The sequence below is a fragment of the Ustilago hordei genome (assembly GCF_900519145.1).
Source record: "Ustilago hordei strain Uho2 genome assembly, contig: UHO2_contig_01, whole genome shotgun sequence".
NCBI classification, from domain to species: Eukaryota; Fungi; Basidiomycota; class Ustilaginomycetes; order Ustilaginales; family Ustilaginaceae; genus Ustilago; species Ustilago hordei.
Genome location: NW_024545270.1, coordinates 1,368,368 through 1,481,529, shown reverse-complemented (window position 1 = coordinate 1,481,529; position 113,162 = coordinate 1,368,368). Strand labels below are relative to the sequence as shown.

Below are 113,162 nucleotides of genomic sequence, written 5' to 3'. Positions count from 1 at the left end.
GTAGCAATTGTAAGACATTGCTCCTATCATAGCACATGTGTTGTATCATTACTCATTGACATTGATTGACATTCCAAAGGCGTTTCATACTGCAGTCTGGCTCTCTTGATCATTAGAACAGAAGGCAGTCATCTGCTGCAGTCTGGGGATCACCTCAAGCACTCAGTCAACACACTGGACACTTGTGTCACCACTGACAACATCAATCACACCAGACCATTGGTGTAATAGCAATCCATCCATTGTTATTGATCATGCCAAGCTACCTCTGGACAGAGTGTCTGCAGCAGTAAGTTGAAACCTGCAATAGCAATCAGTCTATCACATATTCAAGTTAGAAAAGTCATAGAGGCCTTCTATGACAGATCTCAATCAAAATAACAATAGGTTGCTGTTTACCACAGATCTCGATAGGATCTGTAATAGATGCATTTCTACTACAGATATCAGGTTTCAGGCACGAGACCCCTGACACCCTCCTCCTCTCATCTCTCCTACGGCCCTTGTATCTCTCAGAGTGTATGCTCCTCTGGACTCTGTTTCCCTACTCTTAGGTTCAAAAAGACCAAGTGCTGTTTCATTGTTGATAGGAATGCCCCCACTTCATTCAAGTAGTGAGGCACACCCTCTCTCATCTGGTCCCTGATGCCAGTGCCCATCCTCTTGCACCAAGTTCATTGTTGCATAGGGCCCCTACCTCATCTGAGTGGTGAGCCCCTCCATGTCTATTGTCCTTCTGTTGCTCAGGGTCACCTGGCCCCTTCCTCTTGATCCTCTTCTCCATGGTGGCGTATGTCATAGGACCGGATGTGCAGGAGAAACTGGAATCATATAAGAGGAGACCATGTGCAAGAATCGTAGGATTGGGCAAATGAAGGGTTCTGACAGAGTTCACCAAGATTGGTAGTATTGAGGTTCCACAACAGAATTTGTCAGAATTGGTATGAGTGTGACCCTACAACAAAGTCTGTTGGGATCAGTAGTATCATGGCCATACAACAGATCTTGCAGAAATTGGTTAGAGAGCACCTCTCTCAGAGATCTCACAATGGGCATACAGTGATGACATTGAGTTCATCATCCTGATGGGGTAGGGGCCCTATACAACAATGAACCTGGCACAAGAGGAGGGGCATCCCATCAGAGGGTGCATTAGCCACTTGGATGAAGTGGGAGTGATCCCTAGCAATGATGAAATGGCACTAGGCCTCCTTTTCCACAAGGAGCAGGGGAAACAGTGCTAAAAGGAAGGGGGATGTCGTAGGGTAGACAGGATTGGTAGGAGAGACAAGAGGAGGAGGATGTCATGGGACCGGATGGATGTGCAGGAAGAACGGAACTCATATGAAGAGATCTGGCACAACCATTGTGGATTGGGCAAAAGTAGAGTTCCAACAGAGTTTGGTGAGATCAGCAGGAACAATGGCTCCATGACATAACTCTTTGTGATTGGTAGGAGCATGGGTCTTGTTACATGAGTGGAATCAGCAGGGAAGTAGAAATCCAACAGGGATTGGTGAGATCAGTAGGATCAATGACCCAGTGGCATAACTTGTCATGATTGGTAGGAACATGGGTCCTACTACAGGAGTCAGTAGAATCAGCAGGATCACAATTGCTACAACAGGCCTTGCAGGGGTCAGTTTGAGAGAAACCTCTATTGCCAATATGGTGAGGGGATGACAGAGAACATGGGGGGGGTCACCACCATATGAAGCAGGGACCTTGCACAATGATGAAGTCAGTGTGGGCAGATGGGTGCTAGCGACAGGAGGGAGATGAAAGGAGACAGGTCACCACTCAGATGAAGTGGGAACAGCCCCTGAGACATAGGGTTGAGGGGGCCTCACCAAACAGGAGCAGTGTCACAGGCAACACTGTGAGGATGGTATATAACCATGCTCCTTGTCATAGCAAATGAGTGGATCACCATCCACTCTACACCATACATTACTAGCTATAACTTCACATAGATATACTTAGTATTCAGTCAGCAAAGAGTTGCAATCACAGGTAGATTGCTTCCATTGTAGCATGTGTGTTGTATCACTGCTCACTGACATCCAAAGGTGGTTCTTAGTAACCAGCAGTCCAGATAATGATTAGAACCAAAGGTAGTTGTCCACTGTGGTCCAGGGATCACTTCAAGCAATCAGTCAACACACTGGACACTTGTGTTGGCATCAACAACATCATTCACACCAGACCTTAGTGTCTTCACAATACATTCATTGTTATTGATCATGCCAAGCTACCTCTGGACAGAGTGTCCACAGCAGTTAGTCAAAATCCATGATAACTTTCAGTTACAATCTATCCAAGCAAGAAAGGTCCTAGAAGGCTTCTATGGCAGATTCCAGCAAGAATATTAATAGAAGGCCTTTACAATAGATTTCGCCAAGATTGATTGTAATCAACTTTTACCACAGAGTTTGGGTTTCAGGCACACAACCACTGACAGTCAGCATTAAGACCACTCATGCCAAGGCAGATGTCAACCTCCTCTATTTGGTATAGACACAACAAGTCCACTTTAACCTTCCAAACGTGCCGCATAGCCTCTGAATGGAGTGTTCACAGCAGTTAGTCCAAACCTACTACCACATGGCCTTACAGCATATCTCATGGAAATCAATCATAAGGAAAACCTTTCTGCACCTTTTGGGGAAATCAGTTATATTAGGTTCTTATAACAGTTTTCAGGTTTCTGGTGCGCAACTGCTTACACACTGCTATCAGACATTGTCAACACCTCAATGAATGCTATGGAACCTCCACCATAGGCAGAACCTCAACTGCAGTCCTGGTACCATCATCAAACCCATCCATGACTGTCAGAGCATTACAGGCACTTGTGCAATGACAGGTGTCATCCTTCTATAAAGTAATCCAAGGACTCTGAATGTGCTGCACTACCTCTGGACAGAGTGTTCACAGAGACAAGCCAAAATCCACCAGAAGATAGCCTTCCAGCATATCTCACTGAGATCTGTCAGAAGAAGCTCACTGTAAGCGGTCGCGCGCCAGAGACTAGCTGGGGTTGATTGAGTAAGGACTACTCGATATGATTCACCTAAACATAACCAAGCGTCGTCGCCTAGTAAGTCTCAACTGACTGCCTTAAACACTCCATTCAGAGGTTGCATGGCACGGACGTTGTTTGTTGGTGAGTGCATGATACACCCTCCCCTACAGTATGAGTGTTCGTAGTACTGTTGATAATGCTCTTGGATGTCATCTGGACTGCGATATGCCAATCACCTACAGAGGACGTGAGTTACTGGACCACTGGTGTGAAACACTGCCTACAATAACCGACTGGACTGCTGGTGTCGAGCAACACCACCTACAGCAAGGAACTGGACTGCTGGTGTTGAAGAACACTGCCTACAGTAATGAACTGGACCACTAGTGTGAAGAACACTGCCTACAGTTGTCAACTAATGGTGATACAACACACATGTTGAGAGTCATTGCAAGAGCACTGCTATTGCGAAGATACGTAACCTAGTAAGTATAGAGTAAGTAGTTGAGTTTCAGAGTGGATGCCAGTCCACTCAAATGCTATGGTAGAAAGAGAGTATTTATATGTTTGATCAGTGTTTTCCCTCAACACCTATCCTGCTCCTCTTGAGGGGCCTTTGTCCCCTGTTAGGCACTGCCTTGCCCTGCTGGCATCATCCCCTTCAATACTGCACTCCTACCATTTTGCTTGGTGTAAGGGTTATGCAACACTGCCCTCTCGCCTTCATGCTCTCCTTCTGTCTGATGTGTGATGCCCCCTTTCGGCATGGCCCCCTTTTGACTTAATCTTGTGAATCCCCTTTTGAACCTCGTGACCATACCCCCTGGTCATGTGGTCATGTCAGCTCAGTTCCGTCTCGACTTGTTCAGATCACCCGACTAGTTGAAGCAAGCTGATTTGACTGACTCCGACATCGGCACAGCTCCGAATACTTGCTCAGATCAGCCGACTAGTTGAAGCATGCTGATCCGACTGATTCCGACATCGGCACAGCTCTGAATACCTGTTCGGATCGGCTGATTAGTTGAGGCATGCTGATCTGACTGCCTCCATCGTCGGCATAGCTCCAAGTACTTGTTCAGATTGGCCAACTTGTTGAAGCATACTGGTCCGGCTGACTCTGACCAATCCCATGAGATCGATCTGGATTCCCGGGGTTCAATCGATCTCGTAAATCATTTGCACTGCCAACCCGATTAATCTCGTTGATCCCCGATGGTTGTCGACTCTGATCAATCTGGTGCACCCTTCATATGTTGATCTTCTGTGCACCCTTCATATACTGCTCCGTTATGGGACATTATCATAACTGCTGCTGATCATTTGGCGCACTCTCTTGCGCAGGCCAGCCGTCCCTGTGACACTCACTTGACAGATTTCGCCGAAATCGGTGGGATCAAGCTCTTCCAGTTGAAGGGCAGCGTTTTGCGTCGATCAAATCGTGCGTCAAAGTCAATGATCACAGCTTGTGATTGCAATGATAATGCATGCTATCTACAGGACGATGCGACTGTTTATATATTTGTCCAGGCTCTTTGTATGCATATATGAGGTCTAGCATGATGAGGTCAAAAACATGAGTGAGTGCTATAGTGAGGTTACACCAGCTATTTACTGACCAGTGTCTTGTTGTTTGATAATTGATCCAGGTATCATGCTAAACCCAAGTAAGCAAGGCTGGCAATTGGATGTGACCTCGGAGTAGAAGTTGCATAATCTGAGCTAATGCATGCAACTACTCCGAGGTGTCACATGCTTCAACTCTTCCAGCAGATTTCGGGTTTCAGGCGCATGACCTCTTACAGCGGGCTGGCTTGGAACCAGCAAGCCACCTCGCTGACCCGCAATCTGACATGGCTTCTGTATCGATCTCTGTATCTTCCGACTGATCCCCAACTGTGCAATTGTGTGAGTCAGGCTATGCATTAAGGTTGACATGACAACGGCTCAGGAGCTCTGCAGGAGAGACACTCAACTCACCTAAGGCTACTTGATGTTGTCAGAAATGATGTGAAGATATATATATTCATGTTTATAGCCTTAGTTCACTTGAATATGATAAGCATTGCAGTTCCTACACACCTTTACGAAGAGAGCCTGATCGTGGCCTCAACGAAGTGGTGCATATATTTTAACTATATATTTTAACTGGTCCTTATGCATTACAACCTTGAACCCTTCAGTTGAGGGAGATGTAACAATGTAGGAATTCTGGCCAATGAAAATTTTTGCAGCAGTCCCACTCATGCACAAGTGGCGAAAGACTTGGGGATTGTCAGGGGTCTCGCGCCTGAAACCCAGGCCAGTCTGTCGAGATACTCAGTGACTATCAAACTGTGCAACAGCTATTGTCTTGGTACCAGTCTCGATGAGCTAGTCACTCAGCGACTATCAAGTTGCATGATGACAGTGGGTGGCATTCGTTGTATATACTATCATAGGTTTCGGCTGACCTCTGTGGACACTCTGTTCAGGGGTAGCTCAGCACAATCAATATCAATACATAGGTTATGATGACACCAAGGTCTGGTGTGAGTGTTGATGATGATGAGGTTGATGGTGTTGGTGATAAGGTTGGTGGCATCAACACAAGTGTCCAGTGTGTTGACTGATGCTTGGAGTGATCCCCAGACTGCAGTGGACTACTGCCTTCAGTTCTATCTTAATCCAGACCACTGGTTTGCTATGAACTGCCTTTGGACATCAGGTAGTGGTGGTACAACACACACACTACAAGGAGGAGCAACCTTGATAGATTGCTACTATGCTGACTGGAACTAATATATACTTATGCTGAAGTGATAACTAGTTATGATGTGTGTAGAGTGGATGAGGATCCACTCAACCTTTGATGATGAGAAAGTATGGTTATATACCTCTTCACAGCATCGCCAGCATCTTCATCGAGTACTGAACAGGGGACTTCTCTAGCACCTCTCCTGTCCTCCTTGAGCTATCTGCACCCCTGTGCCTCTTGAGCTGTGTCGACTCCTTCGACACTGCTCCTCCTCCTTGCTATCCTGCTTGCTTGGCACCCCTGTGCCTCCTGAGTGGTGTCAACTCCTTCGACACTGCTCCTCCTCCTTGGGACCTGCTTGCCAGTTTCCTATACACTGCTCCTTCTCCTTTGACCGGTGATGGTTCCTTTGACTCTTGTCTCTTGAGCCCCTGAGTGGTAACTGTCTGCATGCTCCTTGAGCTTGGTCCTCTTTGTGGCTGTGCCTGGCCCTCCTCACATATGGGCCCAGTCCTCCTTTGCATGTGAGTCCATAGGAGTCCATGGTCTCCATGGAGACTGCACTATGACCATGCTCTCTACTGGTATCGACTGGATCTCCGATACCTGTGCTCCTTCCCTATGAACCAGTGACCCTCCTGCTTCTTGAGCATTCAGGCCCATGACAGGGATCTCCAGACTTGAGCTTGTACTTAGACCATTATCCTCACAGCAAAATCTCTAACACCACAACTGATTAAGAGTCTGAAGCTCAGCAGCTTCCAGCACTTTGCAGTCAGCATGCCACCCAGGGTATATAGTGTAGCCCTGCTCGAACACACCATGCAAATGATCAGGGAGGCTCATGCTGACTGGAATGAAGACCAAATTTTGGAGCATGCTTTCTCTGTAATGAACCTTCAACCTAATGCCAGCCAAGCAGAAAAGATCCCCAAGTCAGTGCTCAGCATCATCTCACAAATTGTCAAGCTTAACAAGAACAACTGGGCCATCTGGGAGCCCATGTTCATGGACTGCATCTGCCCAATCAAGAATGCCAAGTGCATCCTCACTGGAGAGATTCCTAGTGGCCACACTGACTATGACAAAGAACTAAACAGTCACTTGCTGGGCCTCATCCTGTCCTCCTGTGACCACAGACCTACTAGCTGCATTGACACCTACACAGTGTGGGAGCAAGATGAGGAGGAACAGCTTGGCTCCACACTTTACAGGAAGCTCAAGGCTGCACTCACAATCAATGATGAGGTTAAACTCTCTACTATTCATCACCACATACATGAGATCAAGCTAGTCCACTGCAACATTGTCAACCTTGGTAAGGAACTTGACCAGATCTGGAACAATGCTGCCAGGCTCAGCAGCTGCATGGATGAGAAGCTCAAGAAGTCCACCCTGTACTGCTGCATCAAGGACGATTGGCTCTACACCCAGATGGTAGACTCCCTCAAAGCTGCCCAACCTGGTTGCAGCTATGAGTATGCCTACCATGCACTTGCCAAGAAGCATCAAGAAGCTGAACTTTTGGGCTGCATCCATGCTGCAGCCAGAGTAGCCAGCAATAAGAACACAACAGGCCAAGCCAGTGGGCCCAGACAGATCCTCAACCAAGAAGGCTACAACAGGGGTAGACATGACCCTGCAAACCCCAATGAGCCAGCTAAGTGTTACAAGTGTAGGCAACTGGGCCACATTGCAATTAACTGCACCAGCAGTCAGGAGCAGACCCCCACACAGCAGGAATAGGAACTCATGTGCACTCTTTTTGTCAGCAACACCAACAATCACAACCAAGACAGTACATGGATCCTTGACTCTGGAGCTACACATCACATGGTATGTGATGAAGGCAAGCTCATTGCTCCAATGGCAAAGCAAGGATTCATAGATACTGCTGGGCAAGAACAATTGCAAGTCCAGGCAATAGGTGATGCAACCTTGCAAGTTGGAAATGTTAAGATACCCCTCACAGATGTACTTTACATTCCCAGTCTTAGGAAGAATCTATTGTCTGTCCCAGCACTGACCAAAGATGGTGCATGTGTGATATTTGAAGAGTCTGGAGCCATCATTCTCCAGCAAGATGGAAGCATGGTCAAGAGCAAGACCAACCAGCACAAGAAAAGATGGGAGGTTCATGGTGACTCCCTAGCAGCACAGCTTAATGATCCCCTTGAGGGCATTGATGCTAACACAACACCAGCAGGGCCCACAAGCCACACGATGAGCAAACTATGGCACAAATGATTTGGCCATCCTGGCAGGAACAAGACCAAGCAAATTCAAGCTCATTACTTAGGAAAAGAGACACAGCTTGAACATGACACAAAGGACTGCAACTGTTGCAGTCAAGCAAAGCAAACATGTGCAAGAATGATGAGCAGCAAAACAGAGCAAGCCCAAGCACCCCTGGAACTGGTACACATTGACTTGATGACAGACCTGCAAGGCCATCCCAACTACCACCACACACTGGTAGTTGTAGATGACTTGTCATCCTATGTTTATGTGAAACCACTCCTCAGCAAGGCCAAAGCATTCCCCACTCTAAAGGCATGGATTAAAGCAGCAGAGACAGAAATGGACCACATGCTAAAGTGCATCTGCAGTGATAATGGAACAGAGTGGTCAAGCTTTGCAGCAGAAGAATGGAAGTGAGAGGCAGGGTTCAAGTGGCAGAAAACCACCCCATATGTCAGTGTCCAAAATGGGAGAGCAGAGCATACAACCAGATCCCTTCAAGAAAAGATGCATGCAATGCTTGTCCAAAGATCAGTGCCAAAGGGACTGTGGCCCTATGCCATCATGGCTGCCAGACACACACTGAACTTGACACCCTCTGCCAATGCAAACAGGATTCCATATGAGGACTTTTACCATAAGTCTGCACATGGTTTAGCCAAGCAGCTACATGTCTTTGTCTGCCTTGCATGGGTCCACCTCCCCAAGAAAGATCATGCAGGCAAGCACAGCACAAGAGCCATTCCAGGAATCATGGTTGGCTATGACAACAAGCACAAAGGCTGGAAATTCTATACCCCTGGCCACACCCCATCTATACAGTGGAGCAATTCAGCTATGTTCCATGAAGCCAAAGGTTGGCATGATCAGCCCAGAGTGCAGAGCCCACTGCAGTTTGGGTTTGAGAGCCTTGAGGCAGAAGGTGCTAAACCAGAGACAGACAGCTATGAGCCTGAACTGGAGGTAGAAGTGCTTGACATGCAGAACCCACTTCCCCACACACACACTGCACTGCCTGCCAACCCTACTGATGACAACAGATCAGAGATTGCTGTTGAAGAGATGATTGGAGAGGCACACATGGCTGTCCTGAACCTCATGCTGATGCTGAAGGAAGCACTCACCAGTGACAATGCACAACAATGGCAGGAAGCCATATGCAAGGAGCTGGATGGGTTTGAGGCAATGGGAACATGGGAAATTGTGGACATGCTGCCAAGCACCAAACTTGTCAACTCCAAAATTGTCCTCTGCCTCAAGCTGGATGCTGATGGCATACCTGTTTGGCACAAAGCGAGACTTGTCACACAAGGTTTCACACAGCAGGAGGGTATCGACTTCAAAGAAACCTTTGCACCTGTGGCACCACTCATTGCAATAAGAGCCCTGTTGTCCTTGGCAGTGGAGTGCAACTGGGAAGTCCACCAGCTTGACATCACAATGGCTTACCTCAACTCCATGCTCAAACATGTGATTTACATGAAACCACCAGAGGGTGCTAAGGTGCCAAAAGGGAAAGCTTACCAAGTTGTCAAGGGACTATATGGCCTTAGACAATCAGGACAGGAATGGAACATGGAGTTTGATAAGTTCCTCCAGTGCTCAAATTTCCACAGGCTTGACTGTGTGCCATGCATCTACACCAGAGGATAGGGGGATGACTTTGCAATAGTGATCATCTACATTGATGATATGTTAATCATAGCCCCAAAGCTGGAAACAGTCAAGTGTATCAAGGAGGAAATAGGTAAGAAATGGAGGATGGAGGAGGGTGGCAACATATCCCATTTCCTCAGGATCAAGATCTCCAGAGATTGAGAAGCAAAGACCATGGACCTCAAGCAAACCAGCTACATCAAGCAACTACTGGATGAACACTTGGACAAGTGCAGAAGAAAGTCTAGCATACCACTTCAAGACATCCCAGTCCCAGAAACAGCAGCAAGCATAGCAGAGCAGAAGGAGTACCCACAGATTGTCAGCAAACTTCTGTGGCTCTCCAATGGAACACATCTGGACATCAGCCCAGCCATTGGTGTCCTTGCACACTACATGACACAGCCATCAAAGGAGCATTACAACACAGCACAGAAAGTACTCCAATACTTGGACCACACATGGGATGTCCATTTGCAATATGGCAGCAACAAGCAACAAGATTTCCTGACAGTGCATAGTGACACAAACTGGGCAAGTGACACTACAGTGCAGCATAAAAGCTCATCTGGCTCAGTGGTGTTTGTGTATGGAAATCTGGTAGCATGGAAGTCAGCACTACAGCACTGCACTGCCTTATCAGCAGTGGAAGCAGAATTTGTGGCTGCAACAGAAGCTGCACAGGAAGTCCTGTTCTTCAAACACCTCTTCAAGGCCATCAGAATTGATGTTGGTATCCCCACAATCTTTTCAGACAACACTGGCACCATTCAGGTTAGCAAGGACCCCACACAACATTGGAAGTTAAAGCACATTGACACCAAGTACAACTTCATCATAGATAACATGCAAGATGGAAAGGTTAAAATCAAGTACATTAACACTGCAGACAACTTGGGAGATGTCTTTACCAAACCAGTGGGGAAGGATGCATTACAGCATGTGTGACAGGGGCTAGGACTAACATCTCAGCAGTCTCCTGCCTTACTGCTGAGGGAGGCAATTGAGGGAGATGTAACAATGTAGGAATTCCAGCCAATGAAAATTTTTGCAGCAGTTCCACTCATGCGCAAGTGGCGAAAGACTTGGGGATCTCCGGACTTGAGCTTGTACTTAGACCATTATCATCACAGCAAAATCTCTAACACCGCAACTCCTTCTCTTTTCACACACGTTCAAAGTTTGCTTGGATTGCTGTCCTTTGACTCGACTCGACGTGGCGTTTTGCATGCTCAACACCGAGAACAATCACAGTTTGGCGTGCAGAAGAGGCGCTTCAGCTTTTGTGTCCATGGTCTCGTCAAGTGAGTGTGCATTGTTAATTCGAATTGAAGACAGAGGGACGTGAGCTTTCACCGGCTTAGCTCTCGAATTCGCGCCTTTGGAGCACCTTCGATGGCGAACCTCGCTTGTCGACGAGCGACAGGAGGATCTGCGCGGTCATCAAACTGCGTGTCATACCTCAAGCTCAAGTGAAGTTCAGACAGTCACGCAGAATAGGTCAGTGAGATGTAAAAGGTCGTATCTCGATTCAATGAGAAATCGACATATCGTACACAAGAACAACAGCCATGCTGGCTCGTAGATGCAAATGTAAGTGGAAAGCGCTATGTATGAATGATGACCAATGCTGTCAATCGCCTTCGCGCAACCTTGGAAGGAGCCGAATCAAGCTTCGTCTTTGAGACGATTGTCCGACTTCCTGTCATCCGGGTTCAAGAGCGAGTTGAAGCCGACGCGAAGGTTTGACGTCGTACTCGCATTCGTCTCGCTTCTCGGTCTCGGCCCAGTCTTCATGGTGACCGTCGTATCATCCTCGTCTTCACTTGACCTGCCGCCCAAAGGCGAGCGCTTGGTCGTCGAGTCGGTGTCTCGTCTGCGCTGACGAGAATCAGAACGTTCAGAACTGGCCTGCTCTTCCTCTTCCCGCAGTTCATCCTCTTCCTCTTCCTCCTCCTCCTCTTCTGATTCCGAGAGCCGACGCTCGCGCATCTGTATGAAGCGACGAGGTGATCCTTGCATCCCGTAATGTTCGGGAGGCGGGCCACGTTCATACTCGCGATAGCCTGGAGGCGGCATCTCTCCACGGCGTCTTTCGCTCCATGTGTTCATGCTGCGCGAGCCTGGCTCGTAAGCTGAACGCGAAAGAGGCGGGTGGTCCTTCATGTGCATGTGCATGTGCATTTGCATTTGCGGTGGCATTGGACCTCCAGGTGCCGGGTGCCCCATGCCGTAGCCAGGTCCATGTCCGTGTGCCTGCATAGGCCCTGGACCGGGAACAGGGCCGTAACCAGGATGCCAACCACCGCTGCCGACTCCCATCGGGCTCATTTTTGATCCGGAGGAAGGTGCAGGCGGATGTGGTCCACGAGCCCAGTATCCCTCATCGCCTCGACTAGGCCCAGGTCCTTGCTGCTGATGCTGACGAGGGGCGTCCATCTCGGACTGATCACCACCGGGTGCGTGACATTTCTGGTGACGCCTCAAGTTCGACTGAACGCTGAAGGATCTGCCACAGCCCGGTTCGTTGCAAACGAAAGGCTTTTCTCCCGTGTGAGAGTGATGATGAATCTTGAGACTCGAAGGCCGCGAGAAGCGCTTGCCGCACCATGCACACTCGTACTTGGCTTGGCCCGACGCGATGGTGCCAGTAGCGCTAGGAGCGGCACGAACGCCCCCGAAAGCACCTCCATGCTGTGCAGAGATGATACCGTCGGGCACGCTTGCTAGTCCCTGACCACGCATCATCTGCGCTTGGAAGGCATTGCGTTGCACTTCGGCAGAATCCGCAGGCATCGGTCGGCGTGGGAAGACCCAACCAGCACCACCAGGGCGAGGCGCATCCTCACCAGCACCGCGGCCTCTTCGAGGATGGAACGAATCGAACGTGCCTGAGCCAGGAGATGGTCCACCTCGTTCGTATGGAGGTCCACCCAGCCCCGGCGCAGACATTCCTGACGGGCCGTGGTGCATCATCTCCGGATCGTATGGTTCCTGCATCGACATCGAATAAGACTTGGGTCGGTGTCCTCGAACCGCACTGGCATTCTCGTAGAGTTCCATAGGAAGCGGAGCACGTTCTTGCATCGACATGCTGTGCTTGTGTCCATACATTCGACCACTGCCTCCCATGGCGTGAGGATCATCGCTTCTCTGCTGACCCATGCGGAGGAGCTCAGAAGCGGCCTCCAGTCGCTGCTTTCTTGCCGGATCATCCGAATTCGGCAAGGGTGCGATCGGACGATCCGAGTGAGTCAGAGTGCGAGCTCGAGGTCGGTGTGATGGTTGCGAGCCAGGCAAGTCGGCTGAGGCTCCTGGCGTGCGCAGGGATCGGTGGCGTGAGAGATTCGAGAAGTGCTGCTCTGGTGAGAAACGAGAAGGCTCGCCTGGTGGGTGATGCACTTCACGGAAAGGTGGCAAGAGCGAGCCGGAAGGTCGGTCGCTGCCCATCATTTTGTGTGCTGCTTCGCCTGATTCGAGCGTAGAGGATCGGCTGCGCCAGCTTGTTCGCGGGCTTGTGTTCTCAGATTGAGCGCTAGAAGCACCCCAGCCTTCATGCGGGACACTCTCCTCCGACGTGTGTGTTGAAGGAACGTAGCCAGGCGGAAGCATCGGTGCAGGGTCAGAGGCTGAAGAAAGATGCGAGAAAAGCGTCGACAGCGAACCCGATGAGGAAGACGTGGGACGATGCCCACTTCGCCGTTGCGATGCTGACGCCATATCGGATGCGAGGCAGTCTCCATCCAGCGGGAGCCTGCGCGATGGTGGTGAGAGGATGAGGCCCTTGAGAGCTTGTGCCTGACGAGATCTCGATTGCGAGTCAACTCGTCTTCGAGGTCCTGCGTCATCAGGGCTGAAGGAATGGTTCGAAAAGCCTGGGTGTCGTGGAGGTGTGCTGGGTACCATTGGTCCGCTGCGACCATACGAGCTTGATGCGTTGGAGGAATGGCGGGTTCGGATGGGCCCAAGAGAAGAGGAGCTCGAGCTGTGAGAAAGACCAGACTGGAACTCTGAGAAGCTGCTGGTGCTGGCATGACCACGGAGGCCGCGATGTTCCATGGCTTGTGAGGAGCTGCCCTGCTGCAAGTTGGTGGGCGAGCTAGGTGTTGCGGTGCCGTGGCCGTCATCGGAGGCACCGTCGAACCGTCGCAATGATGCAAGTGGTTCTGCCCGCTCAATGCCAAAGAGATTCTTAATGCTAGGGAGACTGGTTGAAGGCTCAAGGTCGCCGCTTGGAGTTGTGCACTTGGCTGTTGGCTCGGCGTCAATTTCCATATCGCGGTGCTCAGCAACTTCGCCAGACTCAGAGACTGAGTCGACGACGGAACGAGGTATAGAGGAAGCGCGCGCGGAGCCACTGACGCTGCTGGTGCTGCCGGCGCCGGGGAAGGGGATCCCGGCTCTCGCGCTGCTCGACCCCATGACTCTATATGTCGAGAGAATAATGCAAGATGGAGCTGGCCAGCCTTTCTGGCTCAGCAGGACAAGTTTGGGTCGGTATCAGCGATGAATTTTGCAGGGCGATGTCGATGCGAGTGATGCCCTGTTATAGCTACGTGGATTCGAAGAGTTGCCCGGTGAAAACGGATCAGAGCCAGTTGATGACGACGTCTGATCTGAAACGAGAAAAGGGCAGGCCTTGATTGTGGCCGCAGAGGCTCCGCACAGGAAGAGCTGGAAAACACCAAGTACGCCGTGTCTGATCAGGTGTGCTTGAAATTGCACCGTGACATTGGAGTTGCTCGATAAGACGTGGGTCGCTGAGAATAACAGGGGAAAGTGAGCTGAAGCTAGACTGCCAGCTTCAATTTGGCGCAGGGGTGAGATGAGAGTCAAGGAAGGCAAGACGAGGCTTCACAAGTAGCAGGTCGTTGTCGTGATGCAAACAGAAGCTGTATCTGCCAGGGCAGATGACGACAGATGATGGTGGCTGCCGAGAACAGCGGGTATCCTGATTGAAATGAATGCGAGGTCGCAGCAGGCTAGCTGAGAATGCAAAAGACCGAGAGCACGTTCGGTTGTTGGTGTGGGTGCGATTCGTGATCTGCCGTTTGTACGTCAAATATCGGTGTGACAGTTGTAGTGACACCGTGGGGCGCTGCGACGACGAGCGTGGGCAATTCGGAAGGCGAGATTCGACGATGAAGAGTTTGCTCTATTGTATCAGTCGGCACGGCTGTCGTGATCCAATGCAAGTGCTTCCAATCAAATGAAGGTCAAGATGCGGAACGATGGCGGGACTGCACAGCTGGTTGTCAGTGGCAAATAGTTGGAAGCTGAACGAGATTGAGTGGCTGACCGGCTGCTGGTTGATTGCGCGATCGATCGTTGTGACGAGATGAGATGAGGTGTGGGTGTATCGTATCCGGAATACTGAAGAGGTGAAGGAGAAGCACGACCCGCAATGTCGAAAGCGAGGCGGGGCTGCGATCGTGCAAGGGTGGAGGTGGGGAGGAGGTGGGTAGGTGTAAGATGAAGGTGAAGGAGTCGAGACGGAGGCGGTGTTGGAAGAGATCGTGTGCGTGTATGACAGAGATGGTGGGCACGGGAGGAGTAGCAGCAATGAGGAGAGGCAGGCAAGCAAACGATGGCGGATCACCAAGTGCGCAACAGAGCAACAGTGTTAGAGGCACAGAGAGTAAGGTGAGAGTGATCTACGCAATGAGGGTCCCGGTCAGCGATGCTCAAGGTGCAAGTGAAATAAATGGCTTGCGAGGTTGCAGAACGCAGTCTCGTCTCGTCTTTGATTTTGACATGACGACGCACACACGCGCCGGGGGCAAATAAATTAAAATTATTTTTTTGACAATCGGCACGGAGAGTGCAGCCAGACACCAAAGAAAAGAGGAGGAGAAGAGAAGAAATGGAAAAAGAATTGCATTGCCTATATCCCTCGCTCGCTTTGCAACTCGAGACCCAGGATCAACAATTCAAATGCAGAGAGACTCAGTTGCCGGGAGCAGATCCAGAAAGCCGTCGGTCCGTGTGGTGTTGCTTTGCAAATCAAATGCACCGCCTCACAGGCTCATTCTACCTCCACAAGGCAACTCTACACGATGCCCAAGCTGAAAATGGATCTCTATGTCTCAGCACACACAAACTCGACAAAAGTTTGCAGAACTCCTTGGAAGCGATGCTGCTGTCAGAAGTAGGGGGAGAGGAGGGCTGGACCTTGTGCAAGGGCTGCTGTTGCATGAATTTCACTCTCGCTCGACTTGGATATGGAAAAGCAAGCAAGCTAGCAGAAAGAGGGGAATGTTGATTGACGAAAAGGAAAAAGAAACCTAAAAAGGGACAACAGAGGGAGGGAGAGGAAGCGGTGTGAGGGTCTCGGATTTCCATGTTTGTCGATCCCGGGCTTCACTTAACGGCTTTGCTCTTCTGGGCTGGGCTTGGCTGAGCTGAGATGACTGGGGCGCTGACCGAGCTATGCGCCTGGTGGTGCAGCAGCTGTAAGTCGTAACAGTTGAAGCATGTGGTGTCTCAGCTATAGAAGCATGCAGATGCAGCCTTCGCCGAGCCCACACATCCAATCACCAACTTTGCTCACTCAGACTTAGTGCATTGTCTAGGCTGACTGCCAAACCTCAAGACACTGGTCACCAGACAGCTGGCATTCTCCTCCTTGACCTCTTAGTTATTTCCTCATGCTCCTGCCCTATCAGCTCTTAGTACCACACATGCATACAGAGAGGGCCAAGGCATATATAAACACTTGATTCACCATGTACTTAGAAATGATTCATTATCACAATCGACACTTGTGATCATTGACTTTGACACACCTTCGATTGATCTCGATGGTGCTCTTCAACTGTAACAATGGTGACTTGCAAAATGCATCACTGAACTTGCTGTTATTTCTGATCAAAAAAAAAAAAAAAAAAAAAAACGCAACGCAACGGAAAAGAAATTGCCTTTTTGAGCCTGAACCATTCCTTTACCATGAACAAGTAAGGTGGATTGTGGTCATTCAAATATCGTTATATGCAAAAGAACTTCAGCGGCGACATTGGGTCCACCACTCTGATGAAGTAGGGGCCCTACACGACGATGAACTCAGCACAAGAGGATGGGTGTCATCACCAAGGGGCAAGATGAAAGCAGGTGCGCCTCACCACTTGGATGAAGTGGGAGTGACCCTTGTCAATAATGAAACAGCATGAGGTCATCAGTGGTCGCACGCCTAGAACCTGAAATATGGGGTAAAGGTTGATTGAATCCAACCTTGGCGAAATCTGTCATAGAGGCCTTCTATTACTGTTCCTGCCAGAATCTATTGTAGAAGCCTTCTATACTCCTTTTTACTCAAATAGCTTGTAACTGAGAGTTATCACAGATTTTGACTAAACACTGTGAACACTCCATCCAGAGGTAGCTCGGCACAATCAATGTCCAGGTGGACTCTGTCAGCGGTCATGCGCCTGAAACCTGAGATCGGTAGTAGTGTCGATACTATTACAGATCCTGTCGAATTATGCAACAACACTAGTGGTATTTCGATTCTTGGTGAAATATGCAATAGAGCTGCCTCTATCACTTTTCTTGCTCGAATCTGTAGTTGTAGTAATGCTATTGCAGATTTCAACTAACTGCTGTGGACACTCCATCCAGAGGTAGCTCAGCATGATCAATATCAATATGTGAGTATGGTGACACCAAGGTCTGGTGTGAGTATCTTGTTGGTGATGTGATTGGTGGCATAAACACAAGTGTCCAGTGTGTCAACTATTGCTTGAGGTGATCCCCAGACTGCAGTGGACTACTGCCTTCGGTTCTATCTTTATCCAGACTGCTGGTCTGCTATGAACTGCCTTTGGACATCAGTGAGCAGTGATACAACACATGCACTACAATGAGAGGCAATCTACTTGATTGTGACTATGCTGACTGAAACTAATATGTACTTATGCTTGAAGTATTTAACTAGTTGATATGGTGTAGAGTGGATGAGGATCCACTCGACCACTTATGATGAGATGGCATGGTCTATATATCCTTGCAGCATTGCCTGCGACTCGTTCCCTGGCCCCCCTCCCTCCAGAGGGCACCATCCTTGTGAGACTGCCTTCAGTGTTGATCAATATCCAGACCACAGCATAGTACTGCCTTCGGATGGTGTCAAGTGGTGATACAACACAGGCACTATGGTAGTAGCAATGCTTTGCAATTGCTATTGGTTACAAATCTACTAAATATACTTATTGTGAAGTTATAGCTAGTAATGTAAGGTGGAGAGTGGATGAGGATCCACTCAACTACTATGACAAGGAGCATGGTTATATAACCATTCCCGCAATGTCACCTGTGACACTGCTCCTGCTCTGGGAGGCCTCTTCAACACTGCTCCTCCTCCTCATCCTTCCTATCCTTTCTATCCACCTTGCAATGCTGCTCATTGGCACCGCTTCCCTCGCTTCCTGCTGATGGATGGTCCTCCTGCTGCTTCATCTTGACAGGGGCATTCCCACTTCATCTGAGTGGCAACTCACACCCCTTGTTCATCTTATGCATCCTTATGCTCCGAGTTCATCATTGAGTCATCCCCCCTGCTTCATCAGGGTGGCAGACCTGGTGTCCTCAACATCTGTCCTGCTGTGGGATCTGTGGATTTGGCACCTCTTGCACCAGCTTCTGCAAGATCCATCATACAATCATGATACTACAGATTCCAGTGGGATTTGTTGTACAATCCTGCTTGTGCCAATTCAGGCAAGATCTGTTGTAGAGCCCCTCTACTACAGACCTTCTTGATGAACTCTGCTGTAACCCTTGTTTTTGCTCAATCCTGCGATTCCTGCACTGCTCCTCATATGACATCTATTCTTCCTGCTTCTGCACATCCGGCCCTATGACATCCGGCTCTCTTGATCATTAGGGTTACCACTCAGAGGGACGTACTCACCGCCACATAAAGCCAGCGACAGGGGCAACCACATGACCAGGGAGCATGACAATAGGGTTTGGCACACAATCAAGCGATTCACAAGATAGGGGATGAAAAGATGGTCACCAGTTAAGAAAGGGAGACCTGTGTTAAGGAGACCAGGGTTTATCCATAAGGAGGAGGAGCAGTGTCATAGAGATTGACACACATTGTCAGGCATAGAAGAGCATGGAGGCTAAGAAGCAGTGTTGAACAAACCAACACACTGTCCAGGCAGCAGAAGAGCAGCACTGAAGGAGCTGACACACAGCTCAAGGAAAGAAGAGTAGTGTTGGAAAGGGGCAATAACCCCTTCTGAAGGAGCAAGAGAAGTGTCACAGGCAACACTGAACAAACACATAAATACTTTCATTTCACCATAGAGTATATGAGTGGATCCTCATCCACTCTACTCTATATCTTACTCACTCTTTACTTGACTCTTAGTTATGTATCATTGCAATAGCAGGGCTTTGCAACAACATCTCAAACATGTGTGTTGTATCACTGTTGGACATCAATCTTTAGGCAGTGTTGCTCAACACTTGTGGTCCAGCTCAATTAACTGAAGGTGGTGTCCAACACATGTGGTCCAGTACCTCCTGTCATTTGTAGGTGATAAACCTTATTGTGGTCCAGGTGACAACAAGAGCATCAAACAGCAGCACTACAAACACTCATGCTGTATCTGAGAATTGTATCTTATACTGTTCTCTAACCAACATGTTACAGATGTGCTGCATAGCCTCTGAACAGAGTGTTCAAGGCAGTCAGCCAAAACATACCAGAATTTTAACCATCTGGTTACTCTTAATCAAAACAAACCAAATAGGGCTTGTTCAGGTGATCTCACCAAGAACAACTGGAAACACACAATCTTGTTTCAGGTGCGCAACCGCTTACACTGGTGTAGTGGTTTTACTGCTCACTATGTTTCGGTTTGGTTACCCGATTTCCCGATCCCTGACACATGTGACTGTCGACACTACAGACGCTTGTGTCAAGACAGATGCTATTGCCACACAACCTGGTGTGGTCCAATTAGGTTCTCTAGGACCTTGATCATGCTGTGCTACCACTGGATGGAGTGTCCACAGTGGTTAGTCGCAATCCATGTAAACTCAGTGTTACAATCTATTCCAGCAGAAAAGATTATAAAGAGCTCATAAAATAGATTTCACTCAGACTGATTCTAGTTGGCTTTTACAGTAGATTTCGGGTTCCAGGCATGCGACAGTTGACAATAAGCTTCGTTTTGCTCCATACTCTCTCGCTGTCATGGGACCGGATGCGCAGAAAGCAGGACGGACCGAAGTCATATGAGGAGGAGCGCAGGAATTGTAGGATTGGGCAAAGCAAGGGTTTACAGCAGAGTTCATCAAGATCTGTAATAGAAAGGCTCTACAACAGATCTCACCTAAATTGACACAAGCAGGATCATACCACAAATCTCACCAGAATCTGTAGTATCATGATCATATGATAGATCTCACCAAAGCCAGTGAAAGGACACTGATTCCACAGATCTCACAGAAGGACCAATGCTTAGAACACTGGGTTTGCCACTCCAATGAAGCAGGGGGCCAACTTGATGATGAACTCAGCACAGGGGGGTGGGCAAGATGAGTAAGGGTGCGAGCCACCACTCAGATGAAGTGGGAATGGCCCCTGTTGATGATGAAGCAGCACAAGGACCATCCATCTGCAGGAAGCGAGGGAAGTGGTGCCAACAAGCAGCATCGTAAGATGGACAGGACTGATAGGAAGGACAAGGGGAGGAGGAGCAGTGTTGGAGGAGACCTCCTTGGGCAGAAGCAGTGTTGCAGGCAACATTGTGGGATTGGCTATATAACCATGCTCCTTGTCATAGTAGTTGAGTGGATCCCCATCCACTCTACACCTTACATTACTAGCTATTGTCATGGGACTGGATGGATGTGCAGGAAGAACGGAACTCATATGAAAAGATTTGGCACAACCATTGTGGATCAGGCAAAAGTAGAGTTCCAACAGAGTTCAGTGAGATCAGCAGGAACAATGGCTCCATGACATAACTCATTGTGATTGGTAGGAGCATGGGTCTTGTTACAGGACTAGAATCAGCAGGAAAGTAGAGTTTTGACAGGGATCAGTGAGATCAGTAGGATCAATGACTCTATGACACAACTCATTGTGATTGGTAGGAACATGGGTCCTATTACAGGAGTCAGTAAAATCAGCAGGATCACACTTGCCACAACAGGCCTCACAGGAATTGGTTAGAGAGAAACCTCTATTGCTGTTATGGCAAGGGGATGACAGAGAACAAGGAAGAAGTCACCACTGTATGAAGCAGGGACCTTGCACAATGATGAAGTTGGTGCAGGGAGATGGGTGCTGGCAACAGGAGGGAGATGAAAGGATGCAGGTTGCCACTTGGATAAAGTGGGAATGGCTCCTGATGATGATGAAGCAGCATGAGGGCCATCCATCCACAGGAAGAGAGCAAAGCAGTGCCAATGAGCAGCAGCCCAATGTGGATGGAAAATGGTAGGAAGGATGAGGAGGAGACATAGGGTTTAGGAGGCCTCACAGAACAGGAGCAGTGTTGCAGGCAACGCTGCAAGGATGGTATATAACCATGCTCCTTGTCATAGCAAGTGAGTGGATGGCCATCCACACTACACCATATATTACTAGTTATAGCTTTCACAGAAGTATACATTAGTATTCAGTTGACCATAGCAATTGCAGAGCATTTGCTTCTATTGTAGCTCATGTGTTGTTTCACCGCTCATTGACATCATCCAAAGGTGGTTCAATCTGCAGTCCAGATATCAATCAACACCAAAGGCAGTTCATACTGTGGTCCAGCTCTCTCAATCATTAGAACCAAAGGCAGTTGTCCACTGAAGTCCAGGGATCAGTCAACACACTGGACACTCTTGTCAGTGCCAACAACATCACTCACACCAGATCTTGGTGTCATCATAATACATTCATCATTATTGATTGTGCCAAGCTACCTCTGGATGGAGTGTCCACAGCAGTCAGTCGAAACCTGCAATAGCAAACCAACTATCACATATTAGAGTGACAAAAGTCATAGAGGCCTTCTATGACAGATCTTGATCAAAATAATAATACACAAGACTTTATCACATAACTCGATGGGATCTGTAATAGAAGTGGTTCTACTACAGATATCAGGTTTCAGGCGCGAGACCCGTGACAGCTATAACTTCACAATAAGTATACTTAGTAGATTCGTCACCAGTAGCAATTACAGAGCATTGCTACTACCATAGTGTGTGTGTTGTATCACTGCTTGATGCCATCTGAAGGCAGTTCACTCTGCAGTCCAGAGGTTGATGGACACCAAAGGTGGTTAATACTGCAGTCTGGCTCTCTCAATCATTAGAACTGAAGGCAGCCATCCACTGCAGTCCAGGGATCATTCAATCACTCATTGGAACACTGGACACTTGTGTCAAATTCATCACATTAGCTTCAGACCTTGGTGCCACCTTATCTCAAGGTATCTACAGGATATTGATTTTGCCAAGCTACCTCTGGATGGAGTGTCCCCAGTGGTCAGTCAAAACCTGTGATAACCTTCAAGCAACCATATATTTGAGCAAGAAAAGTCATAGAAGGCTTCTATGAAAGATTTCAGCAAGAATAATAATAATGGGCATTTACCACAGATCTTGCTAAGATCAGTAGTAGTTGTCTTTTTACTACAGATTTTGGGTTTCAGGTGCGTGACCTCTGACACTCACCTTCCTACCATCAACTCCTCTTCTCACAAGGGTCGCTCAACATTGACCTTGCTAATTCTTCTTTTCCCACCCAATTCCCTCCCTTACAATCCACCTGTATGGCCTTCTCTTTTCTGAGCTCGATCGCCCCCCTTACAGCAGGCTGGGAGCCTTTGAGCCAGTGAGCCACCTCACTGGCCCAGAATCTAACAGGACTCCTGTATCGTTCTCTGTATTGTGTGATCTCTATTTGAAGATACATCGGTATTTCAAAAGGTCGACATGTTAAATCAGAGTACTCAGAGTTGGGAAACCAGAAAGATGCCAAGCATTGAAGAGAATGAGGTAGATGCAAAGCTTGTGGTAACACATGCAGCCTATGCTTGTGGATTGATTCCATGGTATGCAGGGGGTATGTTGACATGACAACTGTCATGAAAGGAGATACATGGTCTATGGACAATGACTTGGAGAGTGAGTGTAGTTGGATGTTAAGGTATATATACTCCCATTCAGTAACTACCATCCCATTGAAATTCAAGCTTTTCTCACTTAGATACACCCGACTGCGAAAAGCGCCAGATAGTGGCCTCTAGAGCGGTGTACCTAATTTCAACTTCTCGTCTATATGGCCGTGTGAGTCAGGCTGGGATTCAAGTAGCTACACACCTCCGGTAATGAGGCCTGATTGTGGCCTCAAAGTGATGTTGTTATTGAAAATGACGATCCAATATGATGATGTTGGTTGATGTAAGCAGATACAAAAGGGATTGGGCAAAGGACAATCTAATTGGAGTTCAAGGATTGGGTACAACCTAGTCCCACTCATTGTCAGTCCTCATCATTAAGTAGGATGTACCCATGTTTGGCAAGTGCCACTCACTTTGTATATATATCAAGTGGGGAGCTCGAGGCTCCTGCCACATTCTTTCCTTAGTCAATTGAGTATACATGTTTCTGTCTTAAAGCAGCACTACTCAGACTCTCCCCGATTGCCAGTTATCGGGACCAAAACATCTTCACTTTTCAATAGTTGTATCTTGCTATATTTCAACTGCTCACCTAGAAAATCCCGTCGTTCTCTAGTGTCTTCCCTGTATTCCCCCTTTTGTCTTCATGCTCTCTTGCGCCCATCCAGGCCCCATACGGCGGTCCGGGAGCCTCTCGAGTCTGTGAGCACACTCACGCTCAATCCCGCAATCCTAATTTCCCTTTATGCTCTCTCATATTGTCTTTGCTATGGCATAAATTGATGGTTAAGATGAAACATGCTTGGCTGCAACTTAGAAATTGGTGGGCATGTGAACGACAGAAGTGGAAGGCGGAAAGTATACAGCAAAGTCATGAGGCAGCACAGCGCGACCGTGACAAATGGATGGAGGTCCAAAGGGTTCAGCTCCGTTGAAGATAAGCGGAAATGTTCTCTTTCCTCATGCCTGTGTTGCAACTCCACTGCTCGACAATCGTGCAAAAGAAGGGTTGAAGTGACAAACCAAGTCGGATGCTCCGCTCTTTGGGCTTCATTCTTCACCATCACTTCTGCATGTGACCGACAAACTACATATAGAGAGCATCACCTTCGATCCATTCCGCTCTGCTCAACTCAGCAAGGGCTCAAGTCAACCTTTGATACAGATACCCCTACCGTCTCCACACTAGACTCAAACCTCCCACAACTATTTTGCAGTTAACATAGTTCATGTACATGTCAAATTCACCTAGGTCTCGGATTGGAAGTGAGGTCAGTGACATGCATAGCAGTCTGAATTTGCAAAATTTCAAGGCAGCAGATCCATTATGATTCTCACACTCATCTCATCTTGAACTTGTCCTGATCTCATCTCCATACACTCCTTTCTTGTTGGAACTGCTCAACATACACCACTTTGACATCAATGGTCAACATCTCACCTAGGAAGAGGGTTGTAAAAGCCCAGCTGCAGACTGACAGGGACCAGAAGGAGCATGACATCCAGGAAGCTCTTAGTGCATTCCAGAAGGGTCAATTCAAAGACTTGAAGGCTGCTGCTGAGCATCACAATGTCCCTTACAACACTCTCTGGGATCACAGCAAAGGGTGCAAGAGCCACACTGCTGCCTTTCAACATCTGCAAGCTATACAACCAGAGGCCAAAGAGCTCTTAGTCCAACATATACAGAAGCAGGCTCACTATGGTTTCCCAATAACACCACAGAATCTCAGACAGTTGGCCAAACAACTTCTTGTCACAGGGTCAGAAGGATAGCGCAAGAGAGTGCGCCAAATTGATCAACGGCAGTCATGGGAATGTCACACAATGGAGCAGTATATGAAGGGTGCGCAATGGATCAATATATGAAGGGAGCACCAGATTGATTGGCGCCAAACCATCAGGGATCAACAAGATTAATCAGGCTGGCAGTGCATATGAATTACAAGATCGATCGAACCCCATGTCATGGGCCTGAGTGCGCAGGAAGCAGGAAGAACCGCTAGTTCATATGAAGGGAGTGCAGGAATCAGGGGATTGGGCAGATCATAGGAATTGCAGCAGAAGTCGCCGAGATCTGCAGTAGAATTGGCTCTATGACAGATCTCAGTGAGATCGGTACGAACAAGGATGATATCATGAATTCTGATGAGGTCAGTAGTAGGAGAGGTCATATAGTAGATTCCGCAGAGATCAGTGACAAGGATGTTCGTACGATGAATTCACACACGCAGAGGACCAAGCTCTGCCAAGACAGGGACCGAGCTCAGTAAATTGCAGCTGGTTACCACTCAGGGGTTCACAAGATAGGAGTCAAGAGAACAGTTGCTGGTTAGGAGGAAGGAGAACTGTGTCAAGGACACCAGCATATAGTTCATGAGGAAGAAGAGCTGTGTTGAGGAGGTCAACACGCAGCTCAAGAGGGACAGGAGTAGGGTTACAGGGACTCCTGCATAGCACTCAATGAAGGAGGTACTCTCTGGAGAGAGAGTTGGAGCAGTGGTGCTGGCAGCACTGCGAAGAGGTATAAAGCCATACCTTCTCGTCACTAAGTGGTCGAGTGGATCCTCATCCACTCTACTCATCAAACAAACTAGTATTACTTCAAGCAATAAGTATCATTAGTTCACAGTCAGCATAGTAGTAATCAACAGATTGCTCCTCATCGAAGCACATGTGTTGTATCACTGTTTCCTGACATCTGAAGGCAGTTCTAGCAAACCAGTGGTCCGGATATCGATAGAACCGAAGGCAGTTGTCAACTGTGGTCTGGGGATCACTTCAAGCGTTAGTCGACACACTGGACACTTGTGTCGACATCATCTATCCATACTCACACCAGACCATTGGTGTCAACATCAAGTTCACTTAGAGACATATTGTAGTTTGATCATGCCGAGCTACCTCTGGACAGAGTGTCCACAGTGGTCAGTCAAAATCTGTCACAACATCAATACAACTACAGATTCCAATGAAAAAAGCGGCAGAGATGGTTCTGTCGCATATTACACTAGGAATTATAATACCACTAGCGCTGTCGCATAACTCGACAGAATTGGTGATAGTACTGATACTACTACTGATCTCAGGTTTCAGGCGTGCAACTGCTGACATTAGAGTGGATCGTTCAAGCAGCACCCCACAATCAACATGATGGACAAAAGCCTCAACGATAAGCTCGAGAGGCTACTCTCCTTAATGGAAGCCCAGTTGGAGCTTACCAGGCAAGGGCAACATGAAGAGCATCTATGCCATGCTCATCTGAGTGGAGAGGAGGCGATCGAGCCCTCCCACCCAGAGGATCAAGGGGCTAGGGAAGACATGATGGGAGACCCTCCCACACCATCCCCAGCATCGCGTCCAAGGCAGGCGGTATCATTCATGGGACCGAGCGAACCGCCGGTCGACAACTATGACAAGTACACCTCACCCACCGGGCCCAGATACTTCAGGCCCTGTGTGGATCCGTACAACTGGCCAAGGGCAGAACCTCATGGTTTCGACCAAGAGGATGATACAAGCACCACCAGAGACCCCAGTCTCTCGTGCTCCAAGCCGGTCGCCACCCCATTCCCCAAGTTTAATCCTAGAGACGTTGAGATTTTCATCCTTGAGGCTGAGGCATGGTTCAAATTCAACCAGGTCTATGAGCAGGCAAGGATGATCAATCATATGGGTGCTCAATTGGAAGGGAACGCTTGCAAATGGTGGACTTCCAAGCTTCGCATCAACAGAGGCCGAGAAGGAAGACTGTTCAATGATTGGCACTACTTCACTGAGCACCTGACAGAACAGTTCAATCCTTGGAACGCCAGAATGGAGGCCTATAACAAACTTCTGGCTCTCCAGCTCACAAGCGATGCACCAGGTGCAGCCACACGCCATGTCAAACGATTCAGAGACTTAGAAGGACAAGTCAATCTAGATGACAATGAACTAGTTATTGACTTGTTTAGGGGAAGTCTCACACGCAGCCTGCAGGAGAAGTTTGAGCAGAACCCACCTTTAAAGAGGTGGGAATGGTATCGAGAGGTCGAGGAGATCGACCAGCAAAGGATGCTGTTACAGCAGTCCTCAGCCCGGCACCCAAGCGCCGCTCCATTGCGACCAAACCCTGGAGGCCGACCTACACCACCGGCTCAAGGTCCATTCCCTGCACGGCAACCAACACAGACCTATTCCTGACCGCTGGCACAAACAACAATAGGGAACTTTAGCCAACCAACCAATTGGCTGTTACCCCATCAATCGGTTCAGGGTCTGAGACAAGGAAGCCCTGCATTACCAAGCAGCAACACCTGTCACCTGTGCAAGGGGCTCGGCCATTGGGCCAGAGATTGCCCAAGCAAGAAGCCGGACACCTTGGGGCCCTGACCCATGGGCCTGAAGGTAATGGTAACCACAGAAACCTCCTTTGAAGAAGGAGACCTGGACCCAGGGGATAACCAGACAGATGACCTAGAAACGGTCAACCCCGACGTCCTCGACTTCAGCCAGTATCAACCACCAATGGAGGCTGGCCAGGAAGAGGTCCAAGAAGATGCCGACGAGGGAAATGGCAGTGGGGTGATGCACTGATGGCATGCATTGCTCTGCAAACCTCCTCGCCATCCTTATGTATATATCAAGATTGCCCCATATGCTTCTCTACCAGCAGAGGAATGGTGGTACTAGAGCTCTCTGGAATGGTTCAAGACCATCCGGCTCGAATACTTGCTGACACCGGCGCTGGACTGTCAATAGTTTCAGATTCCTTTGTTAGTAAGTACCACATACCCACAAAACCCACAAAAACAAGAACCGTCCATGGTGTCACCAGGCACCAGCTTGCCATAAACAGTTCTGCTAGCATTCAAGTTGCTATCGGCAAGCACAGTCTCAGAGTAGTCGAAGCCTCAGTGGCCGATACTGCTGACTACGACCTTATCTTGGGCTTCACCGAGCTAAGAAGGCTCAAACCCACCATATGGTGGGAGATGGGCCAACTGGAGTTCCAGACCCAGGATGAGGACCGACTCCTGAAATGGCCCCCTGAAGAAGCTGTACCTGGGGAATTACACGTGAACTCAGTGAAATCTGTCATAAGAAGTGACTTATTACCGAATTTGGTGAAAGATGTTATAGCTAGTGAGTTAAAACAAGAGCCCACTATAGAAGACAGCCTATCACCAAATTCAGCTGGATCGGTGGTAACACACCTCTATGACGAGAAACCGAAACATCCGACCATTCATGGAAATGAGTTCATTTCAGCAGCAAGCCTGATACAAGCTGCCCTGGAGGACGGACCCATTGGGTTCATGCTCTGGACCTCCCACCCTCGTCGCTCCCGGCCTTCGGGTTTGTACCCACCAGCACCGACAAGGGCATAGAAATGGAAGTAGAGGTTGATTGGAAGGTATCAGCAGAAGATATACCAGAACCGTATCAACGGTTGCAGGATGTGTTCAATGAGGTGGAAGCAGATAAGCTGCCCCACCATATGGAGCATGATCTCCATCTGGAACTAATGGAAGACAGTAGGCTGCCACAGGGCCCACTATACCTCAAGGGGCCGAAGGAAATGGCTGAACTAAGGAAGTACCTCAATGAGAACCTTGCAAAAGGGTTCATACGCCCCTCAAAGAGCCCAGCAAGATCTCCAGTGCTCTTTGTGCCCAAGAAGGATGGAGGCCTCAGGCTATGTGTGGACTACCATGGCCTGAATGAAATCACCCTCAAGAATCGGGCACTGCTGCCCCTCATTGAGGAGCAGCTTTTCCTGCTCTGGAAGACAAAGATCTACACCAAGTTAGATCTGTGAGCAGCATACAATCTCATCTGCATCACAAAAGGGGATGAATGGAAGACTGCGTTTGGCACACAGTTGGGACTCTATGAGTACCTGGTGATGCCCTTCAGCCTGGCGAATGTGCTGGCCCATTTCCAGTCCTTCATCAATCACATCTTCCAAGACATCATCAGAGTGTTTGTGGTTGTGTACCTGGATGACTTCCTCATCTTCAGTAGCACAGAGGGGGAACATGTCCAACATGTCACAGAAGTGCTCACTCGATTAAGAAGCAATCAACTGTTCGCCAAGCTGTCAAAGTGTGAGTTTCACATCACTACAGTTGAGTTCTTGGGGTACATCATCAAACTGACCAGGATTGAGATGGACCCAGAGAAGGTCTGAACCATCAAGGAATGGCCAATGCCAGAATCAATACATGACATCCAATGATTCCTAGGCTTTGCCAACTTCTATTGGCGATTCATAGCACGCTTTGCTCGAATTGCCAAACCATTGACATCTCTGGTCAAACCTACAGAATGTTTCAAGAAGTTTGAGCTGCTGGAAGAAGCTCAACAGGCTTTCCACAAGCTCATACAAGTGTTCACAACGGCAGGAGTGCTTTGGCACTTCGATTACCATCTGCTGACAAGGTTGGAAACTGATGCAAGCGACTTTGCCATCACTGGTGTGCTCAAACAGGAGCACGAAGGACGTTGGCACCCTGTGGCTTTTTATTCCCGGAAGATGTCATCTGCAGAAAAGAACTACGAGATTCATGACAAGGAGCTCCTCGCAGTGGTCACCTGTCTTACTCAGTGGCGCCACATGCTAGTGGGACTGCTGAGTCAGTTAGTCATCCTCACAGATCACGAGGTGCTCAAGTACTTCAAGTCGCAATGCCACATCATGGGACAACAAGCAAGATGGGTGGTATTGCTAGCTGATTTCGACTTCATGCTACAATACCGACCAGGAGACAAGGGTGGCGAACCTGATGCTCTCACCAGACGAGCTGACATGCAACCAATCGGTGAGGAGCAAAAGCACAATGTATGGCAATTGTTGCCTCCCCAAGTGTTCGAAAAGGTCAAAAACAACATCACTATAGGAAGTGCACTACAGCAAAATTCAGCAGGAAATGTAGTAACAAGCATGGTACTACCGATCTCAGTGGAATCGGCCATACCAACGGGCCTAGACAACGATGTGGTATTAATGGCTCCCATGCTCACCATGGAGACCATAGCAACGAAAGGACTCAAAGACCTGACCAAGATCTTTCAGCCCTTGGACCTGGAGCTACAGGAAATACATGTCAAGAAGCCATTCGAGATCAAAGACAGCTTATGGCATAGTGGTGGAAGGTTGGTTATACCAAAGGTAACCATGCCAGGAAGAACCAATGACCATGGGTCACGAAGTGCTTGGGAGGTAGATGGCCAATCCCTTTCTGTTGAGCATCTATGATTCATGGTCATGGCTCAATGTCATGATGGCATAACGGCCAGTCATGTGGGTTGAGACGCCACCACCAAAGCAGCCCAAAGGCATTATTGGTGGCCCAACATGACAGCCTGGATTGCCAATTATGTTGCAAGCTGCCCTGTATGTGCCAGATACAAAGCTCCTCGTCATCATCTGTATGGCTTGTTGCAACCACTCGCCACACCAGAAAGGCCATGGGGCTCAATATCATTGGACTTCATTGAGGGCCTTCCAGTGTCAAAGGGGTTTGATTCCATCCTGGTCATTGTCAATAGACTGACCAAGTATGCTATCTTGGCCCCAACTCATAAGATGGTCACAGCAACACAAACTGCTGTCCTACTGTGGAGGTACATGATTAGACACTTTGGTTATCCAGACCATATGGTGTCCAACCGAGGAAGACAGTTCATTTCAAAAGCATGGAAAGCATTCACTATGGGCATAGGTGCTAAGCACTCCCTCAGCACAGCCTATCACCCACAGACTGATGGACAAACTGAGAGGGTCAACCAAGTAGTGGAGCAGTACTTGCAAATGTATTGCAACTATGAGCAGGACGATTGGGCTGACTTGCTCAAGACAGCGGCATTTGTGTATAATAACACAGTCCACAATAGTATCGGTGTCTCACCATTCTTCACTTGCTATGGTTGGAATCCGAAGGCCCATCCGGTCATACCTCAGCAGCTGGGAGTCAATGACCCAGATCATTTCGAGTACCTCATTGATGGGAAGGAACATTGCAAATACCTCCAGGACCAGATTAGGAGAGCACAGTGTCAAATGGTGGAACAATACAACCGGAAACACAAAGACATCGAATTTAAGGTAGGCGACATGGTTTATATCAATTGCCGGAACTGGAAGATGAGATGACCCATGCTGAAACTGGATACCAGGTTTGCAGGACCTTACCCAGTTCAAGAAAGGGTGGGCCGCTGAGCATATAGGATTACATTGCCAGCAAACCTCAGAGTCCATGATGTCTTCCATGTGTCAATGCTCAAGCCAGCAAAGACGAGCTCACTCCCTCAAAGGTCAAAACAACCAGTGGTACCATCACTACCAGATGAAGACCTCGAATTCGAAGTGGAAGCACTCATCGGTAAATGCACACGCAATCGAACAACCGAATACAAGGTCTTATGGTGAGGATACCCAGAGGAAGCTGCCTCCTGGGAGCCAGTGTCAAACCTCAATTGTCCTGACCTCATCCAGGAGTATGAGGTTTTGGTGGGGGGACAAGGTTAACAAACATGAGGAGAAGGCAGAAGTGGTAAGGAGGAAGTTGGGACAGATTTGAGCGAAATCTGCGAGAATAGCAGTGCTATTACAGATTACACGGAAATCAGTAATTGTAGTAGTGCTATGACATTTTCACAACAAGAGTGGGAGAGGACAGGTTTTTCCCACACACATGAGAAACCAAAGATGAGGTGACCAATGTAACAAGGTCAGGAGCAATCACACAAGGGTCAGGACACAGACTTAAAGGGATCGGAAGGAACAGAAGGCTGATATTGAAAGTTGTTGCTATATGTCGACATAGGAAGAAGGAGCAGGGGGAGGAGCAAGAGATGATCGGATCACCAGCTCCTCGTCTGTAGGGGCCACCCAAGTATCAATGGAATCCGGGGGGCCACCAGGCACGGCTACCGACTCATGTGGTTGTTGCTCCGAATACAACCTGTTGTGGTGGGCGACAAAGTCCTGAAGGGTATGCAAAACAGTACTCACCCAGTTCGAGTCAGGCAAATGCCATATGACCTGCATGGCTGTGGCCCAACCCATGGACATAATGGGGTCCAAAACCCATTCCTCTGACCACACAAACCTGGGGCCATACCCATTTGCGACTGTCAAATGGGCTCTTTCAGCTTGGTGCAAACCACGAGGCTGCATGCTTGGAGTACCGTTGCCTAGGTACTCCATGCCGGGATGGGCAGGGATACTATGCTCACAATTACCCAGACCAGCCAGGTAACAATGTGTGCAAGCATGGGGCACCCTGTTCCTCTCACCAAATGGGTTGGTGAAAGCAGAGGCAAAACAACTGGTAAAAAGAGAAAGGGGTTAGGGACAAATAGGAAAGGTAGTCATATATGGCAAGGGACACTTATGGAACCCGCAGCTGGAAGCAGCAGCGACATTGCCAGCTTGGCCAAGGCATACAGCCTTTGGTCAAATGCAACATGACCAGGCGATGTAACCGGCACTCCAGCAAAGTCCCAGTGGGGACATCCCAGTCGAGGGGGAAGTGGCAATCCATGACTCTGACCAAAAGGTCAGCAACCATGAATGGTTCAGCCCACTCCATGATCTCACCATTCGTCGGGAAATGGCGGTCAGGAGGAGGGGGGGGCGGAGTCTAGCGACCATGCCAGCGAGGAGGAGGAGTAAGCGGTTGCACATTCAACCGATACTCTGGGGTGACAGCACGAGGAGGAGCCAGGATGGCATCGACTATTTCGTTGGCAGTTGGAGGAGGGGTGGGGGAGCGAGCCAGCTCAGCTTCCCACATGGCTTGATGCTCAGGAGTGGTCAGCTCCCGAGCAGGACGACTCGTACCAACCTTGTTCAGGTCGTGAGGAGGAGGAGAGGCCGGAGAGTAGTCTTCTCCTGAGAGACCTGGTGCAACACGAGCAGGGGGAGGAGAGCCAGGAGGACTCTGGACAACCATGTCGTCATCCATTCCCAGAAACAGTGGCACCAATGGAGAGGAAGGTACCACCGGGGACGCGAGAGGATCAGCCAACCGGGCCAGGGGTGAGGAGGCGGTGGGCTCAGCGGTGTCAGCTACGACATCATGAGGACGAAGGCGGACAACAATCTGCTGACGTCCAGAAGGAGCCACAGTCCTTTCAGAAGAGGTTTCCTCTGCAGCAGTGCGTGAGCGGGTACAGTAACGAGGAGACACCATGTTGCACAATAAGTTGGGTGGCGACAACGTGGTTTGGTAGTGGTAAGAACAGACATGGCACAGGACTTGCCTCAACGGAGCTTGGCTTTTAAGAGGGGGGTAATGTCATGGGCCTGAGTGTGCAGGAAGCAGGAAGAACTGCTAGTTCATATGAAGGGAGCACAGGAATCAGGGGATTGGGTGGATCATAGGAATTGCAGCAGAAGTCGCCAAGATCTGCAGTAGAATCGGCTCTATGACAGATCTCAGTGAGATCGGTACGAACAAGGATGATATCATGAATTCTGATGAGATCAGTAGTAGGAGAGGTCATATAGTAGATTCCGCAGAGATCAGTGACAAGGATGTTCATACGATGAATTCACACACGCAGAGGACCAAGCTCTGCCAAGACGGGGACCGAGCTCAGTAAATTGCAGCTGGTTACCACTCAGGGGTTCACAAGATAGGAGTCAAGAGAACAGTCACCAGTTAGGAGGAAGGAGAACTGTGTCAAGGACACCAGCATATAGTTCATGAGGAAGAAGAGCTGTGTTGAGGAGGTCGACACGCAGCTCAAGAGGGACAGGAGTAGGGTTACAGGGACTCCTGCATAGCACTCGATGAAAGAGGTACTCTCTGGAGAGAGAGTTGGAGCAGTGGCACTGGCAGCACTGCGAAGAGGTATAAAGCCATACCTTCTCATCACTAAGTGGTCGAGTGGATCCTCATCCACTCTACTCATCAAACAAACTAGTATTACTTCAAGCAATAAGTATCATTAGTTCACAGTCAGCATAGTAGTAATCAACAGATTGCTCCTCATTGAAGTGCGTGCGTTGTATCACCGTTTCCTGACATCCGAAGGCAGTTCTAGCAAACCAGCGGTCTGGATATCGATAGAACCGAAGGCAGTCGTCCACTGCAGTCCGGGGATCACTTCAAGCGTTAGTCGACACACTGGACACTCATGTCGACATCATCTATCCATACTCACACCAGACCATTGGTGTCAACATCAAGTTCACTTAGAGACATATTGTAGTTTGATCATGCCGAGCTACCTCTGGACAGAGTGTCCACAGTGGTCAGTCAAAATCTGTCACAACATCAATACAACTACAGATTCCAACGAAAAAAGCGGCAGAGACGGTTCTGTCGCATATTACACTAGGAATCGTAATACCACTAGCGCTGTTGCATAACTCGACAGAATCGGTGATAGTACTGATACTACTACTGATCTCAGGTTTCAGGCACGCGACCGCTGACACCCCAGGGTTCCAGATTAATCTCACAGGATCAGTCAGAATCAGTCAGATCAGCATGCCTCAACAAGTCGGCTGATACAGTCAGATCAGCATGCCTCAACAAGTCAGCTGATATGAGCAAGTACTAGTAGACCCAGGAAGGAAGGTACTGGCATCAGAAGGAGAGGCACTTGGAGATAACCATAAAAGGTGGCAGGGAACCGAGCTCAACATCATGTGGACAGTTACTGCTCAAGGTGCATGTGTATAGCCACACAGGTCCAAGCATGGGGGGCAACTGCATGACCAAGCAGTTGGTCACGAGGTCCAACAGGTGGCTAAGGGGATTCATGAGATAAGGATGGGGAGGTGGTTGCTGAGAAGGAAGCAATGAATGGATTGGCTAAAGCAACGAGGAGGAGCTGTGTCAAAGGGGTCAACACACATCATCAGGTGGAAAGGGAGCAGGAAGGTGAAAGGAACAGTGTTGCAAAACCAGTATGCTGCAAAGATGGTAGGGGCACAGCACCCATGGGGTCAACACTAGCAGGGGAAATGAGATAGGTGTCACAGGCAACACCAATCAAACACATAAATACTCCTGTTCTCACCATAGCCTATGAGTGGATCCCCATCCACTCTTTACTCTATCTACTTTACTTACTTACTCAGTTACATACCATTGCAATAGCAGTGCTCTTGCAATGACTCTCAACATGTGTGTTGTATCACCATTAGTTGACAACTGTAGGTGGTGTTCTTCAACACTTGCAGTCCAGTTTCTTGCTGTAGGCAGTGTTGCTTGACACCTGCAGTCCAGTCAGTTATTGTAGGCAGTGAATCACACCTGCAGTCCAGTAACTCCCATCCTCTGTAGGCAATTAGCATATCACAGTCCAGATGACATCCAAGAGCATTATCAACAGTACTACAAACACTTGTACTGTAGGAGAGGGTGTTTCACTCACTCACCAATGACCAGTGTCTGAGCCATGCAACCTCTGAATGGAGTGTTCAAGGCAGTCAGTCGAGACTTACCAGGCAGCAATGTTTGGTTATGTTTAGGCAAAACATACTGAGTAGACCTTACTCCATCAAACTCAATATAACACCCCAAAACTAAGTCTCTGGCGCGCGACCGCTTACACTTCTCAGGCAGAGGACTGACAATAATGATGCTACTCTTGGACCTAATTGGGTGTCTGCTTTCAAGCAGCAACATCCAGAACTCAGAAGCTACTACTCTCACAAGATGGAGGCTGCAAGGGTACAGGCCACTAGTGTTCCATCAGTTGTTGAAGCATACTTTGATGTCTTGGAGAAGACTATTGCCAAGTATGAGATCCTACCTGAAAACCTCTTCAACATGGATGAGACTGGGTTTCTCATTGGACAAAGTCAATGCTGATACATCATTGTACCCAGGGAGAATGGGAAGAATCAGTGCTTCAGGTCACAGCCAGGCAATTGGGAGACTATCACAGTGATTGAGTGCATTGGTGCACAAGGGACAAAACCACCACCTATGGTTATCTTTTGGGGCAAGAAACACATGCAGGGCTGGCACCACAATCACACTGCAGCTAAGGGCTGGGTCTTTGCAACAAGTCAGAATGGCTGGACCAACAATGAGCTTGCACTACACTGGCTCAAGGACTGCTTGGACAAGCACACCAAGCAAAGGGCTCAAGGAAAGTATCAGCTGCTTATCCTTGATGGTCATGGCTCCCACATCACAGCTGAGTTCATTCAGCAAGCATGGGACTCCCACATTATCCTTCTCTTCCTTCTGTCAGAGGTCGCGCGCCCAAAACCTGTTATCTGTAATAGAAACGCGTCTATTACGAATCCTGTTGAGATATGTGACAATGCTTGAAGTATTACTGTTCTTGTTGAGATATGTAGTAGAGATGTCTCTATCACTTTTCTCACCCAAAGATGTAGTAGTGGTTTTGCTATTGCAGGTTTTAACTAACCACTGGGGACAGTCCATCCAGAGGTAGCTTGGCATGATCAATAACTGTTATGAACTGGTACTAACACCAAGGTCTGGTGTGATTGAGATTGTTGATGTCAGCAACACAAGTGTCCAATGTGTCAACTGAATGCTTGAGGTGATCCCCAGACTGCAGTGGACAACTGCCTTTGGTTCTATTGTTATCCAGACCACTGGTTTGTGTCAGGGGTCTCGCGCCTGAAACCCAGGTCGGTCTGTCGAGATACTCGGCGACTATCAAACTGTGCGACAGCTATTGTCTCGGTGTCATGGGCCTGAATGCTCAAGAAGCAGGAGGGTCACTGGTTCATATGGAAGGAACACAAGTATCGAAGATCTAGTCGATACCATTAGAGAGCATGTGCAGTCTCCATGGAGACCATGGACTCCTATGGACTCACATGCAAAGGAGGACCGAGCCATATGCAAGGAGGGCCAGGCACAGCCACAAGGAGGACCAAGCTCAAGGAGCAGGCACAGCCACAAAGAGGACCAAGCTCAAGGAGCATGCAGATGGTTACCACTCAGGGGCTCGAGAGACAAGAGTCAAAGGAACCATCACCAGTCAAAGGAGAAGGAGCAGTGTATAGGGAACCAGCAAGGAGGTCCTGAGGAGGAGGAGCAGTGTCGAAGGAGTCGACACCACTCAGGAGGCACAAGGGTGCCAAGCAAGCAGGATAGCAAGGAGGAGGAGGAGTGTCGAAGGAGTCGACACAGCTCAAAGAGGCACAGGGGTGCCAAGCAGGCAGGAAAGGCCCCTGAACAGTACTCGATGAAGAAGGTACTCTCTGGAGAGAGAGCAGGAGCAGCATCGCTGGCGATGCTGTGAAGAGGTATATAACCATGCTTTCTCATCATCAAAGGTCGAGTGGATCCTCATCCACTCTACACACACCATAACTAGTTATCACTTCAGCATAAGTATATATTAGTTTCAGTCAGCCTAGTAGCAATCTATCAAGGTTGCTCCTCATTGTAGTGTGTGTGTAGTATCATCACTACCTGATGTCTGAAGGCGCCCCATAGCAGGTTAGTGGTCCGGATATAGATAGAACCGAAGGCAGTAGTCCACTGCAGTCTGGGGATCACCTCAAGCATCAGTCAACACACTGGACACTCGTGTTGATGCCACCAACCTTAACACCAACACCATCAACCTCATCATCATCAACACTCACACCAGACCTTGGTGTCATCATAACCTACGCATTGATATTGATCATGCCAAGCTACCCCTGAATGGAGTGTCCACAGAGGTCAGCCGAAACCTATGATAGTATATACAACGAAAGCCACCTGCTGTCATTGCACAACTTGATAGTTGCCAAGTGACTAGCTCATCAAGACTGATACCGAGTGTCAGGGGTCCTGCACCTGAAACCCAGGTCGGTCTGTCGAGGTACTCGGTGACTGTCAAACTGTGCAACAGCTATTGTCTCGGTATCTGTCTCGACGAGCTAGTTGTTCGGTGACTATCAAGTTGCACAGTGACAGTGGGTGGCATCCATTGTATATACTATCGTAGGTTTTGGCTGACCTCTGTGGACACTCCATTCAGGGGTAGCTTGGCATGATCAATATCAATGCGTAGGTTATGATGACACCAAGGTCTGGTGTGAGTGTTGATGATGATGAGGTTGATGGTGTTGGTGTTAAGGTTGGTGGCATCAACATGAGTGTCCAGTGTGTTGACTGATGCTTGAGGTGATCCCCAGACTGCAGTGGACTACTGCCTTCGGTTCTATCTATATCCGGACCACTAACCTGCTATGGGGCGCCTTCAGACATCAGGTAGTGGTGATACTACACACACACTACAATGAGGAGCAACCTTGATAGATTGCTACTAGGCTGACTGAAACTAATATATACTTATGCTGAAGTGATAACTAGTTATGGTGTGTGTAGAGTGGATGAGGATCCACTCGACCTTTGATGATGAGAAAGCATGGTTATATACCTCTTCACAGCATCGCCAGCAACGCTGCTCCTGCTCTCTCTCTCCAGAGAGTACCTTCTTCATTGAGTACTGTACAGGGGCCCCTCTAGTACCACTCCTGTCCTCCTTGAGCTATCCTGCCTGCTTGGCACCCCTGTGCCTCTTTGAGCTGTGTCGACTCCTTCGACACTCCTCCTCCTCCTTGCTATCCTGCTTGCTTGGCACCCTTGTGCCTCCTGAGTGGTGTCGACTCCTTTGACACTGCTCCTCCTCCTCAGGACCTCCTTGCCGGTTCCCTATACACTGCTCCTTCTCCTTTGACTGGTGATGGTTCCTTTGACTCTTGTCTCTCGAGCCCCTGAGTGGTAACCATCTGCATGCTCCTTGAGCTTGGTCCTCTTTGTGGCTGTGCCTGCTCCTTGAGCTTGGTCCTCCTTGTGGCTGTGCCTGGCCCTCCTCGCATATGGCTTGGTCCTCCTTTGCATGTGAGTCCGTAGAAGTCCATGGTCTCCATGGAGACTGCACTACGACCATGCTCTCTACTGGTATCGACTAGATCTTCGATACCTGTGCTCCTTCCATATGAACCAGTGACCCTCCTGCTTCTTGAGCATCCAGGCCCATGACACTTTGCTATGAACCACCTTTGGATGTCAGTGAGTGGTGATACAACACACACACTACAATGGAAGCAATCTACTAGATTGCAACTTCACTGACTGAACTAATGTATACTTATGCTTAAAGTGATAACTAGTTATGTATGGTGTAGAGTGGATGGAGATCCACTCAACCACTTATGATGAGATGGCATGGTTTATATTTATCTTTGCAGTGTCACCTGCAACTCTGCTCTGGCCCTCTCTCTCAAGAAGGCACCATCTTCATCGAGTACTGTGGCAGAGGTCTTAATCTATGCACCACCCCATTGCTGAGCCCTGCTTCTCCTGCTCCTGAGTTGAGGAGAGCCAGTGTCGTCTTGTTGCTGATAGGGGTTGCCCCACTTCATCCCAATGACAGTGCATGCCCCCTTCTTCCATCCACCTCCTGACTTCAGCACCCATCTCCTTATGCTGATTTCATCATTGTGTAGGGTCCCTACCTCATCTGGTGGTGACCCCAAATGTCCTCGTCACTTAATCTATACTGGATCTGTTGTATGATTGTCCTTGCCCCTCATCTCTGCAGAACATGTCATACAATCTTGGTTACTACAGATCCTGGAGGGACTCTTGATACCATCTTGGCTTGTGCTGATCTAGGTGAGATCTGCCATAGAGCTGTTTCTTCTACAGATCTTGGTGAACTCTTCTGCAAGTCCTGTGATCTGCCCAATCCCTCGATTCCTGTGCTCCCTTCATATGAATCGACAGATCTTCCTGCTTCCTGCGCATCCAGGCCCATGACACCTTCCTCCCCTTGCAACACAACTCCTACAACTACTTGATGTCGTGATATTTGGACCTTTGCAGCAAGCCTTCACCAAGGAGGTTGACAAGTTTGCTGGAGCAAATCTTTCAATCAGTAAGAAGGATTTCATCAACATGTACCACAAATCACAACAGGTCATTACAAGCACCTTAGCATCACAAGCCTTCAGGGAGGTTGGGATCAACTCAAAGCTCCACCCAGAGAAGGTCCTATGACACATGCCCAGCTACCATAGAGAATCAACTCCTCCATCTTCAGCTCCTGCAGTTGATGAGACTCCAACAACTTCTTCTACTCCAGAGGAAGCAAAGAAGTTGCTATCACAGATGTATGCCATCATGGATTGGGATCAAGAAGAACAGCAGGCACTTCTGGCAAGCAATCACTGACAAGGATGCATTTGGATGAAGAAGGTAGGTAAGTTCATGGACCTTCTCTTTGGCCAGCATGCAAATGATCAAGCCCACATTCAAGAGCTCACAGCAGCCCACTCTAAGAAGCAACATGCACTCCCAGGTGATAGGAATCAGTTGTCACAGGCCAGGGTACTACACCAAATTGACTTACAAAGGCTACTTGCAGCATGAGAAGAGCAGGCTCAGAAGGATTCAGGAACAAGGGCTTGAAAGGGCAAGAAGCAAGCAAAAGGCAAAGAGCAAACAAGCAATCAAGAGAACCTGCCAGTCCAGCTGACACCAACCTTGGCATCTGAAAGAAGCTTCTGGCCTCTGCAGTCAATGTTGCCTTTTCCAGGTTATGTGCCTATGTCAATGGTACCCCCACCTCTGCCTTTTGCTAGTTCAAGTACCTTACCTGACAAGCCCCACTGCCCAGGTGGCAGCCAATGCCACCCTTCCTTCCACCCATGCCACCCTTCATGTGATCCTATGTTGCATTGCAATTCAAGTGTTGTTGTTGTGCTTTGATATAGTGAAGGTCCACATCTATGGATGACTGGCCTGCTTGTTGTGTGTGTGTGTGTGTGTGTTGAACAAAAATTGACTGGAGCTGCTGCCTCAAAATTTCGAGATTAAGAGGGGGACTTGGCTGTTTCAGCAATTTTGAGTCCAGAAACTCTCAAGTCCCCCTCCATTTTCGAGAGCAAAATTGGCCACTTCCAATCCGAGACCTACGTGAATTTGACATGTACAGTCCCTGTGCAGAAGTTTGAGGACAATCAGGTAATTTCCCAATTTAGCTGGTTACCCCACATTTGGGTTGTTGTCATCATTGAGCAATAGCACTACCATCATACTAAGCAAGAACACTTCAAGCACTGACATGGTCTGTTGCAATGAGCTTGCTCCAATGCAGTGTGCTTCAATTGTTGCAATGCATGATACTGAGCTGCCAATTCGATGAATCATGGAGCTAAGGGGTGTTTCCAAGACAGCAGTTCACAAGACCATCCATAACTTTAAGGAGTGTGTTTCCTTCGAAACAACAGCACAATCCAGCTGTCTGTGCTCCTGGACAGCTACCTTGGACTGCTACTTTCAGTGTGAGGTACTCAAAAACCCATTTCTATCATGGTGACAGCTGTCAGCATCACTTGGCAGCATCCCAATAATGCAGCTCCAGAAAGCAGCATACCAGGCCAGTATTAACTGCCAGATTGCACTTCAAAAGCTGTTTCTGACAGCCAAAAACCAGCATAAACATCTAGAATGGGCCAAGGCTAACAGCACCACTGCTTGGAGGGGTGTGCTGTTCACAGATGAGGCAGCTGTCAAGGTTGGCTACTGGCCTGGACACACATGGGTTAGTCGCCAGAAAAACACTTGAGAAGACATTGACAACATGGTTCCAACATTCTGTTCCAGCCATTTCAGCATCCAGGTATGGGCCAGCATTGCATTCAACCTTAAAACTCAATTGGTTGTGCTCCCATTGGCTCCAAGAAAGAAGCAGCCAGGGTTGGCTAATCAATGGGATCCTGCCAAGAACCTCACAGCTGTCTGATATTGTGATTGGATCATCAATGGCCCACTCCAGGACACCATAACTGCTGTTAGTGCATACCCTGATGGCCTGTCACTTGTCAAAGATGGCAGCAGCTGTCATCAGGCTGCTATCTGCAAGCAATGGCAGGCTGAATACCACATTAAAACACAGGAACACCTGCTGGCTTTGCTGGATCTTAACCCTTTTGAGAACATATGGTATGTTTTCAAAAACTTGCTTGGTAAGTGCTTGCTGGTACCAAAAACCCAGGATGAACTTGCAAGAGCTGCAGAGGAAGTGTGGAACACCCAGATCATGCCCAAACATATCAACCCTGTGATTGACTTGATGGAGCATCACATGGAGCAAGTGCTTACTAAGCATGGAGGTCTGCTCAAGTATTAGTTGGCTCCGAGACTCATTGCAATTGAAAGCTCTTCTTCCGAGCTTGCTCATTGTGTGTTTTGCTCAGTCTGACACTTATGAGAGATCAGCCTGTCATGGGCCTGAATGTGTCATGGGCCTGAATGCTCAAGAAGCAGGAGGGTCACTGGTTCATATGGAAGGAGCACAGGTATCAGAGATCTAGTCGATACCAGTAGAGAGCATGGTTGTAGTGCAGTCTCCATGGAGACCATGGACTCCTATGGACTCACATGCAAAGGAGCATTGAGCCCATATGCGAGGAGGGCTAGGCACAGCCACAAGGAGGACCAAGCTCAAGGAGCAGGCACAGCCACAAAGAGGACCAAGCTCAAGGAGCATGCAGATGGTTACCACTCAGGGGCTCGAGAGACAAGAGTCAAAGGAACCATCACCAGTCAAAGGAGAAGGAGCAGTGTATAGGGAACTGGCAAGGAGGTCCTGAGGAGGAGGAGCAGTGTCAAAGGAGTCGACACCACTCAGGAGGCACAGGGGTGCCAAACAAGCAGGATAGCAAGGAGAAGGAGCAGTGTCGAAGGAGTCGACACAGCTCAAGAGGCACAAGGGTACATAGCAAGGAGGAGGAGCAGTGTCGAAGGAGTCGATAGCTCAAGGAGGACAGGAGTGGTGCCAGAGGGGCCCCCTGTACAGTACTCGATGAAGAAGGTACTCTCTGGAGAGAGAGCAGGAGCAGCATCACTGGCGACACTGTGAAGAGGTATATAACCATGCTTTCTCATCATCAAAGGTCAAGTGGATCCTCATCCACTCTACACAACCATCATAACTAGTTATCACTTCAGCATAAGTATATATTAGTTTCAGTCAGCATAGTAGCAATCTATCAAGGTTGCTCCTCATTGTAGTGCATGTGTTGTATCACCACTACCTGATGTCCAAAGGTGGTTCATAGCAAACCAGTGGTCTGGATATAGATAGAACCAAAGGCAGTAGTCCACTGCAGTCCAGGGATCACTTCAAGCATCAGTCAACACACTGGACACTCGTGTTGATGCCACCAACCTTATCACCAACACCATCAACCTCATCATCATCGACTCTCACACCAGACCTTGGTGTCATCATAACCAACATATTGATATTGATCATGCCAAGCTACCCCTGAACAGAGTGTCCACAGAGGTCAGCCAAAACCTACAATAGTATATACAATGAATGCCACCTGCTGTCATCGCGCAACTTGATAGTCGCCGAACAACTAGCTCGTCGAGGCCGATACTGAGACAACTTTGGTGACCTGGTGCCATACAATCGACAGGTTTACAAAGCTGCCTTTACCCTCACCTTCACCTGCTTCCTCTGCTCTGGAGAGGTTGTGTGGGACAGTTCTTCCAATCTGGCTGTCATCCTCTGGGTGGCCAGCATGTCCTTGGCACACAACCATGCAGTCATCACCCTCCCAGCCTCAAAGACTGACCCTTTCTGCCTTGGTGTCAAGGTGGTTGCACCCCTTGTGGGTGGGCCTGAGTGCCCTGTCTCCAACCTCAAACCCTTGCTCTCCTGACTGGCCTCCTTTCCCCTCTTTGGCCTTGGCCCCTCTGGGTCTGCACCCCTCTCTCACTCTGCATTCATCTCCATGCTCTGACAGGCAGTCACAGCTTCTGGTCTCTCCCCCATGGCCTATGCTGGCCACTCCTTCCACCAAGGTGCTGCCACCTGGGCTGCCAGCCTTGGTGCCAATGCTGATACCATCCAGTGTCTTGGCCAATGGAACTCTGACTGTTTCTGGCACTACATTGACTGCTCAGCAGTGGACCATCAGGACCTCTGCATTGCTGCCCTCTACCGTCTATGAGATGGTCCACTCATCCTGCATACTGCCTCATGGCATGATGTGGGTTCTTCCTAAGCCTCTCCAGTTGGCCCCATCCCTGTTGAGACATTCTCTGCTGCACAGGTGGCTCAACCTTCAGCTGGTAGGCTGGGAGCCTTTGAGCCAGCGAGCCACCTTGCTGACCTGCAATCTAACAGGACCTCCATATTGTCTTCCACATTAACTGACTGACCCTCATCTTACGGCCGTGTGAGCCAGGCTGGGAAGCCAACACGTTGCGTTGTGTTTGCAGCTCGATTTCATAACAGCACCACATACGCCGCAACTCAGGTCCCGAGACTAGACAACCGACACATCCGTCGCTTCTCTTTGTCTATACGCCTCTCGACTCTGCATGGCGTGAACACAGTACCACAGTCACTCTAGGATGCTCAAGCTGTAGCGACGCTTGATTCCGCCGCATCGACACCTTCCTACTACTCTCACATCTGGCTTCAACTTTGCTTATCGCCAATATGGTATCCAAAGGCAATGAGCCTGCCGAGGCAGCATCAGCTCCAAACCAAACAATCATAGACTCGTCCGATCCCAAGCTTGAGCTGTCCGAAGCACCGCCCAGGGGCCTCATGGAAGCAGTCAAATTCAAACCTCGTGGTAGCCATAGTCGTTCAGACTCCGAATCAAGCCATCAATCTTCTGGTTTCGACCATGAGCGCTCATCACAAGATGATGATGATATCGACAACACCCCAGCAACCTCCTATGGTGGCTTTCTCTCCACCCGCAGTGACATCTCTGCTGGTCCAAAGTCTGACTCGAGTCATCTCTCCAACGTCATGCTTCTCAACAGTGGTCTGTCAGTAGCTTCTGAGGATCCGCAAAGGAAGGAAGAGCTCCGACAAGAAGTCGAGGCTCTTTTCGACAAGTTCCTTCCCGACTTTCAGGCCCAGCAGGATGAGGACGACAGGTCCCACCAAGAGACTGAGCCCACTTTGCTCAGTCGAAACTTGCCAGCCATCCTGTCCGAGTTCGAGCGACAAAGGGAGCATCCACTCATCGATCCGAGGGTCTTCAGCCAGCTTGAAGTGTTTGCAGACGCGAACCCAGAAGTGCCCATCTCTTCCAGCACGCTCGTCGACCTCATTCACGCCTTGGAGTCCAGCGCACAATCCGTCATCTCCGACGACATGGCACCTCACACACCTTCATTGATGGGCGGAGAACTGTCGCATAGCACTGGCAACGACTCAACACCTCAAGCCGCTACAGATGATCTTGCCGACCTGAGTCAGGACGAGCTTCTCATCAGGGATACGGAAGGCAGTCGCGACTCTTCTAGAGAGTTGAGTGCCGAAGCTGCCATCATTATCAATCTCAAAGAGGATCTGCGCATGGAGCGTGACAAGAACGATGCCCTTCAGCAGACCCTCTCTGACAAGGAGAGGCGCGTTAACACACTCGAACACAAGCTCTCCACCGCCCAAGAACAGTACGAGGAAATGGTGTTGGAGGAACAAGCCAAGCTCGAGGAGCTTCACAAGCAAATTCAGACGCTTCGCCGCGAAGAAAAAGAGAACCGCACTAAGCAGCACGAGCTCCAGGAGCAGAATAATGCCTACGAGTCGCAGTTGACGGCACTCAACGCCCAGATCGAGACTTCTGAGAAGGCCAATGTCAGGCTTCGAAGGGATCTAGAAGAGGAGACGAGCCAGCTGATCAAGGCGAAAGCTGACCTCGATCGTCGCGTCAAAGAGTCCAAGGAACTGTCCGAGTACCTGGTCGAGTGCGAGCAAGCCAAAGATGAAGCCGAGAAGACGCAGATCCGGTTGCGTCAGGAGCTCGAAAAGGTTCAAGCCGAAGCTACCAAACTTCAAGGCTACAAGGAAGAGACCGAGGAGCTCCGCACCACAGTAGATAAGCTCGAAATGGAGCTTGACGAGGTTCGCCGGCTCACCAGCTTGCACAGTAAAGAGTCGTCAATGCAGCAGCACAGTAATCCTGGTACCATCACTAGGCGCCTGGGCAACGAGCTCGCTCGAAGCATGGGAATGGACGGCAACAGCTCCGGAGAAGAGACACGGGTCGAGGACAAGGATGCCAACACCAGCAACGTCGATGACTATATCGAGACTGTCATCCAGCGACGACGAAGAAGAGTAGGCAAAGCGCGTAAGTCGGTCGTGATGGTCACACAGTCCATTCAGACCGATGCACCAGAAGAGCAAGCCGTTGCAGAGCCTGCTGTCGACAGTACCATTGAGCCTGCTCCTACAGACAGCTCGTCCTCTACTCGCACCAAGGTGGCCACCCTGTCGACATCGATGCACACCTTGGTCGAGTCTTTCTCCGCTGCTTTGACTGCGAAAAGCACATCCATCATGGCCATGCCCCTCGCCATCGGTCTAGCCTTAGGCTTGCTGCTTAACACATCTCGCGACATCTACCACATCAACCACCAGACCCTTGACGCAAACGAGTTCAGAAAACTCAACTACCTTCCAACCGCCATCCAGAACTACTACTATGACGGTCGCTATCCGAAAGCAGTTGTCGGCAGCAACTTTGTCGACGACTACATCGGCCCAGTCCTCGATGCTCTACTGGCGCTCGTCGGTCTCGGCAATCCCTCAAGATCGATGCCTGGAGGTGTTGTATACTAGCGAACTGCTCCGACTATGCTTCACACACCCTCTCTGTAGCTCGAAAACCCCACAAAAGCAGTCCTGCCCAAGGCTGCTCGATCCTTTCGTTTCACCATCTTGTATTAGCGACTCTCTTTTCAATTTCCGGCACTGCTCCTTCTACGCTCGCGTATATACCATGACGCGTTGACGCGCACTCATTTCATCAATGACGATTCTTGCGAGGTCCTCTCCAGATGCGGCCTTACGATGCTCCATCTGGATGAATCGGACTGCTCGACGTTCAACCATCACACTGTCTTTTACATGATCCGCAATCTCTTGTACTCTGATTTTGAGCTCCATTCGCATTCTGACGATAATGAAGCTCGATGTTGCATCCCTTACTCCATGCTGGGTATGTGTGAGTGGGTATATGTAAAGATGAGATACTGAGGGCTAGGTCCGAGTCTTGTGACGACAGAGTGTGCAACTTGATATGCGCTTGCGCGTCGTCCCATGTGTCCCTCTTCCAGCTTTTGCTCTCAACCCTGAAGCCTTCTCCTTGTTCCCATTCGGTGTTGTAGTCTGATTCAATCCAGCAACGAGCGGCAAACTGCACCTCACACATCTCGGATTGTGTCTATAGTAGAAATCGGAAACAATTCTTGCCTCCTCCTTTCTCTTGCCTCCCTCCTGTTCCGGCTCGACATCTTCAGCCCATAACGAGCACCGGTATGTGACAGCTTGAAGCTTACGGGTAGTCCACAAAGTGTCTGATGCGGCAACTTGTGAGCGTGCTAGACGGAGGAACCGTTGTGAGTGGAGAGAGGCCAGATTGGGAAGTGTTGTGCTGGCGAGTCTGGCGAGTTGTTCTTGGTGGATTGTTTGGCAGGTGTTCTGTTGCGAAATTGTGAGGGGTGTGATTGATGGTGAGGAAGGGGGGGGGGAGTTTCGAGAGGAGGTCGGGGTGGATGAGGAAGAGGCGGCTACTGCGGATTTGAACTGCGATCGAGGGCGGTGAGGCGAATGGAAAGAGTCAGCGGCAGGTCTGGGTTTGGAGGAGGGAGCGGGGAGCAGGGAGCAATGGAGTGCATACCTTTGTGAGCTTGTTCTTGGACGACATCTTGAATCAGACTGAACTCATCGCTATCACCTCGGCCTGACTGGGCTAGTTTCTCGATGGTGTCGCTGAGGTGGCGAGGATGTGTAGCGGCAAGCCAGGGTGCAGCAAGTTGAAGCTTCCAAATTTTGGACCTCTTCTCGGATTTCGGCCTGACTTTGCTCCACAATTTCACATGTAAATTCGCATCCCGTCTTGACTCAATCGCACGAGACAAAAGCTAACGTAGCCGACTATAACAAAACTTTGAAAAATAACTAGAGGGGGTATCAAAGTTTTTGCGATTTTAAAAACGCGGGTTTTTTCGAGAGCGCGTTTTTGGAGGGAATTTGAACCCCCCCCAAGGAAAAGCAGGTTTCCAAAAACACAATGAAATCATACAGCCGATAAAATACATAACCTAACAGTGGTCATGTTACTTGTTGCTCTCATTGCTATTACCCATTGCTTGCTTATATCTTGCTTTCCTCTTCACACAATGCACTCAATGTAATGTTTCATATGGTGGTGAGAAGAATTGTATTGAACAGAAGAAGAGAGAGTGCCTGTCAGATTGAGAATGGTTGTGTCAAGACTTGCTCCTGTCTCCGAGCTGATGTGCTTTGAGTCATGGCAATGTAGTCCACAGTAGTCCTCTCATGACGTCGAGACAATGCAGTAGTGTCTTCCTCATTGTGCCCAGTGGATCTGAACAGCGCCTGGAACAAACCCTCTTGAAGATCATGTGCAGCAGAACTTCGAAGTCTTGACACTGCATACTGTGACATTCCTTGTGTTGCAGTGGCAAGATCCAGTTCATATTCCTGCTGATTTGTGTGTCTTGTCCTCCTGAGCTCTTGTGTATCACTGGCATCAAGTTGGAGGCTTTGAACAACCTCACTCACCTCATCCTCAGAGAAAGAGGGCAACAGCAGGTCGGCAATATCAGCAGGACAGTCATATTGACTTGCAAAGGTGTGGGCAACAATGCAGGCTTGGATTGTCTTGGCAGCAGTGATGTGGTCCTTGAAATGGTAGATGTTACCATGATAGCCTGTAAGGCACTGGAAGTGGTTCTTCAGGTATGCAATGGCATGTTCAACTCGTACTTGGACTCGAGAGAGCATGTAGTTGAAGTGTCGAAGGTCTCGACTCTTGTCGGCAGCAATGTGAGAGAATGGTCCAACTGTGAAGGCAGAATGGCCATATCCACCATCAACCCAGATGAACTCACTGTCATCAAGGTACAGGCGAGGCTTCTTCAGGATGTTGCTGCCTGAGGCCCAAACCTTCGAATCCTGAACACTGCCAGGCTGTCCAACAACTGATTCGACAATCTGCAGTGAGTGTGGCAGGATCACCAGTGCTACATTGATGCTGTGGAAGCCTTTGTAGCAGAAGTGCTCTCGACTGAGCACTCCTGGCTTCCAGGCAAGAGGGATGTGTGTGCCATCCACCACAAGCCAGCCCTTACCCCACTCTTCAACCCCAGTTGTATTGTGCACCCAGGCAGAAGCATGTTGTCTCTCTCCCTCTGAAGCAAACTGCATGACCTTGTTGTTTAGCTCGAGGAGGCCAGCGACTGTGCGATTGGTGTATCCAACAATGCTCCCAACACCACAACCACATTGCAAAGCAGTGTCACATTCACCACCTCCATTTCCAGAACAGCCAAGTCTGTACAGAGCCACTGAAAGAATCTCTTGCACTTTGTTGAGAGACATCACACCTGAGCTGCTGTAGTTCCACTGGAAAGCCTCTGTTTGCTGGAGTTGGATGGCGAGATTGTTGAATGCTTCAGGCGACATATGAACAAGTCCACAATACATCCTATGATTGCTTGATTTGTACCTGTTGAGAAGGTGGATAAGCTTATCAGTGCGGCCAAGAGGAGTGCAATGTGTGATTGTGTACCTTTGCTTGCATATGAAAGTGTACAAGCAGACAAGGTGTCATGAGAGCAGAATTGGGTCGCCATCATTGTCCAAGTTGTCGATGTCAGTGCTGCAGGAGTGCTGCACTCTGTTGGTGTTTTGGATGACCTCCACAGGTATAGAGAGCTTGAGAGTACAGACAATGTCATTGAGAATTACTTGCTTGTTGCTGTAGCACACCATGGCTGGAAGGAGGAAGGGAGTTGGAGAGGGAGCATGGAGAGGGGGGATGGAGAGGGGGGATGGCAGCAAGAGCGATGCCAAAAGGTTGCAGAGTGGAGTGGTGGTAGTAATGGAAGAGGTGTGAGAGTGAAAATTTTTGTTTAAATGCTTTTGAGCTCATTATGTGACTGTGCTGTGCATCATTTTTATTCACCTCATACTTGCACTCTACAGAAAAACACTCAGAAATGACTTTGCATTGAGACCGGATGATAGTACATGTAATGCTACAAGACAGGAAGATTGAATGAAGAGTCCATGTTGTTGTTGTTGCTGGTGTTCTGACGAGCATCCTGTTTGATGCTGGCCTGAGAAGCAAGGAGGCACACCATCTCCATCACCATTTCACAATCACATGCACAAACATGTTCATTGCACTCTTTCTCCTCCCTCTCGTGATGCAGGCACATCTCCTCGTGCTTGGTATGCTCAGCCTCCAGTATTTTCTCATGTCTGGTGCATTCCTGTTCAAGCTGCAGGCAGATCTGAAGGGTATCAATGGAAGAATGATAGAAAGCTTCAGCAAGTGTGTTGCGCTTGTGATCAAGGGCACCTCGCTTGTGCTTGGTGCTGGGAGAGAGCTGGGCTGAAGATTGAGAAGAGGTGGAATCAGAGACATCCAAACCGCCAGCAGTGGAGGAAGGTGGTCGAGCCTGCAAAGGTGGAGGCGAAGGTGTGTTAAAGATGTCATCATCACCAGTGCCAGCAAAGGATGCACCAGAAGTGGATGCAACAGCAGCTGGGGGGTTGTGGGTTCAATCAAGTCAAGAATAGGAGGCAAACCACGGCCATGAGCGCTGTGATTGTACAGCTCGCTGCCACAAATATCCATGGGTATGTCAGCTGAGCCATTCGAAGGCATGTCAGGCTTGTCATCGCTGGTGAAGTTGAGACTGGGAGTTGTGATAAGTGCTGTGGGATCAGCATTGAATTGGCCATTCATCATCTTGTGCATCCTTTCAAACCAAGCATACTTTGTTGACAGGGCAATGCGAGATACGTAGGACTGTTTAAAATTGAAAGTATGAATCAGCATCCAAGCATACTATTGCAAGCAATGAAGATCACCAAAACTTACCAGGTTGGATGCATCCATGTCCTCCAGCAGTGTACCAGCTCCAGTGGGTGAAAGCTTCTTCTTCTCCCTGTAGTATGTCTCTAGCAGCCACCTCAGCTTGGACTTGATGCGATTGGGATCAACAGATGTGCCTGGGAAAATCATCTTGGAGATATCCCAAAAAATGGGATGTTTGCGAAGTTTGAGGGCTGGATTGCTCTCAGCCGATTCTGGAGATGGCAGCAGAGTGCACTGGTAGGAGTTGTTGTTGTAGAGGATCATGACAAGGTGAAGAACATTGGCACCCAACCATGTCAAGTTCTTCTTGCCTGTGGCAGATCTAGAGGCTTGAGTTGGACAGGAAGTGTGGATGTCAGGAGCACTTGTAGAACCAGATTGAGACAGTGCAGGCATGCTTTCGGTCTGAGTTGCAGAGCTTGTAGGTGTAGTGGACTGGCATAACAACTCTGCAGAGATGTCACCAGAATCATCAGTGGAAGAGGTCATGTTGAATGAGCGCAAGGAAGAGGGAGTGAGCAAAAGTGTGATGAGAGTGAGGAAAGGAGAGAAGATGTGGAGTGATAAAAAAAACCGCATTTTTGCAAATGTGCCTCCTGAGCTGCGTTTTTGAAAACGCGGTTTTTTTTTTCCCTTTGCAGAGCTTATGTAAGCTTTTGCGTTTTTTTGAAAAACACGCTCTTGAAAAAACCCGGGTTTTTAAAAACGCAAAAACTTTGATACCCCCTTAGGTGAATTGCAGGCAAAGACCCGTGAGGTCCTCGAAGCTCGACAAGGAGGCTCCCAGCCCACCAACAGCTGCAGTGTCACCTGTGCAGCAGACAGCAGTCACTGCAGAGGGGCTGGAGGCACCACCAAGTTAGAGGACAGGGTCCTGCCAGGAAACACCAGGTGGAACAAGGGGGCCATGGCAGGTGGCATAAAGGGCAGAGGCCACCATCATGTGGTGCTCAGCTGCTGAATGGTTGACATAATGGTGATAGCAATCAGAATTCCACTGGCTGAGGAGTTTTATGGTGTCAGCATCAATGCCCTGTGAAGCTGCCCAGGTAGCTGCCCCTTGCCAAAAGGAGTGCCCAGCATACTGGGATGTGTCAAGGCCAAGTTGAGAGAGGGTGGAGCACAGGTGCTGGAGGAAGCATGAATGAGTGAGCAGCTTGTAGCTGTCATGCAGCCCAAAGAGGGGGGTGTCAGGGCCACAGACAGAGGGGCAGAGAAGGCAAAGCACTGTAAAGGGGCATTCCAAGCCACCAATGCAGGGGATGACAAGAGGGGTTCCAAGGTGGAAGGGGTCCATCTTGGAGGCTGGGAGGAGGAGGATGGCATAGTCCTTGTACCAGGTGACAGAGCTGACCAGAAGCTGGGTTGGCAACACCTGGTCCCATGTGACCACACCGCAATGGAGGAAGCATGCAAAGGAGATGGTGAAGGCCACCATGACGACCTGGTGGTCCCAGGTGCCAAGAGTTGTGGACTGCTGGACCTGTTCAAGAAGGGCTTGGAGGAGAGGGAGGGTGATAGGCAGTTTGGAGGCTGCAGGTTGAAGGCCATGAGTGCATTTGATCCCACAGACTGCCTGCTCCAGGCAGCCATGAGAGAAGGCATCAAGGGGGAAACCAAGGTCAACATGCCAGGAGTGGAGGGCATCGAGCTCATGCTTGAGGCTGTGGTAGGGGCAAGATGGGGCCATGTCACAGACCCATTCTGTGAGGAAGAAATTGGAGGCTGGGAAGGGGACCTTGGGCCCAAACTGATGTTGGATGAAGGACAAGTAGCATTCAGGCACTCCTGCACTGCATTTGTGACTGGAGTCAGCAAGGCCCTGCCAGATGTAGGTGGTGGCGAGGGGTGAACAACCAGTGGCTGCAATGAAGGTGTCATGGGCGTGGATGCGCAAGAAGTAAGAAGACCCATCAACTCATATGAAGGGAGCACAGGAATCACGGAATTGGGCAGATCAAGGGGTTTGCAGCAGAGTTCATTGAGATCTGTGGTAGAAACAGTGCTATGACAGATCCCAGTGAGATCCACATGAACAAGGGCAGTATTACGAATTCTGCTGAGATCAGTAGTAGTAGTGATCATGTGGCAGATTCCACAGAGATCAGTGGCAAAGACAATCAGATGGCGAAATTCACATGTGAAGGAGGACCAAGTGTTGCCAAGAAGGGGACCAAGCTCAGAAGCATGCAGCTGGTTACCACTCAGGGGGTCACAAGATGAAGACCAGGAGAACTGTTGCCAGTGGGAGGAAGAAGAGCTGTGACAAGGACACCAGCAAACAGGTTATGAGGAGGAAGGGCAGTGTTGAGGGAATTGACACCTAGCTCAAAGAAGGATGGATAGGAGGGATGAGGAGGAGGGGCAGTGTTGTGGACAATGCTGCAGGCATGGTATATAACCATGCTCCTTGTCACAACAAGTGAGTGGATCACCATCCACTCTACACCATATCAACTAGTTATACTTCAAGCATAAGTACATATTAGTTTCAGTCAGCATAGTCACAATCAAGTAGATTGCCTCTCATTGTAGCACATGTGTTGTATCACCACTCACTTACATCTGAAGGCAGTTCATAGCAACCAGCAGTCCAGATTCAAGATAGAACTGAAGGCAGTAGTCCACTGTGGTCCAGGGATCACCTCAAGCAATAAGTCGACACACTGGACACTCATGTCAATGCCACCAAGCATTCATACTCACACCAGACCTTGGTGTCAGTACAGTTCATCTTGTTATTGATCATGCTGAGCTACCTCTGAATGGAGTGTCCACAGTGGTCAGTTGAAATCTGCAATAGCACAACCCCAATCTCAGATTCGAGTGAGTAAAGTCATAAGGACATCACTACAGCATAACTCAACAAGAATTGTAATACTACATATACAATCACATATCTTGACAGGTTCTGTAATAGGAGCAGTCTTACTACAGATCTCAGGTTTCAGGCGCGCGACCTCTGACAGAAGGCTGCCGGGGCTTCGCAGTGGTGGGCGGGAAAATGAGCTGATGGGCGAGTAGGAAGTGGTGCTGGATGGTGCAAAAACGACGACGAGAGAGAAGGTCAGCCAAGAGGTTGTTGCTCGAAGGGACATGGACCAGCCACAGGGTGATTTGGTGCAGAAAGCATAGGCCAAAGATCTCACGGAGGAGGGTTTGGGTGAGAGGATCACGCGAGGACCCTGTGTGGAGTCCAAATTCCACGTTGGTGTTGTCGATATGGATGACGACAAGGCGGAGGCCGGTCCAAAGCATGGAGAAGGCATGGAGGGCCTCCAAGACAGCTAAGGCCTCGAGAAACCGAATGTCCTTGGATCGGTGGCAACGAGGCACCTAGTTGAAGATTCGTCAGCATCCTAACGTGGATTACGGGGTCTGCGGAGTTCAAGTTAGATAATAGTAAGTCAGAGTTGCATATCGACATGCATCAATGTGCATGTGGGATATATAAACGATGCAACCATAACACTCAGGGAGAGGCAACAACCAGAAAGCAACAACACAGGGGCCATATGAAAGAAGAGTTCATTACAACATAGCAGGTGTTAAGGATGATGATCAAATATATATACATGTTCATGTTGTAGCACACACAAATAGAAATTATAAGCATTTTTCTTGAAGTTATACACCTGTGAAGTTGAGCTTGCTAGTAGCTCTGATTGGTGGCATTTTACTTGCAATCTTCAATTGATTAAGAGTCTGAAGCTCCCCCGACTAAGCCAACTGGGACCTATCGACAACATGGTACAAGAGGCCGAAGCTCAAGCCATCACAAGCAAGGCCAAAGGAGGAAGAAAGGGAAAGATAATGCAACTGCGAGCCATTGACAATGAGGCCACCAACAAGTCAGACACCAAGGTGATCAACGACAATGCCAAGGAAGAAACTGATTCCAACTCAGATCACGACAACAATGGAAAACAATACAATTTTCATACCCTAGCAAAACTACTTGAGCCCATCCCAAAACTCACATCCCACAACTATTATAGTTGGAGTGCCCATATCAAGTCTTTCCTATGATGTGTTCCTTATGCTATGAAGCACCTCAATGGAGTGTGCAACAAGAAACATCTGAAGTGGAACTGAACGTTTGATGATGCCTTAACAAATGCACTATGCAGCACCATCGACACCACCAGAGAGTTCAACATCAATTACTTGATCCTTGACATCATCAGGGAGAACCATATGGTCCATGATGTATGGAAGAAGATTGAAAATGGACTCACCAATGAGGCTACTGCCATATCTCATCACATTGCACTAATTGCTCAGCTAGGAGAGCTCAGGATGTACAATTCAGATGCACGAAAGCTCATCCAAGAGATAAGGACCATCCAAATGGAGAGTAGCTTACTGGGAAAGCCATTCGCCAATGACACTCTATTCTCTAATCTACAAAAGTGTACTATCCAACACCCAATGTACAAAGAGACTGTCACCACCATGAGCCAGCTCAGTTTTAGCACCCTCGCCACTGCCCTATCTATCTGGCAATCAGTGATTGAAAACAACCCCGCACTGAGGGTTGATCCCCGACAAGCCAGTGCCAGAGTTGCCAGCAGTGATGACCAGGACAAACCACCCAGAAAGGACAAGAAGGATGAAAAGGACACCAACAGCACCAGCACCAAAGTCGCTGCAAGACCCCGAAGGCTCCAATGTTGGATCTGCAAGAGGCCTGGACATGGGATCAGTCAATGCAATGCATCGGTGACTATACCAGAGAATTCTCCTTTTGCCAGGCCCAAATAGGAAGTCTGGTGCTCCTTCACACCTAGCTGGCAGAGGCCCATAGACTCCAAAGAGACCTCTCATTGGATCTTAGACTCAGGCGCCAGCTACCACATGGTAAATGACTATAGCATGCTCATTGGTCCGAAAACCTGCCGAAAGCGCATACTCACTGCTGGAAGCGAGGTTCTAGAAGCCACTGCTATAGGAGATGCTAGCATATCAACAAACACTGGAGATATCTTTCTTCAAAATGTATTGTATGTCCAGCATCTCAATGTTAACTTGTTGTCAACAAATTCCCTGACAAATGAAGGAGCACGAGTGACACTAGACTCAACTGGAGGACAAATATATCTAGCAAACAGCATGTTACTCAAAATGATCAAGAATCGTGAGCAAGGACTTCTGGAGTTCCAAGGCAATACATGGCAGGAAAACACAATGATCACATCAACATCATTATTTGAAGGTGTTGATGATGATTTCGAGTGAATTGAGAACAAACCCCAGATATCCAAACAACAATTATGGCATGAGTGTCTGGGGCATCCAGGCCGAGACAAAACAAGAGCTATCATTAATCATCTAAAAGGCGATCACCCAGTAAGCCTAAACCCAAATGCCACTTTGACATGTGAGCAATGCATCTGATCCAAAAGTATGGCAGCTTGGATGGGCCAGGGTGGCGGAGAGAGGTCTCATTCTCCACTTGATCTCATCCATATTGACTTGATAGTCGATTCATCACATGCAACAGAGCACACATGCACTCTGGTATTGGTTGATGATTACAGCAAGTACATATACATATGACCTCTACTATGGAAGAGCCATGCTTTTAAGGAGCTAAAATCAATAGTAGCATACCTTGAAACACAGACAGGAAAGAGCCTGAAAGCAATACAGTCTGATCAAGGTACTGAATGGAGGAGCAACGATGCCCATGAATGGGCACATGACAAAGGCATAGAGTGGCAAATGACAGTAGGTTATGATAGCAGACAGAATGGACATGTCGAAAGAATGAATAGGAGTTTAGGGGAGTGAATGCAGGCCCTACTCATGCAGAGACAATTGCCCAAAAGGTTTTGGCCATATGCAATATGGGCTGCAGCATTCAAGATGAATCTCACCCCAAGTGTAGACGGTGATCTCCCATATCAGGCTATGTTTGGAAGATCACCAAAACGGCTTATGAAACTTCTACATGTGTTTGGATGTTTATCATGGGTAAACATTCCTAAAGCTAAAAGAGATAATAAGAAGCCCAACCAATGGGCCATAGCATCCATATTCCTAGGATATAGTTTAGAAAGGAGAGGTTGGCTCTTCTACAGCCCAAACATATTCTGGAGTAATTCAGCAAGGTTCATGGAGACCAAGTGCTGGTCTGACAGGACAGAGTGGCAACCAGTGACTGCACAGTCACCACCAGCTCTAGCAAACGAGGAAAACTTCGACGATCTAAGATACACAGATGAGAACCTTTTCAATGAGAGGGAAAAGGAACCATTGCAGGAATACATGGACATGGAGAATGTCGATGAAACAGACCAGGAACAGATCTCAAATGAAGTTACCAAGGAAACAATTGAACACAACCCCATTGCCGATAGATGGAATAATGATAAACTTTCTGGATTTACGGCGATCAGTGACAACAAAAGGAAGAACATGGATCCAACCATTAGTGAGGCACTATCTGGAGAAGATAAGAAACACTGGGAGGAAGCGATGCGTAAGGAGCTGGATGGACTTAAAGCCATGGGCATGTGGGAAGTTGCCGATCTCCCAAAGGGCATGACTACTGTCAACATGCATTGGGTATTAAAGATCAAGATGGATGTGAACTTAATCCCAACCAAGTTCAAAGTGAGGTTAGTGGCATGGGGCTTTACTCAAAGAGAGGGTATTGACTATATGGAGGTCTTCGCTCCTGTAGCACCTATCCAGTCAATTCGAGGAGTTTTGGCTATGGCAACCATATGAGACTGGGAAGTAGATTGTGTCGATGTTAAGCAGGCATATTTGAACTCAATGCTGCATCATGATATTTTCTTGAAACCACCACTTGGGATGAAGGTTTCCTCTGGAAAGGCCCTAAAACTAGTGAAAGGACTATATGGTTTAAAACAATCAGGTAGAGAATGGAATGTAGAGCTAGACTCACACCTACAAAGAATAGGTTTCCACTGCATGCCAAGTGCCCCATGCTTATACTCAAGAGGAACAGGCAATAGCATGACAATCATCACAGCATATGTTGATGACATGCTCATAGCGTCACCCAGTCATACAGAAGTAGATCGCACTAAAAATGAGATAATGGCAAAGTGGGGAACAGAGGATAAAGGACCCATGAAGGAGTTCTTAGGTATAAGCATAGACCAAGACAGGGTACGAAAGAGGATGACACTCGACTTGACAGCTTATATTAAGGCTATGGTGAGAAAATGGCTACAAACAACTGATCAGAAGTCATGGATACCAATGCAGAGCCTAACAGGTATTATGGGTGGCAACAAGTGTGACCCATTAGTGGCAAAGCAGTACCAAGAACTGGTTGGACAACTTTTATGGGTATCCAACACTGCACAGCCCGACATATCATTCACCATAGGAGCACTTGCAAGATACATGTTGAGCCCAACAAGCAATGCATGGAAAGCAGCACTACACTTGGTAAAGTACCTCAATCAAACCAGCAAGTACAAGCTAGCTTTTGGAGACAGAATGAACAAACATTTGGGACAACATATCATTACATATACTGATGTGAATTGGGCATCAGACCCAACGAACAGATGAAGGAGCACATCAGGAGGAGTAACATATATATATGGATGTCTGGTTAGTTGGAGGTCACATGTTCAAAAGTGTGTAGCACTATCAGCAGTAGAAGCCGAGTTCGTAGCTGCCTTGGAAGTGACGAGAGAGGCCCTCTTCTTCTCATACCTCCTTAGGGATCTGGGAATTGAGGCTCAGCCACCAACACTATGGACCAACAGCCAAGGATGTATCCAGGTAAGCAAAGACCCCACTAAGCATTGGAAATTGAAGCACATCGACACAAGATATCATTTCATCAGAGATCACGTTCAGGAGGGAGAAGTCAAAATCAATTTTGTTGGGACAGCAGACAATGTCACAGATATCCTCACAAAACCTTTAAAGGGTCTGGCCACATCTCAGATCACATGCTTGATAGGGTTGATGATGCCATCGAGGGAGGGAGTTGAAGATTCGTTGGCATCCTAACGTGGATTACAGGGTCTGTGGAGTTCAAGTTAGATAATAGTGAGTCAGAGTTGCATATCAACATGCATTGACATGCATGTGGGATATATAAACGATGCAACCATAACACTCAGGGAGAGGCAACAACCAGAAAGCAACAACACAGGGGCCATATGAAAGAAGAGTTCATTACAACATAGCAGGTGTTAAGGATGATGATCAAATATATATACACATTCATGTTGTAGCACACACAAATAGAAATTATAAGCATTTTTCTTGAAGTTATACACCCGTGAAGTTGAGCTTGCTAGTAGCTCCGATCGGCGGCGTTTTACTTGCAATCTTCAATTCACCTCCCAAGAGAAAGCTGCGGTGGGGGATCGCATGAGGCCCAAGTGAGCCCCGTAGCCGTGCTTGGAAGCGTCAGTCCAGATGTGCTCAATCAGCAGAGGAGATGGCTGAAGGAGGGAGTGACCGGCCCACGACTGGAGGGTGGACTGCCACCAACGGAGCTCGTCAGTGGCGGGTTGTGAAATGGGGCGGAGGCACAATGGGTGCTGATGGGCCGCTTTCGAGGCATCATACAGGCGGCGTAAATAAGCCTTGCCATGCAGCACTACCTGGGAGACGAATTGAAGAAGACCAGCAATGCATTGCCAGTCATGAAGGCGAGCGGAGCACCGGGTCAGGAGGATGTTGGCGGCGTCAAGGATACGCGAGCGGCGTTCGGAAGTGATGCTGATGCTCTGCTGGATTGTGTCGATCTGGATGCCCAGGATCTCCAACTTGGTCGCAGCCCAGAAGGTCTTTAGAGGCGCAAGTTGAAGACCAAGGGCTGAACACGCCAAAGCAAGAGCATGCAGGGGCTGACCTGGGTCGGTGTCGGCCGGGACTGCACCAAAGAAGTCGTCCAAGTAGTGGTTGACGGGGTTGGGCGTCGTAGACTGCAGGACCCAGTGCAGGGCCTCAGCGAAGAGATTGAACAGCCAAGGGGAGCTGCAGCCTCCGAAGGTGAGGCCGGTCTCCATGTAGTAACGCCCAGCATAGGAAAAGCCAAGTAACCGGGCATTGGCAAGAGTCGTGACGATGTGCCGGAAGGCGTCGGTCAGGTCGCTCTTCCAGAGGCGACAGCCTGGGTTCTCCCAGATGAAGGCCAAGATGTTGGCCAAGGAGGCATACCGGATCGAGGTGAAATGAGGGGCAATGCCATCATTGACGGATGGCATCTGGTCGGGTCGAGGTAGGCGGGGGTGGGAGAGGTGGTGTATGGTGCGGAGTTTGGACAAGTGTGGTTTCAGCACGACCCCAATTGGCGAGCAGACCAGATTGCACGCGCGAGGGTCAACCTCGACCAGGCGCCCCTCCAGGAGGTGAGTCGCAATTTCAACTTGGACATGTGTCTCACCTTTGTGGTCCATGGGCAGGTTCTTGGGATTCGCAAAGCGGCCGAGGCGGCGGAGGGGCCCTGCGTAACCCAGGTGGACCCCATGTGTGATTGCGCCCAAAAGTTGAGCCACGAAGAGGCGGTCGGGATAGTGGAGAAGCGCCTGGTGCCAGTGGGCTACCGTAGCCTGCATTGTTCCATGGCGAGCTGGGATGCCGCTGTCTGGATAGAGAGGGGCGTTCAGGGTGGTGTTGGGGTGGGCCGGAGGTTGGAGGGTTTGGAGGGTTTGGAGGGGGATCAGCTGGTGGAGAGCAATGGCGGTGGGGGGTACAAGGAGGGGTGTCGTGATGTCGAGGATGGAGCCGGTTGGGACAGGCGAGTCGTCGCTGTGGCCGGAAAGGAAAGGGGGGAGTCGCTAAGTGGGAACGTGAAGCCGGAGTGACCGGCTGTGAGGCCATGGGACTGGGTGAGAGTGGGGTGTGCCAGAAGGGGTAGGGACCGAAGGGCCGCTGGAACCGCTTGGGACAGCCAGGGGGGAGGAAGATCAGTTGGCCAGAGCCGATTTGGTAGGGGGTCCATTGGAAGAGGTGCTACAGGTGCACGTCTTGGATGGGTGCTGCCCTCCACAGGTGAGACACATATGTTTGCGGATGCAAGGCCGCTGGTCAGTTCCAGAGCAACGACCTTGGTTCCAAGAGATGCAAACCTGGTCACGTCGAGGATCGTCGAGGCGGGGGGCGGGTCGTTTGATGCTGGGAGCGGTGGTAGATCATGCTGGCACTCCTTGGAAGTGGGAGGCATGCAGCTTGGTGTTGAAACGAGACCACTCGGTGGCGTTGGCCCAGCCAAGACGAGATGTGCAGACAGCAATGACATAGCTGGCGACTCGGTCCTAGGGAAAACCTCAGATAGGTCTGCAACGTGTTGGTAAAAACAGCCGAGGCTGACGGGGAGGTCACAGTCATGGGAGCTGGATGACCGGAGTGACAGATAGACAACCCAAAGTCGGCCAAACGTCGAAAAACTTGGAACTGCTTTGATGAATTGGCGGTTGGACGTCGAAGTGGATTGGCCTTTGACCACGGAGAAACCCTCAATCAAGACTAGGGCGTTGTCTTCCAGAGCCGGAGCACCAGGCCATGATGGGTTTGCAAGCTTCGGGAGGTCGTAGACACTAAGCGTGTCTTGGTGGATTTTGTCAATCAGGTCACCCGATAGCCACGGAAACGTGATGTCAGATTGGTACTCACCAATTTCGGCAGGTAAGGCGGGAGACGGCTGAGGCTGCAGGAAAGGTGCAGGCAGGAGTGGTTGAGCTGACGGCGGAGTACTAGCTACCCTCTGCAGTATATCAGCGAACTCGTCTTGAAGGAACTGGCGGAGCTCGCCAATGCTGGCAGATAGATCTGTGCATGTTACAAAGGTCTGAGCAGGTGCTGATGGTGCTGGTGTCGGAAGGGGGACAGCGGATGGATATGCAGGTAGCGTGGGAGGAACCGACATGGAAGGGGGTGGTAGGGGTGGGGGGACAGTGGTAGGGGCGGTGGAGTCTTGCGAAGGTGAGGAAGTGGTGGCGACTGGGTCCTGAGCAGTCGGGGGTGAGGTATCGGCCAGGGGTGGAGGAGGCCGTTGGGAGAGTGTGGTGCAAATGCTTCCGGTACGGCAGTCTAGACACGATGAAGTGGTCTGGTGTTGGAATCGCTGGTGGCGAAATGAAGCAAGAGGCTTGGAGTGCTTGCCGATATGGCAGAGTTGCGCTGCATCATTCATTGCGCCAGAATGGGTCACTGGATCTGGTGGCTGGGACCTGATGATGTCGCTGAGCAGTGCAGAAAGCCGAAGCTCCTAGCTGTGACACTGCGGGACATCGATCAAGAGCCAAAGAATCGACAAACCAGGTTATCGTATCCCTGGCTTTGGATATGGTGATGGTAGTGAAGATAGGAGCGAGGAGCGGACTGATGTTGTGAAGAGCGGAGAGAACAATGCGATGGCTGAGTCAGTCCAGACGCGCACGCCTTTTCTATGAAATCACGTGAAGCACGAGAAGCTCTAAAGCCACAGTGCGTTGAGCTGGAGCCTTCGCTTTGACCTGCACCTTCTCAACGAGCTGCAGTCCGAGGAGACCTACAGACCAACACTTCATCTCGTCACCTTCACCTCTTGAAACATCGTCACCTTCATCTCTTGGAACATCATCACCTGTATCGAAACTGGTCACAGCACAAAATATCGATCGGCGGTGCTGATTGAAGAGCTGTATTGAAACTTCCAGTGCTCAGCTCGAAAGCGGATCCACCCAAAAGCGTCTTCGATGGATATTCTCATTCACCGTGACTAAACGGGACACCAACACCTTCTAACTCTCAACGGAACTGCAACTCGCAGTCGCTGCTCGACAGCCTTCAAAGCAACGATGCCACCGAATGCAATGCTATCCTGGGTCACAAGACCCAGAGTCTACGCCTACAACATCCTGTCCACCTTCGCAGCACTCCTTGCAGTCGGAACAGCTTTCAACGAACGAAGCAATTTTTACGCAGCAGTCGTCTTCCTCGGTCGATCCAATGGCTGCCTTCTCATTCTACTCAACTTCCTCCTCGTCATAGCATTAGTCGCTGGGCGGATACTCCAACTGCTGTTCTTCGGACAACTTCGCAGATCAGAAGTCGAACTTGTCTGTGAACGATCGTGGTACAGCCTTGTAGGGACGTTGTTGGCTGTTTCGATCTTTCGAGATGATTTCAGCGTTTCTTTCGTCATTCTATTTGGTACGCTACTGTTCTTGAAGATCTTTCACTGGCTTTCGGCTGAAAGGGTGGCTAGTATCATGCAAAGTCCTAGCGTGCCGAGGATCTTCCATGCTAGGATGGTGTCGATCCTCACCACGCTATTGTTGGCGGATTTGATACTGGTTGGGTTCTCGATGCAAATGCTGCTGATCAAAAAGATCAAAGTGGGAATAATGGTCTTGTTCACTTCTGAATTTATCATTCTCACCGCTTTACTCGGCAACACGATAGCGCAGTACATTTTGAACTGCATTGATACGGCCCGAGAGGAACCCTGGGAGGCCAAATCCCTCTACGTTCTCTACGTCGACCTCGCACACGATGTAGTACGGCTCTGCACGCATACTTACTTCTTTATCCTCCTCACCAGGATGTACGGTATCCCGCTGTCGCTTATTCACGATCTATACAGCACAGGCAGGAGTTGCACAATGAAGGTGAAAGCGCTGATACGTTACAGGCAAGCGGTGAAGAAGATGGAGACGAAGTATCCAAATGCCAGTGCTGCGGATCTGCAGAGTACGGATGGTACTTGTATCATTTGTAGAGAGGATATGGTAGCGGCTGAACTAGAGAGTGAAGCCGGAACTGCGGCTGCGAGTGGAGGAGGGATGGTGACAAATAAAACACCGAAAAAGCTTTCTTGTGGTCATATTTTCCATTTCCGTTGTTTGAGGAGTTGGTTGGAGAGACAACAGAGTTGTCCCACTTGTAGGCGAATGATTTTGGATGATGATCCCGAGCCAGCTCCGACAGCACAGCAACAGCAACAGCAGCAAGCACTGCAGCAGCAACAAAACGACGCCGCACAATCTGGCACTACTGGTCCTGCAGTCCCAAGCGGATCCGATCCACAGCAGCCCAACACCTCAACTGCAAATGCGACTGATTTGACCACACATGACCCAACCGCAGCAGAACAAGAGTACGACTCGCGCCTACAAGGGTTCCTTTCTCGCCTCCAATCAGACCTTCGCAAGGTTCGGGAGGAAGGAAACCTTTCCGCTCGTCAAGCTTCCGCGACGCGACGGAGAACTAGCAGGAGTGGACGTTCAACGCCACGAGGCGGTGCAAATGGAGCAACGAGATTGTCGGCTGCTATGGCTGGGCTAGATTTTGGTCAGGGTGGAAGGCACGCAGGGCTGCCGAGAAACAATGGATGGCTGCCTCTTGTGCAGGGTAAGGGTTTTGAAGTGAATTCCGTGGAAGGTGGGTTGTGGATGCCACCTCCTCCCTCGACGCTGTACGTGAATGGCAGGAGACCGACGCTTCCTAATGGGGCAGGTCCAAGGGTTGCAGCTCCGGCTGCTACACACAGTACAGAAGAGGGTGAAGGTGAAGGTAAGGGCAAAGGCAAAGCTAGAGATCTCGACCCTACCACTTCAACTGCGCCTGACGAGGGCGAGGCGGAGAGCGAAGATCCATCAGACCCGCGTGAAGCTATTCGTCAAGCTACATTGAGGCGGTTCGGTCAACTCAACTTCTCTTCCTCGACCACAACGCCATCAGTATCAACCACCATCCCAGCATCGTCATCTCAACTAGCAGCTTCGCCACCAATAGGACTCATCCCCCTGTTCGACTCGAATCAGATTGCCAACTTCCACTCGAAGCATGCTTCTGTTCTCCCACACCCCCTTCTTCCTGCCTCCTCAGCCCCTGTTCAGCCGAACAACGCAGAAGCGGCGCTGCAAGACAAAAGACGAGGGGTTCAAGAACAGATCGCACTTCTTTCCGGTATCCAGGCAAGAATCGATGGTGTCATTGGCGATCTGACTAGGGTTTTGGATGCTGTGGCCCCAACTCCACTTCCTCAGCAGACACAGAATGAGGGTTCGTCATCATAAGGTTACATGTTTTGCATGCAATCACACCTTTCGTCACAATCTGAAATGCGTCTGTGTTTGTTGAAAATGACAAGGCGAATGGTTACGAAATTGCGAGTTTGTGTGACATGGAGCTGAGAAAAAGTAAAGAAGTATGGTCCCGATAACTGACGATCGGGGATAGTCTAAGTACGATGTCACTACTTTAAGGCAGAAACACATATACTCAATTGACTGAAGGAATGTGGCGAGAGCCTAGTGCTCTCTGTGAGGTATATATACAAGTGAGCAGCACATGCCAAAGGTGGGAGTACTCCTACTTAATGATCTACCATGACAATGAGCAGGACTGTGTTGCACCCAATCTCTGCTGAGATTGGCTCAGCTCAATCTCTGATCAGATTGGTCATCTAACCAGATTGGCTCTGCCTGATCTCCAATCAGATCAGCTCTGTGCCATCCTTTAGTGTCACACTGGATTGTAATCTCCAACACCCCCTCTCAATCCAGTGCGTTCCATCGGTCCTTAGTGCTGAGACCCTTCAAAATTGTAGTCTAGATATGGATGCGAGTGTAAGCCGTCGCACACCTGAAACCAGATTGGGTGTTTCTGATTGATTTCGGTGAGATCAATTGAGTAAGATCTACTCAGTATGTTTCAACTGAAAGTAACCAGACAGCTTCATTCTGGTAGGTTTCAGCTGACCACCTTGAACACTCCATTCAGAGGTTGTGCAGCACATCTGTTACTTCCTGGGGTGAGAGTGTTACACTCTCCTATACAGCACAAGTGTTTGTAGTACTGTTGCTTGATGCTCTTTGATGTCACCTGGACTGCAATAAGCCTATTGCCTACAGATGATGGGAGTTACTGGACTGCAGGTGTTAGACACTGCCTACAATAACTGACTGGACTGCAGGTGTTGAGCAACACTGCCTACAGTGATGAACTGGACTGCAGGTGTTGAGAGAACACCACCTACAGTTTTTGATGTCTGATGGTGATACAACACACATGTTTGAGATGTCATTGCAAAGGCTCCTTGCTATTGCAATGATATGTAACTAAGTAAGAGTAAGTAAAGTAAAGAGTAGAGTGGATGAGGATCCACTTGTTTGCTATGGTGAAGTAGTAGTAGTATTTATGTGTTTTAGAGATGCCATCTGTGGCACTGTGTCATGGGCCTGGATGCTCAAGAAGCAGGAGGGTCACTGGTTCATATGGAAGGAGCACAGGTATCGAAGAGCTAGTTGATACCAGTAGAGAGCATGGTCATAGTGCAGTCTCCATGGAGACCATTGACTCCTATGGACTCACATGCAAAGGAGCACTGAGCCATAGGCGAGGAAGGCCAGGCACAGCCATGAGGAGGACCAAGCTCATGGAGCAGGCACAGCCACAAAGGGGACCAAGCTCAAGGAGCATGCAGATGGTTACCACTCAGGGGCTCAAGAGACAAGAGTCAAAGGAACTGTCACCAGTCAAAGGAGAAGGAGCAGTGTATAGGACACTGGCAAGCAGGTCCTGAGGAGGAGGAGCAGTGTCGAAGGAGTCGACACCAGGTCATGAGGAGGAGGAGCAGTGTCAAAGGAGTTGACACTGCTCAAGAGGCACAGGGGTGCCAAGCAGGAGAGGCCCCTGAACAGTACTCGATGAAGAAGGTACTCTCTGGAGAGAGAGCAGGAGTAGCATCGCTGGCGATGCTGTGAAGAGGTATATAACCATGCTTTCTCATCATCAAAGGTCGAGTGGATCCTCATCCACTCTACTCACCATAACTAGTTATCACTTCAGCATAAGTATATATTAGTTTCAGTCAGCATAGCAGCAATCTATCAAGGTTGCTCCTCATTGTAGTGTGTGTGTTGTATCACCACTACCTGATGTCCAAAGGCGCCCATAGCAGGTTAGTGGTCTGGATCAAGATAGAACTGAAGGCAGTAGTCCACTGCAGTCTGGGGATCACTTCAAGCATCAAGTCAACACACTGGACACTCGTGTTGATGCCACCAACCTTATCACCAACACCATCAACCTCATTATCATCAACACTCACCAACCTTATCACCAACATCATCAACCTCATCATCATCAACACTCACACCAGACCTTGGTGTCATCATAACCGAAGCATTGATATTGATCATGCCGAGCTACCCCTGAACGGAGTGTCCACAGAGGTCAGCCGAAACCTACAATAGTATATACAACGAACGCCACCTGCTGTCACTGCACAACTTGATAGTCACCAATACTGAGACAATAGCTGTCGCACAGTTTGATAGTCACCGAGTATCTCGACAGACCGACCTGGGTTTCAGGCGCGAGACCCCTGACACACTGCTCCTACTCCTCTGGAGGAGTGTTTCTGTCCTCCTCATACCCCTCCTTTCCTTGGGCTGTGTGTTGACTCTTCTCAACACTGCCCATCCTCCTCATGGTACCAATGCTGACCCTCTTGGTCTGACTCCCTCTCCTCTCAATCCATGGTCATTCCTTGGCCCCTATCTGATGGCCCTCTCTGACTGTGTGACCATCCTTATTGTCTTGTTCTTGTCCATGCAGTCTACCTTGTGACCAACCCTTATGCAATCAAGAGCACATCCCCCTATGTGGTAACCTGCTGCTTGCTCCTGAGCTTGGTCCTCTTCTTGGCTAAACTTGGACCCCCTTTAGCATGTGAGACCCTTCCTTGTGCCCTATCCTACCTTTGATGATGGAGGCCTTCCCTACCAAGTCTCCCATTGCCTCCTTGTGTCCTGTTGGTCCATTCTGTACTGATGGGGCTTTGTGTGACATGCTTTGGTGAAATCAACCCAATGAGTGTGTTCTGCTCAATTTCAGCAAAACCAATCAGAAACCCCTGTCATGGTTGGTTTCCCTGAAATCAACTGGAAACCTGTCTTACAGTTGATGTCACATTTTGTGCACCTTTTTCTGGGTGCACCACATCTTCATCTTCATCTCGGATCTTCCTGCACTGACCCGATCTCCTGCGCAGGTCCTGTGACAGCGAGCACGCATGAAGCCTGACCTGCATGCCTGAAGTACCACTTGTGACCGTACACCATGAGTTCATCGTTGTTCATATGATGCGGGGTGCACTTTTCGATCTCTTTGATCTGTTGAGCTCGCAGCATCACGGGCGTGATGATGAGCATCGTCTTGGTCAGAATGACATGGATGTCATTGCACTTGTCATGCCATCTGGAACGTGAGTCAGCATCAGGGTCAGGGAGGCGATCAGCAAAGCGCACAATGGTTGCTGTGTCTGAGATGCGATCGCACAGGAGCGTCGATGACCATGCAGTTGATGTTGAAACGTTGACCTGAACTGAGATGGAGAGCCAGAGAAAGAGGGAGAGAAGCCAATCACTGTTCATGAGTCTTTCATGGCAGTTGTTGTATCGTCATCTCTTGAGCACTGGCAAGGTCACAACATATGCACCAGTTGTCGGACTGAAATTGAGCGTTGGTCAGACACGGCCAGGTCGGGTCATGTTCGCTTCCATGTGCGAAACGGGCAGCATCGAGGTTGTCGAGCCAGGGTCCAACAACAAATCAATTGGATCCAAAGGAGCAGCTTCAAAAGCAGTGATGGTGCTCTGTATCAAAGGCTGACTATTGCGGCAAGACCGACAAATGTGACGAGGGCGATGATTGTGACGAGGGCACCGAGTTGTATGTGGGTCCCGCTGCAGAGGACGAGTCGGCTGCTGCGGCTGATCTCGAGTTAGACGGCTTTGGCAAGCCGGCGTGAGTTGACCTTCACATGCACCTCCCGTTGGTGTATGCAACTGCCACCGGCTAGCATCGCGAACCATGTGGGGGACGTTGTTAGAAGCAATAGCTATGGTGGCAACATCAGCGAAAATGGCGATGAAGACAATCAAGTTGGAGCGGATGACCTCAGCAGGGATGATGAAGGTGTGATGGACGCGACGGCCAGACCAATGCGTTCAGGTGCTGTGTAGCTTGGCGCAAGTAGAGTCGATCATCAACTTGAGCACCTTGTTGATGCTTCACAGATTTCTTGACTCCACGACACCACCACGGAATTGGGGAGCGACTTGAAGATGTGTGCAGCCTTGGCGGAGGAGCAGGGGTTGATTGTGCATCTTGACCACGTGGGTCTGATGGTCATTTGGTCGCAGGCTACCTTCCGAGCCGTAGCCGATATCATCCAAGGCATCCTTCCAGACGTCAGTGTAGAAGGCGGCTTCTGTCGAGGTGACGATGGTCGAGAGATCGGAGAAGATGACAATGCAGAGGTCGGAGTGGTTGGCTTCGTGGACTTGGAAAGCAGCTTCTTCTCTGACAGGGATAGCTCCTCGCCACGGCGCGGATGTGCCAGCTCGACTTGGTGCGGGTGCTGAGTGAACGCCAAAGTAGCGGTGTGGATCTGGCAGTTCTCCATCGGTGAGCTCGTGTGGGTGTCAATGCACACCATCATTAGCTAAAAAAGTCGATGCGAGAGCGCCTTGAGTTGTATGTGCTGCTGAGTCTGCTACGACTAGTCTGGAATAGACCTGCTCGAGCGCTGCTGCCATAACTACATCTGATGGTCCCATGTCTACATTCTGATTGCCGCCACGAGTTGCTCCTCGAGAAAAGTGCGGGTCTACGTCCGACTGTCCATCAACTATGCCCTGCGAGAGAGCATCAATGGCTTCCTCCCATTCAAGTGGCTGATCTAGAAGGCCGTTTTGTGCAAGTGTCGAAGTGATGAAACTGATAGCGGACGAGTGAAGCTGTGGCGAGTGCTTGGTGGTGAGGACCCATAGGATCGTCCTGCGCAGCTCTGGTGGCGACACTACTGCAGTCATATCCATGGTTGCGATGTGACATTCTTCTTCCATCGTATCGTTGCTGCCAAGGCGGCGAGTGGCACTCAAGAGGGTAGCACTTGTCGGGCCTGTGTTGGTGTTGGCTGTAACTTGAGCAGGCTGAGTGCCGTTGAGTCGCACTTCAAACAAACTTGAGGTGTAGTACACCTGGGCGCGACCAAGCTCGAAGTTGCTGCTGTTGAGGTCGTTCCTTTGGCCGAATTTGTCCAGTCTCTGTCATGAGACAGTATACTCGTTAGGAGCAATGGCAGTGATGACACTGAGAGACTCACGACAAGCGTAGGTGTCCATGTCCTTCGAGACCTCGATACACTCTAATGTCAGGGGTCGCACGCCCAAAACCTGATATCTGTAATAGAAATGCATCTATTACAAATCCTGTCAAGATATGTGACAACACATGATGTATTACTGTTCTTGTTGAGATATGTAGTAGAGAAGTCTTTATCACTTTTCTCACCTGAAGATGTAGTAGTTGTTTTGCTATTGCAGGTTTCAACTGACCACTGGGGACACTCCATCCAGAGGTAGCTCAACACAATTGATAGCTAATATGAATTTGTACTAACACCAAGGTCTGGTGTGATTGAGATAATTGAGATCACCAACACAAGTGTCCAGTGTGTTGACTGAGTGCTTGAGGTGATCCCCAGACTGCAGTGGACTGCTGCCTTCAGTTCTATCATTATCTGGACTGCTGGTTTGCTATGAACCACCTTTGGATGTCAGTGAGCAGTGATACAACACATGTGCTATGATGGAAGCAATATACTTGTGATTGCTACTTTTTGCTGACTGGAAACTAAGTATACCTGAGTAGGAGTGATAACTAGTTTGTATGGTGTAGAGCAGATGATGATCCACTCACTTACTATGATGGGAGCATGGTTATATACCTTCTTTTCAGTGTCGCCTGCAACACTGCTCCTCCTCCTCATCCCTACTATCCTCCTTTGGATGGATGGACTCCTTGCTGTCTCATCTCCGTTAGGGGCCAGTCCCACTTCATCTGAGTGGTGACTCGTACCCTTTCGTCACCCTCCTGTCATTGGCGCCCACCTGTTGGCACCGACTTCATCATCGTGCTAGGCCCCTGCTTCATCTGGTGGTGTCCTCCCCTTGTTTGGTGTCCTCCCCTCGCTGTATCAGCAATGGGGTGCCTCTTGGACCGATTCCTATGAGGTCTGTTGTACTCAGTGTGATATTACAATTCCCATTGAACTCTGTAGTAATGACCTCATTCCTGCTGATCTTGACGAGTTATGCCATAGGGTCGTTTCTACTACTGATCTCAGTGAACTCTTCCTTAAGCTCTCTGTCAGCGGTCATGTGCCTGGAACCCGAAATCTACTGGCTTGATTGATTTCAACCAGTTTCAGTGAGCGCTCTTGAGCATGCACCTGTCAGCCACTTTCACTGAAACTGCTTGAAGGGTTGTTTGTTCGATGAGGGAGACATATCAGATCATGGTGAAGTGAGTGGCAATGCCATCATTGACCGATGACAGCTGCTGAGGGCAGGGAAGGTGGGGGTGAGAAAGATGGTGAATGGTCCAGAGTCTGGTGGAGCACAGTTTGGGGACAGTCCCAACCAGGGAACACACCAAGCCAAGCTGCTGAGGGTCAATCTCAAGGAGCTGGCCCTCCTGGACCCACAATGTAACCTTGGAGCAGATATGAGTGTTGCCCCTGTCATCCATTGGGAGATTCTTGGTGCTCAGTGTCAGCGGTCGTGTGCCTGGAACCTGAAACCTACTGGCTTGATTGATTTCAACCAGTTTCAGTAAGCACTCTTGAGTATGCACCTGTTGGCCACTTTCACTGAGACTACTTGAGGGTTGTTTGCTCAATGAGTTTTGGCTAACTGCTGTGAACACTTGGTTCAGTGGTAACACAGCACAGTCAGCTCCTGCTTGCTGCAGAACACTTAGTATATGTGGTGATAACTGTTGACTTGACATGAGTGTTCAAGGTGTCGATGATCAGATGGCAAATTGGTGAGAAAAGCCAGACTGCAGTATGAGTACTGCCTTTGGTGAGATAGTTATCTGGACCACAGTAACTACTGCCTACAGACAATGTCAGTGAGGGGTGATACAACACACCTGCTCAGATTAGTAGCAATGGCCTGCAATTGCACTATGTGACAGAACAACTAAGTATATGTTACAGTAGAGTATAGTTTAGTTAAGAATAGAGTGGATGCCAGAACCACTCATTCACTATGATGGAGGGGTGTATATATATGTTTGTGCCATGGTGTCAACTTCACCATGGCCTCCCTCCTTGCAGGGGTGTGGCCTCTCTGTCCACCCTTGTCTATCTGGCTTCTACTACATGCCTGTCCTTCCTGCTCCTACTCCTCTTGCCGAGGCAGCAGTCCTCCTACACCAACTTCATCATGCTCAGGGGTTCACTCCCACCTCATCAGGTGGTGAGTTCTCTTGTCCCCTGTTCCCAGTGGCTGGCCATATGGTCTTGATGGAGCATCCTCATCTTGTCATGGGACTGATTGATCCACTTCATCTCAGGCCAGTCTCAGTGAAACTTCCCAGGTCCCACTGCCTTGACCATTCTCAATGAGGTTTTGCCTGAGCTCACTATCTGACCATTCTCGATGAGATTGGTTGGAGCCCCTGGGTCTCAACCAGTCCCGCTTCCTGTGCACTGAGCTCATTTCGGCGGCTGCGCAGCATGTCTGCTTATGATCCCTGCACTGGCCCTGTGACACTCTCGTTTAGCCCGATCCTGCGGAATCTGCGCTCCCCTGTCATGGGCCTGGATGCGCAGGAAGCAGGAAGATCCATCGATTCATATGAAGGGAGCACAGGAATTGAGGGATTGGGCAGATCATGGGACTTGCAGAAGAGTTCACCAAGATCTGTAGAAGAAACAGCTCTATGGCAGATCTCACCTAGATCGGCACAAGCCAAGATGGTATCATGAGTCCCTCCAGGATCTGTAGTAACCAAGATTGTATGACATGTTCTGCAGAGATGAGGGGCAAGGACAATCATACAACAGATCCAGTATAGATTAAGTGACAAGGACATTTGGGGTCACCACCAGATGAGGTAGGGACCCTACATGATGATGAAATTGGCATAAGGAGATGGGTGCCAAAGTCAGGAGGTGGATGGAAGAAGGGGTTGTGCACTGTCATTGGGATGAAGTGGGGCAACCCCTATCAGCAACAAGATGATGCTGGCTCTCCTCGACTCAGGAGCATGAGAAGCAGGGCTCAGCAATGGGGTGGTGCATAGATTAAGACCTCTGCCACAGTACTCGATGAAGATGGTGCCTTCTTGAGAGAGAGGGCCAGAGCAGAGTTGCAGGTGACACTGCAAAGATAAATATAAACCATGCCATCTCATCATAAGTGGTTGAGTGGATCTCCATCCACTCTACACCATACATAACTAGTTATCACTTTAAGCATAAGTATACATTAGTTCAGTCAGCGAAGTTGCAATCAAGTAGATTGCTTCCATTGTAGCACATGTGTTGTATCACCACTCACTGACATCCAAAGGCAGTTCATAGCAAACCAGTGGTCTGGATAATGATAGAACCAAAGGCAGTTGTCCACTTCAGTCCAGGGATCACCTCAAGCACTCAGTCAACACACTGGACACTCATGTCAGCAACATCAACAATCTCAATCACACCAGACCTTGGTGTTAGTACCAGTTCATAACAGTTATTGATCATGCCAAGCTACCTCTGGATGGAGTGTCCACAGTGGTTAGTCAAAACCTGCAATAGCAAAACCACTACTACATCTTTGGGTGAGAAAAGTAATAAAGACTTCTCTACTACATATCTCAACAAGAACAGTAATACATCATGTGTTGTCACATATCTCAACAGGATTTGTAATAGATGCATTTCTATTACAGATATCAGGTTTTGGGCACGCGACCTCTGACATCCCCTTCATATGACTTCAACTTCTTCCTGCCTCCTGCGCATCCGGCTCCTATGACATCTTCCATGAGGGTGCAGATGATACCACAAGCAACTTCAACGACCTGAAGACCACGAAGAACATCACCCATGTCATCGACAAAGGTCTTTTCCTGTTCAAGAACAATAGTGTCAGCAATGTCATCCATGTGCTCATGGATAAGAGCTTGCAGCGTCATGAGCGTGACGATGAGCATCGTTTTGGTCATGGCGACATGGATGTCAGTGCGGGTGGCAGCGGAGACAGGTCATGCGGGAGAAGAAGGATAGCGGATTGGTGCACCAGAGGGGCCAACCAAGACTACCTTGTCGTTGAATGCTAGAGCGATGGTATTGTCGTGACACCTCTGAACAGCGCGAATACCACTACCTCCAATACCCCCTGTGTTTGCGCTGGTCTCTGCGGGTGTGCTCTCATTGTTCATGGGACGGAATGGGAATTTGATGGTGGGAGCATCTTGATGTGCTTCACTGGCACGATTGTCGGATTCACTGAGATTGTGAGAGGAACCAGGGCTGACAACCCAGAGGACAAGGTCAGTGGTCATGGGAACCAGAAGCTTGCCATTACGTGAGAAGTGGACAGCATGGAAGGGACCATGAGAGAGGTGCCTGTCCTGACATGCAGTCTTGGTGGAAGAGGGCCCTGCAGCTAAGCAGGTAGCATCGGAAGCCCCTTTGACGGTAATGCTACAGTTGGCATTCTTGCATGACAAAGCATCACTGGCATCATCGTCAGTCATTGCAGTTGAGTAAACCTTGGTGCCGAGAGCAAGCCTTGTGAGGGTCTCCTTGTCAATGGTGACGGCGTCACCAGAGAGCACCTTCACTGAGGTACTGAGCAACTGAGCCTTGGCGATGATTGTTGTGGTGTTGGGGCGGGGAGGGTCGAACACGGGAAGAGGACCAGGGAGCTTCCACTGAGCGTCAGTGTTCATGGTGGCGACAGCAGTGTAGAGGTGGTGATCCATCTCGCCGTCGCCATATGTCTCATGAGCGCTGCGAAGTGCTTTGCTCGTCATGGACTTCCTTGCATCGTACGTATTCTTGATGCAATTGCGTCGCCAAGCGTTGTTGACTGTGGGTGTGGATGCGAAACGATGGCCAAGGAGCGGCTGCCATGCCATGGGTCGCTGCTCGTCCGGAGCTCCGGCCAATGCGGGGGTGTGTCCGACAATCTTGCCAATTCTAAGTGAGCAAGGGAAACCACCAATCAGGGCCGGCTTGCCTTCTGGTGGCTTTGGAAGAGGTTGCCCTTCCGGTGTGTTGAAGAGACACTGGTCATCGATCTTGATGCTGAAGTTCACGTCCACGCTAGTGAGATGGGAGGCAGCGGACGATGAGGTGGGGGGTCCATGATGACCAGCCACAGCATCGACAAAGTTCAGACCAGTGATGATGAGGCCATCACCTGCCACAGCAGTCGGATCAAATGTGAACTCTCTTGTGGTCAGAGCGACATTGAGCTTGCTCGTTGTGGCCAACGTTTGCACTACATCAGAGGCTTCGTCCATCTTTGAGTCCTGTATGACATCTCCCCCTTTGGACAATGCCACGTCGAGCTCCTCTTCCAGATCGGAAGCTTCATCCATTGTTGAGTCCTGCACAACATTTCCCCCTTTGGACAATGTCATGTTGAACTCCTGTTCCAGAGCAGTGGCTTCCACTTCAAACCACCTTGGATCCTCAATCATGAAGTGGAGGATGCAGATTGCATCCCTCTCATTGCCAATGAATGAGGTTGCACATGTTCTCATTTGCCATTTGAGCTCAAAGTGGCTATGGAAGGGGCCAAGATTATGCATTGCATGGTAGAGTGTGGCAACACACTTGATCATGATAATGAGGGGTGTCACTTCTTGCTTGACATTTGTCTTTCTGGTGTATTTGAAGATCAGTCCAGCCTTTGGTTCTTTTGGTGTACCATAGGTATTTTCATTGACCAATTGACAGTAATGGTTTTGTACTATGTCTGGAAGGCGAGGGAGGAGCTCCTTGATCACCTCGACAAAGCATTCGTACAATGAGTAGTCAGGGTTCAACATGTTGATGGTGAAACCTCTTGTTGATATCAAATTTGGTAGCATATCAGCTAGTGTTGCTGATAGTGTATCAGCTTGTTGGGCTCACAACCTGAGAAAAAGTAAAGAAGTATGGTCCCGATAACTGGCAATTGGGGATAGTCTAAGTACGATGTCACTACTTCTTTAAGGCAGAAACATATATACTCAATTGACTAAAGGAATGAAGCGAGAGCCTAGTGCTTGTCAGCGGTCGTGCGCCTGAAACCTGAGATCGGTAGTAGTATCGATACTATTACTGATTCTGTTGAGTTATGCGATAATGCTAGTGGTATTTCGATTCTTAGGGAAATATGCAATAGAGCCATCTCTATCACTTTTCTTGTTCGAATCTGTAGTTGTAGTACTGCTATTGCAGATTTTGACTAACTGCTGTCAGACACTCCATCCAGAGGTAGCTCAGCATGATCAATAACAATGTGAACTGGTACTGACACCAAGGTCTGGTGTGGGAGTGATTGTTGGTGGTGCCAACATGAGTGTCCAGTGTGTAGACTGTTGCTTGAGGTGATCCCCAGACTGCAGTGGATGACTGCCTTTGGTTCTATCTAATCTGGACTGCTGGTTTGCTATGAACTGCCTTCAGATGTCAGTGAGCAGTGATACAACACACACGCTACAATGAGGAGCAATCTATTGATTACTACTATGCTGACTGTAAACTAATGTACTTATGCTTCTGAAGTAATACTAGTTTATATGGTGTGTAGAGTGGATGATCCTCCACTTGACCTTTTGTGATGAGAAGGTATGGTTATATACCTCTTTGCAGCATTGCCAGTGACACTGCTCCTGCTCTCTCTCTCCAGAGAGTACCTTCTGCATCGAGTACTATGCAGGAGTCTCCAATGAGACTCCTTCTCCTCATTGTGCCCTGTTGCTCCTATCCTTCCTGAGCTGTGTCAACTTCATTGACACTGCTCCTCCTCCTCATGTCTGTCTCGCTGGTGCCCCTTACACAGCTCTCCTTCCTTGACCAGTGACGGTCCTCCTTTGCTCCCATCTTGTGTGCCCCTGAGTGGTAACTGACCGCATGTCACTGAGCTCAGTCCCTTTCTTGGCAAGGCTTGGTCCTTGGCCCGGTTGAACTTGGTCCCCTTCATATGAGAGCTGTGGTGCATTCTGCATGTGAATCGTCATATGGACATCCTTGTCACTGATCTCTGTGGAATCTGCCACACAATCATGCTTGCTGCAGATTCTGGCAGGATTCATGATATCAACGATGCTCATGCTGATTTCGCTGCGATCTGCCATAGAGCTGATTCTACTGCCAATCTTGGTGAACTCTGTTGCAGCTCCTACAATCTACCCAATCCCATGATTCCTGTGCTACCTTCATATGAACTTCGGTCTTTCCTCGTTCTGCGCACCCAGGCCCATGACAGTGCTCTCTGTGAGATATATATACATGTGAGCAGCACATGCCGAAGGTGGGAGTACTCTGTCACAGGGCCAGCGCAGAGATCATAAGTGTCAGGGGTCTCGCGCCTGAAACCCAGGTCGGTCTGTCGAGATACTCGGTGACTATCAAACTGTGCAACAGCTATTGTCTCAGCATCGGTCTCGATGAGCTAGTTGCTCAGCAACTATCAAGTTGCGTGATGACAGCAGGTGGCATTCATTGTATATACTATTGTAGGTTTTGGCTGACCTCTGTGGACACTCTGTTCAGGGGTAGCTCGGCACGATCAATATCAATACATAGGTTATGATGACACCAAGGTCTGGTGTGAGTGTTGATGATGATGAGGTTGATGGTGTTGGTGATAAGGTTGGTGAGTGTTGATGATAATGAGGTTGATGGTGTTGGTGATAAGGTTGGTGGCATCAACACAAGTGTCCAGTGTGTTGACTGATGCTTGGAGTGATCCCCAGGCCACAGTGGACTACTGCCTTTGGTTCTATCTTAATCTGGACTGCTGGTTTGCTATGAACTGCCTTTGGACATCAGGTAGTGGTGATACAACACATGCACTACAAGGAGGAGCAACCTTGATAGATTGCTACTAGGCTGACTGAAACTAATATATACTTATGCTGAAGTGATAACTAGTTATGGTGTGTGTAGAGTGGATGAGGATCCACTTGACCTTTGATGATGAGAAAGTATGGTTATATACCTCTTCACAGCATCGCCAGCAACGCTGCTCCTGCTCTCTCTCTCCAGAGAGTACCTTCTTCATTGAGTACTGTACAGGGGCCCCTCTAGTACCACTCCTGTCCTCCTTGAGCTATCCTGCTTGCTTGGCACCCCTGTGCCTTTGTGTCGACTCCTTCGACACTGCTCCTCCTCCTTGCTATTCTGCTTGTTTGGCACCCCTGTGCCTCCTGAGTGGTGCCAACTCCTTCAACACTGCTCCTCCTCCTCAGGACCTGCTTGCCAGTTCCCTATACACTGCTCCTTCTCCTTTGACTGGTGATGGTTCCTTTGACTCTTGTCTCTCGAGCCCCTGAGTGGTAACCATCTGCATGCTCCTTGAGCTTGGTCCTCTTTGTGGCTGTGCCTGGCCCTCCTCACATATGGGCTCAGTGCTCCTTTGCATGTGAGTCCATAGGAGTCCATGGTCTCCATGGAGACTGCACTACAACCATGCTCTCTACTGGTATTGACTAGATCTCCGATACCTGTGCTCCTTCCATTATGAACCAGTGACCCTCCTGCTTCTTGAGCATTCAGGCCCATGACAATAAGCAGATGTTCTGTGCAGCTGCCGAAATGAGCTCGGTGCACAGGAAGCGGGACCGGTTGAGACCCAGGGGCTCCAACCAATCTCATCAAGAATGGTCAGATAGCAAGCTCAGGCAAAACCTCATTGAGAATGGTCAAGACAGTGGGACCTGGGAAGTTTCACTGAGACTGGCACAAGATGAAGTGGATCAATTGGTCCCATGATGAGATGAGGATGCTCCATCAAGACTGTAGGGCCAGCCACTGGGAACAGGGGACAAGAGAACTCACCACCTGATGAGGTGGGAGTGAACCCCTGAGCACAATGAAGTTGGCATAAGAGGATCACCACTTCAGCAAGAAGAGTAGTAGCAGGAAGGACAAGGGGTGGAGTAGGAGCCAGGCAAACAAGGGTGGACAGAGAGGCCACACACCTGCAAGGAGGAAGGCTGTGGCGAAGTTGACACCATGGCACCAAGGCATATATATGCCCCTCCATCATAGTGAACGAGTGGATCTGGCATCCACTCTATTCTTAATTAAACTATACTCTACAGTCCCTGTCCAAAGTTTGGGGACAGGGTTCAATAGACAATGATTTAACCATCCAATAGCATACCTTCCATCTGCTTGGAGGACTGATCTCTCATAAGTGTCAGGCTGAGCAAAACACACAGTGAGCAAGCTTGGAAGAAGAGCTTTTGATTGCAGTGAGTCTCAGAGCTGACTAATACTTGAGCAGACCTCCATGCTTAGTAAGCACTTGCTCCATGTGATGCTCCATCAACTTGATCACAGGGTTGATATGTTTGAGCATGGTCTGGGTGTTCCACACTTTCTCTGCAGCTCTTGCAAGCTCATCCCAGGTTTTGGAACCAGCAAGCACTTACCAAGCAAGTTTTTGAATACATACCATATGTTCTCAATAGGGTTAAGGTCTGGCAAAGCCAGCAGGTGTTCCTGTGTCTTAATGTGGTATTTGGCCCACTGTTGCTTGCAGATAGCAGCCTGATGACAGCTGCTGCCACCTTCAACAAGCAACAGGCTGTCAGGGTATGCACTAACAGCAGTTATGGTGTCCCAGAGTGGGCTGTCAATGATCCAATCATGATATCTGACAGCTGTGAGGTTCTTGGCAGGATCCCATTGATTAGCCAACCCTGGCTGCTTCTTTCTTGGAGCCAATAGGAGCACAACCAACAGTGTTTTAAGGTTGTATGCAATGCCCACCCATACCTGGATGCTGAAATGGCTGGAACAGAACATTGGGACCATGTTGTTGATGCCTTCTCAAGTGTTTTTCCAGCAACTAACCCATGTGCATCTGGGCCAGTAGCCAACCTCAACAGCTGCCTCATCTGTGAATAGCACACCCCTCCAATCAGTGGAGCTGTTAGCCTTGGCCCATTCTAGATGTTTATGCTGGTGTTTGGATGTCAGAAATGGCTTTTGAAGTGCAATCTGACCTGGTATGCTGCTTTCTGGAGCTGTGTTATTGGAATGTTGCCAAGCAATGCTGACAGCTGTTGCCATGATAGAAACAGGTTTTTGAATACCTCACCCTAAAGGTAGCAGTCCAAGGTAGTTGTCCAGGAGTGCAGAAGGCCAAATCATGCTTTTGTTTGGAAGGAACCATGCTCCTTAAAGTTATGGATGGTCTTGTGAACTGCTGTCTTGGAAATGCCACTTAGCTCTGCAATTAATTGAATTGGCAGCCCAGTATCATGCATTGCAATGATTGAAGCACACTTGCTTGGAGAGAGCTCATTGCCACAGACCATATTGGTGTTTGAAGTGTTCTTGATTAGTGTGACAGTAGTGCTATTGCTCAATGATGACAACAACATGAATGCAGGGTAACCAGCTAAATTGGGAAATTACCCAATTGTCCTCAAACTTATGCACAGGGACTGTACTGTAATGTATACTTAGTTGTTCCATCACATAGTGCAATCTCAGGCTGTTGCTACTAATCCAAGCAGGTGTGTTGTATCACCTCTCACTGATGTTGTCTGTACACAGTAGTTACTGCAGTCCAAATATCTATCTCACCAAAGGCAGTACTCATACTGCAGTCCAGGCTTCTCTCACCATTCTGCAGTCTGATCATTGACACCTTGAACACTTGTGTCAAGTCAATGGTTATCATCATGTATACTAAGTGTTCTGCAGCAAGCAGGAGCTGACTGTGCTGCACTACCACTGAACCAAGTGTTCACAGCAGTTAGCTGAAACTCATTAAACAAACAACCCTTCGAGCAGTCTCAGTGAAAGTGGCCAACAGGTGCATACTCAAGAGTGCTCACTGAAACTGGTTGAAATCAATCAAGCCAGTAGATTTCGGGTTCCAGGCACGCGACTGCTGACATACTCCTACTTAATGATCTACCATGACAACGAGCGGGACTGTGTTGCACCCGATCTCTGCTGAGATCGGCTCGGCTCGATCTCTGATCAGATCGGTCATCTAACCGGATCGGCTCTGCCTGATCTCCAATCAGATCGGCTCCGCGTCATCCTTTAGCGTCGCACTGGATCGTAATCTCCAACAGGAGCAGGCTTGTCCTTCGAGAATATAAAAATACAAGAGAGTTTATAAAGATGACGGAATAAGATAGGTAAGATGGAATGATGGAATGAGTCGCGTTCATTGATCAACGTCCATCGGTGTGGCGTTGGTCGTTGTCGCTGTTGCTGCGCCTATGCTGTGTCTGCGAGCCGCTTCACCCATGGCCACGTCTTCGAAGAGACCGATCTTGGACGCTTCGGCGGCTACCGGGCCGGTATGTTCGCCGGAGCCGGTGGGTTTCCCGTTGCCGAAAGGAGCATGAACGTGTCCAGAGCTGCTGTCGGCATTGCTCAAGATGTCGCTGGAGAGTCGACGAGCTGCTTTCGGGCTCTGGAAACGAGGATCTGGAGAAGCTGTGCCGGTGGATCTAGGAGAGTCAAGGGGGCTCGCGCCCGCGTGTGGCCCGCCCTTGGCTTCTTTAGCCCTCTGAGCAGCGAGCTTGACCAGACTGCCCTTGTAGGGGATCTGACCAGCTGCCATTTCAGGTGCCCTGCGAGCACGACCTGACGTACGCCTTTGCTGTGCGTCTGATGAGTCCGCGGCTGGACTCGATGCTTCGTCCACCAAGTATCTCGTTGGAGCCACATCCTGAACTTGTGTAAAGGACTTCTCGGCCACTGTTGCGCTCAGAAAGCTTTCAGGCGCAACTCCGTTCGATGAGGATCCATTCCCAGTTGCCGTTGACACTACAGGTGCAACAGTTGCAACAGGTGCAGCGGCTGTTTCTTTTAGTTCTGGCTGAGGAGGCGGACTCGGCTGCGGGCTCGCTTCGACCTTGACCTCCAACACAGGCTGAGCCGCTGCGACCGTTGGCTGAGCCTCCGGATAGCTTGGATCGCGCTCGACAGTAGCAGGTTGGTGAAGGCTGAGCTCCAATGGCGCTGCATCGGCCCGCTCAGTCGAAGGCCTGGGTGTAGCACCTTGGGGCGGAGGAGCGCCATGTTCGGCTTGTGCTGGGGCTATAGCACGCGGAATCTGGGGCTTGGCTTCTTCCGCTCGATGCGGTGCGACACTGACGGGACTGCCGTTGATACTCGATGGAGGGCGGCTTAAGGGACTCCCATTCGGACCTAAGTGCCGGCTGATTGAGGATTTGCCACTTCCCCACCGGAGGTTCTTTCGCATGGGCTGACCGGGCAAACCACGCGGCGGTCCGGCAAGCGGAGAGTTGGAACGAGCGGCTGCGGCGGAAAGATCGGGCCGAATGAGGCCTGACGGCCGGAAGAGCGGTGCCGATGGGAGAAGTGGACCCTTTGCCTCGTGTCCTGCATTCACATCCATGCTGCCATTGGACTGGAGCACCTTGCTGATCGCTGAGAACATGTATGGCTTCACCGGAGGGACGTCGTCATCGTCAATGTCACTATTGCTCTGGCTCGTCTCCTTGGAGCTACCGTTCCTGTCCTCCGATGCCGCTGCCGAACGTGAACGTCCCCTTGCATCCCTGCCACTGCCTTCATCTTCTCCGTTACCAGTATGCGGCCTTGATGAGCCGCGAGATTTCTTGACCTCTGGTGTGCGACTGCGACTCGACTCGGAAGCGTTCCTCTGACGCTTCGATGGTACCGAGGGGGCCAAGACCGTCACTGGCTCCCTCTGGGCTTGTCGACGGTTTCTAGTCCCTCCTACACCGGCCGACCAGAAGAGCGCCAAGTTAGACTCTGACGTGCGTTCGACTCCCGATGTGGCCAGACCGGGCAAATTGCTAGCCGAGGATTTCTGGACTGGTGCTGGTGCTGGTGCTGGTGCAGGCGGCGCGGTCTTTGACGTATGTGTTGGCGACGCAGTGCTGTCTGGTGCAGACGGTGTCTGCTGATCTGGTGACGGTCTAACCACCGACTTGGCTCGGAGCTGAGCAGGAGAGACATCGCTCATGCTTGAAGTCTTGCGATGCTTAGATACAGTTGAAGCGGCTGGGCGAGAAGGCACTGCTGCAGGCACTGCGTCTTCAGCATCGGAGACAGACTCGGCTACGAGGCGTCTTTTCGGTTTTGTCAGACCATGTTCGTCAGTGCTGGTCTCACGGAAGCTGGAGCGTCGTTCCGACGGCTTGTTCGTGACGTCCTGCGATGACCGTCTGGCAGCCAACAGAGTTGGCCCAGGGTTGACCGGTGCCTTTCTGCGAGCCCTGCGATCGCCTTCGACAGCTCCCCAGTACTGCGCCAATACGTCTGTTTTTGCATTCTTGCCGAGCATCTTGGGTCCCGGAGGCCCAGGGCTGGTGCTGGACGACGATCTATCCGCCTGTCCTGAATGTGGACGAGCGGTGACGGAAGCCGGTCGAGGTCCTTTGTCCTCATCCTCGTCATCATCCTCTGCCTTGACTGCGTCGCCATTTTCTGACTCGGGCTCCGGCGTGAGGTCAGAGCCATCTGACTCCAGTCCAAAATCGTCGTGCTTGGGCACCACTGTAGGGAGAGCAGCGATGGTGCTGGTCTTTTTGACCGTGGGTATGGCAAGCGACCGAGCGACGCTAGCTTCGTCCTGCCTTTCTTGCTTGACGCTCTTCTCTTTTTCGACTTTGCCGGATCGACCTGGGGGCTTCGGAGAAGTTGTAGAGGGTGTTGAGGAAGACGCCAACAGTGATTTATTCGCCTTGCTCGTGGCTGCGGCGGCGGCAGTGGGCGTCTTTGTGCTGCCGCCAGGCGTGCCGCTGCTGTTTGGCGTTTTGCTGAGTCGCGGCTTTTTCTGTGACTTTGGCGTGACGTTGGCTTTGTGATCTGTTGGGGTCAAGGACCTTTCCTTGCCGTTGCGCGCCGGTGAAGAAGCGCTCGCAAGGTGGTCCGAGATCATCTCTGAACTCGTCTTGCGCTTGACACCGCCCGCTTTTCGCGCCAAGGAGCCCTCGGTCGGCACGCGAACTGGCCAGTCGGCTTTGAAGATCTTGTAATGACGCTCACAACGTGGGCACTCGTCAGGAGTCCACCATTTTTCTAGCGCCCAGAATGTAGCTCCACACGTCAGACATCGGCACTTTGGCCCAGCGCCCTCAGCCCATGGATCTGAACGGTCGTCTGACGGTCCGTGCTCTGCAAGCTTGAGGTCTGCAAGGTAGTCTCGTTTCGACTTCTTGTCCTTCGCGGCAGCATCATCGCCCAGTAATGTCGATAGTGAAGGCGTTAAGGATGGTGTCGGTGATGGGGAGGGTAGCGCAGATGATGCACCTGCCGGTCGACTGGACCGCCGTGATTGCCGACGTCCGTTGGCGTCATTCGCGCCGGATGAATCCTCCTGTTTGACCTCTGTGCCCTCAGAGCTTTCGACCTGTTCCATCGGTTGCGGTACGGAAGGATCAAAGAAGACACCTGTGCCGCGGGACTCGCAGGTGGCACACATGCACTCTGAATTGCCCCACTCGAAGTAATTTTCGCCGTAGAAGGTGGTGATTTCTTCGTTAGGATGGATCGGTCGGATAACTTTGAAGACCATGGTGGCACCCATGCGATAGAATTCAGTATTTGGGTTGCAGTCATGGTTCACGAACCGCGCTGGACCGAGCAGAAGCTGACTGCAACCTTTTCTCGTGGAACGGATGACGCTGAAATCGCGCCCAGGGCCGAGAACACCCTTGTACTCGGTGTCCTTGCGCTTCTCGCGCGAGGCGGTAGCCTCTTCGCGTAGTGCATCGTCTTCGCTTTTGGTGAGATCCTTCAAGCCGCCCTTGCAGTAGTTGATCAGATCGCCTGGCTTGAAAGTCCGCATCGCCAAAACGCAGAGATCGGCCTTTTCGGAAGCTGCTGGTGCTGCACCGATGCTGGTGGCGGCGCGATCCAAGGACGATCTCCCTTTGGCACACCCCTTACCTCTTTCCTCTGCGAAGTCCTTTCCTGGAGAGCCAGGCGTGTCTTCGAGCTTGACTGCGGACGTCGATGCTTCTGGATCTGAGCCGTGCACTCTGTCGGCCTTTTCGATCATGACGCGCTTGTACCGTGTGGTGAGTGCAAATTCGACGCCACTCTCTGGCAGATAGCTTTCGAAGTAGCGTCGCGCATGTGCTTCAAAGCTGGCGGTTTGGCGTTGTGTTTTGTTGGCGAGATATTTCTGAATGATGCCGAGCTTGCCGAGATCTTCAATGGCGGCTGTGATGTCCTTTTGCTCGACGACACGTTTTCTGACGATCAAGCTGACGGCATTGCGGTCGAATCGCTGACCCCTGTAATTGGGATTCATTTTATGTGTTGAGATGGCCGGCTCGAACTCGAGGTTATCGAGGAGGATATCCGAAAGGATATCGTCATCGGCGGAGAGGTCCTCCATGATTGCAAGCGCAGCGGCAGCCGAGCCGCGCTTGGCTGTCGCGCGTACCGATCTGTTGTGAGATGCTGCTTCAACCGAGCTGGTCAGATGCAAGAAAGCAATGACGTAGTTGGTGGAGAGGAGGAGATCGAGGATGACGATGCCACAGCATGAAGACGGGGGAGGGGGGGAGCGAGACGTGTGAGAGAGTTGCAAGGTTGCTGAAACTAGCGACGACAGACCTGTTCCAGGAGTAGTGTGGCAGCGAGCGGCGAGGTTGGGCCGTTGCGTAGGTCGATGTCACTGTCGCTGCCGCCAGTGATGATCACGTCGTTACGCGATTCTCGTGGCTAGGCGAGAGCGAAAGCGTAGTGTTCGGACTGTCGTGAAATCGTGAGACAGGAGCGGTGGGGAGGAAGGGAAGGGACCGAAGCAAACCAAGACGAAGGAAAGTGAACAGGGAATGGCAGACGTCGCTCGTCGGCTTCAGCGGCTGCCGTGATGGGAAAGGGCCAATTTGCGACGAGCTCGAACGGCGATCTTGCGGATGGGTATAGGAAGGACGGAAGGAAGGATGGTAGCGCCTTGATGATACCGCGGTGAAAGGAAGCGGTCCCCGTCGTGGATGGGGTCGGGGCAGGCGACTTGACTGCGAAGCAAAATCGTGGATAGCGAAAGGAGTTGCGTGAAGGAAGGAGTGACGGTCCGATTGCGTTTAAAAGGGAAGAGAAGAGAAGGGGGCATGCAGCTGGGCGGCAGCTGCCAAAACGGACGAATGAGAAGCGGCAGTAGATTGGCAGTCAAAAGCAGCAGCAGCAAGTCACTCAGCCGACGGTGGGGGAGACTGACACGAGAGCGGAAAGACCGACGAGAGCAACAGATTGGCCACAGAGGCTCGAGGACAGAGGGCATCAAAGGCATCAACAGAGCGAAAGATCAGCGGCGGAGAAATGACTTGCTGCTTCCTTTTGCTTCGTCGCGGCAGAATATCAAACGGATCGCGCTTTCGCTTGATTTTGCTGCAAAATGGTGTCGGATGCATCATGGCTTGGCTTGGGATGGTTTGGGTTCGTTTTAGGCGACGATCCGGAACCCCAGCGCATCGCCTCTCTCTGCTCTGGAGGCGGTGATTTTTATTTCCTGATTTATTTATTTTTGATTCCGCGCATCGCGCCCTTTCTTTATCTGGACGTGTTCTTTTCTGGCTGAAACGTATGCTCTGCCAAATCGAACAAGTTTCGTGCTTCGCCTGGTCTGAGCAGAGAGAGGGAAAAACTCGAATTTTAGTGTCGAATTCCTCTTCTGCAAAATTGTCCTGCAAGCGCCTTGCTTGGCTGTCACTCGGACTTGAGGATGAAAGTTTCACATCAGAGTAAGTATAGTAGATCGGAGTAGAAATCGTCGAACCCGATTTGGAATCAAGCGCAGAGGATTCGGAAGGCCAGAAAAGGGCGAGTGATGTTGGCGAAACCGTTTTCATCCCACAGCATGACAGACAGTGTTGGCGGGCAAGAGAATCCTTGGCAAGGGCCGACAGTCACCTGCTAACGTAGTTCTGTTGAAATAAGGAGTCACTCAACGGCGATGATCAGGAGATATCAGTCACAATACGGTGTTTGAGCTAAGGAGCAAAAACACTATACTATATTGACATAAAGAAAAAAATGTGGCAGGAGCCTCGAGCTCCCTGCTAAGTATATATACAAATGTGTGGCACATACCCAAGTGTGAGTGCATCCTACCTAATGACAATGTGTAACAATGAGTGGGATGTCATTGTACCCGATTCCCCTCTCCTATTGGTGCTGCCCGATGTTTTAGCTGAGATTGACTTTGTTTGATTTCAGCCAGGATCTGCTCTGTGTAAGCGGTCACATGCCTGAAACCAGATCGGGTGTTCCCTGTTGACTTTGGTTAGATCAATTGAGTTCAATCTATTTGGTATGTTTCTGTTGAAATTAACCAGACAGTTTGTTTCTGGTAGGTTTCAGCTAACTGCCTTGAACACTCCATTCAGAGGCTATGTGGCATGTTCATAACAAAATGATGTGAGAGTGATATCAGACACAACTCTCCTATTACTGCACAAGTGTTCATAGTGGATGATGCTCTTGTCATTGTCTGGACCACAATAAGAATATCACCTACAGATGACAGGAGGTACTGGACCACAGGTGTTTAAACACCACCTACAGTAACTGACTGGACCACAGATGCTGAACAACACTGCCTACAGTGATGAACTGGAGTGCAGGTGTTGAGGAACACTGCCTACAGTTATGAACTGGACCACAGGTGTTGGGGAACACCACCTACAGTTGACATCTGATGGTGATACAACACACATGTATGAGATGTCATTGCAAAAGCTATGCTATTGCAATGGTATGAGTTAAGTAAGAGTAGAGTGGATTGGGATCCACTTGCATGCTTATGGTGAATGAGAGTATTTATGTGTTTGTTGGGTGTCGTCTGCGACACCCCCTCCTGCTCCTTCAGAAGGAGTCCTCACCTTCTTCCAACACCACTCCCCTTCTACATGAGCTGTGTGTTGGCTCCTTCCATGCTGCTTCCCTGCTGCATGGGCTGTATGCCTAACTATTTGACACTGCCCTCATGCCTTCATGCTTCCCTACACCTGGTGATGCATGTCAACCTTGTTGGCACTGCTCTTCCCCCCTATGGATCGCCCCTGGTCTCTTCTGACACAGCTCTCTCTCCCCTAACTGGTGGCCATCCTTTTGCCCCTGGTCTTGTGACTCCCTTGGTTGCTTAGCCAAAAACTATTGTCATGCTTCCTGATCATGTGGTCGCCCTTGTGGCTGTGCTATGGCAATGAGCACATCCCCCTTAGTGGTAACCTACTGCATGACACTGGGCTGGGTCCTCTTCCTCACCTGCAGCCTTCCCATATGCTCCTTATTTTTCCAATGCCAGGGACCCCTCCTTCCAATCCTCCTATTACTTGATTGTGACAATCAACCTGTCCTGTACCGATGGCTTGGTCAGCATGTTTTTTGGCAAAACATGCTGGCTAGGCTTGTTCTGATTAATCCCAGTGAGATTGATCAAGACCCCTGTTTTGTGGTTGATCCTGCAAATTCCATGCACAACCAGCCCAATCAGATCATCAACACCCAATGTCTGTTTCCAGAACTTTTCTGTGCAGGACCTTCTGTGCAGACCCTGTGACTCTCTGCCCGATCGATTTCAGGGTCGTGCTGAATCGTCCTTTTTAGCACCCCCTCTCGATCCTGCATGTCCCTTCAATATCATTAGACCAAATAGCTGTCGAAGGTGTAAGAGCATTGGCACCGTGAGTGGTTTAGTCAGTATATCAGTGAGGTTCTCACTACTCTGTACTGGAGCTATGGTGAGACAGCCATCAGCTACTTTGTCTCACAAGAAGAAGTGTGTGATGTTGATGTGCTTTGTTCTCTTGAAGTGCTGTGGATCAATGGTGATAACACAAGTGCCTGTGGAGTTGCTATACAGTATTGGAGTGGTTGGATTGAAGGTAAGGCTTCCTTTGTGTGAGTGTAGCACTGTGGTTCCAGCAGTTACATGGATGGCTGACACTTTTGGGAGCAATTGGTCTAATTCTTGTAAGAACATGGATGTCCACAACATCTCCCTTGCAGCTGCCACTAGTGCAATGTACTCTGCTTCTACCAAGCTGTTTGCCACTGTTGGTTGAAGTCATAATGACCAGCTGCAGGTGAAACCATTAATGGCAAAGATGTATCCTGAGGTTGAGCAATGGCAGTTGTGCAACCCTGCCCAGTCTGAGTCGGCCCAGCCTGTTAGCATTCAATCACTATTTGTTGTGTTCGCATTGAGGCTAATGTCGATGGTTCCTGTCACAGGGTCTGTGCAGAAGGTCCTGTGCAGAAAGAATCTAGGAAAAGCGAGCATCGGGTGATGACTGTCACAGGACCGGATAGATGTGCAGGAAGAAATGGATTCATATGAATAATCCATGCGCAACAATTGTGGTTCGGGCGAGAGTAGAGTTCCAACAGCGAGAGAAGTCATAGAAGCCTTCTACAACAGATTTCGACAAGAATAATAATAACGGCCTTTTTACCACATATCTCGATAAGATCTGTAATAGATGCGTTTCTATTACAGATATCAGGTTTCAGGTGCACGACCCCTGACAACGACAATCTGATCGGGCTAGTTGTGTGTGCACTCTGCGAGATCAACCACCACATAAAGATTTAGTTAATTTCATTAGGATTGACTGGAACAAGCCTAGCCAGTAGGTTTCACCAAAATGTGTGAACCGAAACCATTGGCACAGAATGGGTAGTCTAAGTAATGGAGGATTGGAAGAGGGGGGCCTGACACTGGAAGGTTAAGGAAGTATATGGGAATGATCACATGAGGGAAGAGGACTGAGCTCAGGATCAAGTGGAAGGTTACCACTCAGGGGGAACATGCTCACTGCCACATAGAACTGGCAACAGGGGCAACCACATGACCAGGGAGCTTGACAATAGAGTTCAGCATGCAATCACAGGATTCACAAGATAAGGAGTTGGAAAGATGGTTACTGGTCAGGAGAGGGAGATGTCATGGGCCTGGATGCTCAAGAAGCAGGAGGGTCACTGGTTCATATGGAAGGAGCACAGGTATCGAAGATCTAGTCGATACCAGTAGAGAGCATGGTCGTAGTGCAGTCTCCATGGAGACCATGGACTCCTATGGACTCACATGCAAAGGAGAACCGAGCCACATGCGAGGAGGGCCAGGCACAGCCATGAGGAGGACCAAGCTCAAGGAGCAGGCACAGCCATGAAGAGGACCAAGCTCAGATGGTTACCACTCAGGGGCTCGAGGGACAAGAGTCATAGGACACTGGCAAGCAGGTCCTGAGGAAGAGGAGCAGTGTCGAGGGAGTCAACACCAGGTCATGAGGAGGAGGAGCAGTGTCGAGGGAGTCGACACCAGGTCATGAGGAGGAGGAGCAGTGTCAAAGGAGTCGACACCACTCAAGAGGCACAGGGGCGCCAAGCAGGAGAGGCCCCTGAGCAGTACTCGATGAAGAAGGTACTCTCTGGAGAGAGAGCAGGAGCAGCATCGCTGGCGATGCTGTGAAGAGGTATATAACCATGCTTTCTCATCATCATAGGTTGAGTGGATCCTCATCCACTCTACTCACCATAACTAGATATCACTTCAGCATAAGTATATATTAGTTTCAGTCAGCATAGCAGCAATCTATCAAGGTTGCTCCTCATCGTAGTGTGTGTGTTGTATCACCACTACCTGACATCCAAAGGTGCCCATAGCAGGTTAGCAGTCTGGATCAAGATAGAACTGAAAGCAGTAGTCCACTGCAGTCCAGGGATCACTTCAAGCATCAAGTCAACACACTGGACACTCGTGTTGATGCTACCAACCTTATCACCAACACCATCAACCTCATTATCATCAACACTCACCAACCTTATCACCAACATCATCAACCTCATCATCATCAACACTCACACCAGACCTTGGTGTCATCATAACCGAAGCATTGATATTGATCGTGCCGAGCTACCCCTGAATGGAGTGTCCACAGAGGTCAGCCGAAACCTATGATAGTATATACAACAAATGCCACCTGTTGTCACTGTGCAACTTGATAGTCACTGATACCGAGACAATAGCTGTCGCACAGTTTGATAGTCACTGAGTATCTCGACAGACCGACCTGGGTTTCAGGCGCGAGACCCCTGACAGGAGACCTGTGTCAAGGAGATAGGGGTCTGTCACCGGAATGGTTCCGTTCTCCGAGTCCAGAGCATTTGGGAGTGAAAATGCTTATACTTCAGTGTTGTGTGAATTGAACACCAGCTAAGGGACTAGCTGGTGTAATGGTTTTGCTGCTCACTATGTTCGGTTTGGTTACCCGATTTCCCGATCCCATGACAGGGTCTTGACCATAAGGTGGAGGAGCAGTGCCAAAACGGGTCAGCACGCATTGCCAGGCATAAAAGAGTATAGAGGTTGAGGGGCAGTGTCAAAAAATACAGCACACTGTCCAAGCAGCAGAAGGGTAGTACTAGAGGAGCCAGCACACAGCCCAGGGAGAGTAGTGCCAGGAAGGGGCAATAACCCTTTCCTGAAGGAGCAGGAGAAGTGTCACAGGCAACACTGAGCAAACACATAAATACTTTCATTTCACCATAGAGTATATGAGTGGATCCTCATCCACTCTACTCTATATCTTACTACTTGTTACTTGACTCTTAGTTATGTGTCATTGCAGTAGCAGGGCTTTGCAACAACATCTCGAACATGTGTGTTGTATCACCATCAGATGTCAAACTGTAGGCAGTGTCCCTTGATACCTGTGGTCCAGTTCATTACTGTAGGCAGTGTCTAAAACACCTGCAGTCCAGTACCTCCCATCATCTGTAGGTGATAGGCTTATTGCAGTCCAAATGGTGTCAAGAGCATTAAGCAGCAGCACTATGAACACTTGGGCTGTAGTAGGAGAGTTATATCTGATACCACTCCCACATCAATGTATTATGAACATGCTGCATAACCTCTGAATGGAGTGTTCAAGGCAGTCAGCTGAAACCTACCAGAACTCACCTGTCTGGTTACTTTCAACCGAAGCATACCAAATAGATCTTACTCAATTGATCTCACCAAAAACAACCGGAAGCACCCAATCTAGTTTCAGGCACACGACGGCTTACAGTTCCCTTCAGGTACAGTCCCTGTGTGTAAGTTTGAGGACAATTGGGTAATTTCCCGATTTAGCCAGTTACCCTGCATTCAGGTCATTGTCATCAGTGAGCAATAGCACTACCATCATACTAAGCAAGAACACTTCAAACACAGATATGGTCTGTGGCAATGAGCTCTCTCCAATGCAGCATGCTTCAATTGTTGCAATGCATTATACTGGGCTGCCAATTTGACAAATCACAGAGCTAAGTGGTGTTTCCAAGACAGCAGTTCACAAGACCATCCATAACTTTAAGGAGCATGGTTCCTTCCAAACAAAAGCATGATTTGGCCTTCTGCACTCCTGGACAACTACCTTGGACTGCTACCTTTAGGGTGAGGTATTCAAAAACCTGTTTCTATCATGGCAACAGCTGTCAGCATTGCTTGGCAACATTCCAATAACACAGCTCCAGAAAGCAGCATACCAGGTCAGATTGCACTTCAAAAGCCATTTCTGACATCCAAACACCAGCATAAACATCTAGAATGGGCCAAGGCTAACAGCTCCACTGATTGGAGGGGTGTGCTATTCACAGATGAGGCAGCTGTTGAGGTTGGCTACTGGCCCAGATGCACATGGGTTAGTTGCTGGAAAAACACTTGAGAAGGCATCAACAACATGGTCCCAATGTTCTGTTCCAGCCATTTCAGCATCCAGGTATGGGTGGGCATTGCATACAACCTTAAAACACTGTTGGTTGTGCTCCTATTGGCTCCAAGAAAGAAGCAGCCAGGGTTGGCTAATCAATGGGATCCTGCCAAGAACCTCACAGCTGTCAGATATCATGATTGGATCATTGACAGCCCACTCTGGGACACCATAACTGCTGTTAGTGCATACCCTGACAGCCTGTTGCTTGTTGAAGGTGGCAGCAGCTGTCATCAGGCTGCTATCTGCAAGCAACAGTGGGCCAAATACCACATTAAGACACAGGAACACCTGCTGGCTTTGCCAGACCTTAACCCTATTGAGAACATATGGTATGTATTCAAAAACTTGCTTGGTAAGTGCTTGCTGGTTCCAAAACCTGGGATGAGCTTGCAAGAGCTGCAGAGAAAGTGTGGAACACCCAGACCATGCTCAAACATATCAACCCTGTGATCAAGTTGATGGAGCATCACATGGAGCAAGTGCTTACTAAGCATGGAGGTCTGCTCAAGTATTAGTCAGCTCTGAGACTCACTGCAATCAAAAGCTCTTCTTCCAAGCTTGCTCACTGTGTGTTTTGCTCAGCCTGACACTTATGAGAGATCAGTCCTCCAAGCAGATGGAAGGTATGCTATTGGATGGTTAAATCATTGTCTATTGAACCCTGTCCCCAAACTTCGGGCAGGGACTGTACTTGAGGATTCTCTTGGCAGCGATTAGGTGTTCACTTGAGGGGTTGGCAACAAATCGAGCACATCGGCCAACAGCAAAAGCTATGTCAGGACGAGTTCCCTGTGCGATCCAGAGTAATGATCCAACCAGTGATGTGTAGTGTCTTATTGTCAGAGGTCTCACACCTGAAACCTGAAATCTGTAGTAGAAGTAGAACTACTACCAATTTTATCAAGATCTGTGGTAAACAGCTGTTTATTATTATTCTTGTTGAGATCTGTCTTAGAAGGCCTCTATGACTTTTCTCACTCAATTATGTGATAGGGTGATTGCTATTAAAAGTTTTGACTGACCACTGTGGACACTCTGTCCAGAGGTAGCTTGGCATGATCAATAATGATGAATGTATTATGATGACACCAAGGTCTGGTGTGAATGATGTTGTTGGCACCAACAGGAGTGTCCAGTGTGTCAACTGAGTGCTTGAAGTGAGCCCTGGACCACAGTGGACAACTGCCTTTGGTTCTAATGATTGAGAGAGCCAGACCACAGTATGAACCACCTTCAGTGTCAATCAATATCAATGAGCAGTGATAAAACACATGCACTACATAGAAGCAATGCTCTGCAATTGCTACTGTTGATGGAAATACTAATGTATACTTATTGTGAAGCTATAACTAGTGATGTATGGTGTAGAGTGGATGGAGATCCACCTACTTGCTATGACGAGGAGCATGGTTATATATCCACTCCTGCAACATTGCCTGTGATGCTACTCCTACTCAAGGAGGCCTCTTTGACACTGCTCCTCCTCCTCCTCACCCTCCCTCTCCTTTCCATCCACTTCGAGATGCTGTCCCTTGACATTGCTTCTCTCGCCTTATGCAGATGGCTGGTCCTCATGCTGCTTCACTGACAACAGGGGCCATTCCCACTTCATCTGGGTGGCAACTCGCCCCCCTTGCTCTGACTTCATTGTCAGGTTGGCCCCCTGCCTCATCAGGGTGGCAACCCCAGTGCCTCCCGATGTCTTGTCCTGCTGTGAGGTTTGTGACAATTGGCTTGATCTCTCCAACTCTGGTGAGATCTATCCTATGATCAAGATACTACCAATTCTGGTGGCATTTGTAGTAACCTCCCACTCATTCCAATTTGGGTGAGATCTGTCATAGAACCACTTCTACTACAGATCTCAATGAACTCTGCCATAACCCTTATTTTGCCTGATCCTGTGATTCCTGTGCTCCTCTTCATATGACATCCGTTCTTCCGGCTTCTGCGCATCCAGCCCTATGACACTTATCTCCTCTGCGCTTGCCATATCGCCCTGCCGGGGACCCATCGCATTGATTGTCTCTACGGCAGGTGATCATACTGTCCAGGCATCACTCATACCGAATTTCTCCAGAGTCCCTTCGATATATCTGCTCTGGTCTAATGAGAGCATCTGTGCTTCATGATCATACTTGATGTTCATCCCAATGATGTGAGATATGATCCGTTGGTCCATGATACTGAAGACACTAGACAGCTTCAGTCTGACTGACTTGACACAAAACGACATCGCTCCAATAACAGTTGAAGTCTGTGGTGTCTCGGCTATTGAAGCATGCAAATGCAGCCTTCGCCGAGCCCACACATCCAATCACCAACTTTGCTCACTTGGACTTAGTGCATTGTCCAGGCTGACTGCCAAACCTCAAGATGCTGGTCATCAGACAGCCAGTGTCTTTCTCCTCAACCTCTTAGTTACTCCCTCATGCTCCTGCCCTATCAGCTCTTAGTACCACACATGCATATGAAGAGGATTGAGGCATATATAAACACTTGAATCACCATGTACCTAGAAATGATTCACTATCGCAATCGATACTTGTGATCACCGACTTTGACGCACCTTCGATTGATCTCGACAACGCTCTTCAACTATAACGAGTAGGTCATCCACATATACTGCGAATATGATCATGGTGTCCTTGATCCCTCACATGTATACACATGGCTCTGCACAACAGTGCTTGAAGCCAAATGCTTTTAGCTGTTTGTTGAGTGCTGTGTGCCAGAGGCAACCTGGTTGCTTAAGTCTGTATAGTGCTTTCTTGAGGTGGTAGCACTTTCTGTTGTTCTCAGGGGTCTCAAATGTGGGTGGTATCTGTACATGGACCTGCTTACCAATCTTTCCATTGAGGAATGTGGTGCTTATGTCCAGCTGAGCAATGTGTAGCTTATATTGGTGGGCTAGGGGGAGGAGGATGCAACTGGTCTGGAGACAAACAACTGGACTGAATGTTTGATTGTAGTCTAGTCTGGGTCTTTGTGCATATCCTTGAGCTATGAGTTTTGCTTTGTATTGTGTAGTGTGCCATTGAGCATCAAGCTTCAGTTTGTATACCCATCATACACCAATGAGCTTTCTGTCCATTGGGAGAGCTACTAAATTGAAGACATCCATTTTCTGCATGCTGTCCATTTCAACATTCATAGCCTCTTTCCATTTTTCCAATCTTCTTGCTTTTGTGCCTCTGACAGCAATTATGGTTTGAGTAGTATACCATCAGTGCTGCAGAGTTCCTGGCTGCTAGTGACTAGGGCTACTCTGTTCATTATGCCAGTTGCAAAAGCTATCTGGTCGAGATAGTGTCCAAGGTTCTTCATTGCTGGCTTGATGGCACAACTCATGGCAAAGGCTGTAGAGCTGAGCATGCCTAGAGGGTCAGGGGCCTCACTACTAGGTGACTTGGGTGTTGACAGTGTGTATTCATTGTGTGGATTGAATTGGGGAGACTCCAATGGGGAAGTGTAAGTGAAGGCCACTGGGGTAGCATCAGTGCCCCCCTTGGCTGTTGTGTCATCCAGTTGGGTATTGAGGTCTGTGCTGATGGCATCCATGTCGATGATGATCTCGCTGACAGCATGAATGTCAGACATCACACAATCCCATTTGGGGTAGGGGTCCAGATCGCCAGCAATGTGATTTGGAGGTTGGGCCTCTTGCTGCTGAGAGAAATGCTGCAGGGAGGAAGTAGTGTTATCCTCATGGTCCAAACTGGCCAAAGTGTCTCTTGAAGGTAGCCAACTGTATGATTTCAGTAGCTCATTCTTGCTGGATAGGACTGGTACATGGAAGGGAGGAGGGTTCCCACTTGGGTGTTTGAGTTCAGAGAAGCAGATGTCCTTGACAGTGTTGACATGGTTGAGTTCTGGGAGCCAGGCTTGGTGCCCTTTGATGGCATGAGTGGTGTTGGAGTAACTGAGGTAGGTACTGTGAAGAGCATGCAGATGCAGGTGCTTGCTAATCACTGGGTTGTCATGCAACCATGTGGTCCTTGTGTTACCCCTCAGAATGACATAAGCAATGCAACCAAAGTGGTGCACATGCCCAAGCTCTGGTACCTTACCATAGAAGGTTTCAAAGGGTGTCTTACCATCTCATGTGGTCCCAGTGAGTCAGTTGTAAATGTAGGCCACCTGTGAGATTGCAAAGAGCCACCATCGCTTGCCAATGTTGGCATCAAACAGCATGCAACAGGCGATCTTTTGAACCGTTTGGATGGCACATGTCAGGGGTCACGCGCCTGAAACCCGATATCTGCAGTAGAGAGGTAACTACTACTGATCCTATCGAGATCTGTGGTAAAAGGTCTTTGTATTTATTCTCGCTGAAATCTGTCATAGAAGGCCTCTATGACCTTTCTCACTCAAATATGTGATAGGTTGTTTGCTATTGCAGGTTTTGACTAACCCCTGTCCAGAGGTAGCTTGGCACATTCAATAACTATAGGAACTTTGTACTGACACCAAGGTCTGGGGTGAGTGTGATTGTTGGTGATGCTGACACAAGTGTCCAGTGTGTCAACTGAGTGCTTGAGGTGATCCCTGGACCACAGTGGATGACTGCCTTCAGTTCTATTTTTATTATCCAGACCACTGGTTACTATGAACCACCTTTGGATGTCAGTGAGTGTTGATACAACACACACACTACAATGGAAGCAATCTATTGTGATTGCAACTTGCTGACTGAATACTAAGTATACTTATGTGAAGTTATAGCTAGTAATGTATGGTGTAGAGTGGATGGTGATCCACTCACTTACTATGATGGGGAACATGGTTATATACCTTCTTTTCAGTGTCGCCTGCAACACTGCTCCTCCTCCTTGTCCCTCCTATCCTCCCCATCCACCTTGTGATGCTACTCGTTGGCACCACTTCCCTTGTCTCCTGTGGATGGATGGGCCTCTTGCTGCCTCATCTCCATCAGGGGCCAGTCCCACTTCATCTGAGTGGCGACTTGCACCCTTTCATCACCCTCCTGTCATTGGTGCCCACCTGCTGGCACTGACTTCATCATCATGCAAGGCCCCTTCTTCATTTGGTGGTGCTCTCTCCCTTGTTTGGTATCCTCCTCTTGCCATATCAGTGATGGGGGTGCCTCTCAAACTGATTCTTGTGAGGTCTGTTGTACAAGCATGGTATTACCATTCCCACTGAGCTCTGTAGTAATGACCTCATTCCTACTGATCCTGATGAGTCCTGCCATAGAGCCATTTGTACTACTGATCTCAGTGAACTCTGCCTTAAGCTCTCACTTAGCCTGATCCTGTGGTTTCTGTGCTCCTCTTCATATGACTTCGGATCTTCTTACTGCCTGCGCATCCTGTCCCATGACATTAGTCACCAATCCAGGGACCAAGAGACAGTCATTGTAAGTCATCTGTTCCCATTGTTTCGCTGTTGGACTCAGGCTGAGTAGGCTGACAGTACCCCCTATTTTTGGTACTGGGAGTTTACCACCATTGGTGGTGGTGATGGTAATGGAGTCATTGGCATCATGCAAGCCCTTTCCATGTTGTTCCAAGTTGACCATAACACATGATGCACCAGAGTCAAATACAAACAGTATTAGACCAGGTGGTACATATGGGGGTGCTGGCTTGAGATCAGTGAAGGATGCAGGTTCCAGCACCCTATCCTATGTGTCTCAAGGGTGATTGAGTGGCAATATGATACAAGTGTTTGCCTGGGTTTTTGGAGGTACCTTTACTCTGTCTTTCTTCCATTTGTCATATGCAATCTCATTTGGACAATGATTTGCCAAGTGTCCATTGTCACCACATGCCCAGCAGTTTAAGAGTGTGGTGGCTCATAGGGCACTCAGATCAGTATCATAGATGGTGTTTGAGATAGGGACAGGTGCACTGTTGGCTGCTAACTTGTAACACTTGTGCAGGACATTGGCAACACTTGAGTTTGTATGTTCATCAACTAATGTTTTGTAAAGTACAAAACTTGAGTTGAAAAGTGCATTCCTATCACCAGGAAGCATGCCCTTCAGGGTTTTGTATCGATGAGCCAGTGTCCAAGGCTCAGTCATGTAGGCATGAAGCTCAGAGATGTGTGTTTCCCACCTTGTGAGGAAGTCATATGCTTGGCTCCCTACTTGATCCCACTTGAGGGCATACTTTTCCTTGAGAAGTTTGTATTCCTTGGAATCAGAGTGTATTGTACATTTGTCAATAGCCCAGTCATAGAGATCAACTGCAAGCTTGTTAGGTCTATTGCCTTGTTCTGAGAAGTATTCTGACCTTACTTGTGGAGAGAAGCTACCCATGATGATGGAGCATAGCAAAGAGTCTGTGTCAGTGAAGGTTGTTACCTTGTGGTCAAGTATGTCACATGTGAATGGGACAACTGATAGCTTCTCATGCAACTGTCATTGCCATGCATGAACTGAAACTCTTTTGGGGTCAAGTTGATCTTTGTCATCCCATCTTAATTTGTCACTGAGGCTGGTCAACACCTTGAGGTGATGGTTCATCAGCTGCATCAGCTACGGCATTGCGGTGGGTGTGGAGGGGTTTATTCAGTGTTGTTTCTCTGCCATGCAGAGGTTTCTCGTGTCATATGACCTGCGCAAGAAGATCCGAGATGAAGATGAAGTGCGCCTAAAAAGTGCACAAAAATGCGAAATCAACCATAACACAGGTTCCTGGTTGAATTAAGGGAAACCAACAGCATCAAGGTTTTCTGGTTGGTTTTGTTGAAATCAAGCAGAATACACTCATTGGATTGACTTCACCAAACACACCACAAGAAGCCCCATCAGTATGGAATGGATCAACAGAATACAAGGAAGCAATGGGAGGCTTGGTAGAGAAGGCCCCCATTGTCAAAGGCAGAGAGAAGATGCCAGGAAAGGTGTCACATGTGGAGAGAGGGCCTGAGTTCAGCCAAGAAGAGGACCTAGCTCAGGAGCATGTGGTAGGTTACCACACAAGGGGGACAAGTGTTGATTGCATAGGGCCAGTCACAAGGTAGAGAGCATGGACAGGAGTGGGACAATAAGGATGGTCACACAGTCAGGGAGGGCCACCAGATAGGGGCCAAGAGAATGGCCCTGGATTGAGAGGAGAGGGGGATGGACCAAGGGGACTGATATGGGAACCATGAGGAGGACAGGCAGTGTTGAGGAGGTCAACACACAGCTCAAGGGAGAGGAGGAGACAGGAGGAGGATGGGAAAACTTGTCATGGGCCTGAATGCTCAGGAAGCAGGAGGGTCACTGGTTCATATGGAAGGAGCACAGGTATTGGAGATCTAGTTGATACCAGTAGAGAGCATGGTCATAGTGCAGTCTCCATGGAGACCATGGACTCCTATGGACTCACATGCAAAGGAGCACTGAGCCATATGCGAGGAGGGCCAGGCACAGCCATGAGGAGGACCAAGTTCAAGGAGCAGGCACAGCCATGAAGAGGACCAAGCTCAAGGAGCATGCAGATGGTTACCACTCAGGGGCTCGAGAGACAAGAGTCAAAGGAACCATCACCGGTCAAAGGAGAAGGAGCAGTGCATAGGAAACTGGCAAGCAGGTCCTGAGGAGGAGGAGCAGTGTCAAAGGAGTTGACACAGCCCAGGAGGCACAGGGGTGCCAAACAAGCAGGATAGCAAGGAGGAGGAGCAGTGTTGAAGGAGTCGACACAGCTCAAGAGGCACAAGGGTGCCAAGCAAGCAGGATAGCAAGGAGGAGGAGCAGTGTCGAAGGAGTCAATAGCTAAAGGAGGACAGGAGTGGTGCTAGAGGGGCCCCCCTGTACAGTACTCGATGAAGAAGGTACTCTCTGGAGAGAGAGCAAGAGCAGCATCGCTGGCGATGCTGTGAAGAGGTATATAACCATACTTTCTCATCATCAAAGGTCAAGTGGATCCTCATCCACTCTACACACCCATCATAACTAGTTATCACTTCAGCATAAGTATACATTAGTTTCAGTCAGCCTAGTAGCAATCTATCAAGGTTGCTCCTCATCATAGTGCATGTGTTGTATCACCACTACCTGATGTCTGAAGGCGGTTCATAGCAAACCAGCAGTCTGGATATAGATAGAACCGAAGGCAGTAGTCCACTGCAGTCCAGGGATCACTTCAAGCATCAGTCAACACACTGGACACTTGTGTTGATGCCACCAACCTTATTACCACCACCATCAACCTCATTATCATCAATGCTCACCAACCTAATCACCAACACCATCAACCTCATCATCATCAACACTCACACCAGACCTTGTTGTCATCATAACCTATGTATTGATATTGATCGTGCTGAGCTACCCCTGAACAGAGTGTCCACAGAGGTCAGCCGAAACCTATGATAGTATATACTACGAATGCCACCCATTGCGCAACTTGATAGTCGCCAAGCAACTAGCTCGTCAAGACCAATACCAAGACAATAGCTGTCGCACAGTTTGATAGTCACCGAGTATCTCGACAGACCAACCTGGGTTTCAGGCGCGAGACCCCTGACAACACTCTCCAAGAGGAGCAGGAGCGGTGTGGTGGATGACACCCTCCAAACACATAAATACTACCACTTCACCATAGCATACAAGTGGATCCTCATCCACTCTACTCTTTATCTTACTTACTCTTTACTTGACTTGTATCATTGCAATAGCATAGCTTTGCAACAACATATAGAATGTGTGTGTTGTATCACCATCAGATGTCAACTGTAGGTGGTGTTCCTCAACACCTGTGGTCCAGTTCATCACTGTAGGTGGTGTTGCTCAACATTTGCAGTCCAGTCAGTTACTGAAGGCATTGTCTAACACCTGCAGTCCAGTACCTCCTGTCATCTGTAGGCAATAAGTCTTATTGCAGTCCAGACAATGACAAGAGCATTTAGCACTATGAACACTTGTGCTGCATTAGGAGAGTTGTGTCTGATACCACTCTCACCTCAATGTGTTACAGACATGCCACACAACCTCTGAATGGAGTGTTCAAGGTGGTCAGCCGAAACCTACCAGAATGAAGCTGTCTGGTTACTTTCAGTTGAAACATACTGAGTAGATCTTACTCAATTGATCTCACCGAAATCAATCGGAAACACCCAATCTGGTTTCAGGCGTGCGACTGCTTACATCTCGGACGTCTCGGTGTGTTGAGCCTCGCTGCTTGACGATGCAGCATCTCGAGTGTCGTGTTGGCCAATATCTTCAGCATGATAGTAAGGCACATTGCCTGTATCAGCCGAGGTGTTGGGCTTGTTGCTCTCAATCTTGAGGTCCAGGATCCAAGAGGCATCACTGTCTGGGTTTGCAATGAGGAAGTTGATGTGTGCCCTCATCTGTTTTCCAAGGTCAATATGATTGTGGGACAGACTTAGTTTGTGGGTTGCAAAGTAGAGATGACTAGTGCACTCGATAAGGATGGTGAGCAGTGTCACTACCAGCTTCCTGTTTGTCCTGCTGGAGTAGTCAAAGATTGGTCCATTCTTTGGCTCCTCCATTGTGCTGTATACTTTGTTTTTGATCATTCTGTGAAATCGACTCTGAAGCTTAATTGGGAGGCGATGGATGATGTCCTTGGCATCCTGTACAAAATCTTCATATGCTGAGTAGTCATGGTTTGACATGTTGATAGTGAAACCTTTTTGTTGATATTGAAGTTTGGTAGCATATCAGCTAATTGGGCTCATAACCTGTTGAAATAAAGAGTCACTCAATGGCAATGATTGGGAGATATCAGTCACAGTACGGTGTTCGAGCTAAGGAGCAAAAACACTATACTATAATGACATAAAGAAAAAAATGTTGCAGGAGCCTTGAGCTCCCTGCTAAGTATATACACAAATGTGTGGCACATACCTAAGTGTGAGTGCATCCTACCTAATGACAATGTGTAACAATGAGTGGGATGTTGTTGTACCTGATTCCCCTCTCCTATTGGCGCTGCCCGATGTTTTAGCTGAGATCAACTTTGTTCGATCTCAGCCACAATCTGCTCTACCCGATCGATTTCAGGGTTGCGCTGGATCGTCCCCTTTAGCAAGTTCACATACTTACATGTCAAATTCACACAGGTCTCGGATTGGAAGTGGCCAATTTTGTCCTCGAAAATGGAAAGGGGGACTTGGGAGTTTCTGGACTCAAAATTGCTGAAACAGCCAAGTCCCTCTCAATCTCGAAATTTTGAGGCAGCAGCTCCACTATGTGTCTCACACTTTTTTTGTCTTGAACTTGTCTTGATCTCATCTCCATACACTCCTTTCTTGTCAGCACTGCTCAACATACACCACTTTGACATCAATGGTCAACACCTCACCTAGGAAAAGGGTTGCAAAAGCCCAGCTGCAGACTGACAGGGACCAGAAGGAGCATGAGATCCAGGAAGCTCTTAGTGCATTCCAGAAGGGTCAATTCAAAAAATTGAAGGCCACTGCTGAGCATCATAATGTCCCTTACAACACTCTCTGGGATCACAGCAAAGGGCACAAGAGCTGCACTGCTGTCTTTCAACATCTGCAGGCTATACCACCAGAGGCCAAAGAGCTCTTAGTCCTACATATACAGAAGCAGGCTCACTATGGTTTCCCAATAACACCACAGAATCTCAGACAGTTGGCCAAACAACTTCTCAGGCAGAGGACTGACAATAATGATGCTACTCTTGGACCTAATTGGGTGTCTGCTTTCAAGCAGCAACATCCAGAACTCAGAAGCTACTACTCTCACAAGATGGATGCTGCAAGGGTACAGGCCACTAGTGATCCATCAGTTGTTGAAGCATACTTTGATGTCTTGAAGAAGACTATTGCCAAGTATGGGATCCTACCTGAAAACCTCTTCAACATGGATGAGACTGGGTTTCTCATTGGACAAAGTCAATGCCAATACATCATTGTACCCAGGGAGAATGGGAAGAATCAGTGCTTCAGGTCACAGCCAGGCAATTGGGAGACTATCACAGTGATTGAGTGCATTGGTGCACAAGGGACAAAGCCACCACCTATGGTTATCTTTCAGGGCAAGAAACACATGCAGGGCTGGTACCACAATCACACTGCAGCTAAGGACTGGGTCTTTGCAACAAGCCAGAATGGCTGGACCAACAATGAGCTTGCACTACACTGGCTCAAGGACTGCTTGGACAAGCACACCAAGCAAAGGGCTCAAGGAAAGTATCAGCTGCTTATCCTTGATGGTCATGGCTCCCACATCACAGCTGAGTTCATTCAGCAAGCATGGGACTCCCACATTATCTTTCTCTTCCTTCCTCCCCTTGCAACACAACTCCTACAACTACTTGATGTCATGATATTTGGACCTTTGCAGCAAGCCTTCACCAAGGAGGTTGACAAGTTTGCTGGAGCAAATCTTTCAATCAGTAAGAAGGATTTCATCAACATGTACTGCAAATCACAACAGGTCATTACAAGCACCTTAGCATCACAAGCCTTCAGGGAGGTTGGAATCAACTCAAAGCTCCACCCAGACAAGGTTCTGTCATGGGACCGGATGCGCAGGAAGCAGGAAGAACAGCAGCCATATGAAGAGGAGTGTGTCATGGGGCCGGAGGCACAGAAAGTAGAAAGAACCGAAGTCATATGAGAAGGGAGTGCAGGAATCACAGGATTGGGCAAAGCGAGGGTCTACAGCAGAGTTCATCAAGATCTGCAGTAGAAGGGCACTATGGCAGATCTTGCTCACATCTGTACAAGCAGGATATTACAGCAAAGCCCACTGGAATCTGTAGTATCAGGGTCATACAACAGTTCTCATGAGAAATGACATGAGGATGCTGTTTTCACAGATCTCACAATATGTCAGATGCTGGAGTCATTGGGGTTGCCACCCTGATGAAGCAGGGGGCTGGCTCGATAATGAACTTGGGAGCACAAGGATGGGAGGGATGAAAGAGTGCACCAGTCACCACCCAGATGAAGTGGGAGGGGCCCCTGGTGGTCATGAAGCAGTACGAGGACTGCCCATCCACAGGAAGCAAGGGAAGTGATGCCAATGGGCAGCGTCGTAAGAGAAAACAGGAGGACAAGAGGAGGAGCAGTGCCAGAGGAGGAGGAGGAGTGTTGAGAAGAGGCGTGCCAGGGTGAAGGCAGTGTTGCAGAAGACATTGCACAAAGGGTATATAACCTCACTCCTCATCATAGTCGTTGAGTGGATCACTATCCACTCTACACCATATCATACTAGCTATAACTTCCACATAAGTATATTTAGTAGTTTGTCAACAGCAGCAATTGTAAGACATTGCTCCTATGTAGCACATGTGTTGTATCACCACTCATTGACATTGATCAACACCAAAGGTGGTTCATACTGGGGTCTGGTTCTCTCAATCATTAGAACTGAAGGCAGTTGTCCAGTGCAGTCTGGGGATCACCTCAAGCACTCAGTCAACACACTAGACACTTGTGTCAGTGTCAACAACATCATTCACATCAGACCTTGGTGTCTTCACAATACATCTATCATTATTGATTGTGCCAAGCTACCTCTGGACAGAGTGTCCACAGTGGTTAGTTGAAACCTGCAATAACAATCACCTTATCACATCTTCAGATGAGAAAAGTCATAGAGGCCTTCTATGACAGATCTCAACAAGAACAGTAATAGAAAGCACTCTACCACATATCTCGACAGGATCTGTAATAGACGTGTTTCTATTACAGGTATCAGGTTTCAGGCGCGAGACCTCTGACAGAGTGCAGGAATCACAGGATCGGGCAAAGCAAGGGTTTACAGCAGAGTTCATCGAGATCTGTAGTAGAAGGGATCTACAACAGATTTTGTCCAAACCAGTATAAGTGGGATCTTACAGCAAAACCCACTGGAATCTGTGGTATCATGATTGTATGACAGATCTTGTGGGGGACACCATTCTCACAGATCTTGTAACAAGACAGATGTTGAAGGCATTGGGTTCACCACTCTGATGAAGCAGGGGGCCAACTCAACAATGAACACAGAGCAGGAGGTTGGGCAAGATGAAAAGGGGGTACAAGTTGCCACCCAGATGAAGTGGGGAGGGCCCCTATCAGGTAATGAAGTAGCATGAGGACTCTCCATCTGCAAGAAGCGAGAGAAGCAGTGCCAACAAGTGGAAAGGCAGGCAGGGCTGCTAGGAGGGAGCGTCTAGAGGAGGAGGAGCAGTGTAGGAGGAGATCACATAGGGTACGAGCGGTGTTGCCGGCGATACGGCAAGGACATCTATGTCATGGGACCAGAGGCGCAGGTAGCCCGAAGATGGAAGTCATATGAAGGAGTGCAGAAATCGCAGGATTGGGCTAAACAAAAGCTTAAGGAAGAATTTGCTGAGATCAGTAGTAGAAACATTCCTATGGCATAACTCAGTAGGATCTGTAGGAATGATGTCATTACTACAGAGTTTGGTGGGAATCACAATATCATGCTGGGTAGGACAGATCTCACAAGAATCAGTCAGAGAGGCACCCCATCGCCGATAGGATGAGGGGAAGACACTGCACAGAGGGGGGACACCACCAGATGAAGCAGGGGCCTGGCACGATGATGAAGTCGGTGCCAGCAGGTGGGTGCCGATGACAAGAGAGTGATGAGAGGGGGGTGCAAGTCGCCACTCAGATGAAGTGGGACTGACCCCTAACAGAGATGAGACAGCAGGAGAGTCGTCCATCCACAGGAGGCGAGGGAAGTGGTGCCAACGAGTGGCATCACAGGAATGGATGGGGAGGATAGCAGGGAGGAGGAGGAGGAGGAGAAGTGCTGCCCGTGGCATGGCGAGAAAAGTATATAACCATGCTTCCCATCATAATAGAGGAGTGGATCGCCATCCACTCTACACCATAAACTAGTTATCACTTCAACAAGTATACATTAGTTTTCAGTCAGCATAGTTGCAATAACAAGTAGATTGCTTCCATTGTAGTGCATGTGTCATATCACTGCTCACTGACATCTGAAGGTGGTTCATAGAACCAGCAGTCCAGATACAATTGACACCAAAGGCAGTTCATAGCAACCTGTGGTCTGGCTCGTGATCATAGAACCAAAGGCAGTTGTCCACTGTGGTCCAGGGATCACCTCAAGCATTCAGTTGACACACTGGACACTCATGTCAGTGCTACCAATCTTCTCACTCACACCAGACTCTTGGTGTCATGCAATACATTCAAGTTATTGATCATGCCAAGCTACCTCTGGATGGAGTGTCCACAGCAGTTAGTCAAAACCTGCAATAGCAAAACCATTACTGCATCTTTGAGCAAGAAAAGTGATAGAGACATCTCTACTACATATCTTGCCAAGAATCATAATACCACAAGTATTGTTGCATATCTTGATGGAATTCATAATAGACATGGTTCTATTACAGATATCAGGTTTTGGGCATGCGACCTCTGACAATCTATATAACACACACTTGCTCCTCATCATAGTAGTTGAGTGGATCCCCATCCACTCTACACTTTATATTACTAGTTATAGCTTCAAAGAAAGTATAGTTAGTATTCTGTCAACAGTTGCAATTGCAGAGCATTGCTTCTATTGTAGCATGTGTGTTGTATCACCACTCGTTGACATCATCCAAAGGTGGTATCAACTGTGGTCCAGATATCAATTGACACCAAAGGCAGTTCATACTGTGGTCTGGCTCTCTCGATCACTAGAAACCAAAGGCAGTTGTCCATTGTGGTCCTGGGATCATTCAGTCACTCAGTCAGCACACTGGACACTCATGTTGGCACAAGCAAACTCACACCAGACCTTGGTGTCACCTCAACATACCTATTGGTTATTGATTGTGCTGAGCTACCTCTTGATGAAGTGTCCCCACTGGTCAGTCGAAACCTGTGATACCTTTCAAGTTACGACATATAAAAGGAAGAACAGTCATAGAAGGCTTCTATGACAGATTCGAGCAGGAACAATATTAGTGTCATGGGGCCGGAAGCATGCGCAGGAATGACGTGTTTCATATGAAGGAACTAGGTGCAGCAATCATGAATCAGGACAAATGAGAGTTCTGACAGGGTTCAGCACGATTGGTAGGATCCTGGGCTCTATGACAGAACTCATCAAGATTGGCAGAAGCAGAGTCTTATTACAGAGTTCATCAAGATCTGTAGGACTGCACTTGTAATGACAGATTTCATGGAGATTGGCTTGAGGATGCATCTATCACTGATCTCATGACAATGGGCAGCTGATAAGGAAGGGGCTCAACATCCAATGAAGTAGGGACCCTATATGACGATGAAGGTGGCTGTCATGGGCCTGGATGCTCAAGAAGCAGGAGGGTCACGGGTTCATATGGAAGGAGCACAGGTATCGAAGATCTAGTCGAGATCAGTAGAGAGCATGGTCGTAGTGCAGTCTCCATGGAGACCATGGACTCCTATGGACTCACATGCAAAGGAGGGCCAAGCACAGCCACGAGGAGGACCAAGCTCAAGGAGCAGGCACAGCCACGAAGAGGACCAAGCTCAAGGAGCGTGCAGATGGTTACCACTCAGGGGCTCGAGAGACAAGAGCCAAAGGAACTGTCACTGATCAAAGGAGGAGGAGCAGTGTCGAAGGAGTCGACACCAGGTCATGAGGAGGAGGAGCAGTGTCGAAGGAGTTGACACCAGGTCATGAAGAGGAGGAGCAGTGTCGAAGGAGTCGACACAGCTCAAGAGGCACAGGGGTGCCAAGCAGGAGAGGCCCCTGAGCAGTACTCGATGAAGAAGGTACTCTCTGGAGAGAGAGCAGGAGCAGCATCGCTGGCGATGCTGAGAAGAGGTATATAACCATGCTTTCTCATCATCATAGGTCGAGTGGATCCTCATCCACTCTACTCACCATAACTAGTTATCACTTCAGCATAAGTATATATTAGTTTCAGTCAGCATAGCAGCAATCCATCAAAGGTTGCTCCTCATCGTAGTGTGTGTGTTGTATCACCACTACCTGATGTCCGAAGGCGCCCATAGCAGGTTAGCGGTCCGGATCAAGATAGAACCGAAGGCAGTAGTCCACTGCAGTCTGGGGATCACTTCAAGCATCAAGTCAACACACTGGACACTCGTGTTGATGCCACCAACCTTATCACCAACACCATCAACCTCATTATCATCGACATCACCAATCTCATCACCAACACCATCAACCTCATCATCATCAACACTCACACCAGACCTTGGTGTCATCATAACATTGATATTGATCATGCCGAGCTACCCCTGAATGGAGTGTCCACAGAGGTCAGCCGAAACCTACGATAGTGTATACAACGGATGCCACCTGCTGTCACTGCACAACTTGATAGTCACCGATATCGAGACAATAGCTGTCGCACAGTTTGATAGTCACCGAGTATCTCGACAGACCGACCTGGGTTCCAGGCGCGAGACCCCTGACAGTGGCATAAAAAGGGTGGGCCCTATTGTCAGGAGAGCATGATGAAAGGAGGGGTGTTGTCCACTTGGATGAAGTGGGGGCAACCCCTATCAATGATGAGGTGGTGTTGACTCCCCATGACTCAAGAGCAGGAAAAGCAGGGGCTGACAAGGAAGAGACACAACAGCAGAAACCCTGATACAGTACTTGACAAAGAAGGTATTTCCTGGAGAGGGAGTTGGAGCAGAGTCGCAGGCAACACTGCAAAGATGTTATATATAGTCATACCTTCTCGTCATGGTAGTCAAGTGGAGATCCATCCACTCTACACCATGTCATACTAGCTAAAACTTTCACATAAGTATACTTAGTAGTTCATCAACAGTAACAATTGCAAGACATTGCTCCTATCATAGTGCATGTGTAGTATCACTGCTCATTGACATCATCTGAAGGCAGTATTAACTGCAGTCTGGATATCAATTGACACCAAAGGTGGTTCATACTGTGGGCTGGCTCTCTCAATAATAGAACCAAAGGCAGTCATCCACTGTGGTCCAGGGATCACTTCAAGCACTCAGTTTACACACTGGACACTTGTGTCAGCATCAACACTTCACCAGCATCAGACCTTGGTGCTCACCACACAACTACAGTTATTGATCATGCCAAGCTACCTCTGGACAGAGTGTCCATAGCAGTCAGTCAAAACCTGCAATAACAAACAAGCTATTACAGATTCAAGTGAGAGGAGTCATAGAGGCCTTCTACAACAGTTCTCAACAAGACTAATAATACATGGCACTTTACCACATATCTTGATAAGATCTATAGTAGACACATTTCTACTACAGATATCAGGTTTCAGGCACGAGACCCCTGACAATTAGGAGGCTTTTACTACAGATCTCGCTGAGAATAATTGTGACTGCCTTTTACTACAGATTTCGGGTTTCAGGCGCATGACCGCTGACAGGTTTTGATCTTGAGGACCCTTGTCAGGTTATATCCTATAGTTTCGGCCTTGGCCCAGTGTTCATTGATGTCATTGGAGAGTTTGCAGACATCTGCATTGAACATGTGAATCTTGCCAGCTTCATATAGAAGAGTTGATTCAGCAATGTGTTCCATCTTGGTTAGGTCCTTCTTGAGTCAGTTATACAGTTAATTCAGTCACCAGGCTTCAGCATTGGCAGGTTGCATGCACAGATAGTTAACATTATCCTGGCCAATGAGTTTAGCATTACTTTGAAGAATTGTGCAAAGTTTTGCATCTAATCTCCTGTCATACTTCCTGTCACCTGGCTTAGTGATACCATCCAGGTGTTTGGGAGCCAGGGACCAGGTGATCAGAATGTCCTGGAAGTGAGGATTCCAGGTGTACCAGTTCTTTGTGGTTAGCTTGGGGGTGTCTTTCAGTGCATTGTTAAGTTGTGTCACTTCATGGAGGAAGGCACAGTGCTTGGAGGGCAACTTGTATGAGGAGATTTTGGCTCATTTACATAAGGTGGACTGTGTGAGCATGTTATGGAGGGTGTTGATATTCATTTTGTTGATATCATTGAGATCAAGCAGAGGTTTGCTTGTTTTGCTGTTGTCACTGTCAGAATTGTCAGAGGAGGAAGTGTTGTGTCCAGCAGTCCCCTGGTAGTCTTCAGGTGCTGGGATCGTTTCGGCCTGATCACCAGAGGACTCCTTGAGTGAAGGGTCATTGGCAGTATGCAGGTTGTTGGGTTGCAGAGGCATGGTGTCAAGGATCGTACGTGTCAGGGGTCTCGTGCCTGAAACCTGATATCTGTAATAGGACCACATCTATTACAGGTCCTGTCAAGATAAGGGGTAGCATGCTGTGTATTATTATTCTGGTTGAGATATGTCATAGAAAAGCCTCTATGACTTTTCTTGCTCTAAGATGTAGTAGTGTGTTTGCTATTACAGGTTTCGACTGACCACTGTGGACACTCCATCCAGAGGTAGCTCAGCATGATCAATAACAATGAATGTATTGTGAAGACACCAAGATATGGTGTGAATGATGTTGTTGATGCCAACACAAGTGTCCAGTGTGTCAACTGAGTGCTTGAAGTGATCCCCTGACTGCAGTGGACAACTGTCTTCGGTTCTAATCGCTATCCAGACCACTGGTTACTATGAACCACCTTCGGATGTGAGCAGTGATACAACACACATGCTACAATGGAAGCAATCTACTTGGGATTGCAACTTGCTGACTGAAACTAAGTATACTTATGCTGAAGTGATAACTAGTTGTGTATGGTGTAAAGTGGATACTGGATCCACTCAACAGCTTTGACAAGGAGTGATGCTATATAACCATTCTCACAGTGTTGCCTGCAACTCTGCCTTTGATTTGGCATGCCTCTCCAACACTGCCCCTCCTCCTCATCATTCCCATCCCCTCTGTCCATCCTGTGCTGCTGCTTGCCAGCACTGTGTCTCTTGCTTCTTGTGGATGGACAGTCCTCTTGTCATTTCATCATCAACAGGGGCCATTCCCACCTCATCTGAGCAGCAATTTGCACCCCCTTTCATTCCTCCCATCTACCCACTTGGGGTTCATTTCCAAGCAGGTCCCCTGCTTCATTGATGGCAGACCCAGATGTCTTTGCCACCCACTCATGGTATTGACATCTGTCTTGTGGTGAGATTCATGAGATTGGCATCTCCCATGTGGGATCTGTCATACAATTGTGATACTACAGATTCCAGCAGGTTTTGCCATAACCTCCCCATTTGTACTGAATTGGTTGGGAACTGTCATAGAGCTGTTTCTACTACAGATCTTGGTGAACTCTGCCATAAGCTTCCACTTAGCCCAATCCTGTGATTCCTGTGCTCTTCTTCATATAAATTCGGGTCTTCTTGCTTCCTGCGCATCTGGCCCCATGACATGGATGATGTGGTTGGCGCCGACACGAGTGTCCAGTGTGTCGACTGAGTGCTTGAAGTGATCCCCAGACCACATTGGACGACTGCCTTTGGTTCTATGATTGTGAGCTGGACCACTGGTTACTATGAACTGCCTTCGGTGTCAATCATTATCTGGACCACAGGTTTCTATGAACCACCTTTGGATGTCAGTGAGTGGTGATATGACACATGCACTACAATGGAAGCAATCTATTATGATTGCAACTTGCTGACTGAAACTAAGTATACTTATGCTGAAGTGATAATTAGTTATGTATGGTGTAGAGTGGATGGGGATCCACTTGACCACTTAGGATGAGAAGGTATGGTCATATACATCTTTGCAATGTCACCTGTGACTCTGCTCCAGCTCTCTCTCCAGAGAGTACCCTCTTTGTTGAGCACTGTGGTAGAGGTCTCTACTGAGGTGTCTCCTCCTTGCTGGCCCCTGCTTCTCCTGCTCCTGGGTTGAGGAGAGCCAGCACCATCTCATTGTTGATAGGGGTTGCCCCACTTCATCCTAGTGGCAGTGCACCCCCCCCCCTCTTTCATCTACCTCCTGACTCTGGCACCCATCTCCTTATGCCGATTTCATTGTCATGTAGGGCCCCTACCTCATCTGGTGGTGACCTCAGATGTCCTTGCCACTAATCTTTATCGTGTGATCCACATTACCATCATCCTCCTACCAATCTTCTGTGGGATCTGCCATATGATTATGATACTACTGGCTCCAGCAGGTGTTGCCATAAAGTCCCACTTGTGCTGATTCAGCTGATACCTGCCATAATCCATCTCTACTACCAATTTGGCTGGGACCTGTTGTAACCCATCTCTACTACCAATTTGGCAGAGACCTGTCATAAACCTTCCCTACTACCAATATCGGTTAACTCTGCTGTAGACTCTCATTTGGCCTGATTCCATGATTCCTGTGCCACTCTTCAGATGATTCTAGATCTTCCTGCGCTTCCGGTCCTATGACAGTACGGTCAAGAGTAGTCAGACCCTTAATCAGTTGAAGGGTGTCATTCTGAGTCAATCAAATCTTGTGTCAAAGTCAATGATCACAGCTTTTAATTGTGATGATAATGCATGCTATCTACAGGATGGTGTGACTGTTTATATACTTATCAATGTTCTTCATATGCATATATGATGTCTAGCATAGTGAGGTCAAAAACATGAGTGAGTGCTATAGTGAGGTTACACTGGCTACTTACTGACTGGTGTCTTGATGTCTGACAATCAATCCAGGTATTGCATTAAACCCAAGTGAGCAAGGCTGGCAATTGGATGTGACCTTGGAGTAGAAGTTGCATACTCCGAGATGCTGCATGCAACTACTCCGAGGTGTCACATGCTTCAACTCCCTTCAGCTTGTCGTGCTTAAACGATGGTCATCACTCTTTCATGGGCTTGATGAACATGTCCTCTTTCGGTAGATGGACCTCCAC

The 113,162-nt window shown here is 49.0% G+C and overlaps 20 protein-coding genes across 20 annotated transcripts; 9 read left to right on the top strand and 11 right to left on the bottom strand.

Moving 5' to 3' along the window:
* Positions 1–6,584: 6,584 nt before the first annotated feature.
* On the top strand, positions 6,585–7,508 carry UHO2_00430 (uncharacterized protein; the record flags this gene model as incomplete). Its single annotated transcript, XM_041557050.1, has 1 exon — positions 6,585–7,508. The coding sequence occupies one exon, from the start codon at positions 6,585–6,587 to the stop codon at positions 7,506–7,508; it is 924 nt and encodes a 307-aa protein (XP_041412984.1).
* Positions 7,509–8,567: 1,059 nt separating this feature from the next.
* Positions 8,568–10,607, top strand: UHO2_00429 (uncharacterized protein; the record flags this gene model as incomplete). Its single annotated transcript, XM_041557049.1, has 3 exons — positions 8,568–9,627; positions 9,709–9,750; positions 9,823–10,607. 3 exons carry the CDS (start codon positions 8,568–8,570, stop codon positions 10,605–10,607), a joined length of 1,887 nt encoding a protein of 628 aa, XP_041412983.1.
* A 720-nt stretch (positions 10,608–11,327) lies between these two features.
* On the bottom strand, positions 11,328–14,081 carry UHO2_00428 (uncharacterized protein; the record flags this gene model as incomplete). The annotated part of the gene is made up of 1 exon (XM_041557048.1): positions 11,328–14,081. One exon carries the CDS (start codon positions 14,079–14,081, stop codon positions 11,328–11,330), a length of 2,754 nt encoding a protein of 917 aa, XP_041412982.1.
* Positions 14,082–25,945: 11,864 nt separating this feature from the next.
* Positions 25,946–26,980, top strand: UHO2_00427 (uncharacterized protein; the record flags this gene model as incomplete). Its single annotated transcript, XM_041557047.1, has 1 exon — positions 25,946–26,980. One exon carries the CDS (start codon positions 25,946–25,948, stop codon positions 26,978–26,980), a length of 1,035 nt encoding a protein of 344 aa, XP_041412981.1.
* A 207-nt stretch (positions 26,981–27,187) lies between these two features.
* Positions 27,188–31,211, top strand: UHO2_00426 (uncharacterized protein; the record flags this gene model as incomplete). Its single annotated transcript, XM_041557046.1, has 7 exons — positions 27,188–27,291; positions 27,450–27,785; positions 28,049–28,479; positions 28,630–28,800; positions 29,026–29,951; positions 30,543–30,887; positions 31,068–31,211. 7 exons carry the CDS (start codon positions 27,188–27,190, stop codon positions 31,209–31,211), a joined length of 2,457 nt encoding a protein of 818 aa, XP_041412980.1.
* Positions 31,212–32,427: 1,216 nt separating this feature from the next.
* UHO2_00425 (uncharacterized protein) lies at positions 32,428–32,979 on the bottom strand (the record flags this gene model as incomplete). Its single annotated transcript, XM_041557045.1, has 1 exon — positions 32,428–32,979. The coding sequence occupies one exon, from the start codon at positions 32,977–32,979 to the stop codon at positions 32,428–32,430; it is 552 nt and encodes a 183-aa protein (XP_041412979.1).
* An 11,272-nt stretch (positions 32,980–44,251) lies between these two features.
* Positions 44,252–46,396, top strand: UHO2_00424 (uncharacterized protein; the record flags this gene model as incomplete). Its single annotated transcript, XM_041557044.1, has 1 exon — positions 44,252–46,396. The coding sequence occupies one exon, from the start codon at positions 44,252–44,254 to the stop codon at positions 46,394–46,396; it is 2,145 nt and encodes a 714-aa protein (XP_041412978.1).
* Positions 46,397–46,537: 141 nt separating this feature from the next.
* On the bottom strand, positions 46,538–47,483 carry UHO2_00423 (uncharacterized protein; the record flags this gene model as incomplete). Its single annotated transcript, XM_041557043.1, has 4 exons — positions 46,538–46,704; positions 46,811–47,000; positions 47,102–47,362; positions 47,457–47,483. 4 exons carry the CDS (start codon positions 47,481–47,483, stop codon positions 46,538–46,540), a joined length of 645 nt encoding a protein of 214 aa, XP_041412977.1.
* Positions 47,484–49,842: 2,359 nt separating this feature from the next.
* On the bottom strand, positions 49,843–51,179 carry UHO2_00422 (uncharacterized protein; the record flags this gene model as incomplete). The annotated part of the gene is made up of 4 exons (XM_041557042.1): positions 49,843–49,918; positions 50,024–50,354; positions 50,399–50,621; positions 50,694–51,179. The coding sequence occupies 4 exons, from the start codon at positions 51,177–51,179 to the stop codon at positions 49,843–49,845; spliced, it is 1,116 nt and encodes a 371-aa protein (XP_041412976.1).
* Positions 51,180–54,437: 3,258 nt separating this feature from the next.
* UHO2_00421 (uncharacterized protein) lies at positions 54,438–55,928 on the top strand (the record flags this gene model as incomplete). Its single annotated transcript, XM_041557041.1, has 4 exons — positions 54,438–54,706; positions 54,821–55,395; positions 55,528–55,693; positions 55,802–55,928. The coding sequence occupies 4 exons, from the start codon at positions 54,438–54,440 to the stop codon at positions 55,926–55,928; spliced, it is 1,137 nt and encodes a 378-aa protein (XP_041412975.1).
* A 630-nt stretch (positions 55,929–56,558) lies between these two features.
* Positions 56,559–58,244, top strand: UHO2_00420 (uncharacterized protein; the record flags this gene model as incomplete). Its single annotated transcript, XM_041557040.1, has 2 exons — positions 56,559–57,345; positions 57,439–58,244. 2 exons carry the CDS (start codon positions 56,559–56,561, stop codon positions 58,242–58,244), a joined length of 1,593 nt encoding a protein of 530 aa, XP_041412974.1.
* Positions 58,245–59,020: 776 nt separating this feature from the next.
* UHO2_00419 (uncharacterized protein) lies at positions 59,021–61,830 on the bottom strand (the record flags this gene model as incomplete). The annotated part of the gene is made up of 2 exons (XM_041557039.1): positions 59,021–60,446; positions 60,560–61,830. 2 exons carry the CDS (start codon positions 61,828–61,830, stop codon positions 59,021–59,023), a joined length of 2,697 nt encoding a protein of 898 aa, XP_041412973.1.
* Positions 61,831–62,476: 646 nt separating this feature from the next.
* UHO2_00418 (uncharacterized protein) lies at positions 62,477–64,699 on the top strand (the record flags this gene model as incomplete). Its single annotated transcript, XM_041557038.1, has 1 exon — positions 62,477–64,699. The coding sequence occupies one exon, from the start codon at positions 62,477–62,479 to the stop codon at positions 64,697–64,699; it is 2,223 nt and encodes a 740-aa protein (XP_041412972.1).
* Positions 64,700–68,701: 4,002 nt separating this feature from the next.
* Positions 68,702–70,047, bottom strand: UHO2_00417 (uncharacterized protein; the record flags this gene model as incomplete). Its single annotated transcript, XM_041557037.1, has 4 exons — positions 68,702–69,051; positions 69,127–69,737; positions 69,799–69,868; positions 69,987–70,047. The coding sequence occupies 4 exons, from the start codon at positions 70,045–70,047 to the stop codon at positions 68,702–68,704; spliced, it is 1,092 nt and encodes a 363-aa protein (XP_041412971.1).
* Positions 70,048–73,427: 3,380 nt separating this feature from the next.
* Positions 73,428–75,536, bottom strand: UHO2_00416 (uncharacterized protein; the record flags this gene model as incomplete). The annotated part of the gene is made up of 2 exons (XM_041557036.1): positions 73,428–73,604; positions 73,797–75,536. 2 exons carry the CDS (start codon positions 75,534–75,536, stop codon positions 73,428–73,430), a joined length of 1,917 nt encoding a protein of 638 aa, XP_041412970.1.
* Positions 75,537–80,890: 5,354 nt separating this feature from the next.
* Positions 80,891–85,069, bottom strand: UHO2_00415 (uncharacterized protein; the record flags this gene model as incomplete). Its single annotated transcript, XM_041557035.1, has 1 exon — positions 80,891–85,069. One exon carries the CDS (start codon positions 85,067–85,069, stop codon positions 80,891–80,893), a length of 4,179 nt encoding a protein of 1,392 aa, XP_041412969.1.
* Positions 85,070–95,639: 10,570 nt separating this feature from the next.
* UHO2_00414 (uncharacterized protein) lies at positions 95,640–96,600 on the bottom strand (the record flags this gene model as incomplete). Its single annotated transcript, XM_041557034.1, has 2 exons — positions 95,640–96,369; positions 96,533–96,600. 2 exons carry the CDS (start codon positions 96,598–96,600, stop codon positions 95,640–95,642), a joined length of 798 nt encoding a protein of 265 aa, XP_041412968.1.
* Positions 96,601–101,534: 4,934 nt separating this feature from the next.
* On the bottom strand, positions 101,535–102,032 carry UHO2_00413 (uncharacterized protein; the record flags this gene model as incomplete). Its single annotated transcript, XM_041557033.1, has 1 exon — positions 101,535–102,032. The coding sequence occupies one exon, from the start codon at positions 102,030–102,032 to the stop codon at positions 101,535–101,537; it is 498 nt and encodes a 165-aa protein (XP_041412967.1).
* A 673-nt stretch (positions 102,033–102,705) lies between these two features.
* Positions 102,706–104,007, top strand: UHO2_00412 (uncharacterized protein; the record flags this gene model as incomplete). The annotated part of the gene is made up of 1 exon (XM_041557032.1): positions 102,706–104,007. The coding sequence occupies one exon, from the start codon at positions 102,706–102,708 to the stop codon at positions 104,005–104,007; it is 1,302 nt and encodes a 433-aa protein (XP_041412966.1).
* A 5,940-nt stretch (positions 104,008–109,947) lies between these two features.
* Positions 109,948–110,520, bottom strand: UHO2_00411 (uncharacterized protein; the record flags this gene model as incomplete). The annotated part of the gene is made up of 2 exons (XM_041557031.1): positions 109,948–110,186; positions 110,277–110,520. The coding sequence occupies 2 exons, from the start codon at positions 110,518–110,520 to the stop codon at positions 109,948–109,950; spliced, it is 483 nt and encodes a 160-aa protein (XP_041412965.1).
* Between the last annotated feature and the right edge of the window lie 2,642 nt (positions 110,521–113,162).